We start from the raw sequence: 144,179 nt of genomic DNA on the forward strand, positions 1-144,179 counted from the left end.
ATGTCACCTTGGGCTTTTGGAAGAACTGTATTGACAAGATGATAATAAAATAATGAAATGACAGATCAATGAAAAAAAAATAGCCTCAGTGTGTGAAATATTACTTTTCTAAAAGTAAGAAAATACAAAACAACTGATTTGAAAAAAATACATCACATTTATTTGTACTGACACCAAGAGTCCGTACAGAGTTGTTTTTGTCTATCGATGTGTCCGGGCACTACAGTTAAGAACCTGTTTCCTATCTCCATACATCCAACAGTCAACAAACTGTATCACCAAGCGTTGCTGAATCACTACCAAGAAACAGAGTTTGACATAGCTGACACACACCACTGTTTTTTTTTTGGCTCTAAAGGTAACACAATGTACAAAAAGCAAGTCTGGAAATAGTAAGATTGTTGGTTCCATAAAAAACTTTTTCCTCCTCAATGTGTGAATAAGAAAACAATGCACTTATCTCTACTGAGCTTCTGCTGCATTGCTTGTTAGGCAGCCAAGGGGTAAATTGATGCAGATAAGTAATGAAAAGAAACAGGCCGGCTGATCCCTGTACTACTACCACAGCAGCTTTTTCGAGGAATTGTTCATGCTCTGTGGAGCCACAGAGCTGTAGGAGCCGTCTGGAAGTGGTTAGACGGCAGTCAATGAGAGGAACACGTGATGTTAAAAGTAAATGGTTAAACAAATCTTTCCACGCAATGTACACTACAGTACAGCACTATTGTGATGTTGGTAAGAACTGTGCAAATCAAACACCCAGGGCCTCAAAAGAAACAGGGAACTTAAAAGGATGAACTCTGAAGCACCGGCGGACTCAACCCCCCTTTGGCAGGCCTCGGGCCCTTAGGGATTGGTTAAGGCCAAAGCAAGCAGGCAGTCAGAGGAAATAAGGGAGCCCAAGCTGGTGGCTCCCTCCGTGGAAATGAGGACGGCACTGTGGCCTCACCACGAAGCTGAAGGCACCAGAAGAACCAGGAGCATTGCTGTCCACGTTAGGCCCTGCGGCGTGCAGTGCACCGAGCGCTGGTTGCTTTTTGCTCGTACACCTAAGAGAAAGGAGGGGGAGGAGTCAATACGGGCGAAAAAACGGAAATGCAAAACAGAATGCCGTAACTACATTAATGGTAAAGGCTAGATAACTCAATTGATCTTTGGTATGATTCGGACTCTAGCAGCTAGGAAGAAATGGCGAAAAAAAGAAATAAAATGGACAGTGAAGGGAAACAAGACATGGGAGGAATACAGCAGTCTGTTGCTCTGAAAACATGGCTGCTAATGTCACACGCAGGACTGCAAACTTCCTGTCCGTCCGGTTGCTTGGAAGTTAATTGGCTGTGTAAGAGCAGGAAGGTTTGTGTGGGCGAGGTAATTAAAACAGTATTAGCCAAAGAAAACTTGGCTCGCACAACATCTGCGGCAACTCAATTAAGGGCGGAACATAAGATCGCTACAAAGAGAAATCAGCCCGTGCATAGAGATTGGATTTCAGAGGTCATGCAGGAGAGTGTGTGGCTGAGAAGGGGGGGGAAACGACTAACTAGCTTACCGGAGGAGGTGACCACTCGGACTTGGGAGCTGACCGCTCCCTCTCCCCCTTCGCTGAGGGCGCGCACCTCAATGATATAGGTGCCTCCCTCTGGCAGTGAGAGCATGGTGGAAGGGTTAATGGTTCTGGTCACCTGGTTGTGGCCTCTGCCTTCTTGTTTGAGTAACACCTGCAGGACATGGGCACACAGCCACCTTAGGTTTTACAGAAGAGAGTCTAGCTGCAGAGTTCCAGACTTGGGCACGGTTCCATCGTGGGACTCTTTCCTGTACCAAGCTTTGAGCAGGAAATTAGTACGTCATAGACAATCAACAGGATACGATCGCACGGGTTCATTACTTTGAGTAAACCACCAGACCTCCAACAAAACACCATAAGATAAACAACACAGCCTTAATATTTCAAGATAAAAGTAACTTATGAAGTTATAGGTAACGTAACGTTTAACAGCTAATTATTTAGGGCCTACCAACCTTATGAGTTTGCTCACTATGCTAATGTTTTTAGCAAACGAACATTTACCTTAGCTGAAATGATTAATTCATTATCAATTAACATCATTTCTTTTCCTGTTGTTATTGTGCTCAAGTCAATTTTAGCTTGCTAAACACCTTAACATAGCTAGCTAAGGTTAGCTAACAAATTAGGTTTAAAAACAAGTTATTTGCTGCTTAATGTTACAATTCTAACTTTATGAGTTACAGTTATATTGAAATATTATTGTATTGTTTACCTCGGTGTTATTGATAGAGATTGTGTGGCATGGATGTAATACCATGTACGAGATACAATGTATTAGATGTACCCTAAGTAGACTAGTTTACTTTTTAGTGCGATAAAACAAAACACACATGCGCAATATAGTGCTATATAATTGTTTATTGATAAGGAAGCGTGATAAACCTTTTATTTTCCACCTTAACACACCTGATAAGGACCTCATTTTTGCGATGGAGATGGGTCCTAGCGCAAGAGGCGCCTGAGCCTGGAGCTCTGCAGCAGGATGCTATTGGGTTTACATGGCTTATAAACTTGGTACTCGCAGAGGTATTAATAAACACATTATAATTGCCCTTTAATAGTAAAAGAGCAGCAATAATATATCAGATGTTCAGTAATCCAGAGGTAAAAGTCCTGTTTATTTACTACATAAACAATGATAGGTAAGCTGCAGTTTGAGAACTTTCCAGGCTCGGATGGAAATGAAACTCTCCTATTTTAATCAACAGTGAAAAGATGAGCAACTTTGTTAGAAAACATCTGGTTCTTCAAAGTTACAAGACTGTGTGTATGTAAAGGTAAGGAGAGAACAGTCCACTATGATCACCAACGGATATTTCAGTAAAAAATGTCCAATCACTGGGCTTAATTTTGTTGCGCATGCTGATAACGGTGAGCTGAACCAAAAGTTTACACTTCAGATTAGCCTTATAATATATTCAGCAGTTTAAATTGATTCACTCTTCGGGATATTGGGTCAATGTTGTTATACCAAATTGGTAGTAAAAGCATGCTGTCTTAGGAACATGGTTTAAATAACTGAAACTCAAAGCCGTAACATGAACCTATAGCATTGTTAAATAGACTCCTGTTTTTCCGTTTATAGTGATAAAAAAAAAAGAAATACATGTGGAACTAGCTGTTCCTCCCAATTAGCAAATCTATAGTATTTTCAAAATGTTAATATGTGTTATAATTGTACGCAGTTGAGGAAACATGACTTTAGAAGATGATCATTACCATGTACCCGATGACATTTGATTCGTTGTCCTTTGCCTTCACTGGCTCCCAGTTTAAAGACACATTGTTGCCCTCTTGAATCCACATGAGGTTGGTTGGAGGCTGAGCAGGAGCTGAGGAGAGAACGCAACATTCTGGGTGAAAATCCAAACAGACTTTTAAGCAGAGTTCCAACCAACTAGGTCAATTACTACCCTTTTTACGGGGGGATTTAGAGCAAACTATACAGGTAGCCTCTATTCCATATATAGTGGTACATGATTAGTGTCAGTGCTGTACTCACGGGCTTTCCTGGTGTTGGCTGTGACAGCTGCAGTGGCGGGACCCTGGCCGATGCTGTTGAAGCCTCTTACAGTGATGAGATACAGACTGTTGCCCTCTAGTCCTGTCAGGACCATGGAAGTTTCGTTTTTCACAGTTCTTTGTTTTATCCCCGACTCCTCCTGCTCCAAGTCTTTCCAATAGCTGACCTGTAAACACAAAATTAACGACTTTAGAAAAAAAACAATCCTCAACTCATGATCAAACGTTTAAATGCTTGCACAAAACGTCAGATACTACATGGAAATATGCAAGTGCGGGATCAAAACCCCGCCCCCCACAAAACACACAATTTACAAGCACCTCATATCCTCTTGGTCTCCCGGGGCCAGGATTGGGCGGTTTCCAAGTGAGCCTTATTTCCGATGAAGAAATGCTGTAAGCTTTCACATCGGACGGCGCTTCCCTCGGCTCTGTAAAACAAGATCAAATGGGGACAACCATAAAACTGCGGAAAAGCTTTTCTTCTGTACTTTTATAATCAATGAAACCACAAATATGAACCCACCGCCCTCAGCGGAGTGGATGATGACGACTTTGCTGAACGGCCCGTCCCCCTTGTTGTTGTACACGCCGACCTTCACTTCAAATGGGGTGAGGGGAGGGAAGGTCTCGTCTCTGTATTTATACGTCGTGGAGTCCGCTGACGTCACCATCTTCTCCTTCCAGCCTCTGGTTCCGTTGGCGCGAAACGCAACGATATACCCAAAGCCCTCGCCATTTTGGAACTCCTCGGATACAGGCTGATGAATACAGTGGAAAGACAGAAACGATAATCACTGGGATTAAGTGCGAACCTGTCTTACTGTAGCGGCACTGTACTGCTCTGTGGCTGCATTACTTTCTCATTTAAATAGCCTCTTCTGTGCAAGTGGGCTCTCATTAAACAAAACATGCCTTTTTCCTCTGGTAGTCCCGTATAACCAGCTTTTAATTTCCTACCCCTTGACTGTTACTGTTGTCTGCCAGTGTTAATAAAGATGCAGTCAGTCTTGAGTAATGGAAACAAATCATATCTGGCTCAGTTGTCCCCATTATGCAGCACATTTATCTTTTCCATGTCTGACGGGAGGATTTTTTTTTTGAGACAGGTTTTGTGTGCTGGCTTCAATGCTTAGCTGTGGCTTTCCTGAAGAGGCGAGAGTGGGGGCTGTCTTCCACAGCTGCTCCACGCTTAATCAAATGAAATGCCAATTCATTAAGTGAGCTCAAAACTTAATTAAAATATGGGCTGCAGGGTTTTAAATCTAAATTTAATAAATGACAAACACCTGTACACCTGTTTTTTGGCAACAAAATCTCAGCGAGCTGTAATGTGTTGATTTGCATAGGCTTCAAAGTAACACTGTACCCTGAAGGCACCACCCAAATTAGCCGTCCAGTCCACAGAGGGATTGCTGGTGGATGGAGATGTAGTTCACATTTCATTCAATCAGGAAGACTGCCTAATTATGGGGATGATCAGTGGAAATGAATTAGCTTCCATCAAAGTTATTATCAAAGCTGGCAAGGCTTTAAAGACATGCCAAGGAATTTAGGTCTTTAAAAAAAAAAAGAGCATCAACAAATTAGCTTGTTAAGTCTAGAAACACTCGCGGCTTTGGGAATTGAGATAGTCGCGGGTAAGTGTGGACACGGTGTGAGAGGGCTGATTGAATCGAGGTAAGTGTTGTGGATGAAATTACGGGGCCTGCCGGGCTCAGTCACGATGACTGTGGGGGCATCACTAATGGTCCTCCCAATGGCTCACCGAGAAAAAAAAAAAAAAAAAAAAAAACAGTCTCCCACCGTCGACTCTAATGAGACGGCTGAATGAAGCTGCAGAGACTGTTTAGTCATTCATCCTGCTTAATAACCCTGCCCACCATGGCCGTCCAGGCTCTGACAACTCTCCACAGATGATCGGAGAGGCAGAACTGCCGCGCGCTCGCATGCCTCGACTGCCAAAAAAGGGCTAACATTCCCGCTCCGTCTCCTTTAATATCCATCGGCATTGATCACTGACGAAGTCCTGATTTATTTCCAAGAGCATTTAGCAGAAACGAGCAGAAATAGGGCAGAGCTCTAACGACTTGAAACGGGCGAGCGCCGAAAGGAGGACACTGCATCGAAGTGGAGCGTCTCGGCATCGGCCAGATTGGAGACTGACGGACTTATTGATGGGTGACCAATTATTTCAACCCACAATGAGCAGAGAGAGCAAAAAGAGCATTGTTTAAAGAGTACTTCAGAAGTGATTGGATCTGACCTGCGAAAAATGTCTGAATAAAAACAGACGAGCAGACTCGATGATGTTCACACATTATGTGGCACTTGTTGAAGAAAGCAAATTGTTCCCATCATGGAGGTCACTGAAACCGAACAGCTGCAGCTGTGCATTTTCTTGAGTCTCATCAAGATGGTCCTAAGAAAGAAAGTGTTTTGCTTTTTAAAACTCAAAATTGATCCATGGCTTGAAAGGACTCTATTAAAGTTGTACATCCAACAAATCATGGTTTAATCTAAGTTAAAATAAAATAGCCCTCGATTTTCCTTCCAACACGGGGTCCTGCTTTTTTTTATAAAGAGGTCGTCATTGTGTTATACAAGCCACTCTAATGACACTCTTTATATAGCATTACTCTCATTTATAAACAGGAATTGGTCTACCACCAAACACCATCCCATCTGGAATGGACATTATCCCCCATAATGTGCCACGGAGGGGCACTTCTCCTCATGTGAAGGTTATCTTCCCAGTGGCAGTTGGGCTCCCATACTTAATAACTACAAGAATAACTGTCAGTTGCTTCCACATCTGTTCACCGTTCCCCTGTTAATATATCCTTCAACTCATCTCAATTGCAAATTCTCCGCGTTGCTCATAGTAATTCTGCACATGCTGTGTGCCCCGAACCTGGCTGGGAGCCAAGCTGTCCACTGATATCCTCTTTACTCGGCGCCGAGAGTTATTACGCTTTTTGCGCAACCCTCTTTAAGATTTATATTACAAACAGATATTCATAAACATCCCTTTGGATTTATTGGAAACGACTCCGAGATTCAAGGTTAATCATCATTGTGCCGCTCTGGTGGGACCCGAATTTGAAATTCACAACGTCTTAATCACTGGCCGAGCTTATGCGGCTCCGTGTAATACACGGCCCGGCTGGCACTCTTTGAGATTAGTCAGCAAATTCCGCCGTCGTGACCAAGTTGTGTCCTCAAACTCTGAGACCCTGTGTGGTTAAACAAATTTCCTACGGAATAAAGAGGGACCCTGTTGCAGATGCAATGAGCAGTGTGATCCTGGGGTTGTGTATTGTCATGACGATCTCTCTTGGACACAAGCTCTTCAGATCAGGAGAGCGTGCGACAGACAATAAATCAGCATGCACATAAGCTGATAATATATGACTCTAAAAAACATCCTCATTATTTCAAGTCACTCAGAGGTTTGTCTTATATAATCAACATATTGTTTTTGTGGCATTAGTTTGCACAGGCTCTAGTGCTTGCATGGTATTATTTGATGCCGCCATGCCTTTATTTCCCTTGGGACAGTTAAATCTTTATCTCATAAAAGTGTTTTCTCTTTACAATAACCACCTCAGACTCTGATCTTGTGGAAAAGCATCCTGCCCCTGTTGACTAAAGCACTTTCCTGTCAGGTTTGTTCCTTTTTTGAATAGTTGATGCCATTTCTTCCAGGTTCTTTTTGTATGAGACAGCTGTGAAGACTACAGTGTCTACAATGACGATATAATGTGCATCTCTCTCGCCATATTCTTCAGAAGGGTCACGGCTGCCAGGGAGTTCAGAGCATCCACACTTGGGACATTTTACCTTCGTTTCTACAGCTGTGTTGCTGACCCGTATGTCTGCTAAAAAAGACTGCTAAAGTAGTAGTGTTACAGTAAGAAACAACTGCGTGTGTCTGCTGCCATTATTAGCTGAGTGTATGCTCTGCTAACTTTAGAACAATCATATAGCAAAACATTAAGATTCACGTAAACGCCTCCTTTCCACACAGTCTTGTTTTGTTTCTAAAGTTGGGGTGGCTGTGGTTCAGGGTTTACAGCGAGTCATCCTTTAAAAGTTTTTTTTTAATTCAGTATAGTATGCGTTCTCCCCCTCTCCCTAACCCCCCCCCCCCAAACTGTTTAACGCTAGGCAATGCATCTCTTTAAGGAGAAGGTCATTTTGTCTGTTTTTCTCCTTCCAGTCTTGAGTCTGTTTAACAATATACAAACCACTTTTCATGCACTCTATATGATAAACAGCATGCACGCTACCAATATTAGCCAAAGATGTTGTCCAACTTTTCAATTAAAAAAAAACCGTATATATTTATTGAGCCGATTTTTCGGTGCACTCGAAATTCTTGACCGAAACCCCCCCCCAAAGGTTCCCAAAGTTAATGGACTTCTAGTTGGCTCACACTCGTAAACAAAGCTTTTGGGAAACAAGGTGTAAGACATAGGAACGCTGACAAAGCCAAATTCCATCCAAACATAACTACTCTAATGAGACTGAAGCTTGGAGCTCAACCTCTGACTCATACTGTGTAAGCGCTATTGTGCATGTACTTTTGTTTGTTTTAGTTTTTTTTGTTTATGCAGGTGAAAAACAAAAACAGACTTTATACATGAGAATATTAGATCCAATATAGAGAAAAAAAAGAACACGATCAGTGTCTATTTGGAAAATCTATGTAAACAATTTTTCAGTCAAAAAATGCATTCTTAATTCAATGACATTTCTGCTGAATTTTAACCTTTAACTCTTCACCCCTATCAAAATTGATTGTCAGCCTCCTGTTCTCAACTCTGTTCTTCAAATAGTCCAACAAATCCCACAATACGTCTCTTTTCCTGCCTTTAACAACATCTCCAGACTCTTCTCATCATTCTCTGACTTGAGTGTCTGAAACTTTCCTCTATGCTTTAATTAGATCCCACTTTGATGGTTGTGGGAATAGGACTGCGTGCAAACACCGGTCCCCAGCACACACTGAGGGGAAACTGCATCTACTCGTCATATCTCACCTCAAGTGAAAGCAACTGGCTGTAAACTAATGCAATCATCTGTATATCTTCAAGTCATTAAACCGTTTCCTTCAAAGCTTAGGAGCCACGAGGACTTGCGTCATCCATCAACCATGCTTTATCCCCCTTAATAATGTCTGACAAGTATTCCCAGGCAACAAAAAGTGAAGGTTTTTAATGAATGGCACATGCAGTAACAACCTCTACATGATTATTAAGTCACATTCACATGCAGAATTTATTACTTAGTGACAGTTTAATCCCTAAGGGAACATTGGCAGAGCTGTTTCAGCACCGATGTTTAAAGGGACCCTTGTTTCAGCAGGCTTGTTTTCACTCTTTCATAAATATATTTATAACATATTCTCAACCTGCGGGTTCAGGAATGTTCTTATAGCAGTGGGGTGGTGATGATAAATGCACTCAACATACACATTTATTATCACATTTTTTTGTTGAGCAATACTTTCTTAAGTTTTGAATATTTACACCACGGAGGTTTCATCCCACATTTAATCATGTAAAAAACCTAAAAATAGTCATTTCTGTGCTTTTATGCGTGGGGGTTTCAATACCGCAGGCACTGCTCTTTTTCAGTCACACTTAGGAAAGGTTGAAAAACACTGGCTTACAGGATCAACATGTTAATTCCCTAAATAGTAAAATGGAAAAATCTGTATTTATGTTAATTGTGTTCTGTATATAGCTCAACGTCAGCATGCCTATTGTCATCATTGTGATACAAAAGATTACTGTAAACCTGCCTTAAAGGTGGGTGAGTTTATTTGTTGCAGATAACAGGGACTGTGAAGTACACATCACAAGGTGACTTTGTTGAGCCTAAGGTTAAAGGAATGCTTCACACACAATATAACCCTGCGTAATATTAATTACTCCTCACTGTATGTATATTACTTATTTTCTCTCATGCCTCCACTGTGGACGGAGAATAAAAAAAACAGAGAAAAGTCTTGATGAATTGAAGTAAATTGGGGTCCGCGCTTAACAACAGAAAAACTACATCAAAACATCCGTTTACGAATTCTCACACAACTCAGGAAGTACAATCAGACCCTCATTTATCCAGTCGTATGCTCACTACTTACCAAACACGTGCATCTTTGCTAAAACACTACTATCTATAACACTTCGGACTTGCCCGGACTAGCATGCGACTGTTTATGTGTAAAAACAAAGGTAACTGGGTAAGTAATTGAAATATAAATAGTCATTTTCTCTGTGAAGTATTTCTTTAAATTACTGGGGTGACTTATGCTCTTTCCATGAAGAATCATAAAAAAACCAAAAACATTTCAAACTTTGCCTCATATTCACAGTTATGTTGGCAAAACCCCCTAAAACATTAACATTTCTGACATCAAGCTGAATACTTATTATCTATGTTATTGCCCTTGGATTAGTTGAAAGCAACTGATCCCTGATAATTTCCCCTGGGAACAAACATCTTTAGATTGCGTTACCATATTTCTGTTTACATAACGCAGCACATTGACAGGTTTACCATAACAAGGCGTCGTTAGCGCTCAAAATCTTGATCTAATCTATTGACTGGAAAGACATTGATTTTTTATGTATTTTTAACAGAGTGCTGATGGAAAAGTTTAACATTCTGTCTTAAAATTTGACTGGGAACTTCAGTGAACTCTTCTTAATAATTATCATTCTGGTATAATTAATGGCCTGTGGCAGTTTCTGAATCATCATTCTTTAGAAAGCGAAAGAATGTTCAGCATCTTGAATTTCAAGGAGCTTTAATCCTTCTGCAGATATACTGTACTTATGTCAAACCCTCACCGGAGAGTTTTAAAAACACCACACAGTTTGAATGTCATGCTGTTGACATTCCTCGAAACAACAGGAAGCTGCAAAGATTATTTTTTTAAGTGAGAGTAGACTAAATAAAAGCTTCTAATAACTCCTGTTTATTCAACAAATATCTGAGTTTGCTCTACTGAAACAGCAGGCCCGCTGTGACATTTGTGTTTTTTTGCACATATGTCGTCACGTTTGTGCTACAGAAGCAGTTTGGCAGAGGACCCTTACCTCCCACGAGATGACCAGTTCGTGCCTGCGGCCGTTCCCTCCGCTGACGTTCGATGGTGCCACTGACGGGACTGTGTGAAGCAGAAAGGTTAACAATGCATCACTGACCCAACACTGCAAAAACACTGCAAAATGTTTTTGACAGAAAAAAACAAACTTTTCGGATAGTAGTGGCTTATGTCCTTTAAGGCTCACTCCTCTATTTATAAAAATATATTTAAGATAAACTTGGGTTTTATTAATTGCTACTTTGTCATAATGATTAAAAATGCTACAGATCACAAATACAACAGGACACTGTTTTAATTATGTTTTTAAAAACATCGCTGAAGTAAACAAACCTTTTACAGCATTAGAAAACATTAAAAAAAGTTATTGTTTGATGTTTGTGACTGCCTTCAAATACCTGTTGATCAAATTGAGAGTGAGAGTGATAGTAGTTTTCCGTGCTACGTTTTGAATTTTACAACTCTTTTTGTTCATCTTTGAATCACGGATTGTAAATGTAAGGCTGAATTACCACAGCCGTGTGCAGATGCAGTAATTACTTACTAATTACGCTGAAGAGATAGGACAGATTAAATAAGCCACTTCCAAATGACCACTGACCTTTGTAATTATTACGTTTTATAGACGAGCAGTTAGTGAAGCGGCAAACCTGATGCGGACTGTCTCAGTCAATTTCTGCTCCCCATAAATAGTGTATTCTGCTGTGTCTTTGCCTTCGGGGCATTAAAGGACAGGCTGCTTCAGCGGAAACACCACGCTTGTTGAAATTCATGTAAGCAGCTTATTTTCAACCATTTTGCCCAATTAAAATGGAGTTTATTAACAATGGGAATGTGACATGGTCATGAAGTGGCATGTGGGGGTGCTGTAAGCTCTGTAGCTACAATAGATCATCAGCACTCAGTATATTCTCAAAGTTTCTGGACACAAAATGTGACTAGAATGTAGTGCACATTGACGGCTTGGCTGATTTACCTGCTTCTTTCGTCCTAACGCCTCTCGACGGTGCACTCGGGTCTCCGGTCCCGATCGCATTGCTGGCCACCACCCTGAACTCATATTCCACCCAGGGGTTGAGCTCCACAGCCATGGCTGACTCCATATCCCCTGTCACTGGTTCTGGGTCTGCAGACAGGAGTGTTGCTGATGTATTTATTTAATCAGGACACGCAACACACTTTTGTTCACATTATGTACAGCGTTTGAGACACACTGCCTTAAGTGCCGACTCAAGGCTTTAAGAGTGAAGAGTGTAGCACACAGGCAACATCCTCGCCTGTGTGTTAAACATCATTGCGTATGTGTTAAACAATGATGTTTAACACACAGGGAATCAGGGAGGTTTCTTTTATTTTTTATGGCTGAACATTTGAAAGTGATGTGCTGTCACCTGACCACATACAACAAACTGAGCATCAGCACAGGCAATGGGAAGACGGCTGGCAAAGCATTACAGCATCAACGTTCACACCTGTGTGTAAAAGCTGCGAGTCGACACTTTAACCTCATAGCCGTTCATTTAATTTCAAATCCAGTGTCATCCAGTAAAGAGCCTGAAAACCAATAAAACACTCCATTGTCTTAGTTCCCTCCAGATTCACTGTGACTTGGCATATTGTATCACCAGGTGGTGACGATACACAATTTACCCGAGACCCTGCAGGAAGATGTTTTCACGTCTGAACCCCGGCTTACTCGCAGCTTTAGAGCACATCACAAGGTGTAACTCATCACATAGAGGGAAGCTGATTTCAATCACTTCTCACAGTGTCTACAGAGTACTTAGAGAGCGATGTAATTACAAGGCACATCCCGAATGTGAAAAAAATTGTCAAGATTTATGAATGTATTTTTTTAAACAGAATTACAAGCAGGTAACACGACTAATCTAGCTTCTTCAGGGCTGCCACAATCAAGCTTCGTCAATATTGATCCTGCAACAACAAACAAACATTGACTGAAAGCATATCCGTGTCACAGGCGAACCAGAGGTCTAGCTACGCTAACTAAGGCGACTTTGGTGGAGGCCGGGGAGCTCACGCTCTTATCATCCGACGCAGCTCACGATGAGACCACTCTGTCAAGCGCGGCGCTCTTCAAACACGAGCTGATAACTCTGTTTGCAAGGAGCGGGAGCTTAAAAGCCCGGTCCCCCTTCAAGTTCAACACTGACAATACATCACAGAGTCCTAATTGTGCTTTATCGAATTAAATGTGGTTGAACAGACGTGATGCGAGAGGAGTGTATACAAAATGTGATTTATGTATCTGTGGGGATGAGCCATTATCGCACCTTAAACTCTGCTATTATTATCACGCAGCATATTAAGATGGATTACACACAATGCTTAGCAAGCCTTCATCCTTTAAACGCTAAGTGATAGTAATTGATGGTTTTTCTGTCAAGGTACAGGGAAAAAAAAGGTTATTCAGTTCTTTACGCATGGAAAGTGCATTTATACTAAATGAACATGGATAGTTCTTATAATTCAAGCCCAAAAGGTTAATTTCCTACTAACCGCTGATATGACACTGAAGAAAAATCAAAGCAATGACATTTGATGTGGGCTCAAATTGCTTTTTGCTAAGCTCCTCTGAACAACAGCCAAGTTCAAACATAAAACGACAGCCTGGAAGAGAGCTGCATTTTAACTACTTAAACAGGCATCTGAGGAAAAAAAGAAACTCTGTTGGATTTTGGATTATTGTTGTAAAGCTCTGTTTTGTTCAGCAAGATAATCTTGATCAAATGAACACCTCTTGATTTTTGGAAGTATTAAAGCAATCGGTAGAAGTAAAAAACTATCATTTGGCTATAAACAAATCACACCAAGTCACCACCACAAAGCTAAAGGCAGACTAGAGCTTGACATGACCACATTTTACAGTCTCATTTAGCTACTTGTTAGCAACCGCCTTTTGTAAGACGCATAAAAGCTTAAAAATGTTTTTTACTGACAAATTTTACATCCTAAAACAAAACACTATAATCTCTTAAACTTGTGTTAACCACAGACCCTACTAGACAACTAACCAAAACCCTATTCAAAAAAATAAAAACATTGACTTTGGAACAAGAGAACCTGAAGTGCAAAAATGCTGATGCTCATTTCGGGGTTTTAGGACTCTTGCAGCAGTCTCTGGATTGAATAGTCTGATTGTGTTCATATATAAAAGCACATTGCCAAATGAATGCGTAGTTATACCTCTTGACAACAGTAACCATGCTTTTGTTGGGCTGATTCACCATCTCCGTACTTGACTTTGGGCAGGATTAAGGCCTTTGTATATGGCCCCACAATAACCTCACAGATCTAGAGGCTGCAATTTGCTCCTTATTGATTACCTGTTTTGACAGTTTGCCAGCCTAATGAAAATGGGCTGCGGGCCTGTAAATTATAGGTGCTGATAGGGCTGTGGTTGTCCAGGCCACGAGTCCAGGACAGGGTTGCCGTGGTATCCGTGATCTCCTCCACTATCACCACTCCAGGGGGTCCAGGAGGACCTGGTGGAAAGAGAGTTAGGAAAAAGATTAAATCACGGGTTGTAACGACTGAACCACCAAAGCATCAGAAATGTCACAATGCCAGGGAGGCACAAAAAACAATCCCTGTTGCTGTTGTAAGATGGCCCATTTTGTGATGTCTTGGTCATCGTGGGTTGTTGCTATTAGATACACTAATGGATGCAAGTATTAAGAAAGATGTGTAGCTGTGTGCATATAGTGACAACATCAACTCTTCTGTTGTAATCTCTGCACAAACAAACAACAGACGAGAACACAACATACTAAACTGAACCAGGCTGACACAGATCTGCTGCCAAGCATTTCCTGCTGATTATTGAAGCTTTTTCTTCTTTGGGGTTTTTTGGAGGCAGTTTAACAGTTCTGCTGAGCATGACTGTGTGGTAGACCTTCCTGTGTTCTAATGCAGCTGGACATATGTTTACCTCAGTCTTCAGAAGTAAATGTAATCTGCAAGAGCAGCAAACATCTAAGGACTCTAGGGGGAACAGCTGTAAATGAAAAGCTGACAGCTGGTGCACTCAATGAAAACCAATGTACTGTGTCCCCAAAAAGTGCCCATTAGAAGGTTGTAGTGAAAGGTGCATTTGCATTTTGGGACAGTAAGATGCACATTGTGTCACTGTAGTAACAGTACCCTCCGTATAGTGTGCCCAACACATGGCATATATTCTCTGCTGCAGAAGAGCTTACTGTACTGTTAAATGGCAATCATTAAATACATCAAATCCCATACTAGAGATGAGTTATATGGAGGAAGTACACAGTAAAGTCAAGATTCAAAAGAAAATGTAATGTAAAATCTAATGTAAAAATACCTAAACAAACTTGGAATCATGAATTCCACAATTTGAATACGACTTATCACAGAACCCTTCTTCATTCAATAATGAAGCAAAACAAAATGTCCTGTTATGTCATCTCATATTAAACAATATGAGAAATCAACCCCTTAAAACATGACCAGGAGCTGCATTGACAATAATCGTTACATTACATTAACAGCAACAAGCGGAAGCAGACAATGAATCTGATCCCTCGACATTTCATCTGTTTTACAGCACAAATTAAACATATTCATGCAGTCTGTACAGCAAAACTCACAGTGGCCATAAAAAAAAATTGTGGAGATCAAAAGGTCAAAAGAGGGGCAATAATGTGGAAATAGCCATTGTGCAATTGACTCTTTGCTAAGCCCCGCCCTGCACTGCTAATCCGTCAAGCTGTCAGAGTTACCTTGGAGGCCACACTGTCACTAACTGCAACTCATTGAAGAAATCATATTGAAATTTTGGAAAAACTAAATAGTGATTTCAGAGAGATAATATAGATAATATGCTTTTGAAGGATATATCCAGGATGTCAAACTGATCATTAGCGAATACAGGTTTAAAAGATAAAGGTTGAAGCTAAAGTGTAGAAGTGAACCACCGCATCACCTGACAATTGAGACAGGAGACAATGGAATTGAGGACCAATGCTGATTTTTATTCACTGTTGCAATAAATTGCTGATTCAGTAGCTAGCTTAGCATAAAAGTGCTAATGCCAGGTAATGATGTGCTAACGTACTCTGCTAATGTTAGCTCCACAGTTTTTAGAAACATCTATCTCCTTTCCACCTCTCCAGTAACGGGTATCACTATTAAACAACTTTTGACCATGACTAGCTCCAAATCCATAAACCAGCTTGAACATGAACAAAATCTGAAATGATTTCATGAGAGTCTATGTAGCAGAGCCATAAATCCTCGGACTCTGTGACAAATGCTACGCTATGATTGTCCAGTCTGCATTAGAGGGCGGGACTTAGTAATGGGTGCACTTATAACAAATTGGAGCCAATTTCCTTGATTCACAGAAAACGTTGACAATTATTTTGCAGTAGGGCCTGTAATCATGTTGATTTCTATTGAACTAAACATAACAAGAATCATTAATTCTGAGAAACACATGTGGATTCTGTTTCGGGGTAGTGGCTCAGTTCAGGGGGGAGAATGAGTCACTGCCTCAACTGAAGAGGGCACAAGAGACGTCACAGTGTACTGGATCACTGACACATAACGAGCTCACCTCGAACAAGGAGTTCGGCCTCCGCAAACACTGTGTCAGCACTGGTCTGGGCCCGGCACCCATACTTCCCGGCATGCTTTAACAAAATGCTCCTAATCATCAGATCCACCGTCGAAGACTGCTGCAATTGGGAATGAAAAGGATAAAAAATAAAAGTTAGGTGTTCAGCAGGCCTAAATGCACTTGACAAGAAAAGTGTGATTCCTTTACATCTTGTTTAGGCTCATGTGGCTTGAGAGATTCCTGTTTAATTCAGGAGCTTGCTTGCTGTTACATTCTTCAGCTACCCGTATTTCCTCTCTCTGTTGAAATGAGAAATGCCTAAGGCAAGGCTGGGAATAATTCAAGGTCCACAGGCAGCTGTTTAGCACGAAAACCTGATTAAAATTACAAACCATGCATCAGCCAGGAATCTGTTGAGCCTGTAACGGATTGTCACTGCAAATATTCTCTCTCCCAAGCATGGGTAGTAGCAGAGGACACATTGGGACAGATGTGACTGTTGATAAAGGAATAGTGACATAAAGAGTACTCCCTGCTCTCTTGCAAATTTGTTTTCCACTTCATTTTATGGTTTGGTCACTAATGATTTTATTTCTGGATTACGGAGAAGGGAAATTAAACTAAATTAACCAAATTAAGCTTGATGAAACTTACTTGACATTGACTTCTTATGTTTCAAAATGATGCTTCTAAAAAGGGATTGTTTAGCTTAGTTGAACACATAATTGTGTGTGTGTGTACAAGTGGCATTTACCATAACAATGTTACTGTTGGAAAGAGTTTCCTCTTTAGGGGGGAAGGTTAAAATGACAAGGTTAACAATGTAACCGTGATGTTTGAGGGAGGCAAAGGTTAAGTGCCTCTTTGTTTGGGCAGCTTTTGTTTTTTTGCTGGGAGAACTTATACGACATCTTCCTCAGAGGATCCTTGACCTTGTCTCCCTCGACCTATTCTAGATGACGAAAATCAAACCGACAGACAAACCAACTGAAAGAAAGGGTACAGCTCAGGAGGGGCAGAAGTTGAAATGTATATGGTGGTTGTGAATGGATTTCTAACCATGTTTTTACAAAGCCATAATTTGATAAAAAAGATGACTGACAGGATACATTTCTACAAAAGCAATAATGCACATTTACAGAAAAATTCAGAAAAAGTTTGTCATTATTTATGTCTCTTTCAAAATCATTGTTGAGTGGTTTCATCAACAGTATTGGTCACTCTCTGTTTCTGTTTTTCATTTTCAGAAAAAAATACAATAAATCACAGGTGCAATTCAAAACAACCGACCAGAATTTGATGTACAAGATTATATGATTCAGAGTAGGTCTTTGATGATAGTCTGACCTTTAGATGAAGAGATTCTTTTTGCACAAATATCAAGTGTTTGCTGCAATAAGTCATTCAAATCATTACACAAAAAGTTTAAATGGAAACAACTAAATCATTTTGACACGGCTCAATGTGCAAAATCAATAAACTTGATGATAAAAAAGAACAACCACCCGTTTACACTTAGCAGGTAAACAACTATATAGACAGACAACCTAAAAGAGAGAGAGTGAGACAGAGAGAGAGAGAGAGACAGCTGGACAGACAGGTAGATAAATAGATAGGACCATGACGATAAGCAATATGACAACTGTATTCTTAGTCTTCTGCTCTTACTCTTGCTCTTACTGTTTGGATGTATTCAAAGTGGCCCCCGTCCTGTTGGAAGTTGATCGGCCTCTGGTTGAAGAGCCACTGGAAGGCCACATCCAGCGACGTGTCATGAGTGGCCTTGCAGCTCAGCACCACGCTCTCCCCCACGGTCACTTCCACTCTGCTCGGGCTGAGCTCCACACGCATGGCCTCTGGAAGCACAAAGCTGCTACACTGTCACCTCAGGCTAACCAAAAGCTAGCTGTGACATCACCGCCGGAGCCCATCACGAGAACCAGGACTAGAACAAACTTGGGCAAAAACACACTCACCTTTGTTTGGATAAATACCCTGCTGGGCTCTGATCTAGACTGTGTACAGTGCATCTGTGAGAGCGATGCCTTTACACTGTGTCCTTGTAATATGATTCTTGAAAGTGAGAGCCCTTGGTTCACGGTTGAGCAAGCACAATAAATTACCTGGCACCCGAGCAAAGGTAGGGGGGAAAAAAATGACATTGGGGACTGTTTACTGGTGGCCGACTTGTGCTAATTTGGCAGAAAATAAAAGGCCCCCGGGGCATCACTTACCTTTTACCCACAGTACAGCAGTCATCTCAGCCGAGCCCAGCTGATTCTCCGCCCGGCACACATAGTTCCCCTCATCTGCTCGGCTGGAGTTGACAATTCTCAGTGTATTGTTCCGTAACAACATAATCCTGTGAGACGGGACACAAAAATCAATACTGGTATGAGAAACAAATACACGTACGAACAGTTGCTCGACAAGTTTTTTTCAGGCATGAGGCAGTGTGTTTGCGGTTGCGTCAGGTTACAAGAATAGCAATATTCACATGGGATGAGATAAAACGAACAGCTCGGATATTCATGAAATAATCATCCACTGGAGATTCCAGTGGAAAACCTAAAATAAAACAGTGTTTACAGCGAGCAAATGATCATCACTGATGGAAGGACAAAAAGCGTCTGATGGTACGTTGTTTGTGTTACGACAAAGCTCAGAGGACTGAGGGATGTAGAGTCAAGAACAGAGTTTGTATTTGTTGCACAACCTTCAGCAAAGGGAACAGAAAAAAAAAGTATTTTCCGTAGAGAGAAATCAATAATTTAAATGTGTTAACGAATCTGATTTGCAGATACCACTAAGTAGCCCTATCTCGAAACAGGATTAAAACACAGATGTTATTAAAGGTACAGATTAAGGTAATAGGGTCACATTTTCTCAACAAAAAAAAAAGTATTGATGTCAAGAACAAAGGAACACAGTATTCCTCTGACTTTCAATTTGGGTACAATGATGCACCATATCTGATCTTGTACCGCCGAAAAGAGCACAATAGGCCACCATCTGAGTAATTGCCGTATAATTTAAAATTCATTAAAGGACATTTCAGAAGAGGAGAGAACGCTACACAACATGAAATAAAATAGATTATTTGTTCCTCTGCATCAATATTTCCATAAATCTTAATAAACCCTGATGGATCCACCTGACAAATACTAAATATTGCAGCATTCAATGATTCTAAAACCAAAAGCTGTCAAGCCGAGGCGTGCATATCACCGAGCTGTCCTCCTGGGAAACACAAGTGTAATAGAAAGGGGAGCAAAAAATAACAACAGCACCATGCCTGAATTTATAAGTAGCCCCTTATCCAGCTGAAGGACAGTAGCAATACGGTAGCAACATTTTCGCTCCGAGTTGTGAATAACAGCTGGAGAATTAAGCGCTTGACATCAGAGAGTAGAGGGTTTTAAAAACACCGGAGTCAGACGTGTGAGCAGATGGCTGCAGAGCAGGAATCAGATGAAATAATCTCCCCTTAGTGTCTGGTGCAAACACCTTTTAATCAAAATGTATGTCACAATTGATTTTACATTGCCTTAAAGAGGCGGGATGAATATTTACAAAGTTATTGTTTAATTAGAAAAACATCCAAAATCAATCTGATGAGTGTGTGTGACGTATTGTCATCTTATATACCAATTTGTGTTGTTTGGCATTTAAATTTGCAACGCCAAGCTCTTTCATCATGGGCAAGGTGATTGAAATTCACGAGGGCGTGACAAAAGAATCTTTCCACACACAAGACAATTTAGAGGCAATCTGCAGCCAGGAGACATTTTTCAAATTAGGGTGGAAATTCACAACTGACAAGGACACTGAGGCAGAGAGGACAAGATAGGGGACTGTTGGGTGCAGAATATGCAAATAAAATCAACCTTCGGAATTTTAGAGGAAACATTTAGAAGATCACAGCAAACCTGAGGCGATTGAAAATATAAATCTTTTTTATTTTAAATTTATTTTAGAAGAAGCCAAATAGACTGCTACAGAATACTTATAGATATATTTTCTTTTCCTAAAAAATGCCGAATTACTGTAGGCCCAGTCTGACTCTTAGACAAAGACTATGTGGGCTTCAACTGAGGCTGCCACATACTTTCAAAACTAATGGGATTAATACTTTCTGTTTAAGAGACAAAAGCCCTGAACATTAGCGGAAATCCATGTTAATTACAAACCTTCATTAAGTCAGCACAGCTGTCAATGCCAGATAAACGTGAAGCTGCTTCGATTCCTCCCCTGAATAGAACATCTCTCCATGCTTTAACTCTTTGCTTCGCTATAGGTAATGGCAGAAAATCCTTTGCCAGAGTCACCCTGGCCAGGACCTGCAAACGTGCGGCTCTTGTTTGTTTCGGCTTTTTACAGATAGGAATCACCCTTTTGCAAGGTTGATCTCCGGTCGAGCAGTGACCCCTTAAACACTGCGTTATCCAGATCATTAACTCACAATACAGAAGTACCGTTAAGTTGCATCAAACATGCTATTAGAGATTTGAAAACTTTATTTTTGTTTTATAAAAGCAGAGTGTGTGTACAGCTTGCGAGTAAGACAAGTTACTAAATGCTGTGATCTTCGAGATTATAAAGAAAATGGACCACACACTGTACAACTCCAGCGCTAGTTGTAATAGTGAATGATAAATTACTGTGGAGAGAAAATAAACTGCTTTTCCAATATTATGTGGTATTAATGTTCTGCTCTCTTAAGACATGGCTTTATCTGATGTTAGATAAAAAAAAACAAGGTTTTTTTCAGACAGGTATGAATTTCCCATTGTGGTGTGCGCCAACAACACACACACACACACACACACACACACACACACACACACACACACACACACACACACACACACACACACACACACACACACACACACACACACACATAAAAAATAGATTTGTAAGGGTTTGACAAATACCTCAAAGGCTTTATCAGATCCAGACAAGCCAGGGTCATTAATCACCATTTTAGGGCAACACTCTCTTACTTCTCCCCATCCATCAGATCTACAGGAGCAAGCTCTTTTATAGAAAAATAGACATCCAGAATTAGCTCAGAGGACCATTTTTTTCCCTTTTGAAACATGTTCAATGACCTCCGAAACTGGCATGTTAAAGCAATTCCTGAAAAAAACTCCTGTTTCTATTCACCTGTAAGGGTCTGTTTTGAAGGAGCAGCACACTGAGGATCTTATTATCAACCGGCTGCCCTTGCTGCGAGGCTGTTGAACAGACAGCTGAGTCTTGGCTGATAAACAAAGGTCCCGTTCTCTCACTCAAAACTCGGGATGCTCAGCGGTGACTGATAATTTCAGCGGCGTCGCTCACTTTGATTGATGGACCCCTCGCCCCTGCTCAGCCCCCTCTAGGCGCAACGGAGGGATGTTTCTCATAAAAGATGATGCATCAAACTGCATGTGAATTCCAAATGCAATTGTGCCGGTCTGAATTGTCAGCGTCCCTGAGAAGGAGGCGGGGTTGAGGGGCAGCCTCCAGAGCTTTGCCAGTACCTAAAGGTGTTTTATTCTAGTAGTGACACTTAATTTCAGTTACAGTAATGAAACTGTGATGTGTAACAACAAGACACGTGTACCATTCCTGAAGGGCCTGAGCTGGAATGGTAACACTTGAAGTAAAGCCATGAAAAAACCTGCGATGGAAAAACAATATGAAGATATTGAGGCGGACAAACTTTTCATGAATTCATGCATAATTTACAGGGCAATTAAATTTCTCTCATAATATTCTGTTCTCTAAACTGTGCAGAGGAAGAAAAAGATCCTATTTATAACACAGAGCTCAAACAAATGTAACACTGCCAGCAAAGAAAATGTGATACATCCCAATGATAGAAGCAAACATGAATCCTTCCTTAACGTCTAAAATAGTTAAAAGGTTGACACTCCAAACACTGAAACACATCCTCCACCACATACAGTACCAGTCAAAAGTTTGGACACACCTTCTCATTCAACTACTTTGAAGAATGTAAAATATAAAACATATTCTGGTTTGTTGAGCATTTGTTTGTTTACCACATAATTCCATATGTGTTCCTTAATAGTTTGGATGTCTTCAATATTAATCTACGATGTAGAAAAATAAAAAAATAAAAAATAAAGAGAAATCATTCAATGAGAAGGTGTGTCCAAACTTTTGACTTATACTGTATAACAACTGTAGATAGCTCAAGGCTGATCGTTTCTTCGTGATATTTCACAGTACAAAATGATTTTGTCTTTGTTTCACACATTTCTCTTACTTTTCAGTACGAGTACGGAGGCTTCATTTATAAAGACTACAGAGCATCATTTCCACTGAGGTATCCATCTATCTCTTTAATATATCTGGATACATTAGGCCATTGCAGACAATGTTGCAAATCAATGACCAGGAAAGCTTGATGGCACCAATGTGATGAAGTGTGTCAGATTTTAAATTACTAGATATTAAATCACAATTTCCATGCAGACATTTTTACCAATAATTGTTTCTGTTATTTTCAAAAAACTAGATCATAATAGCAGTGTGCTGCTATGAACTGAACATGTGGTGCTAAACAGTAAAAGTGTGCTTGAGGTAGGGTTATGGTTTGGTATGATGAAGTCTGTGGACCCAAGTGCAAACACCTGCGCTTCTCAAGGACTACTAATTAGCCACTTGATTAGTGTGTAGCTAACTCTGGTACAGCTGATAAGCTATTTGTCCCTTTTCAAATAAATAAAAACATAAATAAATGAATCCCTATTCTATTTGAGAGTGAATGATGCCTCTAGAGAGCTGCTGTACCTTCTGCTTTGCTGGATCCTCCGGTCTCCTCTCTTCCATGTAATCCGTGGTTTGGGCGATGCTCTGGGCTTGCAGTCCAGCGATACGTCTTTTCCAAGTGTGGCAATGACCCGTACGGGATTGTGGACAAAGACAGGAGCCGACGCTGTGCAAGACAGAGACACAGCATTTTAACGTTTGAAATGTGAGAAAATAGAGATGCAGTCATATCCTGGTCAACACAATAATATTCTGACATATTCATACCATTAATGATTTATTATTCCCAAAGTTTCTCTCTTGTCAAAACAAGCTTGTTAAATTACTGTGAATCCGTTTAGATCATGTTAATAGACCGTACGAGTATTCTATTTGTGAGATGTGTACAATCATTGATCTATCTTTAGAACAAACACTGAATGAAATGACTCCTGATGAAAGGGCTTATTGTGAAGACGATTCACTTTTTCTTCTGATCAAACAACTAAACTAAAACTAAAACAATGGTGCCTTGTCTAAAACTGTGAGCAGCTGTTTTCAGCATAGTGCCTATCATAAGCTCTTTGTATGCTACCTGCTGGATCTTCATGTTTCTACTGAATGCCCCAAAACACTTCTGAACACGACTGGACTAGCTTCCGTTTGTGTGATTTTGTCTTTTTGCCCCCTAGTGGTAAAAAAAACTTTTTGGAAAGTGGCTTTAATTATTTGTGTCGTTGCTAGAATGTAATGCATTTATAAACGTAATGCTCGTCACATGTCTTCATCTGTGGCATTTCAAAGTCATTATTTAAAAAGTGCTAGAGGGTTTAGACTGACACATCATGACTCAAACTGCTTGATCAAAATGCTAATTTGTTTTCAAAGTAATAACTAGATTTTCCACGTTAAGTGTAACAAAGAATGCCTGTATATAAACATGCTTTTATATACTGTATAATGCACCATACTTTGTCTTAATTATGTGCTAATTCAGTATCCACTACAGTAAATATACATTGTGGTATTCAGTCATGTTAATGATTACATGCCTGGATGATTTGCACTGCTTTTATGAAAACAGTGTTAACCCATATTTAACCAGGCTGCCCGAGTGAATTATAAATTATTTTTTTAACAATCATGGCTTGCTCGAGAGAATGAATTAGGCACTAATGGTCTAAATAAGGCTTCAGGCACCAAAGTAGACGTGGAACTGGTATACAGCTGTGTTGCACATCAAGGCCATCTACAGGCTGCAAGGCTTTGTCAGCTGTGATTATTCTAATTCTGAATGATGCTTTAAAGGTGACATTATACACAATGACAATTCAATCCCATCTGTAGCTACGGGCTGACCCCTGTCCCTGTAACACTTGTGTCTTTGAGGCTGAGTAGTTGCCTGAGTGGCAGAGGTCCCTCTAGACACGAAAAGCAGCGGAAAACAGAGCAGTTGCTGTGTGTATTTGTTTTAATCAAAATAAGAGCAGGCCTGCAGCCGGTGGCAGCTGTAACCCTTATTGCTTCACCCGCCACCCTCCCAGAAGAGCAGGATCTGGGACAAGATCACAGGCGCGAGGGCAGCCGCTGCCCCTGTGCAGCCTCCAGTGATCGCTCATCTGCAGGCTGTTATTAGCCAAGTAATCTGTCCTGATAGTGTTTGCTTGTGGACATCTCCACAGAGCACAGGTCACTGGGAAGACGTGCCTGGGGGGTGTAGTTATGAAAGCATTCATCACCAGCTTCCACACATCATCATTGTGACTGTGACTCTAAGGAAGGCAAAGAAACTTCCTCATCAGCCCACGGAAAGCATATTAAAATGGAGAACTTCTTACTCTTGCAGAAACACTTTCTGCATTAAAATCAACTACAGAGTGGTTGTTTTTCAAAGAATTTAAAATGATGGATTTAGGGACAAAACATTTTATGGATCTTTCACAAAAGACTTTGTCCATTTCCAATATGATTTTCCCTTCAAAAAAGGGCATGCCACACAGACAGTAAATCAAAGTGTCCCTCTGGGAAACAGGAAAGGGGAATGGTTGTCACCAGATGTGTCCCAGTATAGAAGATGACAAGGAGAAAATAGTGCATCAACACAGAACAGTGGACAGCCATTCAGTACGACTATTGAGTGTTTAGCCTGAAGCCCTATGTCTTGGTCTGAAGAGCACAGTTTCCTTTGCTTTTAGTATCCCTGAATTTTCAAGTGCATGTGATCCTGTTTTGCTCTTTACAAAAAAGGATACACATATTCATTTGGAAAGATTAAAACATTTAACAATGTTATTACAAGGAAAAGTCCTGCATTCAAAATGTTACTTTGGTAAAAGTATATGAGTATAATAATCAGGAAAATGTATTTTAAGTATTAAAAGTAAAAGCACAGCAGACAAATGCCCCCCCTCTGACCAATCATTTAATATTTGTATTATATCATAACATAGATACATTAAAATAATTTAAAAGAAAAGCAGTAAATTGTAGTATAAGTAAAGTTAGAACCTGAAAACAAATTTTGCTTTAAAATGAATTCAGTTAATTGACCCTCTCTGATGCAGACTGGCCAATCATAACGTAGCATCGGCAAACCTCCAACCATGGTCCAACAACTATCCGGCTCTGCTCTGAGACCCTCATGCAATTTTTCAGAATTAAATTTCAGGCTGGTTTGGTGGATTTGGAGCTAGTCATGGTTATACGTAGTGATACTCCTTACCTAGAGAGTTTGGAAGCAGATAAATGTTTCCAAAAACATTTATCAATGAACAATATTCTTCCTTAATCTGATTGTCTTCAGTCTCCATAGTCAGGTGATGTGGTGGTTCACTTTTACATTGTGATCTGTAGTTTCTATCTTTATCTTTTTAACCTGTTTTCATTGCTGTATCAGTCTGACATCCTGGATATATCCTTCAAACGTATATCTTAGACCCTCTGTCTGCTACTCTGTGAAATTACTTTCAGTTTTTCCAATAATTTGATAACAAATATGCAGGGAGTTCAGTTACTGACAGTGTGGGCTCCATGGTAGGTCTGTCAGCTTGGCGGAGGAGCAGAGGGGGGGCGGGGCCTTGTGAAGGGTCAATTAACTAATCCTTTCAGATGTACTTTTACATTTTCATAAGTTTGTCAAGCTGTCAGAATAATTAAGTACCTCTAATAAGCACTTAAGTAAAGTACTTGCATGAATGTACTTAGTTCATTTCCGCCACTGCTGATAATTAGAATTGATTATCGAAAGACCATAGAGAACACTGACTAACAAAGACATGATGGAAGTCAAGCCCGAAGTGAAAGTTTCTTTTTTTTAAGTAATGAGGATTGGGATGTGGGCTGCGCTTTGCTGACAAACGATACAGTGGAGATAAGACCCTAATGGAGTCATTAAGCTCCATCAAAGAAACCATTGATGTCTCACTTTTAGTGTTTGATCCCCATTAGTATAAATCTATACCTACAAGTCATTGCTTTTCATTCTCTGATATAACCAAGGACTGTTCCAGACTCTCCTCAGCTTGATGCGGGCAGACACCGCATTGAATATAACCATAAGGGTCCTTCTTTTATTCATGCCGTCCACTGCCTGGGTTAAATCAGGGACCATTGATTGGCAATCAGCACATCTCACAGTTCAGCGTTCCCCACTTGCATTTCAATCTCCCTTACCTATCATCCAGCACCTTATTCAGATGCCAATACTCTGTCTGCAATTCTAACCTCTGTAAGGCATCAAGAAATACGCTTGTCCGAAAGGAACGGCTGCCTCATGAAAACGACACAAACGTTTCTTTTAATGCCATGTTTTGTCTAATCTAAATTATAAACCAAAAGTGTTATTACCTAAAATCTTGAGTTCGGCGTTAGAGTAGATGGCCCCGTATTTATTTCCTGCAACACACTGGTACATTCCTGAGTCAGCCTGCTGCACTCTGTGAATAGTCAGCTCTCCGTTCACTATTTCAACTCGACCCTGTAACAAGAAGCATATATGAAAGAACGTATCTACATATAGATACACTGTACATGATAAAGAAAATGTAGTGGATGTGTAGTTACATAAGAATAATTCAGATGTTTCATGGTACAATCAAACAAAAGCAGAGGGCAAAGTGCAGTATGGTAGGTACCTGGGATGTCAAGGGCAAACCATTAAGAAGCCAGTGATAGGTGGGCCGGGGCCTCCCGATGGCCTTGCACTCCCATTGGAGCTTCTCTCCACTATCCATCTGGGTATCATTAATCATTCTGACCCACTGAGGGAGTGCTGGAAGATCGAGAAAAAAAAATCTAGAATGAGTAATATATCCTTGAAACACACACAGGGCACAGGTATGGTCACCTGTACGTAGAGGAGAATACACAGGCATGGAAAAATACACTGTCAACACACAGTGGAAGAGGTTGCATTTAAGACAATGTCGTAATGCAGTAAAACACTTTTTTTGTAATCCTTTAATGCTAGTAAGGTTTTGGACATACTTGAGTAGTGTTTATGCATCCTTTGTGTGCTGCTTTTTTGTATCACACTTTTTAATTATTGTTGTATTAACTAAAAACAAATCCTTAAATCCACCCTTGACGCTCACTGCACTCAAAAGAGATAATTCAAAAATCACACGATGTATTCGGTAATTAGACATCTTTTTTTCCGATCCTCTTTCATGCTGTTTAACCCTAAAGAACTGAAGGAAAATGCTCAGGCTCACAATCAGACATCAAATAAAGGAGGGGAAAGGTTTACAATGGTTTATAGTACTGATCCAACTTGTTCCGAGTACAGACGCTTGATCAGTGCCTCTCAGTGTCTGATACCCAGGCACCCTTTAGCTTCTGAATGAGAAGCACCAGGCTTTCAAACAAGTCTAATGTAAAACGATCCCTAGAATTATTAGAGCAACCGATGTAGTACAAACAGCATGCAAGTCCACGTAGTGCAGATGGAAGTTGAGGTTAGATAGGTCTGACGGACAAAGGACTTTCACCCAGGAGACTATTGTTCATGTCCCAATATGAAACCAAAGCAAGGTAGACTTATTTTACCATAGTTTTGTTATGTACCTGACGTTGGAACTTATATATTATACTCATATGTAAAACATTTATCTAACGCAATAAACATACTCTTTTCAACAAAAAACAATCTTTTCCCAAAACCTAACCAACTACTTGTGTTGCGTGAGTAAACTTAAAACGTTGGATGTTTATTTTGAAAGGAGACTGTATGCATATGCATATGCATACAGTCTCTGTATGCATTCCTGTGAACAGAGAGGTTTATTTTGAAAAGACACTATGCATGTAACAAGCGGAATCTTACACACCCTCTCTGACACGTCCAAAACTGGCGCTAGAGGGGCACCTAGAGCTACAGAACTTTAACTTAGCATATTTATGTGTATTAGGTCATAATTAGTCAAGACCAACAAGAACCACAACCAGACAAACACTGATTGAGATCAGCAACCCATTCAAAAAGTATGATCAAATTATTTACATTCCTTAAAACAGAAAGGTCTTAGTGTCCTGAGACGGGGAGTTGTATTGTTCTCACATATGGATAACGTTTATGTTTTCTGTATTATGTTCGAGAACATTTTCTTTTTTCTCCTTCCACTGCATGGCTGGCCTGTGGCAAAGGCAGGCTAGGCAACTGCCATTTCTGGGAGCTCTAAACCATGAAGCTTTTTTTTTCCCTCCTTTTTTTCCTCTGTAGCCTACTTTCTGGTGTTTCCAAGGCTGCGTCCATGGTTCCTCTCCAACTACACATTCTGCAAAGAATCTGTCACAACTCCATATCTGAGCACTGTACAGGCTGTATGTATTTTCTTTTCATCTTGTAGCCTCTTTTCATCCACTGGATACTATATTGCACATGGTTGTGCATTTTCCAATTCCTGTACATTTACAAGAATATGAAACTAACAAGGAGCTTTTGCGGAGGCTGGATCAGTCTGTCAGCCTTAGCCTTTTCATTTTAATCTCCTTTATTCTATACTTTTTGCCTTGATATGCTCTTACACTCAAATGAGACATTAATATATGCATATGCATACATCAATTGTTCTATGTTGTAATGAAGGTGCAACACTGAGCACTTCAAAAATAGAAAAAGACATTTCTTGGGACGAGTTACACAGTTTTTGAAAAAGACAAGATTATTTTAGGGTCAATACGATAAATTTGTACACAGTTCATTGTATAGTGGTGTTTCCTTGTATTGTATGCAGAAAGAAGTATCGTAATTGAGCTGCTTCTCCTACAGTAACATGCCGAGCACGTTCTTTGCTATTCTTTGCATATGGCACCTTGGGTAGAATACTTGTTTTTGTGTGTGTGTGGTTTGATTGAATGATTAAGGTCAGGAAGGTCTCTCTCACAATGGGAGTTCAAACTTCCAGCCGACCTGTGTAAATTACATTTAGCGTGAGGCTGCTACAGATTAGCTCCCTATTCTCCTTGTGATGTCAACAGAATGGAGGTTGCCAAGAAGTGCAGGGCCTTGGAAATGTGTCCTACCAAGGCTGAGGCAGTCCATTATCTTGGTCCTGTGCACACGGCACAGACAGAGAGGAATGGAGGACAGGCACCCTCCTAGATAAGTCTATGATAATGGGCTAGTAATTCAGCGTGCTTGCTTGTGGCTGGAAAACTAAAAACTGTTCTTTAATCAAGGTCTGCACTGAAACTGATATATTATCGCTGTGCATACAAAACTCCATGTTTTTAATTGATAAGCCTGTATTTGGTAAAATGAATAATTATAGTGTTTACCTGCAGTAGATATAAGATGAGAACATTAGAATTTAAGTATATATTAATAAATGAGGTTTGGTCCAAATCATAGGAATTCCCACCAACGGATGATTTTATAATAATTTGATAATTTATTTAAACAGATTTTCTGTAACTTGGGTTTTTGTAGTGATAAAAATGATTAGAAACTCAGCATAATCATATAAAGCAGTGACCAAAGACATGGATGTAACTACTAGAGAGAAAGAATTCTGACAATATTATAATAAATCTTTGAAAAAGAGGCAAATAACAGCTACAACTGTCTGTTAAAACAACTAGCAGAGAAGCAGTAAAGATCATTTTGGACCAGCTGAAAAATATCTTGTCTGAGAGACCCGCACTCAAAGAAATACTCATTTGTTGGGGTGATGCACATTTGTTCTTGGATTATCTGCCAAGGATGTATATAAATTGGTGGACTATTCAGCAAATAAGAATAATGTAACTAGATCATATCATGAAACATACTTGGAAACTGTGCAGTATGACCAATAATAGCTTACGAAAAATAGTGAATTTTATTGTTTAGACTTCAATGTTCACACAAATATTCCTGGAATGCAACACATCAACACTTGTGTTCTTATCTACATTTTGATGGCTGACCAAAGGTTAAAGATGAACAGATGAACAGTGAATTAGAGCGTGCTTAGACTCACTGTAGACCTGCAGATGTCCTTTGAAAGCAGTGCCTCCTCTTGGATTCTCAGCTTTGCATTCGTAGGTTCCCGAGTCCTCCAGTTGAATGTTGGGAATTTCCAGCACAGCCTGGGACTTCCTAAGTCTTGCTTTTTTGGGGATGTTGCCATTGATCTTCCTCCATGTGATTGTTGGCACCGGACTGCGAGGAGAGAAGAGAGGGATTATATACTAAACAGTAGAATTTATTATTATTATTATATTAATATAAATTACTATTAAATTTCATGTACTTTCACATGATACAAATGAAAAAGATCTCCTTGTGAAATTCTCTCACTAGAAATGTAAACACTTAACATTAAAATACAATTCACACCTTTTACAATTTGGATTGAACTGTTACAGGTTCAACTTGTCCCGAATCCTCCAATAATTTATTCGTTATTCAAGTTAGTGAGTTTTGGACGTTTAGTCAGAAAACAAAGTAAATTGAAGACGTCAATATGGGCTTTTGGACAACATTATTGGTATTTTCACCTTTTCTTCCTGACTACATGAGTAATCTAAAAAATAATCATCAGGTTATCAAAATAATTGTTATTTGTTTATTTGACCAACAACATTATTATTTTAAAATTATAACATCTAAGTGTAATAAACATTGCCGATGACCTGCAGAGTCCAGAAGTCCTTAATTTGTGATTACGTATTGACACACCACGATGAGTGTTTACTGCTCCACATGTAAATCACTGACCTTTTGACCGCTCGTGACATCTTTACTATACCCAACGCACATTAGAGCTTCAGAGGGACAGGGACAAGATTCAACTCACGCTATTAACAGCCAATGAGATTTTTTATGATAAGTGTTCAAGCGATGTCATCTATCCGTGTTTAGTCATGGCTTGCCCTATAGATCCGTTTGATAGATGACTTGCGTATGCAGAGAGAGAGACCATGCGCTCAGTATCAGTAGTGCTCTTGTATGACAACTGGATTTGACAGGTGTCTGAAAGATGGAAATGTGACATCATACAAACCTCCGGTGAACCCATCAATCATTTAACTGAGATGAAAATGTTACATCCCTGAGCTTTTTTTATCTGCTCTAAATTCACAAGGACATTGAAGTGCTCTTGGCTGCAATGGTCTCAAATTAAGATTCAGAGCATGTTTTGTGTTAAACAAAGCATTTCTTCCAAAGGAGTATCTTTCATTTTGTACAGGAGTTTTGTGTCATGTATTTTCTCTTAGACTATTGGTTTCAACATTTTTATTTTGCTTTGTATTGTTGAATAGCTAACTCATTACCTTACAGCATGCATTTAGGAATCCTCACATCACTTGGACTGTGAAGCGTCACACTGAATAATAGTCAGTGCTTTCCAACGGACTTCGCTTATTGGAGCCCCACATTTCTGCACATGAATTCGGGCACAAAGCTCTAACTCAAAGTGAGTGTCTTGATCCAAAGTTTGAAAAACAAAGCATGGCAGTTTCTTAATACAACATATATGATGATAGGACATTCGTAGACAGTCAAAATAATTTCTATGTATGTAATGTGCATTGGAGTTAATCCCTCCCTAACGTTTAGTGGAGGTTGCATTGAGTTACATGATGCATTCAAGCACTATTCAATAAAAATGTGTCTTCGGCTAAAATTATAAAAGTAAAATGATGTGTTTAAATGTAATCTTGTAAAATGTCGTTTTTTGCATGAAACTTGAATAAATACGGTTGTTTTAAGAGCAACAATAAATAGATATTTGAGAGAAAATAATGACCTGTTTAACTTCCTGTTTTTTTGTTGAAAATGATGTTTACATGAAATGTGTATGAAACACGGAGGTATTGGATGGTCATTTGGTATGGACCGATGTATCAACAACAAATATCTTCCAAATACAGTATGGTTACTATGGGCAGCATCTGGGGCCTGAGGTGAAATCAAATATCTGTCGTCTAACGTTGGTCCATTTGTTAGTGCTTGGCGTTTTTATTTCAATTCCCCTGTGGGGTGTAAGAACCGCATATGCTAGCAACAGATTGAATCAGTACTCATGCATATGGCATGCAGTTGTTTTGAAGCTCTTCCTTATACGTTATTGATGGAGGATTTTTGCAAGAGACCTTTGGTCCAAATAAACACTCGACCAGCCGGAAAACAGAGCAAATCTATAGAGACCTCGAGGGGCTGGAACATGAGGGTGTATCTTCCTGAATCCGTGGCAGGATTTCTCTTCGGAGGCTGAATAATGAGCACCAGGCCTGTACGTTTCCACAGGACTGGAGGCGGGCAGGGGAGAGTAGTCTCACTAAGTTTAGAAACCAGAACCTCTGCCTGTCAGTGTCTGCTGTACCAAACTGCTGACATTGACTCCTGAACTCTGAAGCTGAGGTCATGTCAATTTTATCAGAGTGTACAAACTGAGTATTTCATATCCTAACAACGTGAGGGTGCTACACAACAAGGTTTATGTGAGGTGTTTTTAATTTAAGAATGTGCCCATAGGCGAGCTCTTAATAAGCATTCCACACAATTGCTGTGCCCTCATCTTGTTCTATAATAAGGGTTGAAAATTAAATCTAATACCAAAATATAGAGCCGAATTGGTCTGCTTCAGATCATTAAAATCTAGATGTTATTCCAGCATTTGGCTCATTTGCTAAGCTCTCAATGTTTTAGTGCCTCTGGGCAATTCTACACTACTTTTTAAGGAGAATCTAAAGCCACATTTTTACCTGCATGATCTGAGCAAACACTGTCTATCAAAACATTAACAATAGTACCAAGAGTATGAAATGTGTTGCCATTAAGAGGCACTTTATGTTGCTGCTGACAATGTGGTCCTTGTGGCCCCGCATTGCTCAATGAGGAACGCAACTGCAAGAGTTTCAAGAGTTTGATTCCCTCTGGGGTCACTGAAGCTAAAAGTATATCCACAACTCTAAGGCAATTTGGATGAAAGCCACATATTGTATTTTAAGTGGAAATGAGTGGGAGAATGTGTAACCCATCAAATGTACAAGGCCTTTTGAACTACATACTCCAATATCCCTTAAAATGAAAGCAGCTAAAAGCACTGCACTTCCTAGAGTTTCTTGTACATCCGACTTTGAAGCCAAAGTTTTAAATTGAATTAGAGTTGTTTGAAAATGTATAGGTAGTATCTCATCATTTGTCAAATTAATGTTATCTTTTTTATCTTTATTTATTTAAGATGTTATTATTAGAATGTATATGACGTTAATTGCATCCTTTGTTTTCTACTGTTTGTTACGTATCATGTCAGTAGCTCTACATCACCTTGTTTTCTTGGTTATTTCTCTGTTATTATCATTGTTGTACAACCTGTAAAGTCACGGCTGTTATGTTTATGGACAAATATATATATATATATACAAAAATATTAAAATGGCTATAATCATTCATGGTAATTATCCTGATGATTCTTTATAAATAAAAATCAGGCTGAACAATAACTGTTTTGCATCAGCACAATAAGAAAGTCAAATCACCATTCAGTATGCGAACACCACATATTATTTAAATTAACAAAAACATAAAATGTGGTTACCCCAATAGGAAGGTGCAAATGAAGCTCATATTTCAGCCAAAGCTGTACTTAGTTTCATCTACCTTTTTATGTATATGAAATAACTTGAGACTCTGAAAGCACAGTGATGCTCCACAATAAAGAGCAATGGTCACGATGCCAAACTAGTGGACCATTTCATCAGTATTGTCTCATTGTTCTCCTTGCCCTTGACTGTGGCCTACGAAGTAGTGTCACTGGTAAATATCACAACAGACAATCATATCAAGGAGCTCTGGCATTCACACACAAAGAGCCGTCTCAGCTTGCTGGGCCATCATCAATATTGAACAACAGGAGAACAAAAGCCATTTCAACTTCATTTTTGGTGCTATATAAAGACTGGCATTTCTTAATAGGGGGCATTGATAAATCATTCATCTCCACAGTATGTAAAAGGTTAAGTCACCAGCATCACTGTCTGACTGAAAGCCATCATGCACAAATTACTTCAATGTCGGAAGCACAGAGCAAGTACTGTTCCACGAGCATCCAAAAAACTCCTGCTAAGCTTGATGAGAGATACTAAGGGGTGTGATATAACAATGCAGTGTCTATATATTTAGGAAATGACATACCATAATGTGGATAATTGATTGAAATCAAGGAAAACAATTATGAGGTCCTTAGTCATCTGCAGATTAGAGACTGTTTGCACTTAAGATAGGAGTCAACAATGAATAATTCATGCAGAACAATTATAAACAAAATGGAGTAGGGGTGATAAAAGATTATGTTGTACAATGAAAATTATCCCTTGTAATGTCAAACACCACTTCAACCTTGCTTTTGAGAACCTACACACACAGACACACACACACACACACACACATATATATATATATATATATATATATATATACTGTATACACACACACACACACACACACACACACACACACACACACACACACACACACACACACACAATGTTGTTACTTTTTCTTTTCTTTTTTATATATCTTTTTTCATGCAATGGTTTTGTATCCATGGAGCCTGCACTGCTAACTTTAGTAACTGTGGTAAGTGGTTTGGATTGAAGTCTCGGAGGACAATAGTGTCTTTTCCCTCCTGGCAGACAACTATTACCAATTTCATCTTTCCATAGACATAACCTTGACTTCCTACATCCATAACAGACCCTGAAAGCACCCAGGAAACACAGATACATTTGGGCTCTCAATTATGAGAACACATGGGTCCCTTGGGCAGAATTCCCTATCCACCACCGAACTAACATGCCATCTAACAGCCGAGCTACGGTGCTGCACTTCTCTTCACTCACTTAACATCCCGCCTGAAGACAAGATATGCCTGGTCCCCTTTTAGGTAATGGAATAATGTAATTTAAAGAAAAGAGAACAACACAAGGAGTGTTATCAAAAGGATCGCTCAGCAAAGGAGCCTTGCGGTTTACTTTTTGTGGTGATTAATATGATGCTGCGGCAATAAACAACTACCCATATTTGTGCAATATGTCCTTGTTTACTTACTTCCCCAGAGCGAAGCACTCCAGCCTGACAGTGACTCCTCTGGCAGCCAGAACAGATGTAGGGAAGTGCACTTCAATTTTGGGCTCATATTCACCCATGACACCTGGAAAAGGTTAGGAAAGAGGAATTGCAGACATGAGAACCAAGCAGATTGAAACCGCTATTTACCCCCCCTCCTTTTCCCCATCATCATCATCTTTGCATTTCCCACAGAGAATGGGTGCAGTGATTTGACCCACTATCTGTTTAAAGATAAGCAACCACTGAAGAAAATAATAAAAATGAAGCAGCAAATCTAAATTTCTTGATCCTTTCTCAGAGGATACAGAGGTGAATTGAATCACGCAGTGTGCAAGTGTGGTACTGCACATTATGCACACCAGCTGGCGCATCCACCTTTACTTTATACACTGTTTATTAATAGGGTTAGTGATAGTGATATGTTAGTGTGATGAATAATCGTATATTTTTGCTATACTGAAACCAATTTTTTTCAAGTTTAACACACATTTTATTACATTTTAACATAGTTTTTATATAGTCAAAGTCAGTTGGAAAATTCAGTCATGATTTTGAGCCAAATTCTGCATAGGCAGCATATTGCCATCTATGCGCGACCACAAAGTATACATCGTGTAAGTCTATTAGATATGGTAGAAAAACTCACGAGTCGTGGTGTCACAAAAACAAACCATTAAGATGATGTACTAACAAGTACTCTCCAGTGACAACAGGGTGAAGTAGTGCATTGTCTCCAGGAATTAGTAGGCCACTCAACAAACACATTGTGAAGGACACAAGTGATAATGTGTTATCGGCCTTGCTAAGCGCCGCTATGACTAACACCTCGGCTCCAAGTCACAGCCAGAGGACTCGTTTTCTTTGTTTGTTCATCTGTACGTCGACGAGGCCATTCATCTCCATTTGCCTGAATGATGTGTCAGATGGCGTTGAGCAAATTTGGAGTAACAAAGGAAAACACCTTCATCTGGCATCTAATTACTATTATCGGTCTTATTAAATGCGAGTTTGTGGACATGAATATTGCATGAGCATTTTACCCTTTACAGAAGGGTGTTTAATGTACACACAACTATTGCATGTGAGCACCACTGATGAACTGACACGCTGCTAACCCCGCCACCTTCCTGAATTCACAACCAAACACATCGGACCACTTCCAGTGCCACGACACGTGATCAGCAAGACAAATGACCGGCGTGACATTTGAGAAACCATAATTACACCTCCTACATGCACCTGACACTTTTTATGTGATAAAAATGAATGCAGCAGAGAAGGAGCGGGGTTATTGAATTGTGGCCCACTATGTATGGTAAAGGAGTTTTATGATATTTGTTCCAAAGAACTTTTCAATTTCAATCTCATTCTCAACATTTATAGCTCCAAAGCAGCCCTTCACATATAATGAATTTGCAATATTTCATGGGCTCACTTGATAGTCTATCCAATATCATATTCAGTCTCAGGGGCTGGACCTGATGGAATTGAAAGAAATAATGTCTTGGTGTGCTAAAACATTAACAGCCCTCATTTGATGTGTAGCTTTATATTTTTTTGCTCCAGTTTTATTTATTCATCACATAAAAATAAAACTTTTCTGATGTGCTTTGTTCTTCTGCGAACCAATTTCGAAATAAAATGCCTATCATGAAATTTACTGGGACTCCAAGCTAATAGCATTGAAAAAGTGTTTTATTTGCACTCTGATCAAGTAAAAGTTTTTTTTCTCTTTTTTAACTTAGTTAATAAAATAGAACACATACACATACATAACTTGAAAAACAGCTTTTGTAACTTTTGTGTTATTACAAATTTAGACCTTTAAAATATATATAACAAAAATAAATAATCATATCAGATCTCCTCATGCATATCATCATAATTAAATTGCAATAGTCTACCACAGTAACCGCTCCTTCTTAATCCAGCCTATTCCTGGAAAGCCAGTCTGCCTAATTGTAATTGGATTGTCTCACCCCGCCTGCTGAACTCATTGAGGAAGTTGCCCTACAGGCATTGATCCTCCATCAACACTGCAATAGCAATAAGGCCATGCTTTAAATGAGGAACTTGATCACCAATACACAACATTTTGTAATATGGCAGACAAACTCTGATAATATGACTCTAAAAACATTTCCTCTTGAGGTTAAGGTAGAAAGTAGGTAAAATGTCCTGTTTAAAATGGCTTCATGTTCTCAATAAACACAATACATTCAAAATAAAAGTGCAGTACAGAAAAAATGCCCATATGGAGATGCCTTGTGCCTGCAAACATGTTGCACTGAAATCACTGAGAAAATGTCTTCATTAGATTAATGACACCACACGTACTGCAGTCCAAACGGATGCTTTACCATTTACCTGTATATAAAACAATGGTTAGAAGCACAAAATGATTTTTTTTTTTGTGGCAACATAAATTTGAGGAATATTCAAATCCACAGTAATTGAAGAGTTTTAGCGATAAATAGAGAATTCACATGGTATACTGGTGTAAATGAATCTTAAAAAATCACAACTATTAAATGAACTATCAATCAGCTAAAGAACAATAGCAGTTTGTTCTAAATGTCATCTTCTATTAAAATACGTTTCTAATAAACAAAAGCAATATGTCTTCTTAACATAGACTGTATATAAGAAAAAGACTTAGTCACTATGAAGTCACCCATTTGGCATTTTAAAGCCTTGAGTTTGACCTTTGGCAGTCATCATCTTGGTGTTTTTCAACCAGAAGTGAAACGAGAAGGGGGAGCTTAGTACAACCGAATGTTGAATAACACATTTTAAGTGCAACTTAAAAGGTAACAATTAACTTTTATGAATTGAAAACACACTGTGAAAGGGTTAAAGTTAGGTCAAATACACAGAGAACTGTCATACCGGACAACGCTGTGGTAGTGACCTGCCAAACACAAGACAGCCACGCCCTAATGCATAACCTAGTTTATGGTTATTTTACTATACACTGGATCATAATTAACTAAATGAACATCATGTTGTATTGGAGAAGACTTGAAACTAGCGATAGATACCATGAACTCATGTTCACAATGTTTACTGAGATAAATCAGATTTAGAAGTAGGGTCACTTTTTCCATAGACACTTCAACATTGGCATCAGTTTTCAGACCTGGAGGTTGCCGACTGATTCAGAGCCGTTTCATAGTGACTGCTATCCACAGTAATATTACGCCCTTGCTTCTATTAACACCAAGCAGATAAATCAAAGGGAGAATGTTTCTGAGATGAGCTGAATATCTGTTTAAAAGCAGTGCATTAGTGCAGAGTTCAGCGCTTAGCCCCGCTCTGCTCTGCTCAAGGTGGATTGCGATGTGACGATCAATGGCTTCCAGCGGGGTATAATGGAGCCCAGATGCTTGTTTTGATTAAGAGAGTTGGCGTCGGAGCTGACAGTGGTGAGCCGCACACACAGATCCAGCTTGAACGGTCTACTGTGTAATAATCTCTCACTTTTACTGAGGCACAGATTGCCGCGTCTGATTGGTCGGACTCCAATGACTGAGGGGTGCACACGACGCGGGGACATTTGGGTGTCTGCTGTGAGTTGTGCCAATGCAATTTACGCCGTTTGAGAACCCAAATTCACAATATAGAAGCCTGCTGAACATCATGAGATTTGCAGGGCGAGAGATGCCAGGGCATTGTTTGGCATATTGGACATACAGCTGTGGGGATCTGATTTGGACGTGTTGTGTTGCAGGTGAGAGTGCTTTCCTTCAGCCCAGATATCACAGCCACATTATGGATGGACGTCGCAATACGTAAGCTCATCTTCCATCACTTCTCCTTGAAAAACGAACCAGAAAAATGTCTTTCTTTACCCAACCATGAGCCACATTACAGCGCTGACAGCAGACTGACCGTGTGCCCCTCTGTCTGTATTTTTGCATCTCAGTTAATGAGAGACACAAACCAATTTAGCATGGTTATGTGCTAAGTATTATGTATGTCCCCAGGGGACCATCTCATACAAGGTTATGCAAATACAGAGTAGGGATCATGCTGGAAGGGATGTAATTCTTAAGAGGCTGATTTTGTGTTGCAACATTTGGAACAAACCTGGTTCCAAATCAGAGAGGGCCTTTCACAGCTTCACTGGGGATGTAATCTCAGCGGCTCTTTGAAAACCTTGACAATGACAGGCACCTGTGTGCAGTGATGGACGTCTCCCTGTGTAGTCAGACGTAAAAAAAAGCCTGTAGGTGAAATCCACACCTGAATCCAACAAACAGCTCCACGGCATGGCTCCTGAGAGGCTAGTATAAAGGAGGCGAATCCCATCCACAGCAAGGGCCATTGATTCAGTTAATTTTATGCTGGAAAATGATTTCCCTGACGGCCAGTTTCACCGCAGCACATTGTGAGCGGAGAAGGCTCCTCAACACTAATGTTAAAGCATTGCTCACTATCTATTTACAGTGTGTGTATGGAATTCCTGACGCCCTCCGCTAACCCGAGGCCCGCAGGAAAGCGGGAGGACCGAGCCACTTTTATTAACCAAGCTGATCTGAGATTTTTTATCCAAACGATGATACAATAAAAGGCACCAGCAGAGTATAAAGTATGCTTTTAGGTTTTCATTTGGGCCAAACAAGTTCAGACGAAGGAAGCGCTGTAATAGATGTAAAAAATAATTAATGTTAGACATTCAAATGAACAGGGAGAGGACTGAGATATTTATCCAATGAAAGCCATTAGATTTGTCTGCCTCGGGACCTTTATACAAATCAGGGACTATTGTGTGTGAGAGGTGCTATGATTCTGAGAGCCTCACCGTCGGTTTTCAGTGTCAGTGGCGTTGGAGGGCTCAGGACCCGTGCGTTCGTCACCGTGTTCTTCACCAGACAGATGTAGCTTCCTACGTCAGAGGGTTGCACCTTGGAGATGTACAGGTTTCCTGTGTCCTGGGAGATGAAGCGCCGACTGTCCTCGGCCACGAACGAGGGGAACTCGTTGAACACCCAGCTGTAGATGATCTCTGTAGAAGCACGTAGCATAGAACACAACGATTAGGAAAATGCATAACGTATCTTTGTGCTTGTTTTGACTTGGTCTTTTTATATATTTGTAATAGTCCTCTTTGCACTCTGTCAGAATCATGTGCATTAAAATGTATTAGTAGAATCGTATATCTCTAGTGATCCAGAGAAAACTTTTTGTTCACATCTGGCCTCAATCTCTTATTTTAAGATATTAATAGCCTAAATAGTCATTCCTTGCAAATAATAATAGGTTCTAAATACAATTCATGCAATATCAAGGGCATGCATTTTCATAAACAGTCGTCTCAAATAATCATAATACTATTTACGCTGCTTTGTTGAATACTTGATTTTGATCAGTTACTACATTCTAAGGTCAACGGTTATTTATTTATAAGACCGCTGCTATGAATAACAGACGTTGCTACGGACGCAGTTCTGATCTCCGTACACTGCAAGAGGACAATTATTTCTAACAGAAGCTTTAAATCATTTTTTAAATCAATAAAATCATTTTTAAATCAATAAAATCATTTTTAATTCAATAGAAATATTCATTAAATCAATATTTGATGAAAAATTGTTATCTCTTTAGTAAGCAGCCGTGTAATAAGCGAGATAAAGTACAGCCAGTGGGCCATTATTGTGAAATGAACCCCTTCAGGGTGATTCCAGAATCATTCGCTTTGTGTCCGGCCCACCCTGTCAGGGTTCATTTCACAATAACGACCGGCTTGCTGTACATCCCATACTAACTAGTAACTAGGTCCCTTTCATAAAAGTGTGCACTGTTCCCTTATGTAACTACCTTATGCTGCTTTGCAGAATAGTATATGTATTCCACTTTAACTGTTTAAGTTTATGGCAAATCATGGCAAATAATTACTGGAGCACCCCAAAAGATCTTCTGGTCTCACTGCATACAAGAGCAATGATCTGACGTGTTGACTATTGTTATGCTCTGAAATATAGTTAGAGTTTGTCACTTACATTCCAGTATAACACTGTTCACAATGTTTCATCCGACAGTTATTAACCAGCCATAATTTACCATTGATGATGCCACCACTGTTTATCACAGTTTAAAACTAATGAATAATAATCTAAATAAGTAATGAGTGAGGGATTTGAACAATAACAAAGGATTAGGTGCTCATAAGCATAAAATAACTGCAAGTCTACATTAAGTCTAGAAAAATAAAACAGAGGCCCCTAAAGGTGGAAAAAATAATTACACAGGGCCTTAACAAGCCGGTTATTAGCAGCAAGGTTATTTTACTTAATTGGTGATACAATCAGAAAGGTAAAAGGATAAATGAGACTCCAGGGTGGATTGGTTTCAGTGAGCCAGGCTGTGTGTGTAACTATTGTATAACCTGACAAAAAAAGATAAGAAAAGGGCTTTTTCTGACATTATAGCTAATAATCTTCGACGGATTATTAAGGTATTTGCATTTTAGTTGAATGGTTTATATTTTATTCATGATTAACAGTGTGCGATGGTGTGGAATATCAATTCCTGATCCCCGGTAGACTTTGCAGCACAGCTGTGCTTCTGTATTTAGTATTATTTACTGTGCATGCTGATACACAAATTTAGTTGGTCAAAAAAAACAAAAAAAAAATGCAGCTGCTGAGAAGAAATAGTGATTTTGGAGAAAAAAAGAAGGTCATCAATAGCCGGCAAAGTGACCCTGATGAAATGGATGGATGTCTGGATGGATTCAATATGATTATGAGTATATTTCTGTTTGCTTTGTGTCTGTCATGCATAGTCCTAAATCATGAAAAAGAAGACGACTGTCAAACTCAGGGACAATCTATTCAATATTGCCTAACAATACTTCACAGCTCTTTGATTGTGCATCCATAATCTGTTCTGGGCTACATCTCCTTTAGACTATCAATGTCCTCTTTGTAAATAATGAATAACTGCTGTTTCAAAGATGCTCAGATCTGAAAGTCAACTCAGCACTCCATGTGAACTCAAAGTGCTGCAAATAAGGCAGAAAACTTAATCAAAAAAAGGGAAACTTTTGTCAACGGATTAATTTGCAAGGTCGGCATCGTTTGTTAGATCTACTGAGAGGGCTCCTTGATAACGAGAGGGATGAGACACAGTTACGATCCAGATTGTCGGCTACGACACAAACTGGACCAACTGTACTCTATAAAGTAGAGAATGACTCCTGAGGTCCAAAAAGTTTTTTCCCAAAATACTTTAGCTTCATAAAAGTAAAACACTAGTTACCAAAGACACATAAAAACTGGTCACAAGCCCTCAAAGCCATGAAATGGAAACAATAAACATTTCACATCTCGGCGATTCCAAATTATTTTCACTCATGAGTCCTATCCAATTTAAGTGCCATTTTAATGTCTTTGAATCCTCCCACAACCAATTTACCCCAAACATTGTTTAACGTGCCCCATACAATGTGAATTTCAATTCTGACACGGTCCGACTCACGAGGCATTCATCAGACGGGCATATTTTATATTTTAGGGTTGTGGCATTTTTTTTTTATCAATTCTGCTGTTCGAGATCATTTTTCATTTCATATCAGCACTGCTGAACAAATAAATTATAATCTCACCTGTATATTTGAGCATGCTCTATAAACATGAAAAATAAGCATCAAAACTAACGGCTCGGCAGCCTGTTGAGGCTGGCCTGCCATTTACCAACATCTAACAATGTAGCAACCCGTACTTGTCTCCTGTGTAGAAGGATTATTATAAGACCACTGTTTGTATAGATGAATATAAACAAAACTTAACATTAGAGCTGTAAACTAAGAGGCTGATTTGTTCTTATAGTTTTAGACGAGGAACCATTTAAGCCTATATAAGCTTATAAAATCTAAACAATAGAAGCCACGTTGCTTTATCAAGGACTCTGTATCCCACAGTGGTTACACTTTGAATACATTTTTATAAATAAATAAAAATACACAGTGGAAGGAAGCAGCTACAATTCCAAAACCTGTGATAGTGTTACTTTTAAAAGTCACAATGTTATTACATGGCAGAAATATTCAATGTACTTCATTTATTCTGTGCTTTCAGTGTCATTTGTGTCACTGTAAATTTGATCTTTTATGTCTTTTCTTATTTGTTTACCGTCTTTGGTTCATAAACTCTGATTTGACAACCTCATCATAATGAATTTTGTGTTCACTTTCAGACAAAAAAAAAATAGTATTAAAAGTACAAGTATTAAAATGACTCACTACAGGGTTTCCCCACACTAGACCTTTGATTTTCATTTTTTTTTTTTAAAATCTGATGTGAGATCTGATGTACTCAACTGCACTTTTAGCGGTTGACTGATCATTTGTATAACATATTCTGTATTGATCCAGTCGGTCAATCTAATAAAAGCAATATTACACGAGGGTCTTACAGTATGTCATAATGACTGAACCCTGAGTCAATTTTCACAGCTTACAGCAGCAAGACTGTAACCAACCTTAAATTACAGAAAATCACTATTTCCATTATACTGATCTCACTCCATGACATCATCTCCAGTGTTTGACTCTAATTTTATGCCAATCACTCTTTTAATCATATAAGGGAAAGCGTTGGTTGAGGTGCAATAATAAAAAGCAAGCATGTTCTGTCGTTTGACCTGCAAATGCAGTGAGAAAATTACATACACCACCTGCGCTGTGATTGATGGGGAACTTTAAGGATGAGAATCATCTGCACTCCATTTAACTCTGTCAATCACCGAGCATCTTTAATCATAAACATCTCTTTTTTCTTATGAGATAATCTGTCACCAACTCTCTGGCTGCTATCATATCATTCAAAATGGCATCCAGAAACGGAAGCTGAAGAGCACTTATCAAACATTCCCACGGGTGCAGTGCAACGGTGCGACGGAGCAGATGCAAACAAAGCCTGGGTGATTCATGGCTCACATAAGAGCTTACATTAGAGGATGACTGCAGAGAGGGTTGGTCGAGATATGCCATTAAATAGCGCTGCCTATGCTCTGTCTATGTGGAATAATTGGCTATGTAGCATTTATTTTCACTTCTAATGATCCAGTAAATTTGATCTCTGAGAATCAGCGCTCTGGCTCTGCTGTCGACATAACTTATCGCACTCATCGTTTGAACGGAATGGATGGATGGAGTGCAGAACGGACGGGTGCCAAGACTAACCACCAAAATACAATAAAATAAATAATTAAATGAGAAAAAGCAATAACTCAGCTTGGCACAGTAATAACAACATTACTTGTTGTCATAGGATTCATGATGAATAGTGATGAGTTCATTGACAATCCCAAAGTTCAGCGGAGAGAAGACAATATTTTTTTTCTCCTTCTGGCTGTGACTGAAGGTCTATCCTCTTACCTGGTGAATGAGGCGGAGGAGTACACATGAGCACCACACCTTGGCCTTCACGCACGGAAACCCCGCCTCTGGTCTTCCCACTGAAAGCACCGAGATCTGGAACAGAAAGCAAAGACAGTCTTTCTCAGCAACACAGTAACAATATCACACAGTTATGATACATAGTAGAATGAGCAGATGACAACACACACATTGGTCATATTTCTAAATAGACTGTATATAAAAATCGGCAACAGCTCCCCAAAAGTGCAGTACAAACTACTCGATCGCTCCTTGGTGGCTGGCTGCAGTATGGGTCATAAGTCCCGCCCCCTCCATGACACTTTACTGGATGGGTCATAGACTGAAAAAGCAAAAGCTTTTTTCAAGAGATGTTGTCTGACATTTGAGTTAGGTATTATCACGCTAATATATGATCAAGTGTTCATTTTTCTGATAATTTCGGTTTTAATTAGTTATTTTATGCTATAAAAGGGAGGTGTGGTGTCAGGATTGACATCTGTGATTGACAGCAGCTCTGAGTGAAATATCAAAAAAATTCTGAGAGAAGATATGCCTCTTTAACTTTCCATAAAATTCATGAGTCTGTTTAATACATCATTCGTACGTCATTTTGATCACAAATGTATTAATTGAGATATTGTGTTAGTTGTTGTGTTGTTCTAGCCAAACAGCCAGCTAAGTGCTACAGTAGCAGCTAGGTGTCTCATGCTATCCACAGACTGTATAAAATAAGGACCTAGTCTGTCTGACTTCACCCATGGGTTTCTGTGGAGCCATTGTAAACCTCCTGCCTTCTTGTCAGTGACGACAAAGCCTAACTCCCTGCTTATCCAAAATGGGCAAAGAGGTGTATCGTTGGTGGGCGGGCATAGATGACACAGCAGAGCAGACAGCTAGCAGCTAGCGACCTGAGACAGCTCCAACATGTCAATCAAAGCGACCACGCCCTCAATTATGCCTTACTCTTAAGCCTTAATGTTATTTAACGTGTGAGTTGTATAAAAATACACCCCTCGTACAGTCATGAACGCGGATATTAACTATAGAGACCAAAACCGCTTTATGTTCCAGGCTATAAATATGTTTATTTTTGCTGTGAAGTTGGGCGTTTGAACATGGGGGTTTCTGGGGATTGACTCGCTTTTTGTTTTGGTTGCCGCTTGATGTTAACGAGCTGTGGCCATGCTCAGCTCGTGATTGGCTTGGGTGTGTGAGTCGGCAGGACCATATCGCGTGCCCCCAATAACTACTGCAAAGACTCTGGCTTAAAATGAAGTCAAAATCTCAAAATGGCAGCTACTGTATCTGGGATATTTCGGCTTCACTTTTGTACAGGAGGAAGTGGAGACGAGTCGTCCATCTACAGTCTATGGTTCACATACTATTGGTTATGTCTGGGGCTTCTCGCCATTGAGTTGTGGGTCTCTGGCATCAAATGCTTTAAATGCTCATCCACCACGTACTCCACACCTTTAATCGACACACTACCTTCTTCTGCATTTGACGTATATCATGTAAAATTGTCCAATAAGAACAAACTCAGGAAGCCTTGGTCTGAACAAGAAGATAAGGAAACCCCTTAAAGTTATTAAAATGATCATGTAATAACAGTCCTTCTTTGAAATGGTGTCTGAGTGTAAGAAGATAATTATTGCTGACTGATCCTTTCTCAGGTAACATTTGCAAAGCTTTCATGCTGTGTGGAAAAATCTATTTTGATTGATCCAGGGAATTTTGACGCCCTAAAATTGACATATGACGAACCATAATTAAATTAATGATAGATTAACTTTTAGATTAAATCATTCGTAATATAATATCACTTTTTCTTAACCCAACCTCTTTACTGACATCATTTTGAATCTGCTAATGTGTCAGTTTTTGTTTTCACCTAGTTGTTTTTTTTTCCCCGTGGCAGTAGAACAAAGCAGGTTTAATCTGAAATCCCAGAACTGCTGCCTTCAAGACCTCGAAACTGGCTGCTTAATTTCTAGTTGAAGCAGTGCCAAAGTGTGGAAATAAAGCGACAGGCTGCTGACCCAGGGCGGACTCTGTGTCTCCCCCACTTTCATTTCAACACTGTGAGAGACAGTGTTTACCATCACATTGGAACTGTTGGATAATTAAGCCTCCGAGGGGCTTGTGAATTCGCTTTTCTTTAAATTATCTGGCACATTTAATAATGATCATAGTTTATGGCATTCATCTTAAAATGTAGCACACAGTCAATTTCCTGTCAAAGTATATTTCCTTTTTTTTTTTTTCAAAACATCTGCGTGGTCCTATATTCCTGATATAGTAAACACACTTTTTGAAAACTTTTCAAAAATGTACAAAACAAAAGTTTAATTTGAACCATTTAAAAAAAGGTAAGAGGAAGAGGAAGAGTTAATATTTCATGGGCTTCACTGCACTTGTTCAGGGGAATAAACCAGGAGAGTAGAACATCATTCCACCCTGATTTGCAGCATTCATTCCTCCCCTCAGATCAATCTGCCATGCCGACTACTTCCTGTGCTTAGAATCAGGCATTTCCACACTGAATAGTGTAGAATGTCGGAGAACCACACACAAAGCCACAATTTCTGAAATGCAGATGACTTTATTAACCCTCTCTTTGCTCCTAATGTCGTTTAAAAGGACCTATGAGGGATCAAACCTTCTACCTTAAATTTAATTCATACATTTTTGACTGTCAATTCAGAGGTAGGTGCCTGCATTAAAGCCGGATGCTGCTGGCTTGTCCGCATTGTAATGTGTTTGGATATTGGACCCTCACTTGAAGACCTGGACTGCTATCCTAGCGATACTCATTCCCACCATCTTGGCGCATTGGCTGTGTGGGACTAGTGCTGATTTATTAGTTCTAACAACCTGCAACTAGAGTACAGGGAGAGAGAGCTGCTGACTGTCACCATGTTCACTATTAATCCACCGGCAGCTGTCACCACCCTGTCACTTCTGTCGTTGTCACTACCTCGTTTTTCTTTTGAATTTGTGGATCAATGTAGGCTACTGTAGCTTTAATGAGCAAATAGACCAAAGGGTGAATCGATTTTTCACCTATTGATAAAGAGGGAAAGCACTGAAACGAATAAGTGGGTATCTACGCGAATAAATCACTCAAATATAGAAACACCAGCTGTCTGAGGACGACTGACCAAGTGTTTTTACATCCAACTGCTGAAGTATAACAACGCGACTGATGTACTTGGCAGGGAACAGCTGTGAGGATGTGTGTTTCTGTAGATATTTCCTTCCACTTCAATTATTCAGCCAGGGCTACATGTTGTGGAAACACAAATCTTCTTAGAAGGCTCTCCTTATTTCATAAATATTGAATGTATTTTTTATCTTTATGCATTTCCATTTTGCTACTCTATATAACCAACTGCTGTAGAGCACGATAACAATTCAACCAACGGTACGGTATATCCAGTTTAAGAGATCCAACGCCCAGTAATAGGGGAGGTCTTTCCTGGCAAACATCTCCTGGCACACGGGGAAATTACACATTTTACATTTCAGGCAGCAGCAACAATGGTTGTTCGGAATAAATAAGTCATGGTTAGCATGAGCAATAACAGCCACCAAGACAGGAAAATAAAATAAAAAACTACATGGACATCCAGTGTTGAGTTATTGTCAAGTGAGTACAATGTTGAAGCCCCACAGCAATGATCACTTGACATGTAAATGTGAAAAACAAATAAAAGGCCAAGTGGATGTTTCAGTCAATCAAAAATAAGACTTTAACATCTTATTTCTGTCTTAAATGAAGTATTCATATGTTATGGAACCAGGAGTTGACTGACCTCTCATTTCCCTTTGCAAACTACAGTTATGTAAGTGAGTCAATATTAATGACTTTTTAATAATGTGAAAACGGCATTGGTCATTATCCAGACATGCAGTGATGAAAATTGCAGCAAGCAGAGGAGCAGGTGCTCGATGCAAATCAGCTATTTCAAGATCAGTATGAATTCAATTAATGGACATTAACTACTGATCACCCCACATTTGTAGAACATTTGTGGTGTGTGTGTGTGTGTGTGTGTGTGTGTGTGTGTGTGTGTGTGTGTGTGTGTGTGTGTGTGTGTGTGTGTGTGTGTGTGTGTGTGTGTGTGTGTGTTCCTTCCTGTGCTCAAGTCAAAGCATCCCATTAATTTCATTACTACTGTATGGCTCAGAGTGGCTCGATACCTGAGCCTCAGCCAGACTCACGTCTGCAGAGGGAGAACTCTTTGGGGAGAGAGATCAGAGGCCTCCTCTCTGCCTGCTGCCTTCAAAGTCACGGCTGAAAAACAGCCCAAGTGTGAGTTCAGCGGCTCAGGATTTCAAAACAAAGTGAGAGAAAAAAAGGAATTCTACTGAAACATCTTTGGAGCAGAGTACACAACCAGTGGATATAATATATATAGCCTTGGCTGAACCTTTTCCTCGCGCACTCGGGTTGGTCCTCTCTACCTTTCCCCTGATTCCCTGCATGAGATGGGGTAGCGTTCAGTTAGACAGCTTGCCTTAACAATCCTCTGGACAAGAGGATACAAATACATCGAGTGATGCAACATGGACCTGACTTCAACCTGTGCCAAAAATGTATTTAGGCCAAACCAGCCTGAATATACTTACTAAACAAGTAACAGTTTTTGTTTTTTAAGTTTGTAAGTTAACATTTTGAACATGAAAACTCAAAACTCTCCCCTACAGTATCCAGACACAAAACAGTGAAAATAGAAGAACCACCCCAACTTTAAGTATGACAATATATTGTATGCAGTGAGAGGAAATATTAAAACCTCCCCCCTCATAAACCTGTAATATACTCAGGAATCATAAAACCAAACCAGCCAGCAACTGCCTAACCAATCAAATCATCTCAATGTTTTCTCGTGCAGTTTGCTAAGACTATAATATGAGACATATTAATGTGCAGCTCTGTATTTTAGGCAGAAATCTGACCTTAAACCTGCAAAATGTAAGCTGCAGAACTCTATGAGTTAGCATGCTCTGCTCGAAATTATAGAGTGTACCATTTGTAACCAGGAAAATAATGTTCCCAGACTCAAAACCGAGCTACAAGGAGCCTGCTGACTGTACGTGATGTCTTAACGAATGTGAACATAACTCAAGTAAGTGATTCTTTCTTTTTCAAGCCTTAGCTACATATAAAAGCTTATAATTACTTCTTTAAAACACTCAGCTCATGAGGAAGTGAACTGCCAGTGTGTATCATTAAAGCAGTCGACTACTGTGCCAATGCATGAAAAAGTGCAGTGCCGACATGAAAAGGGAGGAAAAAAGTTGAGCTCCACGCTGAGTGATAAATGCCCGCCATTTGTTATGCTGAAAGAAAGAGGGAGGGTTCTGCATCCAAATGTGTGCTGCAGGGCCCCTCTCTTTGTTTCTGTGGCCAGCCTTTTGAAGAGCCACACTTTAAAGAAATGTAGACTGAGTGTGAGGCTATTACATGTTGACGCCGTTGAATATTTGCGCGGCATTCGGCTGAAGAAACAAATGTGTCACCTCATGCACTAAACAGCCATGGATAGAATGGAAGGAAAAATAAATTTGTTATGGGGTGAGATGAAACACGAAAGGTTTGCTACAGATTAGTGAAGTTCCTGAGGCAGCAACAACTAAAGAGCTCTCATGTCGAGTTCAAGTAAAGCTTATTTAGGAAATATATATATATATATATATATATATATATTATTATTACCTAAATGCATACTTTCTATATTCAAATCTCTATTACTAACAATTTGCAAACTATATCCACAAATAGATCAGTGTTTCTTTAACAGTATGATGATAGTATGTTCCACCATTACACAAACAATCATTCATTCTCCCACACAGACATTACCGACTATATCTTTATATCTTGACACCCCAACAGCTGTTAGTATGCTGGATTTGTTGCTGACTCAATAGTACAACTGAGATAGCCACACATGTTTATTCAGTGAGTGATATTTGAGGGCTGTGCCTCCAAACCCTCCAGGCCGCGGAAAAATGTGCCTGCCGCTCTGCGAGGAAATGATGCGATTTGGCAATAGAGCTGAATATTAATGATATAATTTTATAGCCGATTATAGGCCATTTCTGCTGTAATACCTTGAACTCGGTGGAGCCTGTCTCTGCTGCATCCTTCCACATTACGCCGTGTCACGGCTCTCCAACACTGGGATACTTACTGGCCTGTGTGTTATTAGGAATAGAAAATCCAATTTTGTGCAGAAGTGGCTCAGGTGAAGCTGTTGTGAGGCGAACACGAGGCCCTTGTCTCAGCTGACACACCTGCCAATCAACCAAACATGAACCTAAACAGCGGTCTGCTTTAGCCTTCATTTTCTTTAAGACTTTAAGACTAACCTTTTGTCAAGGCACATTAGATGATTTGCAATTAACTATAGAGACCAGGCAAATAGGTGTTTGGACTAAACAAGTTTTGGTTTTAATTTACTTTAATTTATTCAGGTTGTTTTGGAGCCAGGATCAATGAGCCATTACAGGTGGTGTATCTTAAGATGCTACACTAAGATACTTATGTGGTCATGTTGGTTGCTGCTGGAAAGGAAGGTTATTTCTTCCAATTTGATGTCATTCTTTATAAAAACTGGGTTTCAGCTCTAATCATTTAATTCGATGGAAAACTGAAAAAATAAATCAATGCTACAATAGAATTCTGAGCAGTCATTTGCAATATATGACACAATGGTAATTCACTAAGCTGTGTTATCTCTGCCAGGCATGGGAGGAGATTATGTGTTTGGTCGTGTGTGCATCTGTCTGTCTGTCTGTCTCTCTGTCTGTCCATGGCTAATCTACTGGATCCATCACCCTAATATTGTTTGTGCTCATTCATGACTGTATGCTCGTTCATCTCTCGTGGTTGCCTTGATCGACACTTTTTGAAAAAAATGTATTGACTGTTTCATATCGCTGACTCTTCACTCCTCAAGCGATCAACTGCTTCAATTTGGAATCTGATTTCTGCTGGGGATTAGGAATTGTCGCACGCTTTGGTAAGCCACAAAATGTCGGTCCAGTAGGGCTCCTATTTTTCCATCAACACTGATGCATATGATGGTCGTTGGAAAAATTGATCTAAGGTGCAAAATGCCTCAGGTAGCAGTAAGGCCCGTGAGACACAAGCCTGTGAGGAGCCGGTGCAGTGAACAGCAGCATAGATGAAAATGAGAGCGTGAGACGTACGGTAAAAACATGTCCGATACGCTCGTGGACTAGATTGCAGACTAGACGATTGCGGATTGCATTCATTAAATCAAACATCACAGCAGCAGACACACCTGGTAGAGCTCTGCACTCTACTGATTGCACCTTTCTAGTTTTAGGTCAAATAGGATGCAGTCATCTTAGTCTAACAGATATAGGAGTGAAGACTACCGACAGAAATGAAAACTTCAACAAATACACAATAATTAGGGGGCATTTTAAAACACCGCACTGATTCCATCAAACCAAAAAAATTGGGGAAAATACTACCCTAGAATCTTCACTATGAATCTGATGGATAACATTGCATCCAGCAAATGCAAAGCATTTATGCTAAACTAAAAACAGCTGCCCCTGTCTCAGCTTGAAAGTCTGATTAATAAATGAGGGCCTACATGTTACATTGCTCATTTCAAGGCAAGTTTTTTTTTTTCAAAATAATACAGATTTGACACTCATGTGGAGCGAGGGGGTGGAAAAGATCTGGACTGTTAAGAGTACAGATAAGTGTACATGTTGAGGTTCAACTTCTGTCCCTCATAAACAATTTTTTTTGAAGTGCTAGCTGTGCTTTACCATCTGGGCATTTCTGCCTGCCAGTGTGGTCTGGCTTATATTTAATTTATATCTTCTTCTGTTATTTTTGTTGTTGGTGGTGTTGTTTTTTTATCACATTGAAATATATTAAAACTTTGAAAATAAAAGTGCAAAAAAATTGGATCTGTTGGCCTAAAGGAAAAAGAGCTTTTATAAAAAAAACTCCATTCCTCTTTCTGTTTCAATAGTTCCAGGCTAATCTAGCCATTTGTTTCCAAAGTCATTCTTGTAATAACTGTGAGTCCCAATACCAACACATGAGACCATGTATGTACTCTACCTACTAGCAACATTTCAGAGAGTGAGAACGATATGCTCCCTATAGACATGCCAAAACCGCAATTATGGTCACTGCCCCTGAGGAAACTAGAGAAAAGCAACAATGCATTTTCCTCTGAGCACAGTGCCCCTGGTCTCTCTCTGAGTGCGCTGCTTTAGCCTGTGATGACGTTTTGGAGCTGGGCCAGGGGGATTACTGGGGGAAGGAATGTGTTTTTTGCTCTCATTTACCATTGAGACATGGCATTGGAGGGCACATACCCTGTTAGCAGTGCAACTCCACACTATCAGATTGAGCCGGTGGGAACTAAACTTAGCAACGAAAACCTTACTGAAGGCAGCCTGGTGTTTATTTACCCCTTGAACCAAACAGGTTTGTTTTAAATCGGAGAGACACAGAGCTTGCAGCTAATTATTTGTTTCATATGAGATCCATGTTCTTCATCCCCCTAAAGGCCTTTACACACCGGCGGCATGACAAAAAAAAACACGAAAGTGCAAAATACTCAAATATTTTCGCATAACAACTATCCATACAGGCAGCGATGCAAATTTGGGAAAGTTGCAACAATTTCCAACTAATTGGTTTGAATAGATTCAAACAGGCAGAGAACAAACTACCAGCATCCTATTGACCCACAGCATCATCTGGCAGTCTGTCTTAACTATATTGTTATATTGTACAGCCTGAGTTATGGTAAGCTACTTTATTGGGTTTCCTCTTAGATAGATGCTCTGAGTGAATTTGAGTTCCCTCTGGTAAACAGTTACGCAGTATATGTCTAGGGCTTTTATTGTGAAAGGTAAGAATGGAAGGAGTCCATCTGGTCTGTGCTGCCTTTGACAGGGTTAACAGGAGTAACAAAGTCTGCAATCTTCTGTGTTGTTGTACACTATAGTGTGCATTATGAATTTGAGGCCTTTATTATCGGTATGAAAGCTCCGAAAAATATACCTTGTTCCGGAGAAAATAACATCTGCCGCCTAATATTCATGTTATGTGTGAAAGCATTCGTGACTTACCAAGAAAACTGACTCCAATTTATTCTAAAACATAGACATACAGAGGTTCATGCTACTGTATAGACTATATCAAATATAAAATGAGACCATGTGTATGTAGAATTGTAAAAATGTACAAATAAATGTAGGTTCTACTCACATGCAAACTGCAAAAGAGCCTCCCGACCAAGGACGATCCCGAAGCTGTTCTCTGCTTTGCACTGGTACCTCCCATAGTCGGTGCTCTCACTTGCATTGGTAATAATTAAGTTTCCATCAATGAATCTGTAGCGGTAGTCTGCCTCTGCGTCCACTTCCGTCCCATTGATGTACCAGCTGAAAAACATGAGAAGAATCGGAGATTTTTATACATTAGTGATGAATGACACGCTAATGAGCTGTGAAAGTAGGACTGCAATTAGGAGACATATGTCACACCTGTATGTGGGTTGTGGATTCCCCCGTGCCTCACAGTGCATCACCACTTTCTTTTCATCAGAGTCCAAAGGAAAAATAACATCGTCTGGCTCATGGATGAAAACAGGCCCGAACTCTTCGCTTTCTATGAGGGGGAAAAAATTTAAAAATAAAGATAAGGATGATTGCATTTATCACATCATGAGTGCCACTCAGTTTTCACATCCAATTACGTTTTCTATTATTCCCCAGTTTGGTTAGTGCAAGTGCATTGTTTCTCCCCCCCAAACCTTTATTATAGGAATCAAGAGAAAAGGAAGAAGTGCAGCTCCATAGCGAGATGGAATTCTAAACAACAATAACTAGCATGACATTCCGCAGCAGACAACAGATTTTTTGACAGGTGATAACACTGCTGTGATATACTGTATAGCTGATTTGGTTTCCTAACATTCAGAAACCATTCTAGAAATCCTCAAAGCCAGAGTCTAAATTTGTTTTTCGCAGAGGAAGCCTGGAGGCTGTTGTACTTCCGAAAGAAGAAATAATCACTTCTTGTGTTCAAAGGAATCCTTCGTGATGAAACAGTTAACCTGGTCAGACGTGATTCTGTTAAGCTCAACCTCAAAGTTATCATCCAATAACTTTTACATCTTTTGGACTCACTGTTGTCTGCCTTCAGGTGCCAAGTGATGAGCCAACAATGCTGTTACCGTGAGTCTGAACACACTGAGCACTAGCTTTGCAGTAATAGTTCCTGGCCAGGTTTGGGTGTGAACACAGCTGCTGTCAGTAAAACGACTGTAACTAAGTAACAAAGTCAGATCCCGTTAGAACATTTGTACCAACATATTATTTATCATCTTTTCTCACTCATATATTTTCATTCTTTTGAAGAATAATTTGACCACCCTGCCACTGTCAATAGCTGTTTTTCAAAGAGGGAATGTTACAACCACCCAATCTTCCCTTTGTTTGTCAGGCGATCTCATCAACATTGTGTGCTCTCCTCCTAATAGTCAGTGGCAGGCCTTTATTTTCTATATAACAAGCTCTACAAGCAAAATTACAAGAACAAAACAAGCCTGTGGTTCAAAAGCCCCCATTTGGGACTCAGACATTGGTAAATTATGGGCAACTACTGTAGGTAGCTCTTATATTTGTGCATTAATATTGTATTACTCAGAGAGAAAAGGTATCCCAAAAGTAATTTGACAGTTTAGTGAGTACTGATCTGTAATTTAAGATACAAGGAGCAACCTGCCATCAGTTGTGCCATATGTAAAATAGTGTGCAAAGGGAGTGCTGCCACACTTTTATTGTTTTAATGGCTGGAAGGGTTCGGTGCACCTTAAGTTTTACAACTTGGGCGGGCAAACTGTGGCCAGCTGCCCGTTTTTTAAATGGCCCACTGTGAATTTGTCTAAATAATTTAGAATATGGCTTGGCCATATTTCAAAAAATCTGTAATGTATGTGCATTGCACATCCTAGTTTGAATATCAGAAATTCCACTACCTGTCAACCTACCTCATTTAGAGATTAAGACATAAGATCATACAATTTTAAATAGGCACAAAGGCCATGCAATGTATGGTTTGTTTTGTTTAAAAGTGTTTTATTAGCTTTAAACTCAATTTAAGAGCAGCAGATACAGATATACTTTTTTGTTATATGAAGGTGCACTTATAAACGCAGATATCAAACGTTGAACTGTTTAGTAGTTATTTAAGTTTAAAATAACTTTCCTATGAAACATTGGGTTTGCTGGTCTGGAAACACTGATTTTCTTGCAATGTAACTGGTTGTTTGGCACGTGACTCCCCATAGTTTTATATATATGGCCCATAATCCAAAACGTTTGGCCACCTCTGCTCTACAATTATCATTACGACAGAAAAAAAAAAAAAAAAAGATACTACTGTAGACCCCACAGTACCACAGTTGGGAATCAGGTCTAAGGCATGATTAAATAACAGAATGAATAAAAAATAAAATAAAAAACTGATTTAAGAATTGAAAGAATGAGATTTCTTTACTGACTGCCTATCAATAATTATCTAATTTGCAAATGGTAAAAAGACGGACGGATGTGTTGCAGAAATGTGTAATAGCATAACTGTTAAAAGTAACATTGGCTTATTAATTATGTTTTTGCAGTAAATAGTTTATTGCCAGCTTGCTGATATAATGTAAAATGTGTCAAAAGTTTTTTAATACCATAAGCACAAGTATGACTACACCTGAGCCATGTTTCATATCTACGGTGCTGCTCGTGATTTAAAGTGGTTCTCGTGTAAGGTTTGAACTCTCCCCGGCACAAACGCGTCCACATATTGATATATTTTCTGCTTCACAGTCCCTGTTGCAATTCTCCTCTGTTCCTTCAGAGTGCTCTACTCTTTGATCTAGCCTTCTGTTAACACTGAAGTGATGCACTTATTGTAGAAGGGCTCCTTAGGTACAGTGTATTTCATCTAAGAATTTCAGACTCTCCAAAAGACATCTTGTGTTCTTCAGAAGAATTGTTCCTCTGTGAGATAAATAATGTATGAAGAATATAAACCCAGTAAACAGGCAGTTAATGATGGGCGCAATACAGCAGCTGACATTATGACAGTTTATGGATTATCATTCATTGTAAAGAAGTCAATACATTGAGCAATTCGTTTTGCATTACATTTGATCTGGTTCATAACTAATACAACAATGCAAGTCACCAGTCTTGATTACTTCTCACTATTTAGGAATGATCTGATGACAAAAAAAAGAATCATGGCTTTTTTTCCTCGGGGTATGTATAATCTCACCAACGCTTTGTCAGCAATTTACTGCTCTGCAGGGAAATCAAAAGCATTTGAAATAATACCCTAATCAGAGGAGGGAAATTAAGCGATATTAAGTTGCAAACCTTGCTGTGCATATAAAGCAAAGCAATTCAGTGCTTGTGTGTTTTTCTAGTTCTAACAAATAGCCATAGATTTCTACATTTCTCTACACAGCTTTCTGTCTATCCATGCATGGAGTGGGTGTACACAAACTCAACAGTATCAGTATGCTCCATCTGTCCCTGTTTAACTTGTGGACTGGGCCATGATGTATGGTGGAATCATTTAAATTTAAAACAAAACAATAAGGTGACAGTATTAACGAGTTAAGGAACTATCAAGGCCCTGCAGAGAATCACTAAGGAGGTGACTGTGTGTCTGCTGATGTCTGAGGGTCAAAGACCATTAACTGCAAAAAATGATTTTCATTAAATGTGACGATTTCCAGTTCCACTTTATGTCACATTTACAAATTCATTTCTTTACCCTACAATCGGGAGATGAAGCTTAACAAGAGTAAAATTCCCACAATGTTTGTAGAATGTGAATGTAAACACCCTCAAATTAAAGCTGGAAGTTGCCATTTTAACTTCAAAATGATTGTTTAAATTTACATCCAGTGTTCAGGAGCACAAAGCCAAATCCACAATAAAGAATGTCATCAGCGCTTTCCCTGACTGCACTGTACTTACTTATGGCACTGTTCTGTGTCATAGACAAAAGGCTATGCTTTCTGCTTCAGATGTGAAACTAACCATGGATTAGAGGGACATCAACTGAAGCACAGACATCTTAGTTCCATAGGTGCTATTCGGTGTCCCAACATCACAATAAATAGCGTTGTCAAAGTTAATTTGACATTTTTGTTGCTTAATAATTGCTTAAAGTTGCCCTATTATGCTTTTCCACTTTTTGCCTCTTCTTTAGTGTGTTATATATATTGTTTTACATGTAAAAGGTCTGTAGAGTGTAAAACCTGAAGTCCACGCCTAAAAGGAGTTACCCTCCCCCTCAGAAGCTCCTGAGCTGTCTGAAACGGCTCGATTGAATTCTCTCCTTCACTTCCGTAACAATATGAGGTCATAATGTTACGGAAGGGAAGGAGAGAAAAGTCACGTAAAACTCCTTCCGGCTAGTTTGGCCCTCAAACAACAAAAGAGAGAGACGGATCTGAAGCTCCGGAAAGAGTTTTTTGAAATGTGAAACGTTGACCAATCACAACAGAGCGGGCTAGCTGACCAATCAGGGCAGACTTTGCTTTCTGGATGGAAGAGCAAGCGCTACAACGGATCATTTCAAAGAGAGGGTGAGCAGAGGTGCTGCAGGACAGCCAGGATGAGTAAAACAAGGCGGATTATGAGCATTAACGCATGTAAATATGTTGTAACTGTAACTTGAGATACAAATATGCACCCGGAAAATAGCACAATAGGGCGTGTTTAATTATTGTAGCTGTGTCAACCTGCAACACATTGTGTGACCGTCAAAAACATTAAATAGTTAGGAAAACCAACAATTTCAATGCATAAGAACATATGGTCTGTGTGTATCTATACAATACAAACACATACAAGCACAGAAGTTGTTTAAATATCTCAACTTCGAGTGCCGGGGCCATCTGCCAGTCACAGAGCCAAAAAAATCCCCTCTAAGGAACCAATGGTGTATTACTTTTTGGCATCCATTTCATCCACCCAACATCAATCCAGTGCAATGGTATAATGCCCTTGTCATCACTGACAATGGAGAGACATTACTCTCACCTTGGTTATAGAGATGTAAGTCATTTTATGGCCATATAGTCATTATGCTGTCAGAATATTTAAAAAAAGGCAGAGAGGCTCAAAGAAAGAAATAGGTAAAAGACTGAAACAAAAAATGACAAAAAGTTAATTGTGTTTCTTAGTCTGTTTGTTCTTAAAGTTTGCTATAATCCTTTCTGCCAATTGAGCAGCTACTTCAAATGTCCATTAATTAAGCATCCATATGTAATAAGCATGATGTGATTAATCATATATGAAGCTTTAATGAGTCATTATAGCCTCTACAATTATTCATACTGTACTACAGGATGTAAGCAAGTGACCCATGTAGATTTATGACAGTGTGTTTCCATGCTGGTGTTTGAGATATTAGATCTTCCCCTTTGACAAAAATATCCATCATATCTATAGTTCCTATACTGACAGGAACACAGAGAGAGCTGGATATTGCCATGATCCCACTTCAATTTCACAAAGGGCACGACCCTGGTCACTGCAGACCATGCACAGTGATGATGGATTGGCAAGATTCATTTCCAGACCGAATCTAAACAGGCTGGAAGTCTGCACACTCAGAGTGAGTCCAGAGATGGCAGACTGCTGGCAGAGCACGGAGACCGAACAGTGCATTCGCACCAATCATGTTAGGTGTGTTTTTCTTTTCCAACTCTGCAATGTCCATTCTTTTAAATTGGTTCATCTTGACAGGTGAGAACAATGTCATCTGAACTCTGGTGACACTGAAAATCCAGGTTTGGTCATGCATAGTGGGGCTACCAGGCAGTTGGTCGGAGCTGATAATGACATCCAGGGTTAATAACAGGAAATGACACAAGATTGCTCAGCTGTCTTGGCAGAAGGAGGCAGATGCTGACATTTGATAGCTAGCCGTGACTCACTCTTTACGGATAACCACATTCAGCTTCCTCTTTCTGTTTTCTAAAAGGTGCTAAATTTAATATTGAGAGCATGTCTATTGACTCCACACAGCTCTCAAGATGGCAACTGGGACACAGCGCTAATAGTGCAAACAACAGACACAGTGCTGACGGAGCTAAGTGTGTTTACCTGAGAGCTATCATAACATCTTGACATAGCAAATAGTTGTTTGATGCTATATTAACGCTTTGTATGTCAAATAAGGGAACCTTTAACAAATGACCACCACAGCGGGTAAATAATTCCAAAGTATGCACAATTGGTCCATATGCTTTGCAAAACTGGCAATACCATATATGCAGGAAGTTTTCAAATTGTACAGTTAGTGAGCTATTAGGTAGGTTATTTGACTTTTACAAACAGTTTGTTTGTAGGTATGAATGTGACCTTCTATAAAAAATGAAAAGCAAAAACTTTTCAATTTTGGTTAAGACAAGAGCAAACAAACTGTGGGTTTGACCGGACCATTAGTTTTACCTTCACTCCTGTAGTCCTCCTGAGAGCTGAGCAGACCCAGGGCTGACAGGGGATGACTGGAGAAGGCAGGCCAGTCAGGAGTCACCATCCCGCCACTGTGGTGTTGTCGAGGTCTGCTGCGCGAGTTGAGCACTGACGAGCTGTCTGCTTTCATTCGCAACAGTGCTGCATATGATATAGGCCGTGCTGCAACAGCTCTTGCAAAGTCTGAAAAAAATAAAATAAAAGGTGAAACGAAGTGAAGAATTACATCATATAGTATATATACACTGTAATTCGTTCATGTCGTCAATTTTGTGCACAAATTTGTTTCATTTCTGTCAATAGTCATTATTATGAGTAAAATTGGGCAACATTTCAGCCTAAAGAATGGTATCTGTGATAAATATATAGAAAGGTATCTTAAATTGATCTTCAAATGGAGAGAAATAAATATGCAAATGTCTCTGTAATCGAGTAGTAGTATTATCTGTACTATCCTCCTCCACTGTAAAAACTAATGAGCTTGAGTCAGGTTCCCATGCTACTGTATGAGGAATCATTTGCAACACACTAGTGTTCTACAGGGCAGAAATCTTGTTGAATGGAAACAAAGACTAGAGACAGCGGAATAAGGAGGTGTCACAATTCAGAGACAGCTCTGAGTGGAATGGGTGAAAAAACCTACAATGCATATCCTGCACTCTGCAGAAAATGTATGTAGTGTTGAGAAACATGGGCTTAGTATCTGTGATGTACTTGCAGGGCTGCAGACTCTTTGCATTGGTTACATTGGAGCGTCTCATTTTCTTTTCATTTAGGCGCACCAGCACATTATTTATCACCACAACCTTTTGGGCACTACAATAATATAGTTTCAGTTTCCATATTGGTATTATGTAAAGATTGTAAGCAGTTATAAAAGTTCAGTTACATTTTTTGGGCCATATCTGCAATAAGTCAATAGGGAGGCCAAGTCAACTTGCAAAATGCCACGCAAAGCCTTAATTAGTACCGTGTGACAATTGGCCAAGGTTGGGTTTAGGTGCAAATCACCTGTTAACATATTGCGTTGATGAAAGGGTAGCCCACTGTGTGCGAAGTGATTGTGTGGTTGAGAGAAAGACAGAGTGACGGCAATCAGAGCAGGTCAGCTTTTGGCGAGAAGACTTTGACGGTAAGAGAAGCACTGTGTCACACACAAACACATTTTGCTGACAAACTAAACAATCAATAGTTGTTTTTATTTTGAATTAGTGGTACGTTTTAGGATGTGATGTTGCTCGAGGAGGATAACAGGGCGTGGCTTCCCTGTATAGACAGACAGAGACAGACCTGCTAATTGCCAGGATTAGTCGCACTTGATTGACTTTTGGTTGCGTGTGCAAATGTTCGCACTTTGGAGGGCTAAAAGGATTTCTGAAGAAAAGAGCTACATCCAGCCACCAAGACATCTGTGAAAGGAAGTGGGATTCCCCATAAAACCCCTTACTTCTTATGTGAAAACTTTTATTCTCTATTTCTAGAACAAAAGTTTCAAAAGAGTGTTTCCAAACAGTCAGTCTTTTTCTGCAGCAGCATATAGTCACCATTAGAGGTACAGTGTAAAGGCGCTTACTATTCCTTCGATAAAAATATGCACTTCTTTCAAGGTACAAAAGATACTCTGCATATATTGAAAATCACCGTCATCAAAGTCTCATATTGAATAAAATGGTGTAAGTGTAAGGGAACAGGAGAGAGACCGCTTCCTTTAAAGTAAAAGAGCACACAGAGGTTCAGGATAATATCCTCTCTGAAATGTAAACTGTCACTAGTCATTGTTGTCACCACATTCTTCTACTACTTACTTTTCAGGAATTCAATACAAAGTGTAATGTAACAGTTTGTTGTCTTTTATGAAACTATAAATGTAACAACTCAAGAATAAACACAATTAATTATCCCATGACGGCAGATCATCAATACATATTTTCCAAAGAGAACCATACAGTACAGCTTCAAGAAATACTGAGAATATGGAACCATTTCTGTTTTGGGTATTAATGCTTAAAGAGAAAATGCAGAAAGGCTAGAAGCTTGAAGCTCTGCTAGAGTCTAATCAGAGTTCGGCAAAGTGTTTTGCACTGTATGATATAGTGCTATGGAAGAACGGAACAAAACTGAGAAATAATTATGTGCCCTTGGGGACTTGTCAGCCACAAAAAAAAATACTCCTATCTACTAGCGGAGAGAGGGCATTTACTATATTACATATTATGAGGAGAGGCAAAGTATGGAGCTCCGTTTGAAATGAAAGGTATTGTGAGTTTCAAATTGATAGGCAAAGCAATTAGTAGCTGGTTGGCAGTCAGTTAAATCATTTATCTTGCTGGGAATCAGCTCGATTGAGGTGTCAGCCACATTCCTGCTGCTGAAGCCCACGGTTGGCTAAACAAGCAGAGCCTGCCACTCTTTCCTTTGACAGCTGGGAAAGTTAAAAGCCATATTAACTTCAGGTAGTTAGACAAAAATGTAACAGTGAGACTAACTAGCCCGTTGGGCAAACGGCAATGACACCTGAATCATAAAATGTAGCTACATCAGCACATTTTGTTATGTCTAACAAACTGCACATTTAACATGTCAGACCAATCATCTCAGAATTTAAAGATGCAAAGTAATTGTCTTGCTGAACAGTTCATTTCCATATTTCTAATTAGTCCCTGTGTGCAGTAATTTATGACATTTCTCAAAAAACAAGTCTGGATTTATCAGCATTTACTATGTTTAATGCCTCTTTATTCTAGCTACTATTCTCCTTTTGGAAATGTTATATTGATTTGTCAGCAAGTTCTTTCTACATTGCAAATATCGGTTACATTTAAAATAAAATAAAATAAAATATGTTTTCCAATTGTTTTGCGCTGTAAAGACTTCTGTGCCGTATAACGCTGATCCACTGTCTGGTTTTTCACACTGTCCCATCTCCAAGGCAATTCCTTTTAGCTAGTTTTGTCCCTTCCCATACAATTCAGGTCTATTTATTAGAAATGTTTTGTTTAAGTAAATTACAGCAACACCATGGTTAGGAGAATGACAGATTATAATTCATCAATTCAGCACTGAGACACAAAACCACGATGGGAGCGTTAACAAGATTATTGATTGCACATCAGAAATGCGATGCAAGCTGGATCTTGTTTGGTTTAACTATGGTTCATTAAACTATAGTATTGGGAAGCGAGCATGGGACTGCCTTGTGACAAAAGGTTTGGCTATGTGCATCATCAAAGAAGGAATGACGGTAAATCAATGTTTAATATGTTAACAATTTACTGTCCTGCATATTTGAAACAAATCTTTTAAGTGCTGCCATGCACATCTGGATTGTGTTGCTCTCACCAATTATTCTGTTTCTCACACTGACAATATATATATAATATAATATTTCTTAAAAAAAACAAAAAACAGAGCTCAGACATCATATACAGCTGTTTTATCTGAATGAACTGTCAGCAGCACACTGGATTTATTTAAACTTTGTTGTGCACCTGTTTAGGTGACAGCACCACCCAGCATCTCTGGATGATGTGATGACAAGGAAACAGCTTGTTATAACATGAGTTGATTCTGTTAAAAGATGACAGCTGCACTGACTTCATTTAATCAAGGTGAAAATACTTTACTACAAAAGGCTCATTTCTTTTACAATACTACATAGGAGATGTAAACACGCCTTATTATCTCAATGGTAATTAATATAAGTAAATTAATCAGATCTGTTCATGTGAAAGTGATTATACTGTACAGTAACAAATATAAAGCAAATATCGGCATGTACCAATACAAATAAATCTTTTTCTAAATAATTCATAGCACCCTGAATCAAAATCAAAGTGACTGAAGCCATACTGGAGAAGTGAATCACATAATAACAGTAGCGGGATCATACAAGAAACAAGCAATAATACACCGGGATGCATCATGTGCATATGTGACATAATCAAAGTGATTTTGCCAAGCGATAATCTTCTGTAATATGATTATGGCTTTGTGCTTAGGTTGTCAAAGTTCTGACAGAGTCAGTTATATTGAGTTCAAAACTCCAGCGACACTTGTCGTATATAGATCAACTTTATTGTTTACACCAACATGTTTTGGCGTGTGGCCTTCATCGGGGTCATCCATATTCACTTCTGTTGCCACACTGTCAGATGCATGCAAATGGAGCAGTGAAGGCTGCATTTTCATTGTTGCTGCTTTCATTGTAAATGTGTGTGCACAATATTGACATTGCATTACATTACATTACAGTCATTTAGCAGACGCTTTTATCCAAAGCGACTTACAAGAAGTGTATTCAACATAGGTATATTAGACATGTATTTCTAATATTCTTTCTATCCCCTATCCCTTATTATTATGAGCGAATTTCCCCTCTGTGGATCAATAAAGGCTGATCTGATCTTAATGTCAGAGGTGGTGGGAGATTTATGTTGGATTGTGCATGATGTAGGTAAGAGTCCCTGCAGTGATAGACTGGTAAGGCAGTAACACATCCTCACTACAACGTTCACCCCAACTAAGGAAACTGGTGACTGGAGATATTTGGATTCCTTTTTTTACATTGATAATCCTTTTTATTAATTAATTAGCAGAGAAAATTATGAAATGTTGCTCCCCTATGAAACCTTCATAATTAGAAGCATTTCAGTGTGTGCCCCAAATATGTAAATTAATTAAAAAAATCACGAGGCAGTCTTGAAGAAAAATACAGAATTTAAGATTGCCATGTTATTCCCCTTTGTGGACAATTGATAAATAAAATGACATTCTCTGGATCTCTTATGGCATGAGTGTTTGCCTCAGGGATACAGGAGGAGTCTGGTCAGGATGAGGCCCAGACTATGGGGGTTGGTTAAAAGACGCAGTGCTCGTAGCATAGCGGCAGCTGCAGACCTGCCCCGACACAGACAGGCAACGAGAGAACCAAGTGACGACAGACACGCCTGTGCCTTGATGCTCGCTTGCATCGGGGGAAACCCCGGCAGATGGATAGATGATTATACGGTCCTCATGGGGAAACTGGTTCGCAGTACATCAAACTTTGCACACTGCGTTTACAACAAACAGCAAGAACAACAATCATTTAGGGTTGGATAAACACACACATAAATACATAGTTGTGTATTAGTGCATTATCTGTTTAAAAACTAAATGGGTTGTGGGACGGATAAAACTTGGATGAGAAGGCATGGGCGGGCCCCTGGTCAAAATATTGTTTGACTTTTTTATCATTCTGACTCTGTAGATGCATCTAATTCCTGGTAGCATTATCTCTGCTGGCCATTATTACAGTAATTCTGTCTTTTCCTGTGCCTCAGTAGCATTACCAAATCAGGAAGCAGCGCCAGAGCACACCCCTGTTTTACATCAAACAGGGATATATATATGTCAATAAATGCCCATACATGTTGCATATTTTTCTGTCAAGTGCAAGTTATAAATGTACATTTCCTTTACCTGGGAAAATAACTTTTCAGACCGGGCTAAACCCTGACAAATACAGCATACTAAAAAAAAAAGTCTCTTTTGTTTGTTTGACCACTGAAGCCGACAGGCACTTGCTCTTGCCAGCTGTAACCTTCATCTGATAAAAGCAATGACCCTCGCGGATCCCATTGATCCCTATCATTCAGAGGGTGCAAAATCACATAGACCCATTGTTGTTGAAAAGGCCGCTATTCAGGGAGCTGGAGAGCGACGCCGGTGATCGTTTCAGGTCTGAACACCACCTTCGTGATAACATCACTGATGGAGACCAGGGCCATTCTACACTTGAACAAAGAACAAAAAAGCCAAACGATCCTGTTACCTTGTCCTTATTATTATACCTATGATAAGCTGGGGGTTTACTTAAAGGGAGATGACCTTTTTACTAAACCAGAGAAATTTAGCATGTAGTGAAGACTTCATTATCATGTATGTATGGCAGTATGGCGAACTGAGAAAGCTTAAATGGCTTTGTTAGAAGGAGAGGCTGTGGGAAGATGACATGTTATAAGCAAACCAACGGAAAACCCGGGAGATAGTGAGAAACTTAACCTTCAATTTCTGGTATATAAAATTGTCCTTAAATCTATTTTAAAAAGGTATTGTTTAAGGGGTCAAACTTTGTTATTTGCCGTCCCTATATTTTCTATGTTGAAAAATGGTTGCCACTGAAGGCAACCAAAAGCCAAGAATTGGTTAATTTCCCAACATGGCCGCCCAGCCCCGATCCACTTGCATTAGGTCCTTGGGTTGTCACGTAGAAGGAGACAGCGTGTGAGTGGTGGGCTTGTCTGCAGCCTCTGGACGACTGTGGTGTGAAAACTTAATTAGAATAACATACAGTAAGTCGGTGAGACGCTCATGGGGACTCAAGTGGACGGACATGATTAGACATAGCCTGTGAGATTAATGAAGACCTTCACAGGGAGATTATATTGACTGAAGCTGATTATGCTTGAGAACATTTATTCAGCGGAATATCATTACGGATGGAACAATCCATACATCATATGCAGCCTCACTTCGCCTCCTATCATAGTCGACTACTCACTAAAACCCTCTTCTTCTCTTTTTTTTAATATGGAGATCATGTGAGCCGGTTCAACCTTGCCAGAGTAACGATGTAACCGCGATGGTGTTTTTATGATGTATGGTATAATGTTGTCGAGCCTCTTAATGAGAAGCATGGAGATCTCTTACCAGCATGATGTGCTACTGATATTCACTCTTTCTTGATGTAATGCCAATATTGGAGGTAAAACATAATTCTACAGTGACGCAAAATGAAATGCCAAACGTTTTATCTGTATCTAAACATGAAGCAAATGACAACAAACTTTTGTAATTGGCTTCAGGCTAATGGGCACATGATAGCAAGACACAAACGTTGGCGACAGCACACAGGCTCATTGTACATACTTGTGTATTCTGAAATGCCAAAAAATCCCAGGGTACTGATTATGTTGTTGATCACTGTACACTCCAAAGACGCTTTTCTGCCAAGACTTGAATGTTCTAATTGTTGCAGAAATCAACAATGGTATTTTTTATTTCAACTGCTTGGCTCAAGTTGAGAGTGAAAGAGGCGCTGACACAACTCAGGTCAGCCTGCCAGTTGGAGAAAGTCCATAAGTGCCTGAGGGTGGGAGCCAAATATAGATCCTAAAGTTTGTTATTTGTACACAGAAAGATAATAACCTGCAGAGTTGCAACCATTCAGTGTAGTAAAGGCATTGATTTAGTTATTTGGCTTTATGGGATGTTGGGAACTGCAGTCAACCCCTGTTGCTTCAGAGTGACTCCGTATTTTAATGTTTATTTTTCAAGGTGTACAATCACAGCAAAATATTCATTGCATGGTCCCACTCTCTGTGTAGTGCATGCAAATACTCCATTTCCCCGTATTTCTAGTGTATGACTCTTGTGCCCTTGGTGAAAATGACTTCATGCATCAGTTATAACAGCACTTCACATCTGTATGCAACCCATTTTTAATATTGAGATACCTCAGACTTAGATGAGGAACAGTTGAATTACCATTCCACACTTAACACTCCCAGCAACATTGTATTTCAATCACAGGTGGGGGGAGAAAAAAGAAATGGCCCCAGACGTGATGCCTGCCCAGCCCACTTTTTACACATGAGAGAAATCTAATTGTGCTGCCCCTCTCTACTTCTGCATGGATTAAAGATGCAATGAATAAGGACCGGGCAGCGGAGACAGGTACAGAGGAGAATAAAATAGAGCAGAGGAACTATTGTCTTCAAAGTGAGTATTTTCAGAATATTCGGAGAGTACAGTAGGTCAATAATCCATTACATCATGTCAAAAGTATCATAACAGACAAAGCGTGAATCACACCCCTGGGAGTGGCTCTTCATGGCGTCTGCTGCTGGTAATATTGAAAACCAGTTTGAAGTGCGGCACTCTTACTGCAATGAGACATATTTCTGACAGTTGTGAGCTCTAAAAGCGTACTCAGCTTAAAGTGCAGGTTATACTTATATACTTTTATAGAGTTTCTGTTCCGCCTATGGCCTATGCACATTCAACATTGTGGTGTCAACATGTGCACACAATTTAGCACGTTGTATTCTTTCTTTTCTTGTTTATTTTTTTCACAGTTTCAAAGCCAATGCCACGATGGTATGAGAGCTTCAGACAAACTGTGCAACACTAATTTGACTGATTTCATTTCAGTTATTGATAAGGCAATGCTCAGCTGTTATTTTGTGGATGGATGATGGCAGGAGGTGCAAGTTCCTTCAAGAGATCTGATAAAAGTCCACTGAGAGTCATCCCTCTAAAATAACCAAACGAACGAATGAGCTCAGAAAATGTCTCCCTAGGCAAAAGAACTAAGACAGAAAACACAAGTAAAGACCTGTCATTGCTTGTTATAAGACAACAATATGCCTGAGGGCAATGCTGATGAATGGTCTGTCTCATCTTTTTTTTTTTTTTTTTTTTTTTTTTTGCTATGCCTATAAAATGTAATTTGCCAACATGTTATATGTATCTCCTGGTTCTCTCATCCAACAACGACTATAGCGGAAGAAATGCAGACCAGAATAATACAATGTGTTTCTCAAATTTCATGTTCAATATTCCATCAATCTAAAATTAGATTATTGCACCGGAAAAAATGTTGTTGTACCAAAGGTTCAGGACCAAAAATGTATTAGTTTGATTAAAGCTCACAACTCTTGTAGCAACTGCAGTGGCCAGACAATCTCAAATATACATACAGGGAAGAGTGTGTTACACATGTAGTCTGTGTGCTTAAAAACTAATTATTGGAAACAGAAGACAAACAAGGCCACTGCACAATCTTGGTGCTAATGTGAAATGGGAATTATTTGTTGTGACATCAACAGATACAGAGTGTACATATGAGTCTGATTTCAGGATATTGAACTAAGTTTTTCTGAAAATTAGACTTTCCTAAATCCTGGGCCTAGTTTTCTTTTTATCTCTAAGGGCTGAAATGTCAATTTCGGACGACAAAGTATGGAATGTAAAGGTAGAAAAATCAATCCCTTAATAAAGTTATATAAGGCTTTTGAGAAAGACCAGACCTTTTTTTTCCCGAGAGGCAATTACTTTGTAAAAGCAGTCAGACAACACGAGTCAGTGCAGAAACAGAAGGCTGAGATACCAATAATGAACAAGCGGAGCACATTCTGTCAACTTTATGCACCCAAGGTACCACGGAACCAAATCCTGAGATCAGAAATCAATGGAGAGAATTGACTCAACCGAAACAAATTAACAGCACATTGCCCTGTTTATAAACTTGATAAACTAGTTTTAGTCTTGATAAACAGACAACCTGTAGCTTTTCTGCAATGGCTTCTTCTCCAATGCTGTGATTAGTTTAAGGGTGTAACGGTGCACAAAAGTCACAGTTCAGTGCAAGTGTCGGAGACAGACAGAATCCTTTTTCTGGGGACTGAGGTAGAATTTTGCCAATTACCTTGGTAAACTATTTTCATTATGAAAGTAGATAACATATCAAGTCACAATAGGCTCAATAAATGTAATAATCAATTAAAACTTGTGCATTAGGAGGAGTATTTCAATAAGTTCCACCTTGGCTATACTTAAACATTCGAAGCACCCAAACATTTATCATCATTACCGGAACATCTGGTAGATGCCGAAGAATGTGCGTTAGCATGTTGGATGTGTTTGCATGCACATACCCAACAACGGTGGAGCAACGTTCTCTCAATACACAACTGTCTCTACTTTGCTGTTGTAGCTGACTGGGTTCCCACAGACCAGCATTCAGCTCGGGCATTTCATTTGCAGTTGCCATGGCATGACCGACTCGCACGCCAATCAGCTTGCTGTGCTAAACTCAGCATATTTTGCAAACGGCGTACATATGTCAGGGCAACAACAACGACGAGAATCCAGAAGGAATTCTCGACTTTAGTTCCCCATTACTTGCATTAATCTACAAACTATGTAATCTGTGAGCGGCTGCATGCACCGGGCCCTCGTACCTTGATGTAAGGCTGGGTGATATGGCCACAATCTTCTATCAAGCTTTAGGTTATTTATTATCTTGATAATGATATAAATATCACGATATAGCATGTTTCTGATAATTCAACAACTAGTCCACATGGTTATGAATACTCTTGGGTGAATGAAATACTCGACATATGGAAAGTACTAGGTATCTTCTCATTTCAATAAGAAAATTGAGTTAGTGTGGGATCATTACTATCAATTCTGACAACGATCTCAATATCTCGATGTTTGATTTCATTACCATATATTTCCATTTAACGAAGATAAATTATCAGCGCCCAGCCCTACAGTGACAGTTTGGTTGTAATACACTTGCACACAACCAGAGTTTCAGATTTTAAACCTTAGCTCAAACTACAATACGTATTATTAAGTCTTCTGTGTGCTTCTATACTTTTAAAGTCACTTACAGTATGAATGCTGAGGCAAAAGTTGGAATAAAGCATCTCTAAAAATGATATATATAGTTTTCCATGATACTCACAATAATATCAATAGCTGATGATCATTGTTGAGATTAAAGATAGGGCCAACAATATGGCTCGGGGGCCCAATGCTCATTCATTTCAATAACCACATTTTTGCTGACTGAGCTTAGAAGCAACACTGAACTATTCACATCATGTTGCCAACTTTATATAAATATCGATAATACATATAGCTTTGAAAAACTGGTCTTAACATTAATGCTTCAAGCTAGCTTCTATTCATTGCCCAGTTCAACAGTAGACATCAGTATACCAGAGTTTGTTGATTTTCCATTCGGTTTTCTCATTTCTCTGTTCAACATGTTTTCTGAACTGTGACAGCCATGGCCTTTGCTGTTATCTCACGTAAATCAGATAGACACAAACAGCACATGTGACATTTCTGAAATATCTCTTAAGTGGTTGTGTTGGTCTGAAAAACCTTCAATAGTGGGTGCACTTTGCAGTTGCACTGCAGTTGAGATAGTGTATGTCTCATTTCTGGTCAGTCTTCCATCTGATTGATTTTGACGGACTGAATATTTTTGCACATATGTTCTAAATCCTTTAATCTTTTTTTTTTTTTTTTTTAATCTAAAGTGCTGGTCAAAATAATGAAATAGCTTTTCTTACATGTCTTTATACTTGGAACTTGGAGTGGGTGGCAGAGCAGTGTGAACATGTGACAACTAGATAATGAAGGCATCTTTGGTTTTTCCCCGAGGAATTAAATTTCACTCTATGATGCCTTGATCTGCTTCAAGAACCTCACAGGACAAACAAGTTGATTTGGCAGTACTGCAATTTACTTTAGTTTGCTAATATCCACCGTCTTGTTCTCTGCTGTATCTCTGAAGCCAGATGAGCTTCGCGAGTAGGGCCGACATGAGCAAGATATGGAACCACAAAATCGTAAACAAGGTGGAGATGAACTACAACGGTGTGAGCAGGGTTGCTTTCTTTAATTTTATTTCTTTGTTTATTTAATTATTTTCTTTGTTTTATCTGTTAGTTCCGTTGCTGGTGAAGATATATTTAAAATAAATCCTCAGGTAGCCTCAACATTTCTCCTACACATCCCCATACCTCTTTTGAACAATTTTCACAAGCTCCGTGGGGAGCCAAAATGTACACTCTAAAGACAAAGTGTTTGAAATGCTTATGATTAGACTACAATAACATTCCAAGTGCCTATGCAAATCAAACCACAGCCTGGTCTTCCCATTAGTGTACATTTAGAAATAAGAATGTAGGCTATAAATAGCAACATATGCATCGTTCTATGGTGTTGAATTGGCTGTCACACTGCTAGCCTTCATACAAGCAATTCTCTTTCTCACTATAGAAGCCTTACACTGCTCCTTATCATAGAGGTGTCATGCTGCAACAGCTTTGTTGATGTTTTTAATGCATTGTTGCTTTTTTGTACAGTGCATTGTTAACCTGTCTACGGAAGAACATTCCCAATTACTACTACCCAACGGTGCAAGCTGCAACGCTGCACAACCAATTAGGCACCAAGAATGTGAAGTGTGCTTCAGTGAGGAATGTTCAGCTAAGGAACCTCCATCTCTAAGCTTCACCCTTTACTCAGTCAGTCAGTAAGAGATATAATAATATAATAATAATAATAATAATAATACAAGCATCATACTTGCAGAATTATGGCCATTATTCACTTATGCTTTCCTCTACTTGCTGTTATCTAATGTGAGATGAGGACACAAGTGTTCCTTTTTATCAAAACAAAAAACGGTTACAAAATGTTCAATAATCAAATCAAATAAATTACAGTGATTAATAAAACAAATTTGCCCAAACGAATGAACAAATAGACTGTAGCCTGTAACACATGAAGTAACAGTGTGTCCTTCTACACACAACAAACAGTGTTATCCGTCTGAGAATAATTAATTTTAATTAATGTTGATGCATAATTAATGTGAGATTACTATTCCTTATTTCATGGGCTATTTGGGATTTTTGGGGTCATATATAGCCTCTACTATAAATACTGATTTAAACGTTGATTACCATGGCAACGGAAAAAGTTTTGAAGCATCCGGGTCAGCCTTAAAAAAACGCCTATTTGCACTGTCTTGGATGAAAAACACCATAAATCAAAGTGTCAAACACTAATCAAAGGTTGAGCATGTTTACATCAAAACAGTTCTTGAGAAAATAATTATTACATTTTGAAATTCCAATGAAAATCAGTAGACTTAGATGGAAATGAATCATTGCTACATGCACAATTTGGCCAACAGAAATATTAAAATCAATTAAAATCAATCGTTGTCTTAACCCGAGGCTAGCTTCGTCAAATTTACTGTCTGAAAGAGCAGAAGTGTTACAATGTCAGAGGTTCCAGAGACCTTGAGATACGATGAATAACCTTACTTCTGCTTCACACTGGTTTTACCCAATAAAAGACTTAAAGGCTATAATGGAGCCAAGAAGATGCTTGCCATGACAACACAGCAAGGCCATAGACCTGTGGCACTCAAGATGTCACTTTTCAAAACTCTTCCACGTAAGGTATATATATACATGTAGAACCTTGTTAACCTCCTTGTATCCATAGTGCTCATTATGGCAGTCCAATCCAGTCTTTCCCCTCTAAAAATTTCCACAATTTATTCTGAATCAAACAGTCCCCAGAGACAGGGCTCAAAAGTTAAGACACAGTAGTTTCCATTTAATTGTATGGTTTAACGAGCAGATGAGTGAGGTCAGCGCTGTGTGTTTGTATCCCACAGGCGAAGCTCGGAGCGAGTCAAAGAGTGCATGGACCGTCCTCATGTGGGTTGAAAGAACCATTAGAAGGAGCAGCATCCATTAGACCGGCAAACACATGCTCCAGACTGACCGACCGAGACACTTGATCTGGGACTAAAAGTTGTGCATTCACTGCTAATCGCACCAGTAAGTATATATTCTACAAGAAAACTCAACTCAGTGGATTGAGCAGAACCTCTCCATGTTGAGGTTTTGATTCCTACTGAAAAGGTAAAGTACATCAAGAGGTATTTGTCAGGTTAATAAATGTTTACAGTAGTAATATGACCTAGCTGATGGGTGACAGCACCTGCTGTTTACAGCTTCAAATGTCTGAGTGGGAAAAGACAGGAGACACCTCTCGCATCCATAAACCATGATCTCCCAGCTGTGTCATATTATCTCAGTGTGTGCTCTAAAATCTCTTCTAATATCAGTGCTTAAGAACATTATTCTGTGCAACTACATCCTGCAATCATCTCTCAACACTGCCTGTTGAATTTCTTCTTCTTACCTGAGAGGCCACTGATGACAGACAGGAGGAGAAATGGTTTCCATGGTGACCCCATACTTGTTGGAGAGGGTCCCTTCTGCAAGAGTGTTAGCAGGTCTGCTTCTTCATTAAAAATGCCTACAAACAGAGAGACAAAAGAAAACAACAGTTGGTTGGAGCACACACCTCTGGTTATCACTTGCATCCAGAAGCACTCTGTAAACCTGCAACTGTCAATCCAAATACTGTGACAATCTCAATAAATGACATCTCTTCGTATCAATCAGGATCAGGATGGGTCATAAATGATACAAATAATATATCCACTACACTATTGTATGTGAACAATCTAATGTGTTTGACTTAAACTTGTGACCTTAATTTGCAACAAACATAGCTCCCCATGGAACAGCAGTTTTTGTTACGTCTGCAGTAACTGATGTGAAGAAAAAAAGAGAAGCTTGTGAAGTGAACAGAGCTTGTGTATTTCTTGTTATTTTTTGTAGAAATTGTATGTGGAGCAAAAATATTATAAGCCAAACAGTCTAAACATCTGCAGTCAAATCTCTTTATGGATCCATGAATACTACGTAACTGTTTCAAGTTGCAAAGAATTTCAGTGAATCAGCATACAAATAGATTTTGAGCACTAACTGGGCTCTGAAAGGGGTGATCACTTATTTTAGCACTAACTAAATTCAAATGTATTCAAATACTAATCCCAACTCAGCATGTTTGTGTCTAAATTTTATACTTCAATGCGAACTGCCTGATCAGATAGTGATCAGAAATATTTAGCAGCTGTAAAACGGTGGATCCACACATTTCTTTTCCTATAAAATTCCTCACAATAAAAGTCCCACATTATTTTTGTTGCTTACTCTTCGTTCCCTGTATTATTAGTAGACGTGTTTTATTGAAGAATAGCCGTGACTAAAGTTCTGCTAACTTAGTGATAAACATTTTATTTTCCTATAAATTCTTCACAATAAAAGTTCCCTGTTATTTGTGCTGCCTACTCTTCCTGCCTGCAGTATTAGTAAACTTGTTTTATTGAAGAATAGCCTCTAACAAAGCTCTGCTGATTTGGTGATATATAAATTCCTTATAATAAAAGTCCAACTTTATTATTTATATTTAAAAGCTTTTATTTTGGAGCAGAAAAATCTGGGATATGTTGTGTTTTCATCAGCGGTAGCTTAAGAAGACTCAAACAGCAGGAGTCAGCTGCACATCTGCAGGGAGGGGGGGGGTGGGGGATGGAGACCTGCGTCTGATTTATTATCTGGACTGTCCACGCATGCTGTCCACACAATACAAAAATCCAATGCCACTCTGGCATGTGGTCTGGCTGATCGGATCCCAATGTGAGCAAGTGTAACCACTGCCTATGTTATACATGTTTTCAACCTTCAAAGCAAATGTAAAGTAAAGGATGGATTGTTAGTTGAAGATATTTTAATTCACAACTGAAACACACACACACACACACACACACACACACACACACACACACACACACACACACACACACACACACACACACACACACACACACACACACGCACACGCACACACACACATGGCAGAGCATCATGTATGTTCCAAACACAGTATGAATAGTTTGTGAATAGTAACATAGCCCTTTAGTTTGCAGTCTTAGGAATGTGTTGCTGCTGCTGTGAATAAGTGACTCAAACATTACATGTACCTTTTGCTTATTACTAGTTATTCGCTAAATGAATGCAGTCATCTACATCCACATTTAAACACAGCAAGGTGTCCCAGAAATAATGGACGAGGTGGAGCCTCTGCGTGGCGGAATGGCCTTGAGTTTGGTATTTTCTGTATTAGGACACTTATGATCATATTCTTACACTCAAACCACACATACTGCCTTCAGATCCCCATTCATTTAAAAAAGTTTGTGGTTAGTTTGGAAAAAAATACTTGGTATACGATTTTGGTCAATCAAACTCTACCAAAGTCAGTCGTGAGACGAGTGAGGCATGTTTTCCATTGCAAATTTCTGTTCTTATTCCCCTTTTTCAAAATTGCTATACTCTCCAGTTCTGTTACAACCTCTTAGGGAGCCTCTCCGTGTCGACACACACACCAAAGGCCACGCCGCCAACTGCCTTGGAAGATGGATTTTAATGGGATCTCGTGATACTGCAAGAATCAATTAAAACATGTTTTGCTGAATTTCAATAAACCTTGCACACTGAATTAGAATATTGGTTAACTTATTTCATCTAGGCCTCTAACTGGGAGGGAATGTTACACACGACACGCCCCTCCATGCAAACACCCTGTGCAACGGATCACAAAAGCCCCGGTTTGGATCGTTTACGGTTTTGAGTCATGGATGGGATCAAAAGGAAAAACAGGGAGGAAGTTGCTATTTCCTTCAATAGCACCTGTATAAGCTCAGCATCAAAACCTGACCGTGACTCCAAACACTGATATTCAGGGGAAAATGCTTTGTTAAACACTTCATCTGGATTTACAGATGCATTTCTATTTGCAAACAATGTTAATGGGATACGTTGCTGATGTGTGTAAAGAGAGCAAGATCTGCCGACCTTGTTATTTTCCATCAGCGCCATTCATCTCCACGCAAAGACTTTTTCAGTCTCTTGGTCAACATGTTTGAATGTATGTTCCCTCTCTCTCTCTCTCTCGTCTCACTAACGGGCTCTCTCGTCTTCATTTAAGTTGTCTGTCATTATGATCATTAATACAGTGGCACAGACAGCTCTGTGGGTTGAGGGAAGCATGTCCAGATCCAGGAGGAGTCGTCTCACATTCTTCATTTATGCCTCCTTGCCTCACCTCGTTTGCTCCATCTTCTCCCAGAATGCACCAGCGGTAGAACTAGTGGCTTAAACAATTAGCAGCTTAGACATAAGGCTTATTAAGAAAAAAGAAAAGAGACGAAGAGGGATGAACAAACACAATTATCCATTTCCTTCCTTGCAATATAAAATATCTTTGCTGTTTTTTCTCAGGTTATTCAGATGTAATCTGCTACTCTTCTCTGTAAATGTAAGTCTTTTCTCTATAGCTACGAATAATTTAACAAACTTCTTATTTTTCACCAACGCAAATAAATAAATAACTGAAGATCTGCTGTCTAGACAGCTGTGTGCCAAGGCTGGTGAGAACTGCTCTTCTTTTGGAAAAAAGTCCTCACCCTCGTTCACCTCACTGTCACCCTTCAATTGGAGACAGCAGTACGAAAATAAAACATACCGAAGCTGTGTGATAGAACATGAGCAGAGGCCTGTTGGATACATTAAAAACACAGCGGTCAGTAAAGGAAGCTCTCCCTGTCCATTCCTTGCAGCACGTTATTTCTTGGCTGCGTAGGTCAGCGTGTTGTCAAAACAAATCCATGGGAGCGTGTTTGACTGAACAACATCCACATCAGCCCTCGATGTGAAACGGGAGTCAGAAGCACATTTACTTCCCACAGAAATCCATCGGCAGCTCCTCTGTTTTTACCAGCTCTGGCCAGCAGTGTGTTTTTGCAGAACACAAGAGAACACAAAGTCTATCCAAGAACCTGTTCCCGTTTGGAGTATTGTCATAAAACTGGAAAATCGCATTGTTTGGCTTGGTTTGTTTTAGAAAGTAAGCCAACACGGTTCAACCTCAGGTAAAACCAAAAACACACAAACATCATCTGAAAATCTTTGTTCAAGTAAGAAAAATATTGGAGGAAACAATTCCAAAATAAACCAAATTTCGAGTGTATTATGAATGGGCAACTGACTGATAAAACTGGCATACACATGTTGCCATGACAACAAAAAACTGGAAGTTAATATGTATGATTGTCAAGTAGTTTATTTTATGCAGGCAAGGTGCATGTGAGTAGCCTATTTATGGTTTAGAAAGATGCAGAAGAGGAAAGATTGAGCTTCAGATTCCTGTTGCTATCAACATTTACTCATTGCTTTAATAGCAGTATTGAAAATACAAAAGCAGAAATACAAAACTGTGTATTGCAACTGCAGTTGTAAAGTATAAGCAATAATTACAGTACCGTATTTTCCGCACTATAGGGCGCACTGGATTATAAGGCGCACTGTCAATGAATGGTCTATTTTCGATTTTTTTCATATATAAGGCGCACCGGACTATAAAGCGCATTAAGCGAAACAAAACAGTCAGTCAGTCAAACTTTATTAAACGTGTTCACAATAACTTGCTTCCTCCACTTCCGTACCATTGATTCATTAATGTTGAATTCTCTCGCAGCTGCTCTATTCCCATGTTCTACTGCGTGACTGACAGCCTTGAGTGTTCAGTCCGCGTCGTAAGCGTGTCTCTTGACAGGAGCCATGTTGGGGTCCTTATACACACACACTGTAATATTATGGTGAAGCACAGTATGTATTACTCCGCGACGCTCCTGACTACGGTGGCCGTAATGCTGCAAGCGGTGCGGCTTTGTAGTTTACCAAAGTCGTACTAAAACATTTTGACAGAGCGCCGTGTACCACACAAACTCGCTTCGAGGTCAGTAAGCACAACCAGAATTAATCCATATATAAAGCGCTCCGGATTATAAGGCGCACTGTCGTTTTTTGAGAAAATTAAAGGCTTTTAAGTGCGCCTTATAGTGCGGAAAATACGGTAAATGTAGATACAAAATGATGTGTTTTATCTTGAAAATACTATGCTACTGCTTTAGTTAATGTGACTTACAGTAACTGAGGTTATGAGAGAGAATCTTGTCTACTCAAGTATTTAGAGAGCAAGGGTCTCTTGTGTGTATCAAATAAAGTTGGTCTGCACTCAGACAATGTAAAGTTCATCCTCCCTTGACTGCTCAATGTCTCACAGGACTCTGCCAGACATGTCCTTTGTGGTCTCAGCTTTCACTTTCCAGTCAACCATATACTTTATTCGGGGGGGGGAAGAAATTGGTAGAGTCGTTTTTTGATTCACAAGCCGAGACAAACCCACACAAAGGATATAGGCTTAGAGCACAATGACATGGAAAAGTGGGCTCAAGTAGGCGGGAACACCTGCCAACGAAACATGAAAATAATTACAGGAAGTGACAGGCAAAGCACAAACATGACAAAGACGCAATCCACCAATTATACAGACAGAATTATTGTAATTTGAATATCCTTACCAATATATGCTGGTCACCCTTCTACCATTTTCAATAATGCACACAGACTGTTATGCAGACTTAATCTAGTGAAACTGGTCCAGGAGAGGAATCATGTATCAGAGAAACGATTAATCATGTTTCCCTTAGAGTGGAATCTCCTTTGATTTGCTCTTTCATGGTATATTCTTCAAAAACACAGCAATCTCTATAGTATCCTGGAACTTTTCCAGGTGTGTGTCATATCCATTAGCGCACTGAGGAGCTGGATGTTGCCACACTTCTGTCCGGGGCGATCACAGCCCAGACAGATGGTTATTAATGGAGGGAGAGCGCAGGGTGCAACGAGGCGCACTGAGGGCTCTGAATGCGATGCTTCTACTTAGTGTCACGCCGGTGTTTCCACAGGGTTGTTACACATGATACAAATGCCGACATCGTTTCGGCCAGGCTGAGGTTGGACAAACCAAGTCACACACATCACGTGATAACCAAGGCGGCTGTATTGTCATCAGCTATGAGACAATACGAGACAGCCACACAATTATCTGCTTCTGACAGCCATGTAAAGTGTATTAACGATCTGTTCACTGCAGTGTGAGCCTTTAATATGCATTTTTATTAAAGAAAATTAAGTACTGTCATGGTCAATTTGGTGTGTTTGTCAGAGCTAACATTTTGTGTACTACTGGGGAAATTACCCAACTTGTTGGGGTGTGAATCTTTTTAATATCTGGATTCGATTCGATTTTGATTCTTGGGGTGACGAACTGATTCCAAATTGATTCTCGATTCAAAACAACTGACAAAATGAATACTGATTTTCAAATTAGTATATAGGGCTGGCAGTAAAGGGAGTGTTGCAAATGATGGCATGAAAGCAGTAAGATGTGTATAAAATTATGGGAAATTTGATATTTAAAAAAGGTAAATCAACTGATCGCAAAAACGTCAACGCACAAAGGCCAGGTATTTAGTTATTCATGATAAACTTGGACGAAAAAACACATTTAACTAACATGTGTGTTAGTATTTCTCCATTCTCAGTGACTACAAGAATAACAAGATCAAGTTATAGAATAAAAGTAAAATGCTGCTAGGTACAAAAATTAGATTGGTAGGCTAGCTGATTGTTTCTCAGAAACTTGCAAATTTAATAAAAAATATATTGAGCACAAATAACAGTAGTTTTAGTGATTTTTTTTTTTTTTTCAGAAGTTGTGAATCAATTCCGAATTTCTAATACATACATGGATCTGTTTTCCCCCCCCACCCCAACAACTAGCCTGGGCTGTAGCCAGCCAGCTCATGTACACTTTGACCAGTGCTCGAGAATATCTGCTCCGAACTTTTGCTCTCCCCTTCTTATTGGCTGTGGACTGTCATCAATGTAACTGAATTCACATGAACGCGCATAACTGACGTTCGGTGGGAGGAGCTACAGCAGGTAGCGTGGCAGGGAGAGGCCAGAGAGCACGCGACGGAATCTCTGTTCATGCTTAAGCACAAAAATGTTTTTTATTATTTTTCACCAAAGATATTAGAGCAACAAAGGCAAGCATATGCCTTGATGACACATTCTACCAAGATAGACTCTGCTAATGATTGTAATTATCATCTCCACACCCTCTCTTCTCACCTTGTCAACAATTCCAATTAGCATACATCTTGTGCATCGAGGACAGTCTATGTAAAGATGACATCAGAAATATAATCAGTGCCGTCGATGTCCAGTACAGCACTTGTTTCAGACCACACACACACACACACACACACACACACACACACACACACACACACACACACACACACACACACACACACACACACACACACACACACATACACACACACACACAAACTGTACAGTGTTAAATTACAGCAAATACAAGTAGAAGAAATTGTCTTTGTCATTTGTGATATTTAATAAAAATATTCAAACACAAAGGGATGACATGATGTCAGCTTTCGGTTCTACTTCCGGTTACTAAAATGCAAGCATCACCGTGTGCTTTGTGCTATGATGAAAATAATAAGTGATTGCGGTAGTAGTGGTAACAGTAGTGGTAATGATAGTAATATCATAGTAGTAGCATCTGTAATTGTACCAATAGCGGCAGCACAAATGCCTAGCGGAAGAAGAGGCTAACATCTGCTTTCTCCTCAGTAACCATTTGAATATAATCATCCTAAAAATAAGAACCCGAGAGTGAATGGCACTTCACTGCTCTCCATGGTGCTTATCTCTGCGGCACTTGCTCATTCCATTTGTGGATATTGTGACATGAACACTTGAAGACATGGGTGTGTATTACAGACATTTTGTACAAATCCCTATTAGCATTTGTTGTACTAATATAATATATTACTAATACATTAAAATGCAGCACAAAATTGTAGAATATGATATGTTTGCCTGTATTCTAGGTGGACACAGAACTGGAACAAACCGGACACAGAAGCACCACGTGCTACTGTAGAAGCAATTTAAGAGCTACCTTGACTTCAAAAGCTTCTTTTTACAGTGACCCTTGGTCCTGGACAATTCAGGGTCTGGGTATCTCCTTCCTCACGTATAATTTCATCAAATGTTAAGGCAATTGAACATGTCATCATGTACCACCAAGAGCTGGAGTACACTTCCCACTCTAAATTACTCTGCCAACTCTGGACCTGAGTAGATTTGTGTAACTCTTCATTTCCCCATTCCTCTGGTATGGACAAAAGCACAGGAACAGGTCATCCACCAATCACAAAATCTGCGGTTCGAGTCCCTCCAGTCTCCATGTCGAGGGGTCCAAGATACTGTGTGAGTGTGTGTGAATGAGCATTTAGTTTGTATCCTGATGAGCTGGTGGCACCTTGTAATGCAGCCTCAGCCATCAGTGTGTAAATGTGTGTGTGTGAATGGGTGAATTTTGGCCACTAGTGTAAAGTGCTTTGAGTGGTTGAATGACTAGAAAGTCAATTTACTGTTAATGTTAAACCCTTGGAACTAGTTTGAACTTGAATAAACATTGAATAACAAGCAACATATTTGATGTCTTACATGTCCTACCTTATGGAGTTATTCTCAGGAAAGAAATATGCATTATAACAAAATAAACATATTGGAATGTGTAGTTAGAAAAAGACAGCAAACACTGTATGGAAATTTTTTTGTTTTTCGTTTTTCAGCCCATACAAGCCGCTAAGCTCTTTAGAATGAGTCTTGTTTCACACACTAGAGGTTTAAATCCGAGAGCAAGGGGATGAAGTTAAAACATGATAATACGGGGATTACTCTCACCAGTTTTACTCCTTTGACCAAAACAAGCCCTTTTGTTAAATGGACATATTTACTTGATTAGCCTTAAGCTAAGTCATGTTAAAGCCATAGCAAACTCTTAAAAAAACAACTGATAGGAGGGACCAGGTGCAGGAGGTGATAACAGTGAATTCCCTCAGCAAATACCGTAAGCAGTAAAAATACAACATCTGGGGGGGTGGGGGGTGAGGCAAACAGCATATATATAAAGCCATCAAAGGTGTTGGAGAGGCAGGTGGTGAAAGCAGCCAATCTGCAAGCAATGTCGATGTTCATAGTGTTCTAGAACAACGGCTCCTGGCTGCTGCTAATTTACACACTCTGCTCTGTTGTGTGCGTGTTCATTTTGACTTATGGAAGAATTTTTAAATACTCAATAATTTCTTTTTTTTTCTTTACTCATTTCTTATTAACTTTTAGTAACGCTCTGCTTTCTAGCTGGCCAGCTGAGGCTGCTGCTGCTGCTCACACACAGAGAAATCATGATGGTTAAAACAAAGCCATTTTCTCTCTAAGAAAAATGTTTTCACCTCAGAGCTAATGACCAACTGCCAAAAACAAGCTAACAAGATGCAGCAGCAAAACTCCTGTGTCTTTTACTCAAACAACAAAACAAATGCACACAGGGAAAAGACCTTGGGTTGAAGCCACATTTGAAACAGCTGCACTGTATTTAGAAAAAGCCGAAAGAGTTCAGTAAAAAGCGAAGCTGTCCTCATTAAGTAAGATTCATGTAATAAATATACAAATGTCAATTAGATGCTAATCTGCATGAAAAAGAAGAAAAAGGAAAAAAAAAAACATCTGGTTATTATAATCATCCGCTTATTGTCAATTTGACCCAGGATGACGTGATCACTGTAAGAGGTTTCCAATGTAAAACCATTGAAAAACCAATTTCAGGCAAACAGCGGGAGGTGAAATTAATTTGTTTCATAATTTAGTCAATAAAAAAGCTTAAATTTTGTAACCTCAATGAATTTAATAGATTCAAGACTTTCACAGATCTTTGGTTTTCCATCACATCAACATTCTGCATACGTGTGCCTGGGGTCCAGCTTATCAATTAAATATCCAACAATGTCCACGTCAACTTCATTCATTTTTTTTTTCTTCACACCCAGAGCATCCCGGTGTCATCGCCCGCAGCTATTAAAACCTACCCACGCCACTCAAAACTGCATTTGCACCAGGAAGGCCAGTGGGAGTCCTGCATTAATGCAAACCTCTACTAATAGAGCGTGCACTTAATTCTGAAAGCAGAATCTGTAGAGAATTTCCTGCAACCGCCTTGTACAGTAAACTAAGCGGCGTAACCGGAATGACTCATTAAACATTTAATGTCATGTTTACATGTAACTATTCTTGGAACTTTGCGAGTAAGGAATCAATGAAAGGTCTTGTTCTTAGTGAAGAGAAAGAAAAAAAGAGGAAACCAGATAATGGCTAAGTTGTACGGGGATGTACGGTAAAACTCTTACATGGAGAGGTCCGTTGGTTGGGTTGATTAATGCCAATTATGGTTTGTCTTTTCAGTAAGTAATCAAGTCGCACTCCTAAAGGCTTAAAAGCATATGGATTAATAATGATAACTGCATCATTGAACCAAACATATTGGTACATTTAAAACCACAGTGGTTAGTATTCTATTTTCCACTCAGGTAGAGTTCAGGGTTTAACATAAAAGTTCATTATAATCACCGTAAAATTTGAAGAGGGGAGAACTTGAAATCATCAAAGCAGGTTGTGCAACATGAAGCAAATACATAATACTTCTGTTCCTGCTTCCTTCTGCTATGCATAATGACAAGCCTCTGGATGTCTGCTTCTATCTCACACATACACAACCAGAAAAATCTCTATTTTGTCTTAACATACCCAGAGGATTCAACATGCTGTTGTTTATGGAACAGACAATGAAGCCGAGCCAGTTTGTTTCATACCAAGCTAAACGTTTAGGGGATATGCAGAGCTGTACTGTATTGACTATACATAGATATTGACCATTTAGACTTATTTTCATCTCTTCTTCTTCATAAATCTTTAAAACATGTTTTTGTAATATTGCCCTCCACAGCCAAGGAGACTGAATATGAACGTTCTGTCCTTGAAAAGCAGAGTCAGCCTGTAGTGATGATGTCATCCACAGACAAATCCTGGAGCTGCTTCATAGACAGTGAATAATGACAGAACACCCGGGACGCTATGACAGCACCCATGGTGATGTGACTGGGACGCGGGGACATTTTCTGAATCACAGCTGAAAGCCCTACATTCAAATAAAACTCATTTGGATGCAATATTTAAAACGGAAATCCTCTGAGCCCACAGCAGCGTTCATTAATTCAGTCTCGCTGGATGAGCTCCAAAAAGGTCACCTGATGACATCACGATTCAAGTCTCGATGCTCAGCTTTGCAGCAAAGGGAGGGACTGTGTTTGTAGGTACTGAATTTGCTGTTTTTAATATTCTTAATATAATGTAGGCTCTGTTTAGACTGGAATTTCTCTTCAAGAATGTTTTCAGGTGGTATCAAATAGATGCTTTTCTACACTCATGTACACAGCTGATGGGCCTTAGAACACCATCTTCTATGTCGTGAAGGTGCTTTGAAATGGTTTGATTAAATCAAAAACCTATGTTTTTGGTATTTACAAAGCTAGTATTTTTTCATATTTCTAATATACTCAAAAAATCCCACAAACAAAAAAAAACGAATTAAATGGATGTTAATGACCAGCTCCATTGAATATCACCAGGCCAATGAAGACACATCATCAGGTAGAGATAAATGAGTTCTGCCACGGTTAGCCAGCTAACGTTCCCCTCAGATCTAGTGACACAAAATGGATCGTTTCCTTTTTTTATTTATAAAAAGTGATATGGGAGACAACTCTGCGCCAGTAAAAGCTCCAAAGTGTGTCTTGAAGAAATATGACCCTAAATATATTACGTTTGGATTCATAATGGCAGGCTGTGATGGGTGAGGGTAAGCAGAATATTTATTTTGGTCATTACAGTTGACACTGACATAACACTTATTCATGGCTCAGTTTATCTTTCCTCCATTTTTTTCCCCCTCATTTATTTGAGGTGATCTTCAGAAAAAAAAAAAAGTTTAATCAGAAGTGGGCCTTAAATTACAAAAGGTTGGGGAGCCCTGACTTACACCCTATTCAGTGTCAGTTACAGTCTGACACTGATGAGAACAATGTAACAGCATCCTGCATCCTGACCAACAAGAACAAAGTGAATCTTCCTGATCAGTGCGTTATTTTCTCTGATGAGCTTTCCAGGCATTCAATCACATGAATGGAACAATAGTAGCTATCAGCATTCCCATGAGAGATGACATCTCCCCATTTGGACCCATCATAACAATTCTCCACTGAGTGTGAAGACGGCCAGTAACCCCTTAAAACAATATCCAATCCAACTTCAGGGATGAGGTCTATTAAAATAGGGTCACTGATGGTTATCCAAATGGGTAATGAAAGTCTAATTGGGGTAAACACTTAGTTAATTATTTGGTCTTTAGGAAAAATGGAGTGTAATAACCGTCAGTCCGAAAGCCTCAGTGAGCTGCTTACGATTGGTGTATTCATGAATCTGCTCACTGCTACTTTGTGATGCTTAATCGTCCATTCAGCCAGGAAGGATGTCTAGAAGTTTGTGTCAAATCATGCCCCAAAACCTTGCAGATTGGAGCCAAAGTATGAACTGGACTTATTGCTGCTGCTGTTTGAAATAGGGGCAATTTCGGCTGTGTGTTTTTTGTAGCCTTTGCAGTAAGTTTTCACAACAAGAAAACCACAGAACGTCAGCCACTGAAAAAAACGTGTTCTTGCACACCCTCAGACTGGTTAGTGTGTACTATAACAGATCCACCGCCGTCTCCCACACGGAGACAGAAGAGACAACTCCTGCCCACGCTTCACTGGTACACATTCACAGAGAATGGCTAGTGGAGATTAAACAAAGAAAAAAAAGAAAAGAAATGTGATTGTCACACAAAACAGGTGGAATTCCTGGAGATGAGTGCATATTTTCTAACTCCGTCCTCATAACTGACATCCAGCCGGCTGCTACGGTTGAGGCAAGCGATGTGTGAATGCTCCGAAACGGTTTCCTATTCTTTATTTGAGCGGTTTATTCGTCTCTGTATCTCCTTCGTCACAAGCGACATCGCAGAAACTACTGACCCGATTTTGACAAAACTTGCCTGAGTGATGTGTCTTACTCTTAAGAACCAGCGTTTCACAAAATTACAATGATCGGTCTAAGGGGGCCCTGCTGCAAATGAGGGAGATCATATCGCCCGTCTTTTTTGACATACCATGGTGAATTGTTGTTGGGCTGTGATTCACCATGACAAATTTCCCCAAAATGGCACAAACAATTGTGTTTTTCCAGATTTTAAGAAATGTGGATGTTGCCACTGCTGCCGGTTGACAGCTTTTTTAGTTTGTTTGATTTTTTTTTTGGTCAAAAAAGCAGCTCCCTCTTTTATTATTATTATATTCCTTTATTGATCCCCATGGGGGAAATTCAAGTGTTGCAGCAGCTCAACTACACAGACACAGACAATAAATACACATACTATACAACTACACAGACAATAAATACACATACTATACAACTACACAGACAATAAATACACATACTATACAACTACACAGACAATAAATACACATACTATACACATAAATACACATACAACTACACAGACAATAAATACACATACTATACAACTACACAGACAATAAATACACATACTATACAACTACACAGACAATAAATACACATACTATACAACTACACAGACAATAAATACAGACACATAAATACACATACTATACAACTACACAGACAATAAATAAATACATACTATACAACAAAGACAATAAATACACATACTATACATACACAGACACAGACAATAAATACACATACTATACAACAAAATAAAATAAAGATAGAACAGGAATTTTTTATGTTAGAGGAACAGACCGACCTTTGTTCACAATCATAAAAAGTGCAGGGTCATTGTGATATTCAAGCTGAGGTCTAAGTGAATTCATCATATGACAGATATTTAACTTATTAAAAACTGAGAATTTAGCTCCCATGATCCCTGACGACACCCTCCGTCTACCTTCAATAGATTCTTTGAATGAGACTATGATTAACACGCTGTGATGAAGCAGTGCAGACACAGTTGTTCTGTACAGTGCCATATCCTGACTTCAGTGGGTCTCCGGATGAACAATTATCTTTCCTGTGCGTTTTGTTCATTCTTTCTACCACCTAGCGTAGCTGTCTCCAGTCTCTTGCTAGCACTTTTCACCCCTGAATGGCTTTAATTGTCCTGATGACCTCAATCAAAAGGCAATTACCAAAGAGTAGAGCGGCGCAGGCAATTATTGTGTTCAACACGAGATAGAGCACACCTGAGTGGAGCTAGAACCTTTCACAGTGGTAAAATTACACGTGCCGCCAGTGATGGCTGTCACGATGAAGAAGTGAGCATGAAGTATGTGCCTGAAATTCTTGTGTGTCCTCAGAGAAGACTGAATATGAGAAGACACTGACACTTCAAAGCCCAATGAGCAAGGTGCTACTGTTTGAAGTTGGCGCACGTACGTGGAGTTATGTGAAAGAATTCAGGGCAAGCCGAGATGAGACGGAAAATAGGTTAAGAGGGACTGCAAGCACACTGACTGTTCTGCTCTCCTATCAAGTAACTGAAACAAATTTTCTCAGAATTTGAAATCCTCTGGATGCTACTTTGCAGTCCACCAATTATTGATGGATTGCGCAGATTGGCATTGCAGTAAAATTTGAGACGTATTCCATAAACCTAAATCATCACGAAATGCTTTGTGAGGTTGTTAAAACACATTATTGTTTCAAGAATTGATGCAGGGATGCACACGGAGGCTGCTGAAATGACATACTGACATTTCCTGGACTGAGAGAGGAGTAAGCCACAGAAGTGTTCATCATCTCTGCAGCCGCTGGGGATTATGGGAAGGGAACACTTATTTATTGTGGCCAAATTCATGTCGCAAACAAATAAAATAAAAAATCGCTTACACTTTCTAAATGATATAAACCCAGCTATAATACATTATAGACTAATTATTGAACCATATAAGTCTGGCTATAAGCACTCAAAACTGTTCATAATGCTTTGTAACAATAATCATAACACATTATAAGGCATTTTATAATGACTTATAAAGGCACGTGTAATAATACTTATAATTGCTTGTCACTCAGATATCATTTTTTTTCTCAAGGATCATAACTATATTATAATCTTTGCATAATGCATTATAATCCCGGTTATAATGCATTACAATGTGATTATACGTCACTCTGAGTAATCAGTGTTTGCTCTAAGCAAAGAGAAAAACGCAAAACATTGCAAAATTAATTTATACTTCAATTATTGCAAACAATGACCCCTTACAGCAACTTATATACACTTTATTGCATTATAACAGTGATTATTATGTATTACAACTAGGGGAATTATACTACATCCTTGCAAAAATTTATATTTTATAGCATATTTATAAAATGCTTTATGATGTATTATGTTTACTGTTATAAAGCTTAATAAATATGATTGAGTGCTTCGAACTTTAATTATAAAGTGCTCTCAGCAACAAAATCAAACACATTCTGCATTCCTGCTGACTCATTTTAAAATACCACTTTTAACGTCTGTGTGAATGTATCATTTTCTCTTCCATCTAGTCTTTTGAGACCACTGAAAACTTTATGGCGAAACACAAAACATCCTAAAGAACAACCAAGTGATTTATTCTTACTGATGCACCCTTTCAGCGTTTTTCCACTCAGCCCTTTCTCCCAAACACTGCACTATATTATTTTCTTGAAATAACTAGGATGTCAAGTCATTTTAGCGTTGGATTCACTGCAGAGGCCACCAAGGGGATCACACAGACCTGAGGTAGAGATGGTTGCCAGGGGAGCAACACACCACCATGAAGCCTGTTAAAGGTTGAATAGAGGCATGCAAATGATGTATCCAGCTATTTCACCATGGCTCATGAATCCAAAGGGAAGTCTCTTTTTTCTGTACAGTAAGTGCAGATATACATGCTCATGTTTGGGAACATTTGAGGTTACAGGGACAAATCCATGAGCCCAAACTGCCCTTTACAGTGCAGTGTACACAGTACACCCTGAGTTTGTGTTTACTGAGTGCACACACGGTGAGAGTCTGCCCTTAAAAGGTACATGTGAAGTCAAGACATATAATGATAGTAGCATTAGTAAAAATATGATTTAAAGCATTTAAGCATTTAAGCAGGCAGCAGTATTCTAACTTTCCAGAGAAATTGAGTGATTGATTAATATGACACCATGTCACTGTAACAAGTATAAAGTTCATTTTAAATTACAATATAAAACTGGACAGTTTGGATTTCAACACAGTTAGTTTAAAGTGGCCCTATTATGCTTTTCCACTTTTTCCCTCTTCTTTAGTGTGTTATATATATTTTTGTACATGTAAAAAGTCCTTAGAGTGTAAAACCTGAACTCCACGCCTAAAAGGAGTTACCCTCCCCCTCAGAAGCTCCTGAGCTGCCTGAAACGGCTCCATTGAATTCTCTCCTTCACTTCTGTAACTTTATGAGGTCATAATGTTACGGAAGTGACATAAACTCCTTCCTGCTAGTTTGGCCTTCAAACAACAAAAGAGAGAGACGGAGCTGGATCTCCAGAGGAAGAGTTTTTTGAAATGTGAAACGTTGACCAATCACAACAGAGCGGGCTAGCTGACCAATCAGAGCAGACTTTACTTTCTGGAGAGAGGAGCAAGCGCTACAACGGAGCATTTCAGAGAGAGGGTGAGAGGAGGTGCTGCAGGAAAGCCAGGATGAGAAAAACAAGGAGGATTATGAGCATTAACGCATGTAAACATGTTGTGACTGTAATAGCATAATAGGGCCCGTTTAACATTATTTATCGATTTACATTTTTCCACCAGTACATTTTTCCATTATAATGCTTATGATAGCAAATTGAAAGGATATTTAAATAAGCAAGTAAGTGGATCTAGTCTTTATCTCTACTTTAAAGGCAAAGAAAAAAAAAGTCCTGAAACCAATCAATAAGCCTTGGATGAAAAGTTACTTTGGAACTGACTGTGGTTGAGTCATGCTGGTACACCCAACCCACACCATTTTGCGATGGCAGGGCAACAGTGTGCATTTTCCTCAGTTATCTCCTCTTTAAAAGCAAGCACAAGATAACAACATTCCCACAGAATATCAGGGCTTGCTCTGTATATTGTAGAGATTTAGAATTGAAATCTAGTTTAAAATTTGACAATCTGGTCAGCACTTGCATGATAGCACATGAACACAAACATTTGTTGTAAAATGGACTGACAGCATCTTGTTTCTTTCACGAAGAAATCCTTTTTAGTCAAAGCTAAACAGTAAAGGCACCAGCTTGCAGAGAGCACACCAGACATGCAGGCATTGTTTTTATCTTACACAATTAAAGTTAGATAAACTTGACAAACAGAGGTTGTTACTTGTATGGATCAGTATTTTAATGGATGCAGCCATTGCATGAGATTAAACAAAATAGAAACATCCAAAATAATTAACAGCTACAGTTCCTAAAACTCTATAAAGGTAAGCTATAGACTGGCCATCACCAAATGGCAGACTGTGGCCTGAACAATAGCTGATAAATTAATGAGTATAAATAATAATCTTATTTTTCTAACCGCCTGCTTTGGTCTGCGGGCACAGCTCATACAGCAATAGCTTCACTCAACTGAACCAATCAAATGGATTGTTTACCGTATGTTTACTAGAGAGAAGAAGACAGCATGAAGCAACTTTCAGGCTACAGACTGTTTTCTTTGGTCCAACCAAAGTAGAACAACACAACTTGACCATGTTTGGATCGACTTACAGCTGTTAGACATCTTTCGCCGCAATGAAAATGATTAAAACATAACACCGTTCAACCAATGAGCTTTTGTCCATGAGTATGGTACTAACTCAAGTCAAGCATAGATTCAAACTACTGACAGGCTCATTTCTCTCAATAGGCTAAACTTGATTAATGCCAGCGGTAAATGTCCGTGCGTTCAAGAGAATTGTGAATCAGCATAATTAATGGCCCAATAATACCATATACTGTAAGGCTACACGCCCTGCCACACATGACCTATATTGAAGTCCTGCTTTTGGAGATCCATAAAGGAATGTCTATAATTTTTAACAGCCTCAGCAGCGGAATCAAGGGACCCCCTAGAGCAAAAGAATGAGGACAAATAACAAGCGCTATAGCCGTTATAATGGCGTGTCACCTGAGAGTCGTACTGTCACTGAAATAAAGAAGAAATGGTTCAATATAAAAAAGGTCTCTCCACAGCAAGGCGATCAATGACTGCAACCGGAGGGGGTCAATTAATTGAAGAAGTTTGTATTTATTTTAGTGTTATATAATATCATCAATAGGCAATTTAAATTAATGGTGATATTGTTTAAGTATGAATACATATTAGCCGATATTTGGAGTCAAACAGGATAAGGTGAAAAAAACATATATGTCCTCTTCAAACTCAAAATTGCTACAAATTAATGAAATATAGAATCTATTAGTGAATAACCTGGATAACATCAGAATAATTGCACATTACTCCTACGAGAGGTCTGGACCACTTGTAAATGGATTTGTAAGAGAATATACAAAATAGAAAAAAATTGGTGAATGCGGCAAGTTCCCCAAAATCCCTCGTACAACCACTTCTGAACAAATCCTAACTTACGAGTGGTTCTTGCATGAGGCCCATTGTGCCAGGACTAATTTTATTCATGGTTAATAAAGCTATTTATTTTTCGTACAAGTACCATACAAGTTAAATATAACTGTAAAGTCCAAGAATCTCACTTAGAAAAAGTGACAAGAAATATTGTTGCAATTGTAGGCTAGATATCTTGAGGTTCTGACCTTTGCTGGGAGATATTTTGAACCTCGTTGAATCTTAATTGAATACCCTTTGACTTGCAACACTAGAGGAAAGGCCATGATGTGACTGAGGAGGATAACTGCAGCTGTAGGCCTGGACAGAAACACATGCCCTGTCTTTTAAGGTAGTAGTAGTAGTAGTACTACCAAAAAAGAGGTCATTAAATGTGTGCCACATATACAGAAGTCTAACGGATTTAACTGATCATTAATTTATTCTGATAAATAATCAATCCTTCCATTATAAAGTACTGAACAAACTCGACTTGTGAGCCAGGTTAATAAAATGCAGCTGACAGAGAGAGGTGTCACAGAAGTCGGCTGCTAGGGGCGGCTGTGGCGTAGTGGAGAGCAAGGTAGTTCTCCATTCAGAGGATCGGTGGTTCGATACCCGGCTTCGGCAGTCGATGTGTCCTTGGGCAAGACACTTAACCCCAAGTTGCTCCCGAAGGCTTGCCATCGGTGTGGACTGGATGTTGCATGAATGTTAGTTAGAGTCTGATGGTGGCACCTTGCATGGTAGCCTGTCATCAGTGTGTGAATGGGTGAATGATATGTAATATATACTACTGATTGTAAGTCGCTTTGGATAAAAGCGTCTGCTAAATGACTGTAATGTAATGTAAGTCTGTTAAGATTGAGCAAGGGATAAGTATCTAAAGTGGCTTTACATCTTTTGAGATGGTATTTTTGTGGCAGGCAGATTATTTTCCTCGATTCCCATCTCTGACAGAGCAAAAGCAGATTGTAGAGCGGCAACTGCTCTGGAAGACCTTCAGTGCTGTGAATGACACGTGTTTAATTCCAGCTACATAGATTACCCACACCTGAGCTTAATGAAGGAGCACACTTTAGTCCGGTTCATTGGATCAAGTGAGCAGCTGGTGATTTGTTGGGATACGTTTTATTTTGCATGATCAAATTTGAGTAATTTTAGTTAAGTTGGTCTTTTATATATACACAATAAATAACAATATTAATAATATTAATAAAATAAATGAATGGAAAACATTTCTGGGCATAAATTTGATCAAACCAGCATTCCATCTTCCTTGGGCCTTAACTGGGCTTTACTCAACCACTTTATCATTGGATTTTAATCAACCCATTTATTCCACTATAAACCAAAATGAGATCTCAATAAGCGCTGTGTGTAAACAATTTGAACAGAACTTTTATTTATTTTAATTGGGGCAAGCTTACATGTCTTAGTCTAATTGAAAGATTAGAGCAGTCTGTCAGGTACATTTTTCTCCATTTAAACGGTTTTCCTTGAATATACAAGCTGTGAGCCAACATGCTGGCTCACCTTCTTGAGGTAAGTCAAAGACATTCCCCAGGGAGGATGCACAACTCACTCTTCTGTTGTTTGTCACTTACACGCGCTGCCTCCCACTTCTCTGAGTGTTGCATCTTCCTCTGGGATCTTTGTACAGGTGTTATTTACTAGTTTCTGGAAGATAAACTGAACGCTTGTCTTCTGTTTATCTTTCTGTTTTAACTCTTATTCTTGCCTCAGTGAAAAATTACAGCTGTAAGCTGATAGCTTATTGGACAAAATAGAAAAAGAGTAAATTGGACATTCCCGTTCAAATCAGAGTGGCACCAATTATGTTGTGCCACTGCAACTGTTGTAGCGTGCTAACTTCTGAACAAAATTATGGCAAGTCGGGGAGGTTGTTCTTTTGTAATTTATCTAAAACAAGCAGTGAAGTAGTAAAGTTAAGAAGTGTAGCGAGACAAAATGAGAATTCGCGAGATGTCTGACAACTTTGTGCAGCTTTTTTCTGTAACCAGTGCAGCATTGAAGCATGGTGGATTTAGCGAGCTAGCCATACAGCTGTCTAGTAATCTTGCTTGCTAGTTCTGCCGTGCTTCAATGCTACACCGGTTACAGAAAATGATCTGAACAGCGAGCTGGGGGCCACTGCAGCAATGGCTTTAAAGGTCCGTCCGCATCACTCCCCGCCACTATGGAGAAGGACATGCTACCTAGCTAACTAGCCAGGCATCCTTCTCTGGAGCTGTGTCAGCTTTTTTCCCCTGCGATTGGCAAGCACCCTTTAAGTTGCCACTGACGTATGCTGTCACCATAACAAAGGACGATGATGGCTTTTTATTTTGTACTAGTCAAACGACCATGAAAACAGTTGAACGTCCATTCTACTCATATTCTTTTTCTATGGTTGCGCAATTCTTTTTTTTGGGCTTTCTTTTAAAAAAACAAAAAATGATTATCTATAAGCACATCCTGTGGGAAAAGAATAACAAACAAAGAAAAGAAGAAGAAGAAGAAGAAGAAGAAGAAGAAGAAGAAGAAGAAGAAAAGAAAACTTTTGAAAGCAGGTGTGTGAATCAAACAGAAAAAAAGACTGTTGTAGTTAATGGTGGACCATTGTGATTTTAGTAGGCTGTTATTAGAAACTACAACATTAGCACTTCCTGCACCTGCTTCACAGAAAAGCCAGACTCATTCTTACTTCCTTATGAATGCAAGGCTAAGCTATTTGTTGTTCTCAACATCAGGTGCTACATCCCATTCTGGGTGGGCATTTTTGGGAGAAAATCTTCTGCTGTAAAGGAAGTAATGAATAGTGTTGTTACGAAACCAAAAGGATGGCTTCCTTTCAAGACCCTACCTATGTAGATACTGATACTGAAAAAATACCACGGCAAAAACCTCAAACATTAGGAAAAGTACTGGAATAACAGATGAAAGAATACAGAACTTAAAATGATATTTAAAAAAAACTTCAGTATGTAAAAAACGTATTACTTAAACAATGTACATAGTATGCAGTAATCTAATGTCTCCCATACTTGAGTTTATTTGATTTATTTGATAGTTCACTGTACATTTTCACCATATATCACTTATCAAACAGCTTAATATAAGGCCTTTTATTTTGTAGGACATCCCCCCAACTGGTGCATCAGTTACAGCTCAGGAGGATAGTGATACTGCAGAGACGGCAAGCGGCTTCCAAAACAATAACCCACAATATTTAAATAAATTCAAAAGACGTTCTGTGTGAAGTTGATGAGGGAAGAAAACACCACATTAACTGTGTCAAAGTGGTGTTTATCAATATGAAACCACTCTCCCTTACAAACTTCTTTTCCTTTCCTATCATTTCACGGCACTGAGAAACATGTTAAATAGCACTTTAACGAGTGCTCTTTGGTGGATTATGTGTTTGACGAATAAGAGGGGAGATGCATGGACAGATTCAGAAAAGATGGAGAATCTAATTTCATCAACACATTTGGTCTGTTATTAGAGCTGCATTTCTACGTTCTTTTTCTTAACAGAGTTCTGCTGATACAGACACTAGCTGAGACACACGCAGCAATTTAAAAGCATGCACTCCAGCAAGATCCCAATCCCAATACCGTCCTCTAAGGCAGAGCGCTGCACACACACACACAGCCAGGCTGGTGTTCTTGAACACAGCTCTAAGGAAATAGCCTTGGGCTCTTAGAAAAACATTGTCAATCTTAATGTACCGATACTAATGAAATGGGATATAATGCCGTTTGTAACAGTAGGGTACTGCGATACCTTTCTATTATGCAAATAGCGTGTAACAATAGTAATGAACTAACACTGTACCAACTCTGGCTAATGTTTAACACATGCCATCTCACCCAAGAATATCCACCTACCATTCATATACTGTAGGTGACAATTAAGTAATGGGGGAGCTGCTCCAAATGGCCAACTACCGCTTCTGTGTGTTGGGGTCCTAATCCTTCAAAAAGCTGATTTAACCTTCTGTCAGAGTTTATTCCAGCACTCCTACCAGATAAGGGGGGCAGACAGGTCATGCAATGTGGGGAATTTACTGGCTCTGAAATGGCCTGCGGGGCTACATCTGCCCATGTTCAATAAATTTCTACGCCCAATTTGTAGATTATGCCACGTAGTTTTGCAGCTGCATAATTGTTGTAATTAAAATGAAACACATTTACAGTATGACACCTGAGTCTGCAAAAGCGTACAGGCCCCTAAAAGCATCTAGTGGTTTTAAGGTCTTGGCCAATTACTTTGCTCGGAGAATAAATATGAATTAATCAATTTGTTCTCAATTTAAAACCATGACAAAATGTTGCTTTGCTAAAGCTGATAAAACATATATATGGTGTGTTAAACAAAACGTACATCACATTTACATACAGAATAGTTCACGTCTGTGCACGCGCAGTTTGGCCATCTTAGTCTGCTGCAGACGCACACACATCCCAGTGTTGAGAACCTAACGCAAGGCACTTGAATTTGTCCCTATTCACAGGAAACTGCAGAACACAGGCTCCGTGTGTCACACTAGTGAGCTCTGATGAAAATTGAGATTTAATGAGAATGCGATCACGCACATGAGAGTACTGTCTCGAGGCTCATTGTCGGATCTCTCCAGCTCAGGTTAGCGCAGTTAATACACCCACTTGTGCATTAATGTTACGTTGCAAAAAATCAAAGATGACTGGCAACTTGAAATTAATTAATCTGAATCTAACTGAGGTTCCAGCAATGCTTTATTCTGTAAAGTAGTATAGGGACTAGCACTAGCTGGATGTATAATCCTAATATTACAAAATAAGGGAAATAAATAGTTTAAGTCTTCGTGTGATTGTCTAGCTGAGATGCTAAACACCATTATGTCTCAGACTACAAACTTAAAGTTATCATTGCCTCTAGCCCAGGGTTGTTTTTTTGGCAACAGCAAGTTAGAATAACAGATGATATCATAATTTATCAAATACTAACACTGTCAGTTATTCACTTGAGCCACGTTAAACTCAATCTATATCTGCTGTTGCTTCTTTAGAGATTCTCTCTCATATACAGAACCGTACAATACATCTGAAAATGACATGCTCTCTCTGAACTATTAGTGGGTACTGATGTTATATACTCCCACTTGTCAGTCTTTTCCCAAAATCCATTAAACAATGAAATAGCATTGGCACAAACTGAGATATCCCCTGATGACATACTGAAGGCAAAGAGAAAAAGAGGCACAGATGGTTTTTTAAAAGCCCTTGCTTTGATGGTACTTTCTTTGTAAATTAGCCAAGATACTTTCAATCCTGACTAAAATTCATTCTTTGAATTATGTTGATACATGCCTGAATGCAGACAATAAAGGTTAGAAACAGAAATGCTCACTGAGTGACAGGTGGGCAAGAGCAAAACCAACTATTAGATTTGTTGTGAAGTAAAGGTCGCATCTAACATAGCAATAATGCGACCTGATTTCCCCCAAAGGGCACAAGTTGCTATGGTAACTATAGTAAAGTACTGTATAGTAGTAAAGGTGCTTTTCAAAAATCTGTGCAATCTCCCTTCATCTTCTATAAAATTGCTTTCATAAAAATGTGACGGTGTTGTGACAGAGATCGGCCTTGTTAACGTGTGATCACTTTTCAAGACTCTCAATTGAAAACCAGAGCACATCATCAATGAAATGTATCTGTAGGTTTTTGTGTTACATGTTCATCCCGAGTGTTATTCTGTACATTTGTGGCAATGATATAATGATATACAGTGGAAACAGCTGGTAGGGATCACGTGAGACCGCTTACATGATTTAAAACGCTTGGGCCAGAATCATTCCTATCAAGTAGTCCGCTTACAGTGTACATGTGGGGTCGTTTCATACATGACAACACATGGAAGACATTTCAAAACTACCATAGGATGACAACTCAATTCTTGTTCTCTTCTTTCTTCCCTTGATACTTTGCCTTTTGGTGACCTGAGATCCCAAAGTGGCTCTTTGCCAACACAGCTCAGGTAGCATGTGCAGACGAGCGGCCCCGCCTCCTCCCATGCTGCTCACAGGTCGAGCAAGTGTGGAGCTCCGGCAAAGGAGTGCCGTTCATCTGCATGCACCGCCCGCGCTGCAGTGACTCAGAGCCGGCCAAAACCGGCAAAAGCCTCACCCCTAGCGGGCCCTTGGTGAGGGAAAAGGCAGAAGAACCGTCTGAGAGCCAGTGAATAGTGAAGCTGTCCCTTTAATAACTTTGTATTAATTTAATAAATACACAAATGTCAATATGATGGTAATCTGCATGAGAAATGAAGGAAAACCAAATATAAAATTTGGTTATAATAAACATCCGTTTATCGTGATCAATTTGACCCCGACAGACGTGATCGCAGTAAACTGTTTCAATAGTAATTATTTGTTGATTTGTTTGAATGGGATCTCCACTTTCTGTCTCCTGAGGTGATCAAGTACTTTCATACACAGTGAGGCTACTTGCTGGTTAACATTAGCAACTGAATTTTGGATTTCCATTTCACATTATTGAAAAGAAAAAATCCATGATCATTAACTGTAATGAACAAATTATTGATATTTGTTCTGGTAAATGTGATTGTGATGCACCAATGAGAATGTGATTAAAGCAAATAGAAATCTTTATCCTAAACTCTGAAAGAACTGAATTTCAACAGCCACAATAAGCCAATTAAAAAGTCAGCCCACTAAAGGACTTATGTCTCGGCAGGATTTGGGAAAACTTGTCCATGCATTTATTTTCAGTAGACTCGACCAGTGTGACTTTGTCTTTACAGTTCTCCCTAATAAAATCGATTACACATCTGCAGCTGATTCAGAGGGCTGCTGCCTGATTCCTCACTAAGACCAAGAAACTAATTTCCAATAATTGCTTTTATAATATTATTGTTGGTTTAAAGTTGTTGGTTTGTACTATTTTGAAAGCATGCTCTCGGGCCAAATTACATTTTGGATCTTCTCCATCCTGACCACTCAGGTCTGCTTTCTGTCCGCAGAATGAAAACTAAACATGGCGAAGCAGCGTTCAGTTTTTATGCTCCACATATCTGGACAAAAACATTCAGAAAACTGCAGATTAGCTGCAATTCTCAGTTCATTTAAATCAAGGCTAATGATTTTTCTGTTTGCCGCTGCCTTTGATCAAATCAAATAATCATCAATTTCTCACACTGCACTGAAACTTTTATTCCTGCAATTGATAACCATCTTTTTCTATTTTAGCTTGTTTGAATTTTTCTATTCTCTTCGTTCTCTTTAATGACTGTTTTAAGTATTTAAATGTCCTTTTGTGGTGGTGGCTTTCTTTTCCACTTTGTCTCAATGCTTTCAATGTTTTATGTAAAGCACTTTGAATTGCCTTGTTGCTGAAATGTGCTAAATAAACTTGCCTTGCCTGAACTCTAAGATTACAAAATGCATTAGACCAAAACATTAGGGCCATTACATTAGATGAAAAGACAACATAATCAACATGGCTTGAATTGAACTCTGCTTGGGGCTGTATTTACAAAGCAACATCTTACTTTAAATCACCTAATAAAACATTACAGTATGTAGCCAAAGCATATAGTCTGTGTGTGAATTAATAAAGTCAACAGTTAAGGATCCATACTGGAACTCAAACTCACCAACAGAAATAGAAAGCATCAACACAAACACGACTCTTGTTTTAATTTGACTGATTCCTCTCTTTATACCTATAATAAGTTGCAGAAGCATGCAGCCCACCATCTAGTCCCCCTTTGATGAACAGCTCTGTTGCCATTGTTTACACTGTTATCTCAGTTAGCACCGTTAGCTTCGAGCCAGCAGCTCTGCGTCGCCATGTTGAGAGCCATTGAGAGGCAACAGAAATGCTCTCAATCTCTATGAAGCACCTTTGACATAATGTCCATGAAGACAGTGTACAGGGCAACATTGACCGCATGGTCTGACTGATCTTTAGTTAGGCCAACAACTGCATTGCAATTTGTTGGACTGTGCCTTTATTTCCATCTTGCCTGGCTCAAAATAATGTGGTGTAAAGGCCTATGTTTCATTAGGAAGGACATGGATTTGGCACGTTTGTTAGACCTTAAGGATACAGAAACACTGAATGTAAAGACAACTTTTTGTTTACAAGACATCTCCACAGGGCACCTTTAACAGTAAATGCAGCCGGCTCTCAAGACTCTTAAATCTGGACTGTCCAGGCTTATTCTCCAGGGCTCAACAATAAGTGCGATTGCCCGGGGCAAGTAAAATGCCACTTCTGTAGGCGGCCCTAGTCCTTACCGAAGCCCCTAGTAAATCTAGCATCTCCCTTGCCCAATCAGCAAAGTAGTAAAAGAAAATGAAACCCATTGTTTTTCCACAAGTTGATGACTCTCTCTGTTGAGAGGTGTTGTCTAATGAGAACCGTACTTTTCACTCACTTTCACTACTTGAGGATCAAGAGTTCCAGGTGAACTTGTTAAAGCCGTCGCCGTAGATGTACAGTAAAGCCAGAGGCTGGTATTGCAGTCAAGCCTGCCGCCATTTGGCTTTTGATGAGTGTCTATTCATACAGTTATGGTGCCTGGAGCGGCTAAAAAGGATGAAAAATGTCAACAATAACTTCACACAGTTTATAAACCAAATAAACAGAACATTATATGAGGCCTACACATCATATATTAAATAAGGCTTGTTGAAAATGTGACATCACCACCAGAGAAGTCCCAATATGATAAAACCGTCTGCTGAGAAGAGCAGCGGATTTCTGCTCAAAATGTTTATATGTGAATATAAACTAGTTTACTGTACATTACTGTTATGTGAAAGTCAAATCAAAGGGCATTTGGACAATTTCCTTAACATTCTTTTCATATTTTCACAAAAATGTTTTGACTCCACATCTCTACAGTGGACTAAAACAATGCCAGGAATCGTATGCTGGCTTTGTGGTGAAGCCAGGCTTCCAAGGTGGCTGTGGATCCAGAGGAGTGACGTTCTCTCCATTGTATGCAGGTTACATGTAAATCACACTCTCATTGCACCCTCCCCTCGATGCCAAAACAGTGACTGATGCATAAATCAGCACAAAAAAAGAAGAAGAAATCTGAATATTATAATTGAAAAACACATCAGAATGCAAAAGACATCAAAGTAAAATTATGACAATGCGTCGTATTTTTCAGTGGAGCTTTTCAGTGCCAGCGTTTCCTTTTTTACTGCCAAATTTAATTTTTTGCCAAAACTAGCATGGAAAATGGTTGACCGAAACTGATGCACAATGTGCAAATTACAAAACGTATGCAAAAAAAAGAGAGAAGGGTCCTTAAACCATGTGAGACCACTCCTTGAATATTCTCCCTTTGAAACACAACTAATTAAACTAACTAGATACAGCGTATACATATACTTTCTGGACCACCATACTCGTCTGTGCAGCAGATGTTTTAAGTAGCTGATTAATTAAGAACCGCCAGTTGTTGACCAATTGAAAGCTGCTTATCAAAGGCTCAGATAAAAACTCAGCATGTCAGTGGAATCATTTAAAGCTGCATTCTTATGTGAGTTTTTATCTTAAACAAGCTATGGCCTTAATGGTTTCTGTTATTTTAATAGTGTAAGGTTGCATTTCTCTATTTCAATTGACATATCTGCTAACAGTATTGCTGTCACATCTCCCATTAATCTCCCATTATGTTAACTATTACATTTATTGATCTATCGGGCTGCTGGGAAATGAGACAATTCAGTAGCCTCTCACCCGCTGCTCAAGGGTTGCTTATCTTATCATTTTATTAAGAGCTAATCATTTCGAATGACATTACAGCGAAGGTTGAACTTTGACTCGTGAATTAACATGTCCACCGTGGATACATGACTACGCATATTGAAATCAAAGCAGACCTACAATGAAATAAGGAACAATAATCTAAAATCCGAGGAAATACTATCATAGCACAAACCGATGTTTTTGTAATGCCATTATTCTGTTTTTGTTCAGGATCACTGCGGCCGTGATGCCACCCACAGCAAGCAGACAGCTGATAAAGAAACCGAACATCAGCATTCCCCACACAACAGTTTTGAATAAAAGCTTCATAGAGCATCTTTCTGTCCTTTTATTTCCCGTAAAAATGCAGCAGAGCTTCTGTCTTATCTCGGCGCCTAATGAAGCTGCACATCATCCTGATATCTGGAGGATGGTTTACCAGTTTTAAGTCCTACATTTGTAAATGCATGCCTTCTTTATACTGATGTATTCCTGAAGAATATGATGCAGCTTTTACGTTTATGTCAGTTCACATTAAGTTGGTCAATCACTCTGTATAGTTAATGTATCGGATCAGGATTTTCATCAGAAATTCACTGGTGAAAAACATGGAATCACTAAACATCAATCATTATCCATTCATACGAGTGCAGTTATGTCATAGCATCACACAACGACATTGGGAAAATGATTCGGCATCTCCATCACTTAGGTAGAATATATCTGGTGTGTCACGAGACGATGACCCAGGGAGGTGCTGCACGAGCACGGCTAAGCACAAGCAGCCCTGTTAGTTGTGTTCTGACAGACACCACCGCACACATTTCATCTCTCGGGAGAAAGGAGGCACGGGAGTGGAACGTACAGTAGCAACTCATCACGAGCCTGCGGGATGCATGACTTACTGTACTGTAAGAAAGGTGACCCTAAAGAACTCCTCCTGCTGTTAATGTGCAGCACGCCTGCTTTCTTTTCAAAAGATGCACACTGGATTGCGTCTTCGCCATGAATTTGCAGACAATAATAAGGCCTTGACCAAAAAACACATCTGATATGACTGAACAGCATTTTGACCTTTGTCTTTGCTCGGAAAACGCTTGCATTACAAAAAAAAAAAGCTCATAGAGCCAAACAAATATCTTACTTATTTGTTGCTTTCACACTGACAATCTAACAGGAACATATAACACACACAAAAAAACTGTGTTATGGAAGGTGAAAATGAAATCCAAATAAAAACAAATGAATAATGCATACAACACAGGTTTTGAGATCCAATTAATTATTGAAAACATAATCTGCGAGGGTGAAGCATTGTTTTAGGACATGCTTTTACAAGAAGCTGCTGAGAATCAATTCCACATTAATGAGCAGGCAAAAAGGATTGTTAACCAAGAGGGCCTGGAGACGTTTTCATTAGGGTTAAAGATCAGAATGTAAAAAGGTAATTATACATAATCAGGTATAATACCAAATGTTACAGGAAATTTCATTGATCTCTGGAGCCTTTGATTTTTGTCGACGCTGCGTATGCTGGCCCATAGTTACTCTCTGGGTCTTTGGAGGTCTGACTTATTGAGACGCCACAGAAATGGAGAAAGACTTGTTAAGAAAGGTTTGTGCTCCAATGAATTTTAAGTGCGGGAAAAAAATATTGCCCCCGAAATACTTGAGGGGATCAATGCCCTGTCTGACGTGATGAGAAACAGAAATAAATGTAGTCAGATGCTCTCTCTTGCTTTTCCACTGAAAAAAAAACAAACAAACTGATTATCCAATAGACTGCCTTCTCAGAGTTTAGGGGACAAGTTCAACTGAAGATCATGCATGGACCGTGCATGTTGTCCCCTTGTTCTCCCATTTACTGTCTGCCACCCATAGAATTGTTGACTTACGTAAAAATATTTTTTTTACTTTCTTGAACCTGAAGGTCAAAAGTACATCAGTAATTTCAGCTAATCTTTCATTTTGTACTATCAGCGTGATGCAGATATAGCCCTAGACCCCGCATTTGACTCCCCTGAAACCGCATAGCCTGTTTATTTATTTATTTTTCTACACCTTCATCTCGCTAATCTGTCTAGAGCATGAGATTGTTAGACGTTTGGGAGGATAAAAAATCAAAGAGTGTTGTGCTTCACCGCCGCCCTGGAAGATAAGGCCCTTTACTGTCACATGAAATCAGGAGCTGCCTCCTGAAAAACACTCCATCCCCAGGCTATTCCTCACCATCACCATCATCACTACTCTCTCCATACCATCTACACAAATACTTGGTGTTCACTTCGCTGACAAACTACTTACATAGACACATCAAATCTTCCACCAGCACCGTTTCCAACACATGAGTAATGGGACTTAAGTAGAAATCCTTTGTGTAAATGGTGCTACTGTACAGATTGTGACATCACAGGCGAAAGGTTTGCTATGTTGTCGCAATAACTGCCATATATAAAAAAATAAGGGCTGGATATTTTCAATCAGCGGTGTGCGTGTGTATGCTGTTCAAATACAACTCAAAACAACACTGCCTCGTCCCATACTAGCAATTAATAACCTTTAACATTTTCACAACCACCCATTTAACTGGTGCACAGAGGAGGCCTGCAGGTATCTGCAGATGACTGGCTCAAAGTTAACACAATGAGCACAGCGCAAAGACAAACAGATAAAAACCAACCTGAGGCTGTGGGACTTATTGGCTAACCAAAACAAGATATTTCAGCCATTTGAACATCTCACACACTTGATGTTTGTCAATCTAAAAGATACATTTGCACGTCAATAAAGCCACAGTTTGTCGTATATTTGTCGTAGTAATATTTAGTGCATCAGTGAACTACCTCTCTCGTCTCGCTCAATATGCATCACCAGCACGGCTGTTATCTTGGCTTGCTAGCTAAGTTAGATATGTTCCACACACAAATGTAACGTGATCTAACCCAATGTGTTTTATCCAGCGACTCTTTTTATCAGCCGGGAAGCGAAAGAATAAGCAAGACCCGTTGTAAGCGAACACATCCTGGTGCGACCCATGATGGCATCGTAACGTCGGAGCGAGACGTCCTTTACATTACTTTTAGGTGTGTAGTATTTCTGATTACATTTTTTCATGTCTTGTTTGTCAACAGTTTTACAACAAAATCCAACTTTCTTGACTTGCTAAATCTTTTAATTTGACTGACATCATACGTGTATTTCATTGCTAAACTCAAACAGGATCTTTTTTTAGCATTCACTACCGTACATCTGCCTCTCTATTCGATTACTGCTTCACAAATACAACCATTTGTCATGGTGCAGGGATTTACAATCTACTGGCTGCATCACCAGATCAGAGCACTCACCAAAATGCAAGATGACGAGACTGAAACTTTGTTGAAGGGTGCAAAGCTCTAATCAAATTAACAGTGCTTCTTTTGGAGTTCACACATGCATTAGTATGATGTCGGCGTGACTTGAGATTGTCTGCTTGACTCATTGAACGTCAAATCGGAGACATTCATAACTGTGACAAGTGGAGGAGGGTGCGGAAAGTCAGTCTTTCTTACGCAGATGCTTCCGAGCAATTATATAAATTAAGTTGTCAGATGGGTCCTGAGGGACGTTTGTCTTCCAGGCTCTGCAAGACCAGTGGGGCCTCTGTTACAAACAGAGTGCTGGATAGGAAGGCAGCCAAGGACGGGTTTGCCACAGTCAAGATAACCCACATTTCAGAAAAAAAAGAATGTCTTTAATCCAACAAATGCATGTCATCTCAAATCTCACCAGGGGAAGATGTCCAGGACCTCCACTCTTAGTCACTGCTGTGTTTTGAGAGCAAAATTACAGCCTTGCTTTCTCTGGACAGGGGGGATAAAAAAACATGTTGTTTACAGATTTCAGGATGTCCAGCAATTTCCCAACCACTTTCTTTTCTTCACTATTGTGTCACCATAGAGCAATAAACACAGTGTGCTTACTGACTCTATACTCTTTATACAGCCTGTGCTGTGTGATACCATGTCACTGTCTTTGAATATATGCGCTGGCACTGTATGGAAAACAGACAGCAGGGATGTGTTCAGCACGAATTGTGATCTGCAAGACATTTTTTCTCCATTTCCTCCTTATTAGTCTCAGATTTGTCAGAGAAAATAGGACTCCCTTGGGTGCCATAGTCTTGGTAAGACAGTTTCTATCCCTGGCCTCTCTCTTGTCACTGCTGGTATGCAGTTGTTTCTTTGAGTGTCCCAAGGGTCTTGAAAAGCTCGCCTTCGCCGGAGTTGTCATTTTCAATTAGCTGTACTCTGAATCCAAGTCTGTTGGACCATGTCAATAACGGTTTCATTTAAGAAGATGGGACAGCTGTAACTTCAAAACGTACTCAATTTCCATCAAGGTTAGCCAATCTACTTGTTTGCATTTCATCATCTCACACCTGCCCCCCCTGAGCAGATTCACAAACATTTAAAAGCATGTGTTGCGAGCAAATAACTGATTTACATCCAATAAGGATTGGTGTAAACTCTAAATCATGCCAAGTGAAACAGGCACAGCTGTTCATTCTCTCCCTCTATTCCCCTGATGTGCAGGTGAAGCTCCTCTCAATTAGGACTTTGTCTGGCGACTTTAACTATACATCTCATGGCGAGGTGAACCTTTTTTCACATGATCTCAGGAAATTAAAGTAAGTGGTGTAGTGGGCTGATATGAAAACCGTTTAAGCACAGTAGGTCTCCTGAAATATATATCTAGATTAACATTATGGCAAATTACAGCCCATTTAAAAATCACAAGCATGCCTTCAAGTTAGACTCCCGTCATTAAGCCTTAATGGATGCCGTACTGTACAACACCAACAGGAAACCAAGACAGCATTAGACTGTGACGCAGGTTGCATGCTTTTACCACTGATTTACAGTCGTACAGGTAAGAGTCGAAGATTTAGATAACAATAACGAAAAGTCAAGAGAGCAGTGTTTGTAAGAAAACAAGAAGCCGGATGACTCTGCTGATTCGGCAAGAATTTCTTTACATTGTAGAAAAATTGAATATTGATTGCGTCCATGTTGCACACGATATGGTACAACTACAGTACGGTGTATGTGACATAACAGGTGAGGATGGATGTGCTCAACTTACAACTCTTCAAAGGATTTGGATGAAATTGTGCTTGAAGTTAAAAAAGCCTGAGCAGGTTTTTTTCTGTGCATATCCCACTCTCACTTACACACATACACACACTGTGTAACTCAACCTGTGGGTCGAGGCACCGCCGCGTTTGTCACATGAGAGTTTTGAGCATCACGATTCATGGAATAGCAAAAAAAATCTGTGATGTTTTCTGATGCTATTTACATCAGTGATGTTCCTATCATCAGTGTGTCCAACTATACTTGAGCATAATTTGTGTCAAATTCTGGAGTGACTGAAGCATGCGCAAATTAGCTTCTTTATTTTTAGAAGGGGAAACTGGTTCAAAGGTCTGCGGTTTAAATCTCCAGGAGTCTTGAATATTGTAGTGACATACTTAGTGACTTCAAATTAGAGACTGGCCTTAAAATAGTATGATGTTGTTTCTGTGGAGTCTCTGAATGGACCTGCATTAAAAATGCAGAGACGCCAGAGCAGCGGGGGATTTACTGACAGCAGACACACTTTTTGAAGGTTGTATTTCCCTCACGCAGACTCTATTCTTTCTGCCACCGCTTGGCTAATTGCTGTCATTGAAAAAGACAGTCACACAAACTTTCAAGGAAAAATTGGAAACAATACCCCTAATTGAAACATGGCTCAATAATACCCCTTCCTCTCTGTGCATCTTCCGAACGTAGCCCCGAAAAAAAGCCAAATCAATGAGATCAAAGGAGAGTCTGTGAGCCCCTGAGCCACAATGCACAACCCGGCTGTCACCAGCACAGTCAGAGGATAGCATTATACGAAACATTCAACCGCAGCGAAGCCGCAGAATTAGAGTTTTGGGGGAATTTGCATATCTCTGATCAGATCATTCCTGTGGGTCTACTTGTGTGGTAAGTGGTGTGTTAGATGCCTCCCGCTCTGCTAACCTAAAGATGCACTCCCCAAAAAACAAAAAAGGATCTGCCTCTGCCCTTGCAGATCAGCTCTTTTCTTTCACAAAATATGTCCGTGGATCCTTTTGAGCTCCTATCAAAGGCAGCTCGATTCAAACCCCCACTTCAGTGTAAACACATTTTATAGTCTCTCTTTCGAAGGCTGATCTTGGTTCAGTGTAGGAAACCTTTCATTTGACCTCAAACCTCTTTTCACAATGCATAATGAGTAGCAGAAATGTTTCATTTTAACACTTTGTGCTGTGTTTGGACATCTCAACACCACCATTGTTCACACGATTAATAAGACACCAAGCACTCTTTATAAAAATGGAGAAGTTATTGAAACAGAATGGGTGGAAATAACTGAGCAGAATGTTTTCAATGTAAAGCACAATAACTTAGTCTGATCAAAACTATTTAGCCCCTGTCAGGTGGCTTTAACACGATTATAATCAGCAGAACTTGTCTCTGCGTTCACTCATACAGATGTGTGTAGCTACATTAAACCACGAGCAAAACAACTGGATCCACACGAGAGTGAAACACTTTACTCACGGAAATAATAAAGTCCTCACGTCTTTTTTCCCCGTTCTCACCCAGGTGATACCACCGTGGTTGTCTCTCCCTCCCGACCCAAACGGAGGAATGGCAGCGGTATCAAGAATGCCAAGTCCGGGGTCCTCGTCTCTGTCGCTCTATCCAGTACATCCTCCAGCAAAAAAAATAAATAAAATGTGATTCTTTGGTTGTCCAGCTCTTTCCACCAACCTCGAGCGAAGAACAAACCTTTTTCTTCCACTTCAGGGAGCTTTGTGCCGGAGCTGTGCGTCGTTTGGTCTGGTCTCCTCTCTGTCAGCCTCCACCGCTGCAGCCGGCTGAGGCTCTCTCTCTGCAGCGCAGCATCCCTTCTCACTGGTGCTGAGGAGAGGAGGGGGGGGCGACAAGGTGGTCCTCACTTAGTTATAAGGAGTGGCATCGCATCAGTCTCAGTCACTCCATCCAAAAATTTGGCTTTTTGCCATTCTGATATTGGAAACATTGTAAAGTTGGCTTCATGAAAGGAGTAAAAACAAAAGATAGTGTCCAGGTGACCTTTGCTGTGTGTCCATAAACAGGTGCAGACATGATTTTGGCTCATTTATATTAAAAAATAAATAAATTGTTAGCAAAATAGAAGACAAGCACAGTTAAACTTCCCTTCAGAGTTTCTTACATTACATTTACATTACATTACAGTCATTTAGCAGACGCTTTTCCCAAAGCGACTTACAGTCAGTAGTATATTACATATCATTCACCCATTCACACACTGATGACAGGCTACCATCAAGGTGCCACCATCAGACTCTAACTAACATTCATTCAACATCCAGTCCACACCGATGGCAAGCCTTCAGGAGCAACTTGGGGTTAAGTGTCTTGCCCAAGGACACATCGACTGCCGAAGCCGGGTATCGAACCACCGACCCTCTGATTGGAGAACTACCTTGCTCTCCACTGGGCGGCTGTGGCTTCTGTCTTCTGTAGATTTGAACATATATTAGCAAGTTTTATTATTATTTACTGAAAAAAATTGTCCAGCTAACATCAACTTAACGTTACGTTCTGGATTAAGGCGCAATTTTTGTTTCGCTTCAGAACATTTTATTTTAAAAATCTTGATTGGAAAATGTACAATGCTAATGTGTCCGACTTAACACTTTTTCGAGTTCAGTCCTCTAGTTGAAACAGTGCATAACTACATTAGGTGTAATGTTTTTAATGGTACCTATGCTAACCTCTTCACGAGCCGCCATTGTTGTTTAGAAAGAACAGTCGACCTTCCCTGTTGTCTCGCATACCAACCTTACCCACGTCCGAAGCTGACACTAGCACCTCGAATCTAGTGGTCCATGAACTGGCTTTTGGGACACAAACGCGTTGCTTGAAACCATAGACTGTATATAAGAAGTCTGAAACCCGACAAGATTAATGTTTCTGTCATAAGTGATCCAATGATGATTGCGTGACCTCGTGACATCGCGATAATGGGCCAAGGAAAAGCCAACCCATTGAATTTTAGAGGATTGGCCTTGAGTGAGGTCTACGCTCCCCAAGTGCCCTTTGAGTTATGTCTGTCTTTATTTTTGTAGAGTACAGTTACTGTGACCACAGGAGGGCAAGGATTCTTGAGCAGCTGTAGCATAACATATATTTTATTACCACACAGCCTACAAATTGTATGGATCTTCCTGGTAGCTTGCTAGCTAGGCTAACACTGCCTATACGTTCCATCTTTTTTTGCTTGCTAGCTTGGCTGCTTACGCCTACAACGTTTGAGAGCAAATAGTGTGCATTACGATACAATACTATTTGCATTAGAACTATGATTAGTCAGGCCTATACAGAAGAACACTGTTAACAAATATCTGTGTAATTCTCACAGTGGAAATTGTGGATGTAGACTGTTTACATTCCAACATCTTTCTGTCAGTTCACCTCTGTTTGTTAGTTTGTTTACTCTTTTTAAGTATTCAGAACAAGTCGTAGTATGATACAATAGCGGCATTAATGCTGAGCCTAGTAATGAAAATATTAATTATCTCCACCAGGAGTATTATGCAATCGCTTACGTGTGTGAGTATGTCTGTTTATGAGTGAGTGAGTGTTCATGCACCTCAGTGTCTGTCCATGGCTAATCTTGCATTCTGCTGCAGCAAACTGCATAACATCTTCACCGATCCTCGGACGTAGGGAACCGCAATTGATAAAACAGCTGAGTGCACCTTTTCTAGTTATCACTGTGACCATTAGTGCAGTTAACACGATTCTAAACACAAGATCAGACGGGAGACTGTCGGTAGGCCACTTTTTAGTAGACTTACGGTAATAAATCCATGCTAATAGGCTCATATTAAAACATGTGGCAGTTGAGATGCCTGTTAGCACTAATGTAATTTCATAGCATCATCACAGACTCAAAAGCATAGTTATTCTTCTCTTAAACATACATACATGATGCTTTCAGTAAAAAGAAAAAAATTGTGACCATCAGTTCTTTCACAATAAAACCCTGTAAATAGAGGTAGTTACGTACTGAGACCACTAGATGGCACTGCAAATTGTGCGGCAAATGTGACTTCATTTCAATCATATTGGTTTCCTGTGAAATTATCTTCACGATTTAACGTTCACCACAAACTGACTTTAATTACTCTGATGGTGACAGGCAGGGGTTTAATGTCTTGCCCAAGGATTTGACAGGACAAATGTCCATTGATGGTCACAATTGGCTGTAGATCCATGCAGGCTTGACCAATCAATAGACCAATTTGCTACCTCATTGAGCCTCAAAATCAGGTTGGTAGAGTTTTAGGACAGAATGCACTTTTGTTTATTTTTTGTTTTTCTTCCACCTCCATTTGTAGCCTATATTGAATTATTTGTTAGTTTGAAACTGTTCTCTCTCGGGGGGGGGGCTACGCTCTTATTCAATCCTGTTTTCATTTAGAGACTATAACGGAGGAACAATGAGCAATGTCATAGAAATAAAAAGGTGAAGCACTAGTTTCTGATACATGCACAAAAACAGAATCTAAACCCAAAAGTTAACACGAGGGAGATAAAGTAATTTTCTATTATTTCCATCTGTATGAGTACTTCATACAACAAAAAGGTTACATTAAACAATGGTTAACAAGATAAGTCGAGTAAGTTTGATTGTTTTTCTCACAACCCAAAGCAGCACAAAAACTTATTCCCTAATTTATTGATATTTATTTATTAATTGCATGTCTTCTGCATTCAGAGGAAATTAAAAAAAGAGCATTTGTGTCATGCAGCAGCCCTCTTAACAAAACGATAATGGTACTAGACTGGAGAGTATAGATTAGTTCCTTCTGTTTCATGTATCAATTACATAGCTCATATTGCCAACCTCTGCTGTGAGTATCTGACTGACAATATGGAGCGAGCAGCCTATCTCTACCCCCATCATTAATTAAACAGTACCCATGACTGAGTGCTCTTCCTATTGCACGATTGATCCATTCCAATGCTTGTAGCTCTTATCAGCTCTTAGATGCCATCTTTTTTAAAGGCAGTATCTTTAGGGTCATTTTTACAGCTTTGCTTTTTGGCATTGACACCATTTAGACAGCTTTGCTTACAGTGTGCCCAGTGAAATATATTTCAGAGGACAGGAATATCATTTCTCATGTCGGCTACCTCAAGCTTAGCGGTTTTAGGCTCTGCCTCCAAGCACTGAATAATATTTTAGATTCAAAGGATATGGTGTATTCAATTTGTCTTGCACTTTAAGACTTGTGGTAGTAAACTGTTCAGACAGTGTTATTGTTTCAACACAGTGGATATACTGTATAATGGTAATAATGCAGTTGCATCCATTGTCAGAGAAGTCTTACATTGTCTTACATGTGCAAGAATGACAAAAAAAGAGCAGATATCACAGTCAAAATACTGATAATAAACCTCAATCATGAACAGAGCTGTTCTGTCTCCAACACTGTATGTGATGGATGTGAAGCTTAACAAAGTGGGAAAAAAGCAACAGTCTTTCCACATTGAGGGACCAGAGTGAGGTTTCTGCAGCCGATCCTTCTTGCTGTTCTACCTACCTATGCTGCAAATAAGATAAGGAGGGTTTAATTAAACTGAAGATAAACCAGAAACATGCCCCCTAAAGCCACATCCTAAAAGCACCATTAATGCGTTTGTTTACCGGGCAACAGGAACAAGATGGCAAGCCTGCTCACACTTCCACTGTCCCCCCATGTGAGAACACATGCACTTTGGTATTGTCTGGAGTACACTGCAGACTGTCATTGTGAAACTAATACCTAAGAGCATGACATATTGGGAACAAAAGGGAAGCGGTTATCATAATTGCTAAATCTGAATGGTCTGTATACACTTTGCTGCCGCAACTCATTTGCAGTTAGTTGTTGTAGCAGTGGGCCCAATACACCACTTTGAACTTGTTTAACAGGCTATATGGCAAATACACAATGGTAGAAGGAATAAAGGACACATAAAGCCAGCCTTCACAAAGCCCCCATGCTGACTTAACACTATTTTATTCCTTACCTTTGTCTGATATGTCTTTTCTTTCTTCTCTTGAACTCCAGACACTCTAACGTGTAACACATAATTTTCATGTGAAACATAATTACAGTTGAGGACGATAGTAAAATAGGAAAGCTTCAACTTTCACTGTTATAGTTTTGTTGAGCAAAAATGACATCGTGTTGGTGGTATGTGACTGACAAATCAGTCACATACTGTATAATTTGAGAGCATTTTTAGAAATTAGGGCCTGACAACTCATGTCAAGTGTTGACATGATGAGTTGCATGGGAAGGATTCAAGACTTTGTCAGCTGTTGGTCAAACTTTATAATATTGGCGGGTAAAATATGTGAGCTGCTTGCAGAATGGAGGAAACTATGAGAAACATATTTCCTCTTAGTCCCCAACACAACCAATTATTTACATTTTATGTAGGCATGCTAGAAAAAGACATTTGGTCTTTTTCTTTCTCTTGTGAAGCTGGCTGTATGTGGATTTGTAGTTTATTTCTGAGCAGATCCATGAGTGGTACTGTATATGGGTGTAAATTGTTCTCCTTTATAATTAGGATGCATTTACATCCAAACTAACTGTTCTGACAGCAGCCAGTCCTACGAGCTACCATAGCTGTGTCTAATAGGAATCAACAGCAGACCTGGAACACCTGTCTGATCAGTCATGTAGCGCTTGGCAAAACCTGTTCTTTACATAATCTTCCTTCAATCAAGTCCGTCTCATCCTCTGTCAGTGTGGGAATGAACACTTTCACACTTCTAACGACGCAAGTATCTGACATCTGCTGTTTTGCAAGGTGGTGTGTGATGTTGCAGCTGACTGAATCCTAATTTCCCAAGAAAAGGCTAAGGAGATGGCAATCCTCAGCATTGGAGCAAACGCAGCACTATCCACGAACAAAACGTCTTAATTTATCTTCATTACACACCCTGAGAGCTGTGGTTGTGCTACACTGCTCTCCACCTCGCCACTGCACAGACTTGCTGCACCAACTTTTGATTTAAACATGGAAGACGGCATGTATTTTAGGTGCAATCTAATGTAATGTGTGTCCAAGTATTATACATTTCTGTTTACATATATGATATTTCTAAGTAAAGTTTGTTTTATTTGCTTAGTGTAAGTTGCATCTGCCTGGCTTTCACAGTCTGCAGCCATAAAAACGTCAGGAAAGCATAAAGGTATACTAGTGCAGATGGGGAGTTGCATTAACATGCTTAGCAAATTTAGGCAATTTATATTTATTGCTCAGCAGATGCTGAAAAGATAGAGGTGGTAAATTACAATTTGGTTGGTAGACTGATTCTTTTCATTATTGGTAACGCCAACATCTGCTGTGTAGAGTGCCTATGCAAGTGGCTACATGGAATTTCACTGGGGGATGAAAGATTTAAAGTCTATTTAAAGCAAGTGTGCATGTGTGTATGTGTGTGTGTACTTAAAAAGTAAAGGACACTATGTTTTCATTAGTAGGGTAAAGCCAGTATTTATTGAAAGCCAGTTTTGATCCATTGCCACAGAGTATGGATATATTTTGTGCCAGTACTTAGAATGCAGTATGTAACATATTCAATACATAATGCATTATTTGAACAAGGGTGTGTGGATCATTATGTCGATGAAATTGCAAGGAACCTGGATTGGAAACTGAATGAACACCGGAAACTGCACACTAGACCTGAACCGCACACAGGATCAGGATTCCTGAGGTTCATTCAAATGTCTTGATGGGCATGAATTCATTATTTTAGAATAAGGCCTTCATTTTTATTAAAATGTTTCAAATCAATTTTCAAAAGTCTTATAATTGCTAAGACATGGGAGGTGGGATTTTACAAATATTTCGTTTTTGGCATTACAATTTAAAATCTCAAAATAATTGGTTCCATCTCCATCCATATTCCAGTTAAATAATCCCACTCAGTGCTGATGCGGATTGGTTCCATCTATTATTGAAATAATACTCAGTGCTGATGCGGATAGCTAGCTTGTGACGACATGGGGGACAGCCAATTCCCCCCAAAATTGGCTATTCAACCCATGGATGTGTAATAGGAGCTTCTTGTTATACATTCATGATTCAACCAAGATTTCGGGGCATGGCTGAAACTGATACCAGGCAATGAATACGAGCCTGGAGGAACGTTGTATTTTGTGCAGGAAGTGTTTCAAACTCAGCACAATGACAATCAGGTGAGTAGAATCCCACATGCACAGTGTGGTCAAGGGTCTACTTAGCTTATATAGAGCATCTTTTTGCAATTGTTCCCCATTGAGAAGAGAGCACGGCCGCCTGATGAAAAAGCGCTGTTGTAGGCGCTGTTTTTCAGCCCTATCACTTTTTTGCCAGAGAAAACGCTTTTTTGGACACAGCCTGGGAAATAAAAAGCTGCCAAGACAACCCTCAGACAGAAGCCCTGTATTTCGGTTCTTCTGAGCTTCAGCACGCTAAGTAACTGACGTGTTTTTTGGTTATAAAGTTGGTCTTAATTTTAATTCTGAGTTGCATGAATTACCTATTTTGGTGAAAAGAATCTGCATCAAACAGACTCATTTAACAACTAGCTGGTGAGCAAAGCGGAGAATTTAGCAGCTAAAGTGCCGGTTGTTTCCTTTCAGGAATTGGTAGAGATCAAAAACAGAGCTAAAAGAGAGTGAATATTGGACTTACACTCACCAGGTAGCCAGAGACATGATTAAAAACCGATGCTAATGTTGCTCTATGTCTGCTGATGTGTTCACCGTATCAACATAAATGGTAACATTTCATTGCTAAACTTAAGTTTATCCCATAGATTCAACAGGTGATAGCTTGGTCTAATCCAAATATGTATTGTTGTTAAAAATGAATCTGTTTCTAATTTATATGAGCAAAAATGTATAACATTTACTTTGAAGTATTAATAAAATATTCAAATTATTTTTAAAATGTGTAAATATGGTTACAATGCATCTTAGCCACAGAGTCAAATAATACAACTCAAATTTGTATGTTTATGTTGCAATCACACCATGTGCTCCATGGCTCTCTCCTCTCACTGAAGTGTTGTCAAAGTCAGCCAGCTGCCTCAGTGTCCAGTAGATCCACCTGCAGAGAATGTGAGATTGTCTGCCGCCTCCCTGCGGAAATACAGAATGCATTTGTCAGTGCTTGTGCCAGCAGAACGCTTGTATCTCAAATCGCCCCCATCAGAATCATCTAGCACAGATAGTCACTCTGGTGCTGTCTGTGCCGCTGAAATAACACACCCTGACTCCATTCAGCTGTGATTGGAAATAACAATCATAATTACCACAGCGTAATCATATCCCTCAGCAATGACTGTCACCAGAGAAATACCATTACTCTAATGTCATAACAAATCAGCTGGTTTCAAGAACAGGAGCCCAAAAAAGAAGAGGGAGGGGAGGTTGGACTCTATAATTGGAAAGGTTCAGTATCATGTATCACGCAATGTCAAGCTGTACTGAAAGAATCTGTCAGAATCTCTTTGGTTGCATCTGAAATTGGGTTAATGCCACAGTACGTTCGAAGAGATTTGTGTCTTTGTCTCCATCTCAGAAGTTCTTCCTACCCTTTACACCCCCTTACCATTCAATGGCACCAAGTCAATTTAGAAAGAAACAACATCTATACGGTAATGAAGTTGAGTCAAAAGAGTTTTGGCGGATGCTTACGTTCACCCTCTGTCTCTACTTTTTCTGGAAGGACTCCTCATATCTCTCGTGTGGTGGCCCATTTGTCCTGGAGTAATTCATTACCTGTTCACTCAGTGGTGACAACACCTCAATTCCATCTGGCTCCACTGTCTCCCGGGGCCCCGGGAGCCCGTGAAAATGATAAGGACAGCCACCAGGAAACATATTTGCTCACCTATTACCTCAGTAACTATGTAATGATTGATCCCTTGTTGGATTATCCCTGTGTCACAGCACAGCCGAGAGCCTCTTCAACGAGAGAGGCACCGCTCGCTCCACCTGTGACTCAGCTCCAAATCGCAGATGAAAAACAGAGCACATGTACCAAAGAATATGTGACAACCATTGCCGAAGTCGAGTGATAGGCAGAGTTTCTGCAAAGACGAGTGTATTACAAGTCAAGTTGTCTCGGCTCATGCAAAATTGGTTTTGTACTGAGAGCCTGAACAATGAAAATTGTGTCCCTACAGACAAAAAAACACACATTCCACTTGGCTATCAATGAGAAAACTGAAATAAATTCTCCTGGGGGTTGAAGAAAAACAAACAAACAAGGACAATAATTGCTGCTTTTGCTGCACTTGTCCTTCTCCAAATAGAGCTGTTTTTGCCTCCGACAAATGTTTCATTCAGTTTCACTGGAGCTGCATGCAATTGCACACCAAATGACATGGATTACGTCAAAAGAGGAAAATACAGAAGCCACAATGTTTCTATTATGTAAGATCAATAATAGCAGCACAAAACCTGAGGACAGATTGATATTTAACAGGGTTGCACCACTGTCACAGCCCAGCTGATTGGGCCACCTCACGAGTTGTGTCGCAGCCACCCACTTGCAGGCTGCATCCACTCAGGGTATCACTTCAGAGGCCAGCAGCTGTGTCTGACAGCTGGACACATGTTGTCCTCCTTTCCCTGCAGGAAGCCCAGGAAAGGCGCTCTGTGTCCTGGAGCTAACGCTTTGAATCCATGCTTGATCACAGTATCTGCGTCGCAGGGCTATGAAAGCAAAATTACAAGGCGCGACGCTTCCTACGGTGCCAGTCATTTCACATTCAGCTTACATTTTAGCCGTGTAACTGATGCTTTCATCCATGTGGTTTCCAGCAGTCACAAACACTGGAATAAGCTAGTGATCACAAATATGAAGTAAATATTTTAGGTATGAAGTCAAGTGCAGGCATCAGGGGAATCTTTCAGGCAAAGGTCCAGCCAAATTTCCATCGGATTGTTCCACAGCGTCTATCGATCTTCCTGCTGTTATCATGGTGCATTTGTGGTCTACAAGGTATCGTTAGTATTTGAATATGCCTTCCCCTCCACCCCCACACATTCTTCGGTCTCTTGCTCTTAGGATCATGCGTCTGGGATCTGTTCCAGCTCGGCTAAAATTGATTAATAGTGGCTCTAATTCCACAGAATGCTGACTGCAGACTCGGCAACTGTGTGTCCTGAAACATGCTCCTTCCAGTCTCATCATCAAGATGTGTGTTTTGGAGAAGTTAATGAATAAGTCATTAGGAGGTGACTATGATTGATGTGTTAGAAACAAACAAGCTACCGTTGGCTGCTGCCGGAATCAGTGTGGAGGCCAGACAAACTGCAGGTGAACCAACAGCAGAATTAGGCAGATGGGATGTTCATTCCACCTTAGGTGCATTGTCTTCCTAGTGACTATTCATGAATGGTTTTGCTTTTTAAACTTGCGTGCACCCTGTGGGATCTCTCGTTGGATGAGATTGGAGTCCCTCCACAGAGAGAAAATGTAAACACTTGGACTTAAACAGACGTTAAAAATAACACTCTGATAGTAGCCGTCTTTACAGGAATCATTACTTAATGTCAGGCCTTACTGTTGTTGGCAATAACATGTGAACGGCAGAAGGTTGTCCTGCTCACTTTGCTGGCTAAAGGGCACACAAACAGGGTTTCCTTCTGTGTCTTTATTTTCGGCAGCATGGGAAAGGTTCTGAATAAGCACTTAGATGAAGGGGGGTTTCAACCCTCGACTGGAACCTTTACTGATGAGGTTCTTTTGGTGGTTTGCAGCTCTTCAGGTCAGGGTGGTAAGAAGAACATGCATACTTTATCACTCCAATCTCCTAAGTTTAGATCTGATACGGGATCAGGTCACATTTTGCCCGTCGCGCACTGAGCTGCAAACCGTCAAACACAGCAAAAAGGAAAGAGCCTGACGCAAATCTTGTGTCAGTATATTTGAAGATATATGAAAACAAGTTATATGGATTTATATGTGGGAGTGAAACATTTAAAAGGAAATTATACATTATGTATAAAAAGATAAGAGGCAAATATTGTGTCGTCAGTGGTACAATGGGAAGAGATCAATAAGAAATAGTGGAAACAACTTGCTCCTTGTTCCTGGAGAGAATAAGGATGGAAAGATACAGCCACACTGAACAAAATATCAAGATACAAGGTGTTGGAGACTCTGCGGAGCAAATAAAGCAGATCATATCCATATTTTTTTTTGGTTGCTCCTCTATAAGCCTTTACTGGTTGGAGCTAAAACAATGTGTGGAGAAAATATTGAGGGAAAAATTACCACTTACATTGTAGGTAATATATCATATATATATTTGGAGATATATAGATGTTTTGAATAATGTTAATTGTGAGTAAAAACAATTATGTTGTTTTCCCTGCTCAAAATAGAAAAATGTATAAGAGATCAAATATTTGATGGATATTTGTTTATCTAATTTGATAAAAAGAGAGAGAGAGAGAATAAAAGAAAACACATTTTATATGCAGTGTCACTGCACTATTAAAAAGACACTTTGGTGATTTAAAATACCCACTAGACTGCGGGGGATCTGAAAAGCTTCTAGAAACGTGTCTTATATTTGCAAACTCAACATTCTGCCCTCCCCAGGCTATAATACAGCAGCGAAAGGTAATAAGCCGCTCTAAAGACAAGAATTCATGCAGAGACAAGCTGTTGAAATAGCTCTGAGTTGCAATGCGCCCAACCCTTCAGCAAAACAATTTCAAATGAATAACTGCTGTGTAAAACATAAACTCATATAATTCTACCCTGCTATTTAAAGTGCCTTGTAAAAAAAAGAAAAAAAAGAATGCAGAAATGTTTTGAAGGAGAGCGCTGCAGTCATTACAGATGATTATGTTAAACCAGGGTGATGTAGGCTGAACATAAGGACTGTAAAGGTTGCTGCTTGCAATCCCCAAACAAATTCCTCTAACACAAACCACTGATGTGTCCTGTGAAATGGCTCCCTTGGGCCCCAAATGCTAATATCAGCACAGACTGAGGTCGTACTGGGCGGCCTCCAGATGTAACTGTGTGCGGAGCTGGTTGAGTGAGAAATAAGCATTGCAGGAAAAGTGCCTCTACGTTCACAAACTCTCATTTCTCAATGAGTCAAGGTTTGTTTTCAAACTATTGGAGGGGGGGATTGAAATAAAAAATAAAAAAATCAGAGCGGTATCTTGAATCTTGAATATCTTAATGGAAAACACTTGTTACACATTTCAAATGTACACCTTCCTGCTGCACACTTGTGGCAATTTGGGGCTTCTCTGTGAAGAAGAAAAAAAAAAAATCATCCCTACACACGCTCAACACACTGTGGACTGTTTAATCACTGCTCTTGTCGGAGAGGCAGAGTCATGAGATCCACGCAGCTCTGCTTTAAGCCACATCAACATCAACGCCTCTCTGTATTTATTAACAAATAACTATTTCCTGCTGGAGAGGCTGCCATGACTTGAACGCTTCAAATCAGGGGTTTTTTTCTCAAGCGCAGCCTACCGCACTAAATAGGTGCTAATGTAGTTATTTGACACATACATTAAGGAGTCAGTGCCTCCTCGGTAAATACTTGGCACAAATTATGGCAGGCTTTAATTGTAAGAAGTCCCACTTCATGAATAGAGGAGAGTAATTACCTGATTGGAGCAGAGAACCAACAGATCCTCAGATTCAGCTTAAATAAAGCTGAACTTGCCTGGGCCAGGCAAAACTTTAAATAAGCACAGTGATAAATTGTCATTAAAATGTGAGAAAATATGATCAAATACAATCATTTAACATATTTGTGTTTTCATTTTTTTTTTTTTACAGCAGACTGTATGTGTACCTGCAAGCATTAAAATTGTGAAACTGGTCAGAACGTTGCTGGAACGATTCGTTTTTTTCCGTTTTCTTTTCTTCCACCTTCTTGAGACAGGTGGAGGTCAGAGTAGATTGCCTCATGTACTACCAGACCCAAGTAGCTGACTTGATTCAGGTCTTGTCGTTTCCGCCGATTATCGAGCGTTTGCTGATCTTACCTTTGAACAGTACATGTTATTGTTCTGCCTCCTTCTTGTCTAACTTTACTCTCCCCGCCCCTGCAATGGAAACCTTCTTTATGGGGGCTCAAAGGGAATTATTCACAGGCTCCTTGGGGCTCTGACAAGGTCGTGGGCTCCCTGTCTCCCTTCTCTCTTGGCTTCTGTTCTGAACCGTAATTGATTAGGTTAAGCAGCGAGAGAGGGAAGGTCACGCCTGCAGCGGCTGATCTGGAGCACTCGACAGCACGCGTGGCCACGGACACATGCTCTCCATCACCCGGAGACAGCCGCGGCGGTGGTGGGGATGAACCGCACCTTTGAAATGGATCTGCACACAACAAGCTCCGTTTAGCTGCAAGATGCTTCTCTGGATTTAACACGGTGGAAAACCATCGGACCGTGTATCAAAGGAATGAAAAGGACTTGGATCTGGTGTTTTATCCTTCTGGAATGAAGATTTTATTTTAGAAATGCAAACATCAGACGCCAGTCAAAGAAGAGCATCCTGTCACGCATTTGTGCACAAAGAAAGTAAAATAAATTCTAACCAGAACAATTGTGAAGATGGAATGAAAGGGATGCTTGGCTCAATTTGTGCAGCCCGGGTGCCTCTGAATCAGTTTCATTAGCCGTAAGACATAAAGCTCACCGAATTGGGAGGCGTGCATGATGTGGGTACAGTAACATCTAGGGGAAGATCTGGGTGGGTTTTTTTTCCTGCTTTGGAATCAGTCAGCCAACGCAGCCAATCCAGAGGCAGCAGCTGCTGGCCTGAATTATCTAAGACTGACAATACTGAGAGAGCCACACGAGGAACCAAACGGGATGTTCACTCTTCAAATACAGAGCACATTTGAAAATATTAGTTTGACGTGTTTATTTCTGTTCTCTGATGATGTTCATGACAACATTTTGGAGACAGTAAGATTTGTTTCCACTCGAGGTGATAGCCAAATCAAATTGCTAACCATGTAGGTTGATCCTGGAGAGAAATTACATCTCTTCTCCGTCCTTTCGGCTCGTCCGTTAACATGGCAGATGAAAACAACTCCACTTCGTAAATAAAGGATGTCGGAGCCTGACTGCTTGCTTGACATTCCTCTGTTGTCCCTATTCATAGTCAAGAGGAGTAAAGCCATGGTATTTTGTTATGGGGCGCTCTTGTTAGACACACAGTACTGTCTGACATTATTCCCAAACAGCTTCCCAAACATGTTGTTAGATTTTTTTTTTTTGCATGGCAAGTCCGCTGCATCTGCCGAGATATTGTGATTCAGACGCATTTTGATTTTCCCCAAGAAACAAACCATTTAAATGGTCAGTTCTAAAAGTACAAGAAGAAAAACAACATCACTTATTTCTGGTTTATTTGTCTTTTTTTTTTTCTTTAACTTTTGGAAAACCTCCTTCAGAGATTTCATCTTTCGCCTCGGTACAATGAGGGTGAAACGATTCCATTATTGATACAGAAAAGGAAAAGTATCATGAAAAAGAATCATCCTGGGTAAATAGAAGCAAAACTTTCTGCACTGCTAGATAAAGAGAACTGAGGAAATTGTTTGGTAGGTAGAAGCAACTCTTAAAATCCCCAGATTTTTAAGTGACTGGCTATGCAAAATGACACAGAAGGGATTGACATCTTTGGTATCATTTTAATTAATAATTGCAGCTGCTGTCTTTAATTTACTCTGACTGATCGGGGACCACTAAGACTCAGAGTCCAGATATATGACATATAGCCTGAACAGCTGCATGTGAATGAGCAGCAGGGCCCTGTTATCCCCATGCATGCAGAGTGGAGCTCGAAGAGAGAGAGAGAGAGAGGCAACGCCGGAGCGATGATGAGTCCATCCCCGGCAAATAAATTGGGGTTGACTTTGTGAGGGCCTTGAAGGAAAGGAAAGGGAATGGAATGAGAATTTTGCCGTGGCTATGCTGCAGGATGATATTCATGGCAGACGAGAAGCGATGGTAATGTTAGGTGAGGGAGGCGGCGAAGCTTCATGAAACCTTTCTAAGGGTGAAGGGCGGATGACCCCGGCCACTGGCATCGCCGCCAAAGAGGAGGAAGATCTTATTCAAACGGAAGTGTCAAGCTGAGTAGACGCTCCCATTCTCATCAGTGACCCGGGAGGATAAAAAAAAGAAAACGTTTGAGGTACCTTCATGTCATCATGTTGTGTTTTCTAGATGAACAACAGAAGCTTGAAAATGAAAAAAGAGAGAATGTAGCCCAGTGTTATAATATTCCTGGAGAAATGTCTTTCTTTTTATTTTTCCTTGACAGTTAAGACTGTGCCATCTTTTTTTTATTTCTTAAAAGGGCAGAAGCCTGATATGAATATTCATAAACAGCATTCTGTAGACCTCTGTGTTTGAATGCATTAATAAAACACAAAATGTTTTTTTTTTTTCTTTTTAATTAATGCAGCAGTAAAAACGCAATAAAAGTGCACGACTTTCTGAAGGAGGTCATTAAAATTTGAGGGAAAATGAATCCTTTTAGAGGAATCGCTCTCAGAATGCAGCTACGAAGTTGAGCAATTAAATTATTTAGACCTCCCGCAGCGAGAAATGGTGCTAATTAGCATCAAACTACTTCAGCATGATGAGATGAGCCCGTATCACACAGGTGCAATTGTCACTTTGTGTTGTTGAATAATGAAGGAGCTGACACTTGTTTCAAGGGATTGTTAATTCTTGTACCTGAGATCTGTGCAGCAAAATCAGACCTGTTCGCTCTAAAAAAACATTTGCAAATGTCATCCGAGTGTGTGTAGGTGTGTGTGTAGATGTGTGTGTGTTTGTGCAATCTTCATGGAGCTTCATTTTCTGGTGTAAAAAACAAGTTTATTTTGGAATGCAATCATTTAATTGTGCTTATGAAAGACAAGCATTGAGTAAAACAACAAACAGCACGTCCTGTTAATGAATTGGTAAAAGAGATATGTGATGGACCGTGACAGGAGGTATTCGTCCGCACATATCTGACTCTGCCATATTCTGGAGCCTAGCGTGTTGTGGGTAATCCTGTCACGGTGCGTCTCCGGGTGTAGGAGTGTGACAGTAAAGCGGGGGAGGAATGGGGTTGGAGGGCTGCTGGGGGGGAGGGGTCTGAGCTCAGAGAAAAAAAAAAAAAAAAAAATTACCCAGACATGAGGATGAGTGGCCGGCTGCACCGAGAGGAAGAGGAGCTCCCTGCCGGGGGAGGGGAGTGAAGGCGGCAAGTGCAGGGACAGCATGATTAATGAGGGAGGAAAGCTGCAGGAGGCCATAAATCAATATCTCCACCTTCCCTCCTCTCTTTAAAGGTGGATACTCCCATACATGTCGTCTCGTCCTGTCTTATTTTAAAGATGATGGAGGAACACCCCTGAACCTAACCTCTGGGCAGCTCTTAGCCATTCCGCTCCCTAAATAGCTCTTCCTGTACAATAGCATGGCTTTTAAGCAGAAGCAAAGTAAACAAATGAAGTCTCCCTCAGGGGGGTCTTATAGGACTGAGTGCTCTACCACTAAATGCATCCGTCTGACTCCATGAATGATTTATCAAATGGTTTGTAGCTCATATTTGAGCTGTTGTGTCTCCTGAGCCAAGCTTCGAAAACATTAATCCCATCCCCATTAAGCGTTCTTCTTTACAGCAGCATATTGCTGAATAAATACACCGTCTACAACACCTTGTGACTGCCATTATTCATCCAACCTCATATACATATTCATTTGGAGGGACAACTTCAGAATGAAAATGAGTGTCTTTGTGGGTTCGGAGGTATTTTACTGTACTGTAATTATTCCATAGATCTAAAAATCTGTAAGATGGGCACAGTCTTGCTTTGTTGCAAAACAATTTTAAACCATTACACACATAAGTAGGTCAAAAATGACATGTATTATAATGAATACAAATAAATAAATGCTATCTTCATAATTTTTAAAAATAATAATTATCAAAATAATTATTTGAATAACTCAGTAGAATTATTTAATGTTTGTAATGACATGTGTAAATAGCACAGTCCAGTCTCTAAGTTATGTTCCCTAGCTACTGACCCAGCTGAGTGTACATATTCAGTAATATTAGCAGGCATGCTAAATGTGTGGTGGGAATGTTCTGTAGAGCAGTTAGTGATATCTCTTTTTTCTGAGGTAAAATAATACAACAAACTTATTTTAAATGTAAAATTGTAAAAAGTAAGTTGTGCAAACATGGTCCACAGCAACTGTTAAGGAGGAAAGATCACTATGAATCGTAATGCAAACAGGTCATTTTTTGACACACTTTCATTCAAAAATTCATAATACCAAAACATAAACCAGAGGTTCACACATTTTCAAGTCTGTCTCTAAACCATATGAACATTGACATGAACAGGTTTTTCCTTCTTGTACCATGTTTCCTGTTCATGGTAATGTAAGTGACTGAAGTTGAGGCATCAGCAGTCTGAGCTAGTCAAATCAAGTGGTTCAAGCGTTCAGAGAAGTCACGGCCTTTTTTCTAAAATCTTTTACTTTCACTTTCAGAATAAAGTATCCGCCTGTTCGAAATCGAAAAGGTTAACCTGCATGCGCAGCAGGGATGTGAGCCAGATTGATTGACAGCTCATCAAAGGAGACAACATCCCCTTTCTTTATAACCACCAGCAGCAGCACACTGAGCTTCTTTGGTGATAGGAAACCAGTTAATACTGACACCATCACGCTTACATGGAACCTTTCAAAACATTTTAAACAATGCCCTCCTTGTGCATGACACACTCACAAACCCACAGCGTTAACGTTCATCCTGGAAAATAGCAATTTACAAGTCCTACAGTGTTTTAAACATTGGAGGAAGCTGAAATCTCAGATACAGCTATAAAACCGCACACGGAAAGCATATATATATATATATTTACTATACTTCATTTTGGGTGACACAGTGTTTCAAAACTAGTCGAAAAATATCTTAAAATACTGCCTCTCAAAAGATATTTGGCAAGGCAAGCCTCGTCCACGGAGCTGACATCTGCTCCGGTGCTTCCTCCATTATTGACTAGTGTGTATCAGGACTTCCCAAGAGTATTGAGCAAACACAGTGGCCTGCAGAGAGCTGTCTCTCATCATTCCCCGGCTCTTTACTCTCCTTGACAGCATCTAAGGGCAAATATTTGAGTCGAGATAAGTTTCACATTACCAGGGAGATCTAAACTTGTCGGAGGAAATGGCACTGCGGCCATCTTCATTTGGGGGCTGAAATTGAGCTCAGACATCCGAGCATCTTTCGGCAGGGGGGCAGACGCTCGCTGGAACTGATTAGTTTTCCATTTGTGTACTTTTATATGAAAATCATTATAGGACATTGGGTGGGAAAGTAGTTGGTTTATTGATTCAGTTTTGTCAGCATGTGAATCCTCTCCTGACAGTGTATCTCGTACCATGTGCAGACTGTGTAACTGATGTGTCAATAACATCCAACAAGTACTTGTTTTTTTCTTGCAGCGAAGATTCTAACGGCGCAATAATAATCACCCGAGCAGAACTGTCTTTACTGGACCTGTTGGGGAAACAGCAAACTTCCGTCTAACTCTCGGTGGATAGTCATCTCACTGAAGCTCAAAAGGGACCAAAAATTTATAGTTTGAGTCGGCAATGAAGGAGGGAGTCAATGAAGCGAGAAGAAAACATACCCGAGGTTCAAAATGTTAATGAAGCCCAAGGTTGTTTGGGGAAGGGAAGTTTAAGTTCTGACAAGGCTTAATAACTTATTAATATGAATCTGACATGAAAAATAACTTGACAAAAAAAAAAGCCCTCCTCAGTGGAATAAGCAGAGCCCTAAAAACATCAAACTCATTCCGACAGCAAATTGACGATATCAAATTATAAACACACATCATCAAACTCAATCTTCAATCCTTTTAGATTTGGGCAACATAGCACTTATACCTCAAGAAGAAACATTCACTGGCAGAAATGGCTTTTCATTCAGCTGCTAAAAGCATGTCTTTACAATTTGTAGCCCAGACTGTTTTCATCTGACATATCAATATCGAGATTAAGCTCAGAAGAGAAAGAAAGGAGTAGGAACACCGAACAGCAGGCAGTATACTTATGGTTCACAGCAATCGATATACGTATCAGTGGGCTACTTCCAACTGCTGACTGACATCAAAGACTGACTGCAGGGGCTTCTAGCCTCACGCAATGCAAATTGTGCAGTGAGGAGTGCTGGAGATGAAGTGGAGATGGATGTGTGAACGCTGTTCTAAAAATGCTCTTGTGTGCCTAAGAATTTGGATATTTTTGTATACATTGCACATGTGACTCCAAGAATTCACAGCATTCTAATATTTTATTTTTATTTTCCTTTTTTTTCTGGGTGAGATCAGTGTTTGAAATACCCGTCGGCAAACAGATAGGCCCCCATAGTGCTACAGTATAATGCTGAAGTGTTACACAGACTCAATAAGCAATATAGTCTACAAGATTTCATGGACGCAAGCCAAGGCAATCAACACACACATCACCAAGCCTAATCGTTAACAACACTGCCACTCACACAACTGCAAAACAACAGGCTCTTGCAGATTCCACACAGCACAATCGCAGCTCTTTGGCTAACACACTTGACACACACTTATATGTTGCTGTACAACTTTTCCCCTCATGCACAGCAGGTCTATCACAATTCAGTAACAGCAAACAGGCTGGGGATCGGAAAGTATTCTATCTTACCTTAGAAGTGTGCAGCATTTCGGGGATCTATCAGCAGGAATGTAACACAATATTCAAAGCTATGTTTTCATCTGTGTATAATCACCTGAAACTAAGAATAGTTGCGCTTCCGTTAGCAGAATGAATCCTTCATATTTACATGGAGAGCGGGTCGTCATTGCGAGGTCTGCAATGTTACATCGCCATGTTTCTACTGCAACCCAGAATGGACAAACCAAACACGAGCTCAAGCTAGAGCTTTTGATGTTTTTACTTTACCTGAAGGCAACTGTAGTTCTCCGATACGTTTGCCAAAGTACGCTAGCGTGCGCCGCAGAATATAGGACTGTGCTACCAGTATCCCGTCTGACTTCTGTTGCTGCTAAAGTAGTTTTATTATGGTAAGGACGGCCTCTGAGTGAGGCAAACAGCTTTACCATGGTTTTGCACTCTGCGGCTCACGTTAGCCTAGTCTTTGGAAGGGAGGAGTGAGTGGAGGGGTAATCAGTTGGTTGTAATCTTAAACAGCACTCCTAGATTCCACTTAATCCGACACACCTTTAAAGAAAAGAGTGGACCACAGAGGCATGATGTCAAAGCAGAAAGATATCTATTGTTTTTCGTGTTTCCAAACTACACAAAACTATTGCAGAAGATTTGTAACAACCCATGGAAGAAGGCCTTGTTAGAGACAACCTGGTATTCAATGGTATTACATGATAATAAACCACAATACTTTTCTGTATTCATATTTGTGAATACAGAAAGGTGCTTGGCATAGTGAGCTTTTTTAGTGAGACCCCCCCACCGCCAATTTTTTTTTTGTTGTTGAGGCTTTCATTTGGTCTCAAGTGTCAATAAAGTGGTCCCGAACCCTCCTAGACCCTTAATATTTGCACATTGGGTGAGATGATTCAGTGGGAGTTGGGTATTTGGGTCGGCCCAGCTTGCTCTGTAAATCTAAAGCTCTTGGGGTCTTGGCGATTGTTTTTCAGCTTAATAACCTGCAGCTCTGAGTATAAGTCTTCACCTTCGCAGTAGGCATACCTCTCCTTTCTCCTATAAAGAGAGCAATAACTCAGAGGATTGCACAATGCGCCAAACAAATGCTTCTTTTTCAATTGTCAATCAGTTTTATGCACAACACATCCAAACGCTGCTCTAATTGCGTTTGTATAAGATCTGTTTGGTATTACATTGGCAAACTGTGCTGAACCACCCACCTCCACTTCACTGAACAAGAAAATAGGGCCTCAGTAATGTTGGCAGGGAAGGATAAATCTGCCACTCCTTGGGAACCATCACACCTCTATTGGAATGCAAATGTTACCACATTTGTGCTTATCAAAAGAGCATTTCATTATTAACACCTACTTCCAAAGAGCTGTTAGCTGGAAGAACAACTGTCACAAGAGCCACCTTATGTTCATGGACAAACACAGTTATTTTTTGCTCATGCTGCAGTAGAGGAAGGGGAGCCTCTTCTGTGGACCGATTGCCAAAATTGATTTGTCAAAACAAGAATTATACTTTGAGTCTGTGCAAAGCATAGGCATATGGCATATGTTACGACCTCAATAAAGCATGGCTCAAACAGGAGGTCAGCAACTTCTAAATCTTTACACTGAGCCAAAAGTAATAATTTATCTCATAATAAAATGATAAAAAATAAAATCTATATGTGGGGCAGAAAGCCAAAAGAACAAACAAATAAGGAGTTCTCTTAGACTGCAAGCTTCCAAACACTGAGGAAAAATAAGGTGGAGAGAGAACAGAGTGACTTCACATAACAGAACAAAGCCATGAAAAGAGAAGGGTTCCTGAATTCAGCATAAGTGGTTTTGCCTTTTGACTTTTGTCAACCTGCCACAAACACTGTACATGCAAAAGATGTTCCCCAATCGAATAAAAATGAACCGTTTTGTTATCATCTTCACAGGAGGCATGACATTTGTTTAGCAACAATAAAAAGTATCCCTAGATTTTGTCGAGAGGGACAATAGAGCATGTAAATGGGATATCCTAAATATTAACAGTGAAATGATTAACTGTTGCCACCTGAATACACTGGATTATCACTTGAAATATGTTTTAGCAAACAAATCCAAGCCCCAAAACAAACTTAAACAGAAGAAGGATGAATATGCTCAAAATGAAAAACAAACTGAGAGAATTCAAGGAGGATATTGACCTAAAATTTGCTGCTTTGACTCGCACTGAACAAGTCGAGTTGTAGAGCTCTGAAGCAGACATTGCACTGCAGGAAATGATAAATGAGCTGAAGAACATGATGGGCGAGCTAGATTATTTGGAATCGATGTCCAGAAGGAATATTTTGTGAATATATAACATACAGGAGGAGTCAAAAAGTGACCTGATGGCACTGTTTATGGACAAATGGCTCTGAGTCATTACTACTCTGTGGGGTTGCTGAACTCTAAGCATATGCAAACATCAAGAGGACTCTAAGGCGTCCTTTTTCATACACCTCTCAACAACCTGCACATCCACTGGCCTGGCGTATTAAAACTTTTAGCAGTGCAGACGATGCAACCAGCGCATTTGTAAAAAGAATATATGAAGTGTAAGGCGTGGGATGGGGGATTAACGGAGGCTCTATGTTTCATAAGAAGGGTACAGTAAACTAGGATTGCAACTTGGAAATAAATCGGAATCATTTGACCTCCGAGACGAGTAGGTGTGCAAGAGGACGGCTGCAAGAATTCCAGCACAAGGATAACAAGGATAACAATTTTTTAAGGGGAACGTAATTCCATTTAGAATTAGGCTTTGCTTTGGAGGGTCACAGATAATTGACTTGTTGACCTGAAAGGGGTGGTAGGTTAACTCCTAATGGGTTAAATCTCATTACAACTTGGGGGCCCCATCTTTATGGAAGGCTTTCCCCCTCCAAACAAATAGAGTCAACATATAATGAGGGTTGTCGTCCTGGACACTAGTTTTAAGATAAATAAGAAACCACAAAGTTTATGCTAAATGCATAGGACGAAATGATGTGTTGAGGGAACATCATCCTCTTCAGTCATTATTCAGCAACACACTCTGTATACACTAGAATTAATAATTTTTTCATGCAGGGAGAGGATGTCGAATTTGAGTGTCTGACCTGATGTGTCCGATCCTAGCTCCATTTACCTGAAGGTTTATTTGAGTAGTAGACAGAAAGATACAAAATGGAGACTGAAAATGGAAATAATAAACATCAAGTCTGTTGAGCAAATCAAAGCTTGTATTCAGAATTATCTGGAGGAAATTCACAATAGCTAACAGACCCATGGGATGCATTAAAAGCAGTCAAACACAAGTAACCTAAACAAAAAAGGTATAGCACAATATAAGATACTTTTATCCCGATCTAAGACAATAGGAATAAATACTTAAATGAAAAGCTGAGCAAAAGACACAACTACAGATGAAAGAGGAAAGAAAGAAAATGCACTATTTACTCCAACAGGAAACAAAGACAAACGAAAGATATTTAAGACAGAATCACCGTGAATTAGGCCCCAAGGCTGCCAAGTTATTGCCAAGACATTGCGGACACAACAGGCAGGAATTATGGTCCATAAAGTGCATGACCCAAAAACTAATCAACTTAAACATGAACCAAAAGAAATTTAAAATATTTTTGGAGACCACTACAAAGAGCTCTACACTCAATCATCTGCCTGAAATAAAAATGATATTAAAACAGTCCTTGACTCATTGGACCTTCCCTCTTTATGAACAATGCAAAAAAAGAAAAAAAAGACATAACAGCAACAACAAACGCAGACGGAATCCAGAAAGCAATATGAAAGCTAGCTAAACATAGAACCAATTACATCATTTGCTATTTCTAAAGACATGGTATTCCATTGTTAAACAACTGGAATTAGGAAAGAACATGGGGTATTAAAACGGCTTTTGATGGTGTATTTAAACCAGGAATGTCTGACAGATTTAAACAGTGGGTGGGACTCGGAATAACAGTCATATGCACCTTTACTCAAAATGGTGAAATGAGAGGATTAAGATGAGTAAGAAAAATAAAAATGAGGACAAAATACACCCTACCATAAATGTACTTGTACAAGCCTACTGTTATTTAATTTCCAGGTTTACGTCAATGCTGTCATTGTGTTTGATGGAATGGGATTCAACATTAAATGCTAAATAATGGTTAAACGGAAAGAGAACGGAATGAAGAGCAGAAAAGATGTCATATAATAATAATAAAAATAAACCAGACCAAATGACAGGGATGAAGAATCAAAAGTTGACTTCAACACACCGAAAAATGTAAGCTGATCTAGAGTTAGTGGTCCTTTCCCATATCTTACCCTCCTACTTTCGGCACCACAGCTTGGAGCAAAACCATCTATAAATTTGATGTTATGTAACGTTAAAATAAACCATTTCTTGCAGAATGCCCTGAAGGCCAACTTCTCCCATGTGCCCCTGCTACTGTAAGTGTCACCAGGACCATATTTTGCCATGAGGACTCGTAACAAAGAAAACTCCCAGACCGGTGTGGTACGCTGTGGTAACGACCTATCGATGACAAGGTGGCCATGCCTTAAAGAACACCCTGCTTTATGGGACCATCATTTACCAAACGAACATCATGCTGTATTGAAGAATGCTTGAAACTAGCGATTGATCAGACTTCTTTTTTTACAAAGAATTCAAGTTTAAGGCCCTTCTTCATTGCCTGTAACTTTTTATTTTTCTTAGCAAACATATATTTAGATATTTCATGTCAGTATAATTGCTTAGCATGAACTCTAACGCAGCAGTGACAGTCTCGGAAAACAGAGACTGGAGCCTGTGAACAATTGGATGAGTCATGCCTTTCTCTAAATATAATGAAAATAAAAAAACTTAAAAAGTTATGAAATATCTTTAGCAATGCAGAAATTAAAAGTCTGATGCAGTGTTGTTGGGTCAAAGCTGATAAAGTCTTCTGAAATTAAAATTGTTTTCCAGTTATTCAGAATTCACTGATGTGCTGTGAAATTATGCAAACTGTTGCTTTGATTGCTAATATTCACAGTTTTAATGGATTTACTAATATTTTGCACCCTCATGTTCAATGGTGCTGCATCAAAGTGGCTCTCTGAATCAAAGTGTAAATAAACTATGCAGACTCCCTAGTGTTGCAGCTCCTTTTTTAGGAAACAATTAATCACGCTGGACTCACACCATCTCAATATTGCAATTAAGGAAACAAATGCATGTGTATAAACCAATAATGGCCACAACAAACAGCATCAAATTCAATAACAAAAGATGTCGCATCCATCACATCTTGGTACTCGTGTTGCTTTCTTTTAGATTAGTTTTTTTTGACCTGACAATAGTTAGACCATAAGTTACCAACTGCACCTCCCATCTTACATTTGATGGGGGAAATTGACATTAACTTTAATTGAATTACAAAACAATTGATATGCTCTTTTAACTTATTAAGCATTTGAAATAGAGACACTACGAAGAGATTTGAAACCTAGTTTTGAAATGATAAAGATTTATTTATTAAAGACATTATCACTTATCATAGCAGGAAAAGCAGAGGTGTAACTCATAACCGTAAGGCTCCCTTCCATTAAGGCCAGTAAACCTGCAGTAAACATGCAGAGTAGCAGGGTTCTGACATTGGTGCACCCAAGTGAAAGATAGGAGTTTACAATATGAGATGAAGATTTGTTTGGCAGGTCAATTTGTCCTCTATGAGCAAGGAACACTTCTATTACTAAAGTTCAAGTAAAATTTAAATTGCAGCGTAAGAGATGGTGTCTTTACTACAACCTTTGTCATGTTTACAACTTCAACATTTAATTTTCTAGCTTTTGTAGCTTTTTTTTATGTGGTAGTGGGGTAGTACCTGGCAAGTATTGGAGGGGTGGAAATAATGTGTAGAACAGACATTCATGGTCCACATGGATTAATCACAATGAAGTTGGGTATTCTTCTGAACTTTAATTGAGCTAGACCAATAGGTCAAAATTTTCACCTGTCAAGCCCTTCAGTTCAAACCTTCCTGTTGCCTGTACTTGGGAACAGCGGTGCTTTAGGCTAAATGCTAACGTCTGCATGCCAATACTTACAATGACAATGCTAATATACTGAAGCTAAGAAGGTGCCTTAATCAGAATCACTTTATTTAGGCAAGCATGCATGCACTTCCAAGGATTTATTTTTTTGCATCTCTCTCAATATACTTACACAAAAATATATACATACAGACAAATGATATGTACATATATAAAATGTTCAATTAAAAACTGTATGTGGTATGTTTAACATTGATACGTTATTGTACACTATATGAAGGTTATATGATAAACCACTTGTGTTCTACCATTTAAAGAGCATGCAGTGAACCATGGAGATGATGCAATGGTTCATGCGAACTAACCTTAAGGCTCTCACACCTTTTTACATTACCATCTGAGGCTGGACACTGGAGGCAGCAGAGGAGTTGAAAGACTGGCTCAGCAGCAGAAAGGTCTGTGTGGGTGTTAGTTTTGACACCTATTAATACACTTTTTCTTGGATGGGAGAGGATGCCTACATTCCTTGCAGATGAGAATGTATGCAGACTTTTCTGGCATTACATGTGAGGAAAACCTCAGGGCCTTGTGGAGTCTCTCCTGACATATGAGTGCAGTGCCATAATGCATGCAGTCCTGCAAAAGTCCTTTCTTGCTCAAAGTAACCTACTTTAGTCCCAATGGTGCCTCCCACTCCTCACCATAGACCAGAACCATGCTGCATTTCCTTCTTCATAAAACACTTTCAAAGTCAATTTAAATAAAAAGTTTAACCTGCATCGTTTAAATCCATGTTTATTGGCTAGCATCCTTCTTTCCTATCTTTGATTCAATTCAATTCAATTCTATTCAGTTTATTTTGTATAGCCCAGAATCACAAATTACAAATTTACAATCTGCATCGCTTTGAGACAGGATTTGATGATGTTGCATTGTGGCATTTCTCGCAGCATTACTGCCACCAGTAGATAACAGGATAACAGATTCAATTGTTGCTAGGACTGTGTATTTCCTTGTCTGCATGCTTGTTTGCATACACATGCATCATTGTAAAAAAGGCATTTTTTACAAAGTGATGCTCTGATTGCTCTGATTGCCTGACATTAGCCCTGTTCCATTAATCTGCTGGTGGATGTGTTGAACAGCATGGATTTGGTAAGTGAAATGCAGGAAAAGATCTGCTGTGTCCCCATTTCTGTTTAATGGACACTAATGAGCGTAGACTATCAAAGTGCTCAAGTCTGCAGATAACATCAAAGAGTTAATGTCCAGGTGCGTGTTAATGTTTTGTCATAAAGACATTTTGACCTTCAAAAGGACCGCATCTGGCATCCCTGTCAGAGAAACAGCTGGTTAATATCAGTCATTGACTTATTTTGTATTGAGTGCCCGACTACGCTCGACTGTGTTCACCTGACCAAGCTCTTTGACTTTATGGAGGTTGAATGTTATTGTCTGCATTTTCTCTCCTTCTGCATAAAGAGGACTGTATAAGGTTGGGATGACCTTTGTGTTTTTATGTTTTTTGTGTGTTATATTTTTATTTTAGTTTTTTTTAGTGGGGATGTGAGCGCTGTCATTTATGGATAGCGGAACTTCAAATGTTAATGTCGGAGGTGCTACAGATGCAACCGTGCTAAAAGTGAATAACTTAAAATGCAAAACCTTCACTGCAATTTCTAGTGGCCTTGTATCATATGCATTTATGTAGTCAGGCTCCTCCAGACAAGTCCTTGCACTTTTTTTGTGAATTAAAATAATTTATTTTCCATTTAGACTGTTTATGTATTCTGACAATTTAGATTGAAAGAAAAACAAAGGAAGTCAAGATGCTGCTCTAAGGTTGAAGGAAAAAGTGAATTAACCCCCCCCCCAAAATGTTTTTTTCATAACGCCTATGTTTCCGTGAGGAGGCCTATGAATAAATGTATACTAACACAACAGCTGCATGGGGCTCACACTGTAATGGGAAAGCACATTACCCCCAAAACTTTTGGACCACGCTTGCCTTTTTCCCTTTTCCCAATTGGACTCCAGATTGAAATACCCCTCCAAATCCTCACTCCAGCTCTATACATTAGTCTGCAGTGGATTGCTTACCTCTGACATCTCAATCAGAAGTGGAGATATTGCTCAGAAAGAGAGGTGGAACAGATGCTCGGGGCACGTCAGCAAATCCCTGTTTAAACAGCAATCACTCATAACAACATCACAGCTTTTTTTTAAGTCGCAGGCGCGAAATGTAGCTTGAAATTGCGATGTCTTTTTTTCCCCAATGGAACAAGTGTTTGAAGATCAGCAACCGTGAAAGTAGACACAGACATATTATCCAGTAATGACTGACAGGCTTCATGACATATTATTGCTTCCACGTCTCAGTAAAATATGAGTGAAAATCTCATTTTTTTATGGCTGATATAGATTTTTTCCTCAGTAAGGAAGTGCCAATGCATTTTCAGTTAACTTTATTTTTTTGTATAATACGTAAACATTTATAATGTCATCATTTTTTTGTGCAGATCCAGCATGTTTAAAAAATAATTTTAAAGACTTTAATATTTTTGCATTGCAACAGTGGAAATAAAAGATCCAGATCAGGAATCAAATGCAGATTTATTCATTTCTAAACACGTTTGATAATTCATACAGAGTCATACAGGTAAGTTCAAAGCAGCCGTACCTTGAGTGAAATGTGATTGATGTTTGAGAGGTAAAGTTTCTCATGTTCATCAACTTTCAAGTTCAACGTGTTAGCATGTTAACAATAGCATGAAACAAAATTTGCAGGGAGAGTTAACCTAATGATGATGCTGGAGGAATTGTTATGTGATCATTATAGTCATTAGGAGTCATCCTGTGGGGATCAATCAATGTAATAGTTGCTGAAGCATTTCACGATGAAAACCCACCAAAGTTAACCTCATGATGTTAGTGAGGGTATTTCATACACTTATTAGGGGAATTGTGAAACATATTAGGAAACATGCTCTTTATATAAGCGTTTAGGAGTTTTTATTCCTGCTGCTGAGGAGCACACAATGTACCAAAATGAGTTTTGTCTAAGATTGATTCAGAAAGCAATTTGAAGTACAATTTTGAGGTACAAGGAGTACTTCCTTTATATTTCTACTCCACCACCAGATATAATCGAATAATATAATATATATTATTCTGAAATGGTACAAAAAAGGTAATTTTATGTTCAGACTGCAGGCTAAAGTGGCCAAAATCATATTTGTTTTCTAAACGCTGACTTCACTAGTCTCCATGTTAACTCCCATACGACAGCGTGCTGCATGCGACGTCTCTATTACTGTTCTTTTGCGTATGTGTCAGTTCATAACTGCAGTTGAGCAATAAATCCCATGATGAGCCACAAGGTTTGCAGTTGAACGTAGCCTAGGTACATTTTGATGCTAATGTTCATGTACTTTTTACGTTTTCTACTTTTTTAACCTTTTTCAAACCAGGATTTTGAAAAGGTTAAACACTGTAGTTAATAGAAAGGCCAACAACTACAATGTTAACCCCTCCGTGTCACTATAGGCCCTCAAAGCAAATTCTCTCAGAGTGTAATGATGTAATGTAATGACAGAATAAAATAAATAGGACTTTCAAACCACGGGTTACTTTATTACGTTGTTCACATTTGACTTAGTTTAAATAGTTGTTTTAAGCCCAACCATAATAGCGTTTTTGTTTGAACCTACAACGTTAACCACGTGTTCACTGGACCGTGTGCTTGGCTACTGGATGCATCAGTGCATGTCGAGTTGTGATGAGAACATGTTAGAAACCTAAAAAAAAACCTGAGATGTTTTCTCATGGGGATGTAACAGTGAAGCAGAATCACAACACCTCTTAATGCATGAAATGAGACGCGAACACGTTTTCACACCAATTTGAAGAATGTAAGAATTTGTCTGCAATCAGTTTAAAATAGTTTCACTTTACATTCTGTCTATGATGCATATTGTTTTGATTCACTTTCACTTAACTTAACCACCTTTGTTCCATTTACATTCAGCCTCTTTATGCACATTTCAGTAAAGTACATTTCATACCATCATAATAAGCAAAGCACCATTTAGATTTAATTCATTTAAATACACATGTGACCGAGCATGTTTGCGATTGCTGTGGAAATAGAGGCACATAATTTGGTTGGTGTAAAGAGTAAAGTCTAGACTCTTGTCCTTCTTTAAACCCCGCAGGACTTCCAGGAGCACTGGAAGAGCATATGTTGCCCACAGCATGTATAATGGCCCCCATCAAAGCCATCAATAACCATAATGGTTACCCAGACATTTGTGTTACAGTTACTGGGATGAGGAATGAGGCGTTCAAGTCAGAGGGCAACCTTTTTGCACGCTGATTTAAAAAAGTTCTTCTGATTTTGTTATCAAATGCCAAATGATGGCTTAAGACAACAGTAATGGTCTTTTGCAAATAACAGTCATTAGTGAAAATTAAATTTAATGAGAACATTACATTCCTCACAGGCTGACATGTAATGTTGTTAGAAAAAACAGCTCCTCTAAATTCAAACGTTATGACTTGAGGCTCCCCAGCTCCAAACTAACCTGATTGGAAGGATTTTAGTCATTCTTTAGTAAAGAAAAAACAAAAATATATATATTTTTAAATCATGCATAAATTCTAACTTTAAAACACTGAACCATCTGGGCTTGACTAGATGTAGGAATCAATTTTTAATTTCTACATCGACCATCTTTGATCATATATTTATGCACATAAAGATGTGCAGTTTCACTTTTTTAAAGGCACAGAATTATTAATAAATACTTACTACTATGGATCTACATCTTCACTCCCCCAAACTTCTTTTAAAAGTAAATTGTCATCGATTCCATATTCATCAAGCTCATTTGTGAATTAGTTTGTGTCTAGTTTGTTAGATATTAGTTATTCGTTTTCTCAAGCCAATGTATAGATCTAACATCAAAGTGTTTCTTTTAATTCTGGCTGTGAGATAATTCATGTGAATAATATGCAGCAGCACATGAATATAGATCAAAAATAAGACACCAAAATGTACATTCTCATAGATTAGTCTTTAGGATCTTTATGCTAATAAAAATGTGATGTATGATGAAAAAGGTTTGTTAATCCCAAACTGTGAGTTATTTTAACATCAAACTGTCTGCTTCAGTTATGGCAGATTCATCAGTGTTAACATATGTTGGCTGTTTGAGCTTTCTGCAATCAAACTGCCCTTTTTTTGCTCAAAATAATCTAAACGTTAAGAAACAAAAAACACAAAAATGTGAAAAACTATTTTTTTGGTGTACAATTGCTCCAACCTAGATCATAAAGGTCTTACCATGCCCGCCACCTAATTATCAATATTCAGAGGTGAAAATCTTTTTTTTTTCAGTTAAACAGGCACGGTGTGACATAAAAATAATACGTGCTAAGTGTTAATTAAAATGTCAAGAAGAGAAGAAAGCTTTGAACGTGCTGTCTCTCATCAATTTCTCTTATAACCAGTTCATATCCTGTCAAATACACTTGTTAATCATTCAGGATTATTTCTTCATGCGCCATGTTTTCATGTTTTTTCCCCAAAACAGTTAAGAACATTAAGAATTTAGTTTGGGACCCAGTCAGTTGGTCTCCCTTTTAAAATTATTGGTGTGCATTTCTAAATAAAGTTCTGTGAGTATGAACAATGTTTCAGTATTCAGCAGCAGGTATTAGGGTTAGACCTGCACACGAGGTCAAGCTCAGGTCCATTCTCGTTACCATTTGGCACTAAAATGTTTTCACCTGCTGCCCAAGGCGTTCCGAGTCAGTGTCTGATTAGATGAGCAGAATTCAGTGCAACTGCTCCACTGAGATGCAGCAACGAGACTTCTTCCTCTGAAACAAGCAGCACGTCATGGACTGATGGAAATCAATACATTTGAAATGTAAAAGCCTGTCAGATATTCACCGCAGTGTCTCAGTGGTGGGATCTGTACAAACGGTGTAAACGCATGTTGTATACATTTCTCTTTTAGCTTTCGTTGTGGACCGTCTCCGAGCAGGGAATGTTGTAGCTCACATATTAGCTGACATAGAACGCGTTTCAGCTGTGAGGTTGTCAATCAAACAGCAGACGTGTGTCAGTGGAGTAATGCCATCTCCGCTTTGTGGCAGATTGAACAGATGTGAGCTCCTGTTAGATACAAGGCTGTCTGTAAGACTATTATCGGACATTCTCTCAGTGACTTTCAAATTAATTTTGCACACATTAGTTTAATTTTCTAATGTAAGAATCCCCTCAATAAGTCATGTGTGGGATGTCAATCAGTAGTTCAAAACACTGAGTGCAAATTAAGATAAGATCTTAGAACAAACAGAAGAAAAAATATATATATTTCCAGGAAATGATTAGTTTATTTTCATTCTCTGAGTCATTGTTCCACTAAAAGATATTTATTATTTTCCTTAGAGAAAAGAGTTCTCTTTTTCCATTTCCTTTGTGGGACAATTGTGCTTATCAACACCGCACTTAAATCCATTTAGGCATTTTCACATATTTTCAAGCTCAAAGCACAACTAATTAAAAACACTCTCAATACAATACATATACAGTACGGTAGCCCTTACATTATGGACATGGAAACAAGTTGGAATAATTATGGAGTTATCTGCTTTAAGGAATACTTATCACCCAAAATGATCATTTGTATATCAATTACTCATCTTGGAATTCTTGGTGAATTTTAGTAAATGGGGCCCACATACTCGCACAGACGAGTGGTGTGTATTAGTGTTTATGCAGAAGTGTTTTATAGTATAGTAAGGTTTTAGCAAAGATGCATGTGTTTGGAGAGTACTGAGCAAACGACTGGATAAATGAGACTTGGATTATACCGCTTGAGTTGTGAGAGAGTTTGTAAACAGATGTTTTGATGTAGTTTTACTGTTGTTGAGTGAGGCCTCCATTTACTTCAATTCGTCAATACTTTTCTCCTTTTTTTGATTCTTCTATCACCATGGAATTTCAAACAGGTATTTCTCATGTGATGTTGTTTGCTGAAACACACAAAATGGTGTATTTACTGTTGCAGATGATGCTCTCCGTCCTCTGCTCTTACAAAATGTTGTAGAGTCGCCCACTTTGAACTGACAATTAGAATGGCATCTAACTCTATTACACTCAGTAAAAAAAATAAGACAACATATTTGCATTTACAGCATCAATTGGTCAATGACATTTTTGAACTGCAGAATATCAAAAGCTTGACTTTGTCAATGTCTGAACGTGCAGAGAGTGAGTTTCTGAGGTGCATGTGGGGGACAGTGAGGAGGATCTTGAAGCTCCTTACCTCTAACAAGGAGTAAAACAGAGTGCACACAGTTCTGAGCAGAAGTCCATGCCAACGTGTGGCTGGCATGTACAAGGAAAAATGTGGAGAGAGAGAGAGAGAGAGAGAGAGAGAGAGAGAGAGAGAGAGAGAAGTAATGCTCAGAGGACACTGAAGAAAGTGCACTTCACTTTAATTGTGGTCTCATGCCTAAAGCTTCGGTTCTCAGGAGGTGTTTTGGGGCGCTGATGAGGACACCGGTGGGGTTTTCCTGTCTACAGCCCTTCCTAAGCGCGCCTGTGGCAGAGAGCTGACTGTGACCTGCAGTGACAGCAGTGGTCCAGCATGCAGCAGATGAGACCCCCACATCTGGGTTTTCACCACCCTTTAGAGGTTAAGGAGAGAAATACTCCTCGCATGTCCTCTTTTCTCTTTTGATGTGATTGTTCCTGCCGCTGCTATAAATAAACTTTACATCTGAGAGCTTAAACTGACTCTGAGTCTGTCTTTGTACTCGGGACCAGAGGTCTTGAGATTTTATTCCTTATATATGTTTGAGGTCTGAAGCTTAGGTGACACAGTGTCTGTTCTAGAGACAATCCCACTAAAGCTGAACTGTAAACACTACAAGCAAAACGTGCTGGCTAACTAGCTAGCATATGGAATAAGAGAAACGACAAACACAGCGTGACGAAAGATAATCTGCAGCCATCATGAAGACCTACAGTGGAGAACTGAATTAGCTATTTGGTAATAAATAGCTGCTGCTGTGATTAGTGGCTTTGGCTGGCATCCTTGACTTTTTTTTTTTAAGAGAATTGATGAGAAGGTAAATTATTTGGAACTACTCAGCAGTATTTATCTATCTGGCTTCATTAAAAAAAGGTTGACAAACATTAATAACAATAATTGACGAATCTAATATCTCCGAGTTCACCTTTCTTGTAATCGCATTTATTAGAGACACATTTTTCCTCAGACTGACTGAAGAAAAGATGGTGCTAAGTGAGATGTTAACGACTTTGTTTTGCCACCGTCAGATCTCACACAATGTCTGTGACATTAAAATGTCTCAGTGACACTGAAAATAGTGTCTTAGTATCTATTCCAATGAGGTTTGAATAGATGCTTTTCTGCAGGGTCTGGGAAATAACTGGTGTTGAACAAGGCTCTTACTGTTTATCAGCACTAATGTTACTATTATACAACATGAAACATGTAGCATCTTTGGGATTTCATTGATTTTCTAAGGAATGAATCAGGGAAAACACTAGCAAAAAGTTTACATTTTGAAAAGCTAATGAGCCAAAAACAACAAGCAAGTATCCAGTACGTTGACGTAGGACTGCTCCGGTCATTGAATTCATCAACACTGAAAGATTCCAGACTGAAATTAAGAATTGACCAAGCAGTGTTTGATACAAAGATATTAAGATTATATCTATATCATTATCATCATTTACACTTTGAAAATCCTGATATTGTATTCTACTATGATTTTGTAGTAACATCAAAGTTATAACTAAAAGTCTTATCTTTTCTCTGTTATTGAGATAAAAATGGTTCATTCTTTACAAATACCAACAAACTGGCTACGGATGTTGCAAATACATCAGATGGCATTTAACCTCAGACCGTTCGCTGTTCACGCATAAGAGATGTGAGCTAACCTTTGATAGCTTCACAAAACATAAAAAAAACTCACCGGCATCATAGCAAACCCAAGAATGAGAAATGTTTTGAATCACAGTGTCTATTTTTAGTCACGAGGCCTTGGATCCGGCTCTTAATGTCCACTGGAACATGAACGATGTCTTTCCAGAAGACAGTTTAACCTCATTTGGCATTCGGGCTGAATGACACACAGTTAGCATAATGAAACGAAAGCTTTGGGCTTAGTGAGGATGCCTGTGTGTGTATGTGTGTGTGTGTGTGTGTGTGTGTGTGTGTGTGATTTTGCATATTTGTATATAACTGCAAGCTTCTGTTAATGCATGTGTGTGTGTGTGTGTGTGTGTGTGTGTGTGTGTGTGTGTGTGTGTGTGTGTGTGTGTGTGTGTGTGTGTGTGTGTGTGTGTGTGTGTGTGTGTGTGTGTGTGTGTGTGTGTGTGTGTGTGTGTGTGTGTGTGTGTATGCATACAGCCTCGCCTTTGGTCAGTATGGCTGCAACAAATCCACAGGGGTCTTGTGAGAGTGCCGCATGGAGAAGCAGCTGAGGAAGCCTGATCAACGTGATGGATGCCTGTGAGCCTCGTGCGCACACTGACGTGCACACCTGCCGCCTGTGCCCCACTTATTGAATCCATGAATCAATTTAATGAGTGGAGGACGGGGTCAGGACTTCAATAAACACCCCACCAAGCTTTCCAATTTAATGTCCGCCCAATGAATGATACTGTATGTTAGGCAAATGCCCATTACGAAGCACTTCCACTGTAAATTGGAAATGGAGTAGCCTACGTGCTGTCGACCGGATGCGCTTTACAGCTGGTGCATGAGCGTTTCCGACATGCAGATGAGTTCAAAACAAGGGCAAGGAATTGTTCAGTTTGTGTCTTGAGTGTGTGTGGTTGGGCGAG

At 39.5% G+C, this 144,179-nt stretch overlaps 1 protein-coding gene across 1 annotated transcript; it reads right to left on the reverse strand.

Annotated features, from left to right (window-relative positions):
- Positions 1–945: 945 nt before the first annotated feature.
- On the reverse strand, positions 946–60,732 carry cntn5 (contactin 5). Its single transcript, XM_054606481.1, has 22 exons — positions 60,564–60,732; positions 54,579–54,702; positions 54,301–54,476; positions 45,018–45,113; positions 40,440–40,643; positions 35,615–35,717; positions 30,537–30,718; positions 27,210–27,346; positions 26,923–27,052; positions 23,119–23,263; positions 18,546–18,673; positions 17,992–18,167; positions 16,309–16,429; positions 14,057–14,215; positions 11,686–11,835; positions 10,702–10,772; positions 4,119–4,353; positions 3,914–4,023; positions 3,573–3,759; positions 3,290–3,402; positions 1,550–1,718; positions 946–1,049 (listed from the first exon to the last, which is right to left on the reverse strand). Exons 1-22 carry the CDS (start codon positions 60,715–60,717, stop codon positions 946–948), a joined length of 3,174 nt encoding a protein of 1,057 aa, XP_054462456.1. The 5' UTR covers positions 60,718–60,732.
- Positions 60,733–144,179: the final 83,447 nt, after the last annotated feature.

This window comes from Anoplopoma fimbria, chromosome 1, assembly GCF_027596085.1.
Source record: "Anoplopoma fimbria isolate UVic2021 breed Golden Eagle Sablefish chromosome 1, Afim_UVic_2022, whole genome shotgun sequence".
Lineage (NCBI taxonomy): Eukaryota > Metazoa > Chordata > Actinopteri > Perciformes > Anoplopomatidae > Anoplopoma > Anoplopoma fimbria.

Excerpts from the sequence above, each read along its gene's own strand:
- cntn5 (XM_054606481.1), bottom strand. The coding sequence starts at position 60,717 with ATGAAAGCAGACAGCTCGTCAGTGCTCAACTCGCGCAGCAGACCTCGA. Across the intron at positions 40,644-45,017 it reads TCCTCCGCCTCATTCACCAG|AGATCATCTACAGCTGGGTG; the intron begins GTAAGAGGATAG and ends GTGCTTCTACAG. Across the intron at positions 30,719-35,614 it reads GAGTGCTTCGCTCTGGGGAA|TCCGGTGCCAACAATCACAT; the intron begins GTAAGTAAACAA and ends CTCTCCTCGCAG.